General features: G+C 46.6%; 2 protein-coding genes across 2 annotated transcripts; one reads left to right on the forward strand and one right to left on the reverse strand.

Annotated features, from left to right (window-relative positions):
• Positions 1-742: 742 nt before the first annotated feature.
• LOC135810647 (leucine-rich repeat-containing protein 15-like) lies at positions 743-80,980 on the reverse strand. Its single transcript, XM_065324138.1, has 7 exons — positions 80,788-80,980; positions 80,577-80,696; positions 60,506-60,681; positions 45,614-45,685; positions 25,872-25,943; positions 10,243-10,314; positions 743-821 (listed from the first exon to the last, which is right to left on the reverse strand). Exons 2-7 carry the CDS (start codon positions 80,592-80,594, stop codon positions 743-745), a joined length of 489 nt encoding a protein of 162 aa, XP_065180210.1. The 5' UTR covers positions 80,595-80,696; positions 80,788-80,980.
• A 30,977-nt stretch (positions 80,981-111,957) lies between these two features.
• On the forward strand, positions 111,958-116,367 carry LOC135810649 (uncharacterized). The gene is made up of 4 exons (XM_065324139.1): positions 111,958-112,647; positions 112,863-113,373; positions 113,608-114,709; positions 115,038-116,367. The coding sequence occupies exons 1-4, from the start codon at positions 111,958-111,960 to the stop codon at positions 116,365-116,367; spliced, it is 3,633 nt and encodes a 1,210-aa protein (XP_065180211.1).
• The last annotated feature ends 27,812 nt before the right edge of the window (positions 116,368-144,179 follow it).

The raw sequence follows: 144,179 nt of genomic DNA on the forward strand, positions 1-144,179 counted from the left end.
TGCACAAATTGGATGTGAAACCAAAACAGTCCAACTGGGGGAAAGGAGAGCGAAAACAAACAAAATATACCAAAGGACCACAACAAAATTGAGCCATGAAACGTCTTTCTTTCCAATAAAAACGATATTCAACAAGCGCTTTACACAACGCGTCTACAACTGTTCCCTTCAATCCAGTGAAGCAGATAATGGGTGCTTTCGATTACACGCATTTCGGTCAATTCTAGAATTAGTTATTGTTGATGCACAGTTCGATTACACAAAACGTGACAAATTCCGTCGTTATAATTGATTTTATCCAATTCCGTCGAGTCCGTCAATTCTGAAGAGAGGGCGGAATTTCTCTAATTCTGGCGCCAGAATTGTACGGTCGGTGTGTTACCGGTCTGGTCATGACTCAAGCGCGCGAAGAGCCTCCCTGGCCGGCGTGTGCGCGATGTTGGGTCCACGTGCGCGCGAGGGTGTGCGTGATCTCTTTTTACGATTCATCAATTTTGTTTGTGACATGACATGAATAAAAAGTGTTGTGAATTCCAGTCGTTCGTTTACAAGGCCGGAATCCGCTCATTCTGGTCATTCTGGAATTTAAAAAAACCAGTTCCAGAATTGTGTTAACGTGTAATCGAAAGCACCCAATAATACTCACAGATATTAGAGTTTTGTTCATCACGTGTTCAGCAGTACTCTATATGCACACAGTTATACAACTGTTCCCTGCATTCAGTGGTGCAGTTGATGATACTTACAGGGCAAAGAAGAGATTTGGTAGACCAGAGAACACACCATCACTTAAATTCTGGATCTGATTATAGCTCAAACCTCTACAAACGAAAAAGCAAAAAGACAATGTTGTTCTTGCATAGTTCCGGGTAGTGCACAAAACACCGAGCCTAGGTGTAGTGGTTCTAATCTATAAAGACGAATCATGACCCTGTTTTCAGAAATAACCTAGACTCCTGATCACAACATGATTCATATGCAACTGGGTTAGGTTGCACACTTCACATACGCCACTGTTAATAATTATAGTCCCCGTAGTTTTTCTTCTATTGTCAAGCATGAGGTTTGTTGCAAAGCTAAGAAAACGCAATTTCTAAAATTACTTTGACATTGCAGAAAAATAACGACCCACCTAAGCATGAAAAAGATACTGGCTTGAATTGTTAAAATTGCGTGAGAACTGAATATGACGTTAAACAGTATACCGAAATAGGGACTTCACCAGGGACTCATAGTCTTTGGCGTATACTGGCGTTAGAAAAGGTACAAGAAAACCCGTTTTATGGTTCGTTTAGTTAATATTTTGTTATGTTGGCAACCCCCTTTTTTGTTAGGTACATGAAGAACTGGAGCAGAAATAACGGAAGTGCGTGATATAAAGTTGAAGGTTCTGGAAATTTCAATGCTTTTCAAGTAGAATCTGTCATTTTTTTAGAGAATAATCCACAAAGGGCGAATGACTCATGGATTCAATTAGTCTAAAGGGCTTTAATAATCTTCGTTCCGCATTTCCTAAAACTTCAGAACATCTGTAAGTTATAGAGGGATACATCATTTTTGCATTAGACACTGTAGGGCAGCTCTGAAAATATTGGAAAATTTGCTGTTCCATTTACTGTGCGCTGCTGTCAGGGTATCCAATGCACGTAACCCTTTTACATCCAACTATTAGGGTTTCACCTCTTGACGGCACCCAGATACTGCTCTGGACATCTGGACACCGTCTGCCATTCTCTCAATGGGCTCTGACTTTCTTTCAAAGTCTTGCTCGTTACGCAGGTAGACGCAACCTCTCTGTGTAGGAACTGATTGCGCTCTTCCTTCATGCCCTTTCCTCTTCGCGTATCACCTAGGCTGGTCAGGTCTTGAAAGTGCTGTGCATAATCGGAAGTGCAATTGCGCAGCGTAATTTTTTTAAGAGAAAAATGGACATTCGAGGGTAATGCATGGAGTTTTCAGGAACATTCTGTATCAAACGAAAACACGTCACTTTACCGGGAGTTTTTGTTTGAAATCCCCGGGACCCGGTAGTAGTGAATGAAACGTCTTTTACGTTCGAAAGAAACACAATGGATGAAAATGCAATGCAAATTTAATGTGTCGCATCCCTGGCTCTCAGTGACCGGACCCAGGAATCACTACGAGCGGCAACTGAATAGACGTGTGGCCTCACAACAAGCCCAGCACAACCCAGAGGCCAACCAATATAGCCGGCTTGGTCCAAGTTCAACCCCACACGATCAACAGACAAAGACTGTTAGTTTTACGTTGTGAGTAGTCACTCAAATCCGAGCTCAAAGTAAACCAAGACAGAGAGCTGAGACCGAGTCTCGACTGCAGTAAAAGAGAGAGCGGGAGCTTCTTTTATAGCGCAATTTGAAGATATGGCGTGATCATTGCCTAGAATGATACGAGGTATTTCCAGGAACTTCTTGAACAGGTAAAACTGGAATATGAGCAGTCAGTCAGCAGAAAAGCAGAATGTACGTACGCAATCATTCGAGAAGAAAGAGAAAGAAAGACATGGAGAAGAAAGACCAAATTGGGACGTGGGGAGCACGCTCACCCACGTCAGAGTACAATGTGCGTATAAGAGGGTCACGTTGGGGAGCCCGCTCACCCAACGTGCCATAGTTCAGTGGCTTCTTATGGTAAGTTCTGCTGCATTCTTGGTCTTGCTTGCTTGATACTGTGACCTCTTGCGCGGTGAAGGTTTTGGTTTATGCACACTTAGCTCTTGTTATGCAATGTCATGTTATTCTTGCCTCCTTGCACGAAGCAAGGAGGCATCATGGAACCCTGTAGAACGTTGTTGTGACGTGATTTTGCACAAAGCCTGGAGTCACATTTCCAGGACGTTAACCACTTCCAGGAAACGTACAATGCGAGAACCTACCTGACCAGGTTCCGGCGTTGGGTCACATCATGTGCCATGCCAAGAAGGTGTGTCACCTACGTGGGAAAGCGCGTGTCGCTCAACCTACATGCTAAGCACGTGGGACAAGACACTGGCCAAACCACATTCTATCAAAAAGGGCGTAACAGCTCAGCACAGATGCTCACTATCTAGATCCTGCTGTCACATGACTATCAGGCAGCAGTCGTAACGTTCAGGGACGTGACAAATGCAAACCCCGAAAATCAGAAAAGGAAAAATTCAAACCAAAAGAAAAAAACAGTGCGTGATTAACTTTATAGAGTAGTAGTTGATTTCCCAGGGTTTTTTCCGGGAAAACCGGGAGTGTTCGCCTGTATGGAAATTGTGACGACAAATCAGGGACCAATACGTACAGAACACATGACCAATCACACACGACTCTCATTCCCAGACCTAACTAACACTGCACATGTCCAGCATTCACTTGACAGTCACTCTCACAGGGACGGAACCAGATTCTCACACTCTGACACGGCGTAGTCTTGCATGCACCACATACTATAAATGTCACACATCACAACATACTCGCACGTACACTTTTTCCTGGTGTAGGGCTGACTGCTCAGCAAACTTTCTCCCACCCACTCTCTTGCTTTAAAGCGACGTTCAATTTTCGAGGAGAGTATTTTAACTCAAAACAGAGACAACTCGCTTGTGATTTGCAAACGTTTCGCGTCGACTTCTGAGGATTTCAGGAGCTGAGTGAAAAGGACCCGTTCGACAGAAGTATCAGTAAAACTCACAGTCTAATGAGGTTCAGCCAAACAGTGGGGGTTCACATCTCTGCCTCCACCACTGAATGGCGAAGATCCAAGCAACTTGGCTCTCTCTTGGGGGAAGAGGAGGACTTGAGCCCACGAAGGGACCAAGCATTAACATCATATGGCCTCATATATTCGCTCTGGATATGACGTCAACTTGTATCCGAGGAAACCAGGCTTTGTCTATGCAATGCCATCGTCCTACCAACGCTGTTCCACAACTGCGAAATCTGGGGACTGATGGAGGCTGCACTGGAGAAGCTGAAAGCCTTCCATAGACGTCAACTACGGACATTTTTCGGAGTTAGGTATGCCGCCATCATCTCCAACAAAGACCTATATTCCAGAGCACACACACAGCCACTCTCGCACATCGTTGCTGTCCGCCGTTTCCGGATGCTGGGTCATGTTCTGAGACTGCCCTCAGACGCCCCGCCAAATCAGGCAATGGACAACTACTTCCGTCGAGATGTCACTGGTGTGCGTGGCCGCCTGAAATCGAACCTGGCCATGGCAGTCAAGGCAAGCGCTGCTGCCAGAGACATGCCAATGAAGATTGATCAACAACAGCCCCCGTCACGCTGGCGTTTTCAGAGCCAGCTTATGCTGTTTAGTATTTCTTTTTAGGGCTCTGTTATTCGTATGTATGTGTGCAGGCGTTGTGGCAGGATTCCTTACTGTAATTAACACAAAACTGAAAATAGAAAGAAAAAAAAAAATGAAGACCATGACCGATCTGAGTGAGTTCAGAATATGCGCTTTGGAAAAGCAATCATGGAGGGAACTCTCAGCCTGAGCTGGTTTTACTCACGGCTGCAATGCACGGAGTATTGAACCCGAGACAGAAGCAGACCAGGCATCATGACTTTGCACATCTATCCTGATGCTGCTTCATTACGGGATCTGTTGTTTTATTCATCAGCACTCGGCCGAAGCGCGGGAGATTGGCACCCACCGGACTAGCATCCAGCAGCCAAAGGTGGGGCCATGCATCAAAATTGTGGATATTAAATACGATCGTAGTCAAAAAAAAAACAGAGAGAAACACACAACACTTTTTAAAAAATCGATCATAGGAAACAAGAGAGGATTTGGAGGAAAATAGGACCAAAAGACCTCCACCACCCACAACAGAGCATTGAAAATCAAGGACCTTACACAGAATAGCTACCGAGCCATAGAGAGCATTCTTCTGCAATTCAGACTCAGAGCAATAGCTGGTGATATCGATGGTTTCAAGGTATCCTGGCAACTGTTTGGAAACAGTGCCCAAACTACCACAAGAACAAACTGAGTCTCAACTTGCCATAGCCGATGGATTTCTCGAGCAAGAAGTTGATACTTTGCATGTTTCTCAACTTCCTTATCAGCAACACATGGATCACCAGGTAGAGCAATGTCAATGATTAGGGACTTATTCGCAGGTCCATAGAAAACTCTCATTTTGGAAGCATTCATTAAATATCACGATATTTATAGTTTTTTTCTCACTGAGACTTGGTTTTTTTCTACCCCTCCCCGACCACAGGATAAATATCCATAACTATGTAGTATTCAGACGTGACTGAAAGACATCCATACTAGGCAGCACAGGAGGAGGTATAGCTGCGTATGTCAAATCCAGTCTTTCCCACAGGATTACTAGGCTGACACAAGTGGAGGACCGGACATAGAACATCTCTGTCTTCAAGTACGCGTCACTCAACAGCTTCCAATGGCCTTCCATGTCTTCTACTGCCCGCCACATTGTACCGTAGACGAACGCGACCAATGTTTCACTTCCTTCAGGCGTACCTTTGCTTTCAGGAACGCTGTATTTTGTTCTCGCATCCTTTCTGAACATTTGCCTCCAGGAACGCTTTATCTGTAATCGTCAGGGAAATCGCGCATAACAACAGTACTAAACTATCGTAATCCGACATCATCATTATTCATTTTTCTCACATCTTTCTCATACATATTCATATCGCAGATTTCTCGTTTTTGTTAGGAATCGGAGAATCCTCTCTCCGGTGAGAAGGCAGTATTGCCTGTGCCCTGAGCGAATTAAAATGAAGGAATACAACAACAACAATCTTTGAACAGAACCAGCCACACTTGCCCACAATCTTAGTGTGTGACTTCAACGCTAAACTACGTGCATGGAACTCTACAGACCCGTTTACAGGAGAAGGCAAGCAACGCTAAAAAAACACAATTTCTCACGGTACAGCGTTTGATATTGCAGAAAATTAATACAACTGAGCGCCGAAGCATGAAAAATACTCTGGCTTGAATATGTTACTAAATCGATGAATCTGACATTAAACAGTATACCTAAACGAGGACTTCCCCAGGGACTCATAGGTCCTTGGCGGATCATGGCGATAGAAAAGGTACAGAATCCTCGGTCTTCTTCATGGTTCATTTAGTTAATGTTTTGATATGTTGATACCCCCCCCCCTTTGTTACTGTGATGAAGAAATAGAGCAGAAGTTTAAGGAAGAGGGTGCCATAAGGTTTGAAGGGTCTGCAAATTTCAGTGCTTTCGAGCATTATTTTAGAGGATTTTCCGCAAAAGGGCAAATAACCCATAGATTCAATTAGCAATCTAAAGGCCATAATCATAATCTTCGTTCCGCGTTTCCTAAAACTTCAGAACATATGAAAGTTATAGAGAAAATGATTTTGCATTAAACACTGTAGGGCAGCTCTGAAAATGTAGGGAGATTTTGTTGCTCCATTTACTATCCGCTGCTGTCTGGGTATCCCATGCACGTAGCACTTCTCATCCAAGGATTAGGGTTCCACCTTTTGACGGTACCCAGTTACTACTCTGGACATCTGGACATCCTGTTCAATTCCCTCAATGGGTTCTGCCTTTCTTTCAAACTCTTGCTCGTTACGTCTCAGGTAGACACAACCTCTCTGTGTAGGATCTGAATGCGCTTGTTCTTTAAAGAGGAATAGGCATTAAAATGCCCTTTCCTCTTTGCGTATCACCTGTGATTGCCGGCTGTAGTCGGACGTCCCCTTGCTATTTGGATAGGGAATCAGTGAAATGGAAATAGTACCGCTCTCCAACGCATACTCTTGATTGTGTCGCAATTCGTATATTATAACAACAAAATGATGAAGGCGCAAGAGGAAAATGGAAAACGAAGGTCAAACGAAAAGAAAACAGGAAAGACACGGAGAAACCACAAAGAACAAGCAGTAATAAATAATAAAGCGGATACAAATTCATACCGACCAGCCACCAAAATCTCTAACCCTTGACAAGACATGCATAATCCCTAGATTTCTCTCAAAATCCCTGAAAGTCACGAAAACAAGTGAAAAAGAGCTTTCCCGCATAAAAACCTTCGACGGCATAAACTGCAGATCTACGTACAGCACTGTTCGACCCCTGCAGTGCAGTTCGATCAGTCGGCGCCCGCGTCTGCCACTGCAGATCTTGCAGGCTAGGCTGGTCACGTTTTGAAAATGCCATGCACAGTTGGAAGTGCGAGTGCGTACCGTTATTTTTGGAAGATAAAAATGGGACATTCGAGGCGATTCCATTGGGTTTTCCGAAACTTTCTATATCAGACAAAGATGTGACTTTAACGTGAGTTTGATACCAGATAGCAGCGTGATTAAGTGTCGCTCATGCAAGTGCTGAACAGACACTGAGGAGATGGTTTAGAGGAACCAACGTTGTGAATGGCCAACGGTCCTCAGCGTCTGTTCAGCAAAGTGTGTATCCCTGGATGTTTGTGCCTGGAGAGCACTATATAGGTGATGCTCTTCAGGCACAATCTTCCTCAGCCTACTCAAGCTCAACTGATAAGGGATAAATTCCTCGATACACTGTGTATTGAGCAGGAAGAGGTGCTTTCTTGCAGGTTTGCCGAGTGGACGGTTCGATGGACTTCTCGTGTGCTCTGGATGGCAGTCCTGAGTTAGTCAAGTAAGAAATCAAGTCGGCAGGAATAACGCAAGCTCCCACTTAGAGAGCGACACAAAATGGTACAACATTCTCTGTGAAATTGGGTGCAACTTCAGGGGAGGCGTTTGTTAGCACCCTAGGCACACCACAGGGTGATGGGCTGAGCCCAGTTTGGTCCGTTTGCTACCTGAAAGCAGCAGTGAAGAAGACTCGAAGCAAACTACCACCACGGCCAGACACTGATGCAGCAATACCACAGGAAACAGGATATGCCGATGACATTTCCTTCTATTCGCCTGAGCAACGGTGGCTTGACAACTCCCTAACCGTGGTAGCTGACTGGTCACTCAACGTTAACAGTAGCAAAATAGAGTGGCTTCACATCTCTACCTCCACCATCAAATGGCGAAGATTCAAGCAACTTGGCTCTCTCTTGGGGAAGAGGGAGACTTGAGCCCACGAATAGACCAAGCATCAACATCGCATTGCCGCATGTATTCGCTCTGTATACGACGTCAACCTGTATCCGAGGAAACCAGGCGTTGTCTATGCAATGCCATCGTCCTACCAACGCTGTTCCACAACTGTGAAATCTGGGGACTGATGGAGGCTGCGAAATCTGGGGACTGATAGACGTCAACTACGGACATTTTTCGGAATTAGGTATGCCACCATCATCTCCAACAAAGACCTATATTCCAGAGCACACACACAGCCACTCTCGCACATCGTTGCTGTCCGCCGTTTCCGGATGCTGGGTCATGTTCTGAGACTGCCCTCAGAGGCCCCGCCAAATCAGGCAATGGACAACTACTTCCGTCGAGATGTCACTGGTGTGCGTGGACGCCTGAAATCGAACCTGGCCACGGCAGTCAAGGCAAGAGCTGATGCCAAAGAAGACAATTGATCAACAAGAGCCTCACGCCACGCTGCCTGTTTCAGATGCAGCTTATGCTTATGCCTGGTGAAGTTGACAATTGTACTGAATTCGAACATAGGCTTCACAGGTGAACTAAATCAGTCAAAATGTTGACATTTATTTTATTTATTTATTTATTTATTTATTACAGCATCTCATAGCACAGTGAGAACACCCGGCAATACAAAGAGAGAGGGTGTTAGCCAACCACGGCAAGGAAGGGAGAAGGGGAGGAGGGAGAAAAAAGGAACTGGCATGGATAAGCAGTGATTGCAACAAAATGAGAAACACAAAATCAAAGTCAAGGTGCGACAAGGCTCTTAAAAAGGCGGAGGGAAGAAAGGTCCTTAGCTTCTTGGGGAATGAAAAACGAGTACGGAAAACTCTGAAAAATTCTGCAAAATGGCACTGGGCAATACACAGGGGGGTAGAGGGCACTTGGTAACACTGACTTTGTCTGGTTTCAGGCCTGGCCGTGACACTGCCAATGTGGTGTGGACACAGCGCTGGATTTCAGCTAAAACCACCTACTTCGTGTGGGATCGCCAAGTCCTTAGCCTCGAAATGTCAAAAGCATTTGACACCAGTAGCTTCATGAAGTAAAATAGTTCGCCTCTTTCTCCACACGTATAATATGATACCATAATGTGGGTTATCCGAAAAGGGGGCAGATTCCCAATGAGGTTGTTAGATACACACCTGCTATTGAAGGACCATACATGTACATAGCGCTTCTTGTCGATTTGGAATAATTTTTTTTATTTAAGATATTTTTGGTCTGAATCCTTTTTTTTCTTCTGAGTCCTTTTTTCATTATCGTCATCTGTTTTGTTTTTGGTCTTTTTGGTGAAGCACGTGAAAGCATAATTAGCTGTTTTCTCGAGCATCCTGCGACCATCCGCTAGAGCACAATCTGGTCATTTCCGAGCAGAATCCGATTACCCCTACTAATGTGCAGAAGAAACTATGAATCTATGTAGAATTACAGAGGTTGTGACTGAGAGGAGCATCATGGCGAGTCGATTGTCCAAGCCGGTTGTATTGCGTAAATAATGATAGACAAGAGCAGTGATGTAGCAATGGGATTTGGGATAAAGAAGACGAGCTGTGAGATGTTGAGGGGTCACTAGAATGATAAAGCACTTTTGTGCTCCCGCACATATTGCCAGGCGTCAGGCGCCAAGCCTCCCTGCCTATCCGACCCGCCATATACAAGAACAAAACTGAACTTAAGTTTTACATAATTTAATTATTCGACCAGACGGAGGCGGGCAACGGACAAACAAAGAAGACCGCACACAACAAGGGTAACTGGAAACTGAAGGAAAAGACAAAAATCATGCCCGCACATGAGCATGCACGCAAACAAAACAAAACAAAACGCATTACAATGACGTAACCGTTCCATGGTGCATGCACAAACTGGATGTGAAACCAAAACAGTCCAACTGGGGGAAAAGGAGAGCGAAAAAACACAAAATATACCAAAGGACCACAACGAAATTGAGCCATGAAACGTCTTTCTTTCTATTTAAACGATACGCAACAAGTGCTTTACACAAAGCATCTGCAACTGTTCCCTTCAATCCAGTGCAGCAGATAATATTACTCAAAGATATTAGAGGTTTGTTCATCACGTATCCAGCAGTACTCTATATACACACAGGTATAATTACTATTCCCTGCGTTCAGTGGTGCAGTTGAGAATACTTACAGTATTTGGAGGTTTGGTAGACCAGAGAACACACCGTCACTTAAATTCTGGATCTGATTATCGTTCAAATATCTACAAACGAAAAAGCACAAAGACAATGTTGCTCTTGCTATGTTCCGGGTAGTGCACAAAACACCGAGTCTAGGATATTGAAGTTCTAATCTAAAAGGCCGAATCATGACCTTGTTTTCAGAAATAACCTAGACTCCTTACCACAACATGATTCGTTTGCAACTTGGTAAGATTGCACAGTTCACATACACCACTGTAAATATAGTCTCCAGCATTTTTCCTCTATTGTTAAGCAAGAGGTTAGTTGCAAAGCTAAGAAAACATAATTGATTTTCTAACGATGCATTGGTTAACACTGGAGACACACAGTTCACATTAACCACTGTTAATTTCTAATGATGCATTGTTTGACAATGCAGACAAATAACGGGCCGCCAAAAAATTAACAATATGGCCCGATATCTGAGACTTTCGACCTTCGGGGCTACGCGGTTTTTTTGAGAAAACACTAAAAACAAATTTGTTCGCAAAAAAATCGAATCTGTCGAAGCAAAGTGCAGAGACGACAATGGCGGAAGGAAATGGAAGGCGATTCTTGTGTCAGTTGGTTATTGGGCTCACGGAGCACAGCAGCCGCGATCCCATGGACGGTGATGCATCGTTCTTTGTGGATATCCTGTCAAGCGGCGACAGCGCTTCTAGTTCTGAGAGCGCATGTCAGTCAAATCGATCGCAAGTGACACGCGGTACTTACCTGTCGGGGGCGACGATGATGAGGACTTGGCCTGGATGAGTATGATCAAGGCCAACCACAGTCTGCCTCAGCGATAGCTGCTACAGCTCCAGGCAAGGACAACCAAGTGAATTCCTGAGGGTACGCCGCTTGCAAGGCCGCTGGCCGCCCTTGCGCGGGTGGCAGAACTGTTTCCTGAGTGTCACGCCAGACCTGCTAAAACAGCACGAAATGATGCGAGTTTTCTTTGCGACGATGATCCTAAAATGTTTTGGATGGCAAGCTCGATACTCGAGCCAATAATGGCGAATCAGACCATCACGGAGCACGTGAGGCTGGGCAATCTCGAGTACTAGTAACATTCTGTTACTTTTGAGTTGGTGGTGTGAAACGCTTGCCAGGCTGTGTTACTGATGTTTGGAAATGGTCAGTCTCCACAAAGTGTGACAAAGCGAATCTGGACGCATTTGCTCTGTTTGACTCCTTCACAATAAGTATGTGAATGCTGTTACATGTATCATGGTGTTCCGTCAAAATCTATTGCAGACTATCCTGTCAAGCATGTCCATCACCAGGAGAACAGATAAATCACCTCTCCTTCTAATGCTGCTATTGCTGCTGTTGAAACTACACAACCTCAATAAAGTCACGGAATGCTGGAAATGAAGTACCTGAACAGTCAAAACACTTTACTATATTAGTTGGCTATTGATATCACACGGAAACAATTTTTGGTGGCTCCAAACACATCTTTCAAAATTGTAAAAAAAAGAACAATTCATTAACATGACTCCTGACTGTAAAATGGATTTCTACATGGTCAATATTGGTCTGATGGCCGTGAAACGAAGTGACAATACTCAACAAAGGCTAGACATCAATTTGCAACAAAAAAATCAATTTCACCAAAACAGCCCCGAAGGTCGATTTTCTCAGATATTGGGCCATATACTGGCTTGAATTGTTACAAATTGGGTGAGAACTGAATATGACAGTATACCTAAACTGGGACTTCCCAAGGGATTCATAGTCTTTGGCTGATCATGGCGTTAGAAAAGGTACAAAAATCCTCGGTCTTCTTTATGGTTCGTTTAATTAATATTTCGTTATGTTGACAACCCCCCCCCCCCTCCTTTTTTGTTATATTGATGAAGAAATGGAGCAGAAATAAAGAAAGTGCGTGCCATGAGGTTTGAAGGTTCTGGAAATCTCAATGCTTTTTGAAAAGAATCTGTCATTGTCACAAGTTTAGAGAATTATCCGCAATGGGCGAATGCCTCATGGCTTCAATACTGCTGAAGAGAAAATAGGTGTCCTCGTGCCGTGTGCTCGTTCGTTCCTGACTTTTAGAGAATCAGAAGGGTTCACAACATTTTGCGACCACGCCAGGATTGAAGCGCGCATGGCAGAGGCACTAGGTAATTCGGAGGCCATCTTCATCGCCAATGTAATTCGGTTAGGATTGGAAGGCGAGAAGTTGGAGGAACATGTAGAGCAGAGGCTCCGACAGTGCGCGGAGCGTGAGGAGCGCAGTGCCAGACGGCAAGAGGAGGCGCTCAGCACCAAGTTTGACAAAAATCTCAAAGAGATTACCGAGCGCGTAGCCAAGGCGTATGAGGATGATGGTGAAGCCGCCAGTAAGAGTGCGATGGGAGGTACAGTGGAAGCTCCCAGTCACAGCGGTGGGCGTAAACCGTTGATGAAAATCCCCTCATATGTTGTAACGCAGCCACTGGAGCGTTATTTCGGCCTGTTCGAGGACATCTGTTCCAAGAACGAGTTCGAAGAAAGGGAATGGCTGCTGCGATTGCGTATCACGCTAGCGGGTAGCACAGCGGAGAGGATCTGGATTGGCTGCAATAACTACGAGGAAGCAAAGCGAGAGTTGCTTGCCTCGCTCGGAAAGACGCCAGGAAAAGTGTGAAAGACATTGCTGACAGGCAAGCAGCGGTCAGAGGAGTCTTTTCACTAATACGTTGTGCGTGTTTGCCGAGAGGTAGAGGTGTGGGACACACTCGCTATGACGGAAGATAGCGAGGTGGACACCAAGTAGAACGCCGATACATTATGATTCTTTATTCCACTCCAAATTGAAAATAAAAATAGAAATTGGAGGTATTACACTAACTCAACGGACTTATCATAGCCAAAGGTAAGCAGCACGGTAAAATATACGGAAAAAAGTAAGGTAGAGAGAGAGGAAGGGAGAAAGGCGCATGTACCATCACAGGCACTAAAGCCCAGAGGTATCATGACAACAGGTATTGCAGAAAGGGGAGCATCAGAAGTTGGCGAAATATTCAGGCCGGCAAAGCTCATCACTGGGCACCTCAGTGTTTCAATTACAACCTAAAACGAATACAATAACATACAGAGCATAAGAAGCCCATCAGGGACAGCAAAAAGCCCTATACTGCACCCAAAACAGATCTTAGAATGGCCATCGAGCCAAGGATAGCAGCCTGCTGCAGTTCGTGAAGGTGCCGCTCTTCTCCACATAGCTGCTTAATTGAGGTAGCCACTTCTTTCGTCAGGCCACCAAGAGCACCAACTATGATGGGCACTACGGACACTGGCTCCTGCTGCCAAATCTGCCCAATTTCCACTGCGAGGGGCAAGTACTTCGCTTTCTTTTCAGCATGTTTTAGTGTTACTCTATGATCCAGTGGCACACTGACATCACTAAGTTGGACTGACTTGCCATCGTCCCACACAAGATCCGGCCGATTTTCTCCAACCATCCTATCTGTAGGGATTGGCATTTCCCACATTAACTTACGGCCTTCACTATCCTCGACGTAGTGTGGAAAGTGGCCAGGGGAGCAGGAGATACCAGTTTGTAGCGATGACAGAGTACCCGGTGGACTATAGCGGCAAGACGATTATGGCGAATAATGTATGCCGTCCGTGCCAACACGGGGCAGCATGGCAAAATATTGTCAACAGTCTCCCCCGGACCTCCGGACAAACGGCACATGTCCACCACGGAAGTGTCGCCAATAACCGATCTCTGGTAGTTCCTGGTATTAACCACCTGATCCTGAGCAGCAAATACGGATGACTCAGTGGATGGACGCAATGTTGGAGACTTTTTAAGGGGAAGTTAAGGCAAAAATAATAAAAAATCACCAGTTGTAGTCTTCGGGGTGCTGAGTCGAATGGTCGTGGTCCGAGGAAGCTGAGACGCTCTCTTCCTACTTGAATCCCAATCGAACTCACGCACTTCCACCGAAACTGGGTGACTGCGCCCTACTAGATGGGGATTTGTATGCAAAATGGCACCTCCTTTATTCCCAATCGAACATGGTTGAACAAGCGGTCACGTGCTCCTGGGTGCCCAAATCACCTGGTCACCACGCCAGCAGGCGACAACTTTCACACCAAGGTTCAACTTCAACAGGCTAGTAAGTTGTACCCTGCAGGGACGGTGACCAGGTGACTGGTGTACGCAAGAGCACGTGACCGCTTCTTCAACCATGTTCGATTGGGAATAAAGGAGGAACGCTGCATCGCAGCCTTTTCGGACCAAAACCAGTCGACTCAGCGTCCAAAAGACTACAACATATGGGCCAATCGCGGGCATCCATGCTTTTATAAGAACGAAATGGCGCTTTTAGTGACATTTTGCATACAAATCCCCATCTAGTAGGGCGCAGTCACCCAGTTTCGGTGGAAGTCCGCGATTTCGATTGGGATTCAAGTAGGAAGGGAGCGTCTCAGCTTCCTCGGACCACGACCATTCGACTCAGCACCCCGAAGACTACAACTGGTGAAATTTTAATTTTTGCCTTAACTTCCCCTTTAAGAAGTTGAACGAGAGAGGCATGTCCAATACACCGGCACTCCTCTGCCAATAGCGACCATGCTAAAAACATCGTCAACTCGCTCGTGATTTGCAAACGTACTGGGTCGACTTCTGTGGACTTCAGGAGCTGAGAACAAAGGATCCGTTCGTTAGAAGTATTACCGTACTGGCAATATATGTTGCCGCATAACGCGTAACGCAGGGGGTGCGGCGTAACGCGCTACCAGGCTAGTGCGAAAAATTTTCGTTGCGTTCGTAACGCGCGTCCGGCGGGGTGCGGCGATCTTTTCATTGCAGTTTGCAAAAAATGATGCGGCAATAGCAAAAAAATGATGCGGCAATAGCAAAACAGTGATGCGGCAATAGCAAAAAAAGGACTGCGGCAATATAGAAACCTGTGTAACGGCTCCTGTGCGACTTTGCATGTAACGCCCTGCGTGCGGTAAACATGTGCCAATGTAACGCTTTATGGCCTCACTGCGACCATATATATTGCCAGTACGGTAGTAACACTCACAGGCTAGCGAGCTTTGGCCTGACAGACGACAGCCATGGCGGAATTGGCTTCGCTGTTTCAAAATATTTGAAATGTGCATTTCAAAAATAAATAGAAACTTTTGGATCTGGTGGGCTGTGTTGACCTATCGTTTCCACTAGCCAAGAACTCATCACTGCCAGTTCAGTTTGTCGTGGCGCATGGACCCACAAACCCAAAGTCAAAGGAAGAGCCTGCGCTTATAGACCAGTTCCACGACGCACTACCTTCCATATGGAATGGGACAAGCAAACAAACGCTTGTCATCGGAGTGGGGAACTTGAACAGCAAAGTAGGCAGCGCTGTCACCTCGTGTGTCGGAAATTACAGCAAGAGGACTCGCAATGAGAACGACCAGGCGCTTGTGGACTGGGCAAAAACTCGCATCAGTTGTTGCTAGCCAACATAGTATTCCGCTATTCAATGTGCTACCGAACAACATGGACTGGAAAGGTTAAAGACAGCAGTACGATTCGTACTAGGAATATCTACAACAGGATTGACTATGTGGTGGTTCCACCACATGGTAAGCCTATCATTAACAAGGCCCGACCGTATCCTGGTACAGAAGTGTTCAGTTATTGCACCACGTATGTCGCATTATGTTCAATTCATTTCGCAGTGTTGCCCACCGCCCGTATTTGTCCGTATTTACGGATTTCAATCGAATATCCCGCAAACGATCATGTATATGAACGATTACTAAAACCATTGTAACTCCATCGTTTCTTGTGCAAATTCAACAATCGAAGAGTCTACGTGGTAGCAAAAACTCCAAACTGTCCAATGCAAAAATGGCTGAAGCGATGTCAGACTAATGAGATATTGTGCGCCGTATTCAGGCATTCTTACCTTGGCAAAATCAAATTTTTGGTCGAACTCTTCGCCATTTTGGAGGGAAATCCCGATTTGCGTGCTCTTTGAGCAACTCAGCACTTTATAATGATGAAGCCGGCTGAAGATATTTTTTTAATCGGCTCGAAACATTTGAGTGTTCCGTGAAGAAGGAGAGTGGAATGGTGTTGTTGGGACGATTTGTTTGCATATTAGGCTTGGAGACGACCTTGCTGTGTTACCGCGCCTGATTTGTTACGGCTTCATAATGGAGGTTGGCGTCCTGGCGTTGACCCTGCTTAGAGCTTTCCAAGGAGCCCTAGATGTGAAAATCAAGCGAAGTATGTTGTCCTGAAGACTGAACTACTGTTACATACTAGAGAGACCGAATATAATGTAAATAGGTGCGAGGTACATATTGTGACATAACTAACACCAGGGTACTAAAGGTGACACCTACATAGTATCTACTACCACATTACTCCAATGCTTTAGTAAAAAGCTAGCAACCGAATGAAATGGGCAACGCAATATATTAATAAAACAACCGAGTAAATCAATTTCGAATGATCATATATCTTGCTGAATCGAATGATTAACCCAACACTTTAGCAACAAGAAGTTGAAAAGAATGATCAACCCAAACACTCTAGCAACGAGAGGATATTACTGCTGTCTATTCTTGCTCATAACTTTGATAGAATGAATGCTGCTATTGTCACTACTCCGGCTACTAAGGATGCCATGCTATTATAGTAAAATTGTTTCAATCGTATCCCAGCCGCTCCACAGGCATGCTCACTCTGCTAGAACGCCGAGGCAGCTGTGGCTGGTTGTTGTCGGCTCGGGCTTCTTCTTCCGTTGTGCCTGCAGCATCTTTGTCAGACCCAGGGCTACGGCTCCGCACGGTGGTCGCCTCAGTTGCTGATGGCGGGATAGTCTCCCTGACTTGCCGGCGGTTTCTTATGGCCGTGCGCACACCGTCTTCCACCACCACTTGACGGCCTTCCTGTCGTACAACACACCATTCCTTGGCCGGTTGACTATATCCGTCTTGCAGTACCACTTTACTGCCTGGCTCGAGAGCAGGGAGCTCCCGCACGCCTCTCTTCTGATCGTGTTGATGGGCCATTCGCATTTTTTGGTCAATTTGCTTCTCCCGGTTGATGATTTGACCGTTAGCTAGATTCGGCAATTGTCCTCGAAGGGCCCGTCCAAAGAATGCTTCTCCTGGTGATGTCCCAATCATCCGATTCACGGATGTACGAATGCCGAATAGCGCTTGCTCGAGTCGCTGTCTCAGAGGTAGTGATGAAGGCATCCCACTCAAGCGCCTGCGCACGACGCCATGGAATCTCTCCACCATTCCGTTGGAGCATGGATACCGCGGGCTCGACTTGATATGCTTGACTCCTGCTTTCCGGAGAAAAGTTTCTGTTTCGTCCGACACCAGCTGTGGCCCATTGTCGCTAACTAGCTCCACCGGTAGACCATGTCTTGCGAATACTTCCGACAATGCTTGTATTATAACTCTCGACGTGGTGCTGGATAGCAAGAGCAACTCGGGATATCGGGATCCGTAGTCGATGACCGACAAGAAGTGATGATCCTCGATCTCCACGAGGTCCACCGCCACCCGATACCAGACTGGTAGGATTTCTGACGGTTGGAGGGGTTGTGGAGGATTCCGCTGCCTCTTCCAGCATGTCGAGCATGTCCTAGCGAATTCTGAGGCATCTTTGCTCTTGGACGGCCACCATACACTTTGTCGCAACGTGTCCAGAAACGTGTCGAGTCCTGGATGGCCTTCGTGTGCGATACGGAGGACTTGGTCATACAAGGTACCGGGTATGACAATGCGATTGTTATGCATGACGATGTCATCAACCACTGACAACGAGTCCCTTATTCGAAAGTATACCTCGTCGCTGCCGTCGCATGTATTCCACTTGCCTTGTAACACTCTGTTCCTGACTCGACTTAGCTGACCATCAGTGTCTGTGGCTAGCCGGACATCTTCGCAAGAGATTGGAGCTTCCCCCAGGATTAAGCCAACATACTCCTTCATTGACCTGGCCTCTGCCGGACTGGCTTCAACTGCTTGGGAGGGGGCTCTCGATAGCGCGTCAGTACAAATCATTGACGTTCCTGGCGTATAGGTCAACTGAAAGTCGTATGGGAGGATTGCCAGCAGCCATCGCTGCACTCGGGCTGGCACCTGATCGAATTCCTTCTTTACGATTGCCACCAGAGGCTTGTGGTCAGTGAATACGATCACTTGTCGCCCCAGTACGAATTGGCGGAATTTTACCAAGCCGAAAACCACAGCCAGCATCTCTCTCTCGAGCTGCGAATACCGTGTCTCGGGATCCTTGAGAGCTCTGCTAGCGCATGACACGGGTTGAAAGCGGCCATGATTGTCCTTCTGCCACAGTATAGCTCCCAGGCCACATGGAGATGCATCCACACTAATGGCCGTCTCCCTGGTTGGCGTGACGTCGAAGAACGACAGACGTAACAATCTAGACGCGGCCTCCTCTTTGAGTGTGTTGAACTCCATCCAGAGCGAGTTGTCTGCGACGAATGGCTCGCGTTTTGCCAATGTCCTGGCCGGTGCCGTTGCGTCCGCTAATCCAGGGATGAATTTTCCGAGGTATGTTAGCATACCAAGAAATCGCCGTACATCCGACTGAGATTCTGGCAGAGGCATGTCTAGGATTGCCTTCACTTTGTCTGGGTCAGGATTGACGCCCTGGGCGTTCAGTATGCTGCCAAGGTATCTAACCTCACTTTGCTTCCACTGACATTTGTCGTTGTTCAATTTCAGCTGTGCCGCTTGTAGTCGCTCTAGGACTCGCTGCAGTCGTTCATCGTGTTGCTTGATGCTGTCACCGGTGACAGGTACATATTGTGACATAACTAACACCAGGGTACTAAAGGTGACACCTACATAGTATCTACTACCACAAAGTAGACGAAAGTTATGACCTGGTGAAGTTGACAATTGTACTGAACTCGTACATAGGCTTCACAAGTGAACTAAATCAGTCAAAATGTTGACCTAAAAACCGAGTACGGAAAACTCTGAAAAATTCTGCAAAATGGCACTGGGCAATACGCATGGGGGTAGAGGGCACTTGGTAACACTGACTTTGTCTGGTTTCAGGCCTGGCCGTGACACTGCCGATGTGATGTGGACACAGCGCTGGATTTCAGCTAAAACCACCCACTTATTATTATTATTTCTCCTTTATTCACCTCTTTCAAAGGCGATAAGCCAGACCCACCGGGAAATATTTCCATGGGTGGGACAGCAAAAAAGAAAGTGAAAAAACAAAAACAAAAATAAATAAATAAATAAAACCTAAAAACCAAAGGGACAAGAACTAGTTGAAGGAAGAGGAAGAAAGGAAAGAAACTCAATCCGAACTCCAACATCAAAACAATAATAAAGAATTTGCAGCGACAGGCAAAATACATCAACCAATGAAGGGAGTAGTAACAAAGGAAATATCAGTCTTTATCAGTCGTTATTCAAGTCTCTTAGCTATTGAACACGCAAACGCAGCAGAGGTGCATCTACATGTTAAGGATAGTTCTCAGTATTTTAATCGAACCTTGTATAGCCTCCTGTTGCACAATAGCCAGGTCTCCTCCCTGCACAGTCCGAAGGCATTGAGGAGTCTCCCCCACCAAGCCTCCCAGGGCACCGACAACCACAGGGACCACGTCAACCTGGTTGAGGGACCAAATCCTCGAAATCTCCCGCTTCAAATCATAATATTTCGAGCGCTTTTCAGCCATTTTCTTATTGATGTTGTTCTCACCAGGAACGCTGATGTCTATAATGTAGGCGATGCGCTCCTTGTCATCAACAAGGAGCAGATCGGGCCTGTTTGCTGATAGTTTCAGGTCAGTTGGGACCGAATACTCCCAATAGAGGCGATACTGATCACTCTTGACCAATGCCTTGAGCTGGTGGTCGAATCGTGAAGCACCAGTAGGTAGATCTCGTGCTTTACACATTTCGAAGTGCACATACTTTACTATCCGGTTATGTCGTTCAATGTAACTGGTCCGAGCAAGAACTGGGCAGGCACTGACAATGTGGTCAATTGTTTCTAAGCTGCCCTTGCAAAGCCTGCAATTGGCATCAGTTCGAGCAATTGACTTCATTATGGCGTATTGGTAATTTTTCGTTTTGAGGGATTGGTCTTGTGCTGCCATAATCATGCCTTCAGTTGAAGGTTTCAGTGTCCTTGATTTCAACCACATGAAGGTAAGCTCCTTATCTAGGCGATTCTCCTCCAATCGGCTCCAATATCTCCCATGCAGCGGCATAGTGGAAAGTGTTTTGGATTTTCGCTCAGCGCACGCTTGTTTAATGGTATGCTTATTGGGTAAAGCTGGTCCAGCTGCTGGCAGATCCAAACTCGACAGGAACTTAGCGGCCTTTGCAGTTATTGAGTGGCTTTTTGTTGTAGGTTTTTGTTGATGATACTGATAAAGCAGGCTTATTCTGTCTATAGGGCTGGTACTCATGTAGCGGGCCAGGCCACACATGCTCCGGCCGTGCATATCCTCACAAGAGACCAAGCCCCGGCCTCCATCTCCCCTCTTCATGTAGAGCCTGTTGACTGAGGCTTTGGGGTGGTGAAATCCAGACGCAGTCAAGGCTGATCTTGTCACTCGATCTGTGGTCTTGATTTCAGCCTCGGTCCAATTTACGATTCCATAACTATTATGTCATAACCGGCAGAGCATACGTATTGATGGCCTTGATCATGTTTCGCGCATTCAATCCACTGTTAAGAAGCAAATACAATCTCTTTTTGTATTCTGCAGTGAGTTGCGTCTTGAGCTGCGGGTGAGGTATCATGGCTGCTTGCACTACTCCAAGGTACTTGTATGTTTCATTGAGTCGTAGCGGCTCTGCAATGGTCTCATCGCCAACCTGGATAGAGCATCCTTCATCTGGTTTTCCTCTCCTGACGTGCAGCACGGCACACTTGGCCGGGTTGAGATTCATGCCGATGTCATCACCAACGCCACACACGGTAGACACGAGGGTAGTCACATCCTTTGTAGTTTTCCCATAGAGTTTAATGTCGTCCATGTACCAAGAGTGATTGATAGACAACTCGGCGTCTCTGCAGCTGACTCTGTATCCCAAAGGCAATCGGTTGAGCTCAAAACTGATTGGGTTTAGCGCCAGGCAAAACAGTAACGGGGATAATGTGTCACCTTGAAATATGCCTCTTCTTATTGAAATGTTGCCTGTAGTGACCCTGCATCTTCCCTGGTCGCATATGTGCATTGTCGTTCTCCAGTTCTGCATGCTACGAGCAATAGTTGTGACCAAAGACGGGTGGAATCGATACATCGTCAAAGCATGTAGAATCCATTCATGCGACACACTATCAAATGCCTTTTTGAAGTCCAGGTATGCCATGACCAGATTTCGCCCTTTCGTATGGGCATCCTCCAGAATCATCTTATCCACCATCAGGTGCTCCTTGCAACCAAGACCAGCTGCTGCACAACCGCGCTGCTCCGTTGCAAGTATTTCGTGTTGATTGATGTGCTGCCACATAATCTTCGATATGGCGGCGGTAAAGAGCTTGTACTGTATCGGAAGACACATTAATTGGTCTATAATCTTTGGGCATTGCCGAAGGTGGAGAAGTCTTAGGAAGGAGAGTAGTAGCGCCAGACGTCAACCATCCCGGAATGTCACTGTGGCCATCTATCACCCTCTGGAAGGCTCTCCGAAGGTAAGAGTGCAGGCTTGTCAGCCTCTTCCACCAGCAGGGGCGTACGCCGCTCGCCTCCAGGAGTGGTTCCCATGCCAACTGATGAACCAACATTACACACAATTGAAGTGCTGTTTTTCGTACCCCACAGAGTTTCTGCATATTCTCCTCAGACTGGGTGAAATTGACATCCACGAGCTGCTGGACGATGTCATTGCTACGCATTTATGATTTTAAAAGACTGAACTTTTCCCCGTTTTATGGATGTTTTGTTCAGCATGACGATTGCATGCAGTCTTGAAAGCTGCCTAAGTTTCGATTCATCTGGAGCAAACATCACACAGGGCAAGCAGAAGACACCATTGCATGCCTGTCAAAAGACTATCCAGGGTAACTCCTCCAACAAGGATAGTTGAAAGTGGCGCTGTTTGCCATCCATCTGGACACGCACAGGAAATGAAATCCTTCGCCTGCGGTGGCGCACAATGATTGTCGATGACGGAAATCTTTTCCGTGTCCAGCAAATTTCGGGGGACTGGATTCCACTGTGGACGTTGACTTTCAGAATCTCCCTTCCAACACACTCCCATGTCATTGAAGTAAGTTTTGGATGATCCAGCAGCTTCCAACAACGGTCGCTCTACAGCTTCGCCGATCATTTCTTCCTCAGCGCTGCTCGTTGCATGCATACTTCACTTGCAAGTCAGGTGCGTCTGCATTCTCAACTATCGCTTGACCTTCGCCACTAGCACTGGCTACACGCTTTGCCTTCAGCTCAAAGTAGCTCTGAATAGAGCGCTGGCCCTTTGGATGTCGACGCTTCATTTTTCTTTTCCACAAAGCGAAAGCATCGTCAAAACACGACCAAGTTTGTCAAAACAAACTCCAAAAGAAAATTTGACTCTGAGGTCGAGGAATCCGGCGATGTAACTAGACTACCGGTACCGGTAGAGACTTTGTTGAACCCATGGCCCAGTTCAGTACGCTGTGTCACACTCCCAGCACCACTTTCACACCTGGGCTAGTCATCGTCCTCGGACCGTCAGGCGGACTCCAGACATGCACTGCATGCACTTGCGCTGTGAGTCTGTGAGCGCTATCCTATTACCGGTTACTAGCGCTGGGCCTGGATCAAACAATTCTCTGTACCCATATCGAATTTTTTTTACTGGTTCCCGGGCATCCCGGGAACCGCCCTATGTACGCCCCTGCACCAGTACCCATGCAACTTGTCATGGCCCGGAGCCCTCCACAAGGCTAGTTTGCGCAGGCAGTCAGCCAGGATGTCCTGGGTGATAACTGCGCTACTCTGCACAGGGACGTGTTCTTCATAATATTCTGCTTGCCTTACATACCACTCACCAGCGGTGAACGGTGCAGGTGTAGACAAAAGATCACTCCAGAATTCGGTGGCTTCACCCGCCTCTGGAAATTGCGGCGTCTCCAATCGATTTGAATATTATTATTATTATTATTATTTTGTTTTACATCGGAAGCTCAACAGTGCAGCTGCACAAATATGAAGAGGCCGATGGGACCAAAAAAAATATAAAAAAAATATAAAAAATAAATAAACAATTTCGTGTGGGATCGCCACGTCCTTGGCCTCGACATGTCAAAAGCATTTTACACAAGTAGCTTCATGAAGTAGAATAGTTCGCCTCTTTCTTCACACGTATATGATACCATGATGAAGGTCATCCGAAAAGAGGGCAGATCCCCAATGAGGCTGTTATATACACACCTGCTATTGAAGGACCATACATGTACATAGCGCTACTTGCGACTTGGAATAATTTAATTTATATAATAATAATAATAAACACAGCTCGCATCTTCCCTGAACCTGTTAGACAGGAGCAGAGTTGACGCATCTGTCAACAGTGTCAAGCCAAGTTAGTCTATCTCCTGCAGCTTGGAGAGCGCTCTACACGGAGAGATCCGCTGCCTTCAGGTCGTGCCGAATCGTATCTATCCACCGCAATGGCGGACGGCCACGGGGTTTTTTATGTCGTTTGTGTTGATTGATAGCTCCAGTGCTTGGAACGAGGCGGATTCCGGACCCTCTCGCACCACATGGCCAAACCACAGCAGCCTGCGTCGCCGACACGTGGCACTAACTGGAGATTGTTTTGTTTCTGTGTATAAGTTGTTATTGGTGATGCGTTGCGGGTAGACAATCTGCAGCAGTACGCGTAGCTTCCTCCGTTGCCATTTGTCCAATTTGCCGTTCAGCAATTTGGACAGAGTCCACAATCCGCAATTGTATAGAAGGATCGGCATTATGAGGCAGTTAAACATACACAGTCGGGATTGAAAGGAATGCCGTCTCCAAGAAATCGAACCAAACGCCCTGTTTGCTTTTGAGATTCTCATGTCCACGTCTTCTGCAGAGCCCAATAGAGAACCCAGGAGTTTGATTGATCTCCATTAGTTGCTGTTTCTTGTAACATCAATTCATTACAACATCTCAAGACTTTTATATATTTATATTTATTACAACATCTCAAGACTCGGTGGGAGCATCGGCCAATGGTAAGAGAGTGGGTGATTGCCAACCAAGGGGGTAAATAAAAATAAGGGGAGGGTAAAAGAAAGAGTAGCAAAACGAACAGCAACAACAACTCCGTAAAGAAAGATAGATAATGTCAAATAAAAACAGTGAAAAACACAGAGACGCAAAGGACATGTGGATAATGAGCTATTTGTGTCGTAGTAAATAAGCGGCGGCACGGATCTTAAACAGGCAGAGTGCAGTCAGATCCTTAACTTCTCTGGGTAGAGTGAGCCAAACAGAAAAAAACAATAAAGAGAGGGGAGCGCAAAAGAGTGGATAAGTTACACTTAGGGAGTAAGAGCGAGTTTCTAGTTTATTTTGGTACCTTCGGGCCTGGTTGGAAATTTTTATATCTATTGCTATCAGGTTCAGCCTCATTTCCTCTGTGCTGCGCTGATGAGTTCACAAAGAACGAAACAGCATGCTGTCCGCAGATTCAGTAGTTAACTTTATATATTTTTGGTCTGAATCATTTTTTTTGTGAGTCCTTTTTTCATTATCGTCATCTGTTTTGTTTTAGGTCTTTTTGGTGAAGCACGTAAAAGCATAATTAGCTGTTTTCTCGAGCATCCTGTGAGCATCCTCCAAAGCATAATCCAGTCATTTCCGAGCATAATCCGCTTACCCCTACTAGTGTGCAGAAGGAACTATGACACTATGTAGAATTACAGGGGTTGTGACTGAGAGAAGCATCATGGCGAGTCGATTGTCCAAGCCGGTTGTATTGTGTAGATAATGCTAGACAAGAGCAGTGATGTAGCAATGGGATTTGGGATAAAGAAGACGGGCTGTGAGACGTTGACGGGTCACTAGAATGATAAAGCACTTTTGTGCTCCCGCACTTATTGCCAGGCGTCAAGCGCCCAGCCTCCCTGCCTATCGGAGCCACCATACACAACAACAAAACTGAACTAAAGTTTTACATAATTTAATTATTCGACAAAACGGAGGCGAGCAACGGACAAAAAAAGAAGACCGGACACAACAAGGGAAACTGGAAACTGAAGAAATTGACAAACATCATAGCAGCACTTGAGCATGCACGCAAACAAAACAAAACAAAACTCATGACAATGATGTAACCGTTCCATGGTGCATGCACAAACTGGATGTGAAACCCAAACCATCCAACTGGGGGAAAAGGAGAGCGCAAAACAAAACAAAATATACCAAAGGACCACAACAAAATTGAGCCATGAAACGTCTTTCTCTCCAATAAAAACGATATGCAACAAGCGCTTGACACAAAGTATCTACAACTGTTCCCTTCAATCCAGTGCAGCAGATAATAATACTCAAAGATGTTAGAGGTTTGTTCATCACGTTTCCAGCAGTACTCTATATACACACAGGTATAATTACTATTCTCTGCGTTCAGTGGTGCAGTTGAGAATACTTACAGTGCTGTGAGGTTTGTTAGACCAGAGAACACACCGTCACTTAAATTCTGGATCTGATTAGTGTACAAAAATCTACAAACGACAAAGCACAAAGACAATGTTGTTCTTGCTATGTTCCGGGTAGTGCACAAACCACCGAGTCTAGGATGTTGTAGTTCTAATCTAAAAGGCCGAATCATGACCTTATTTTCAGAAATAACCTAGGCTCCTAACCGCAACATGATTTGCTTGCAACTGGGTTGGGTTGCACAGTTCACATACACCACTGTTCTCCGTCATTTTTCTTTAGGGCTGAAACGATCATTCAATAACTCCTTACAATCTACCAATATCACGATCTATAATTATATTGTTTTTATCGATTCTTGTTGGCTCTACTCGTGTACCTTGAGCACCAGTTTAGGTTGAAATTCCATAATACTTTCGCTGCATTAGAGATGTGTGGCACCGCACTGTTGACATCTAAATCCTGTCATAACCCTCTGGCAACTGCTCTTATCTTCGACCTCTCCCAGAAATGAACCAAAAAGACAAAGTCTTCTCTCCCGATCTCTTTCAAAGCCACAAATCAATTTTACCGCGCTTGAAAGTATATGATTGTACTCGTATTCACTATCGGATGGAGTGCAAGGCCTAGAATGTTATCACGGACATGCATGAATAAAAAATCGTTAGCACTCGTTTTTAACACTAGCGATTATCGATTGCACTCTTAACGATCGATATGCGAGTTATCGGTATAATTGTTACAGCCCTATTGTTCTTCTATTGTCAAGCAAGAGGTTTGTAGTAAAGCTAAGAAAACAAACTTTCTAACGATACATTGTTTGACACTGCAGAGACACAGTTCACATACACCACTGTTAATATAGTCTCCGTCATTTTTCTTCTGTTGTCAAGCAAGAGGTTTGTTGAAAAGTTAAGAGAACACAATTTCTAACTATGCATTGTTTGACAATGCAGACAAATAATTGGCCGCCGAAGCATGAACAATATACTGGCTTGAATTGTTACAAATTGCGTGAGAACTGAATATGACAGTATACCTAAACTGGGACTTCCCCAGGGATTCATAGTCTTTGACTGATCATGGCGTTAGAAAAGGTACACAAATCCTCGGTCTTCTTTACGATTCGTTTAATTAATGTTTCGTTATGTTGACACCCCCCCCCCCCCCACTTTGTTATATTTATGAAGAAATGGAGCAGAAATAAAGGAAGTGCGTGCCATAAGGTTTGAAGGTTCTGGAAATGTCAATGCTTTTCGAACAGAATCTGTCATTGTTTTTTGAGGATTATCCGCAATGGACGAATGCCTCATGGCTTCAAATAGTAATCTTAAGGCTATATCATCTTCGTTCTGCGCTTCCTAAAACTTCAGAACATTTAAAAGTTATAGAGGGATACATGATTTTACATTAGCCACTGTAATACAGTTATGAACATGCAGGAAGAAGTTGTTGCTCCGTTTACTGTGCGCTTCCGTCTGGGTATCGCATGCAAGTAACACTTTTCATCCAAGGATTAGGGATTCAGCTCTTGACGGTGCCCAGTTACCACTCTGGTCATCTGGACATCGACTACCTTTCTTTCAAACTCTCCCTAGTTACGGCTCAGCTAGATTTTTTAAGAGAACACAAATCTACAATCATGTTGAAAGAAAAAAAGTACATTGGACTGGGTAGGCGCTCAATGCCACAATGCCAGTTAATAGCTGTGCTGATGAAATACATGGACTCTGCCGACCATGGGTCTCGGCGTCACAGTGCCATGTATGCATCAAAATTAATCATAAGTTTATAATGAGCCAACACAAGAAAGTGACTAAAGACAAAAAACAAGGAAATAAAAAAACACAAAACAAGAATAATCTACGTGGAGATAATAATTTTAATATAGCTATGAATAGGATGAAGGCTGCAGACATCAAGCAACTACTTTACTTGTTTGACATGTATTTACTGTGTATTTTATAACAAAAATATTATTGAAAACCCATAATCGATTTTCTTGTTCCTATAGTATCTACCTCCCTATCAGACCCATTACTAGTCGTGTCTGGGGTACCCCAGGGGTCCATACTTGGGCCGCTCCTATTTCTACTGTACGTTAATGACTTGCCAGCCCTTGTACCAAATGTAAGTCTTTTTGCTGACGACACTGCTCTGATGTGCTCCGACAGCTCGGCAGACAACCTCACGGCCTCCATGCAGTCCGGGGTCAACGCTACAGTAACATGGATGGAAACCTGGAAACTGAAGCCTAACCTCGCCAAAACCGAGGCCATGTTCTTCTCTCCCTCGCCCCCCATTCAACTTCTGTATTTTCCTGGTCTAAATAGTACACCAATTAAAGTTGTTAACGAGCACAAGCACCTGGGCGTTATTCTCGACCGCCAACTCTCCTGGTCTCCACAAGTCCAGTCTGTGTGCAAGCGTGCGAGTGCGTCCTTAGGTATGCTACAACCCCACTGCCAACACTTGAATGATAACTGCAGAGAATTGTTCTTTAAGTCGTACATTTTGCCTATATTTGACTATTGCGATATAGCTTGGTGCGGGTTGTCTCAGACTTTACTCCACAGACTGGAGGTACATCAACGCTTGCTTCTGAAAATTCTGTTTAGAAAAGACCAAACATTTGCCTCCCTTTGTCTTTATAAACTTGCTTCCACGCACCCTCTTCTTGCCCGACATCAGCAGCATCTTTGTATCCTTGTGCAAAAAATCTTCCTAGCCCAAGTCCCGAAACATATTGCCAAGTACAACTGGTTTGTTACCACTAGACCAACACGCAATGCCTTATCACTGCCCCGAGCTAGTTCCTCTCTGTTTTTGAAATCCCCTTTCTTCTCAGCATACCCCCTTTGGTCTAACCTGCCTACTAGCATTAAGACATGCCAGGATATCAGGAAATTCACAGTCCAGCTTTCCACACTGTCTCATCCGAAGTGATCCCATGTATTATTAATGTGCCTCCCTTTCTTTTTCTCTCCCTATCTCCTTTCCCTCTCTGAGAGCATCTTTCTTTTTTTCCCTTTTAGCTTGCCGTGGTTGGCTATCACCTGACCTCTCATGTTTATTGGCAGTCTTCGGACGGGCCAGGAGATGTTGAATAAATAAATAAATAAATAATAAATCATCAGTGGGAAAAATACGAAACTAAGGATACAACCAAAGAAACTGAAGTTAAGTACTGTAAATAGAAAGGTGTTAGAAATACAAAGAAGATACACGTGCCATAAAACCACTAGAGGAAATGCAAAAAGGTAACAAGATTACGTAACCAAAGGCGAGAAGGCACTAAACGAAGTTTCAACCTACGAATACAACTGCACGACACAGTACAGAAAAATGCGTTTCCTCTAGTGGTTTTATTGCACTTGTATTTTGTTGTTATTTCTAACATCTTTCTATTTACATTACTGAACTTCAGTTTCTTTGGTTGTATCCTTAGTTCCGTATTTTCCCACTGATGATAGGAACAAGAAAATCGATTATGGGTTTTCAATAATATTTTTGTTATAAAATACACAGTAAATACATGTCAAACAAGTAACGTAGTTGCGTGATGTCTGCGGCCTTCATCCTATTCATAGCTATACAAAACAAGAAGGGAATAATAATAGTGGAAAAAAGGGGAGATTGAGAGATGTGTGGGTAGCTCTCGAGTGATACGGCAGGGTGAATCTTGACCAGAGTGGCTGGCAACTTCGTCCCATGTGTGTGCAGCAGTGGCTTTCAGAGGTGTTCTGTAGCCCACAGCCAGTCAGTATGTAGCAAGTGCTTCCATGCAGCTGCCTTGAAGCCGTGCAGCCGTTGCAGGGACATTGGTGGCTGGAACAGGGATGGTGGCAGTTGATTCCACAAACTGATGTACTCCGGTGCAGCTGGTGGTAGGGTACTGAGGAGCTGGTGAGGATGGGTCACCGCATGTGTGTGTCGGGTTCGTGGACGAACCACAGTGGGTGCAGCTGGTGGGACAATGTTGGTCAGCTGTTGTGGGCTTCCGATGCACTGAAGCTTGTACATGTAGCACAGCCCAGAGAGAGAGTGCGTCCTGCAGCCAGACTGTGGAGGAGCACATCTGGTTCTCGGATGGCCGTTGCTTTCCGCTGAATGCGGTTGAGCCTGGCCAGATGGGTCGGGGCAGCAGACATCCATACCAGCGGGGCATACTCCAGCATAGGGCGCATGAATCCGCCCTAGACACTCAGACAGCCATTGGTGTCAAGTATGCGGGCGGCTCGGCGCAAAGCCCAAGACGTTGACTTGCTCTCACCGCCATGCTGCTGATGTGCTGGCGAAACGAGAGCTTTGAGTCGAACAATATACTCAACAGCTTCAGTGTTGATGCCTGGGCAATGTCGACACCACCAAATGAGATGCCTGGAGTGGCTGGGGCCAAGGATCGTGTGCACAGTAGCTGCTGTGACTAGGATGGCTCAAATGTCACCCGCCACCGCTCACCCCACTCTTGAAGGCCATGAAGGGCATATTGTAAGGAGGCATTTTGGGGAGCAGCAGTTCCTGGTTGCAACAGGCTGTATAACGTTAGCGTGGTGTCATCAACAAAGGAGCTAAGGCGCGTTCCGGGGGTAAGCCATTGGTCGATGTCGCTGACATAGATAGGAAATAGAGTCGGCCTGAGGATACTTCCCTGAGGTACTCACGTAGTGATAGGCTGAGCAGATGAAGCTGGACCGCTGACCACAGATGCAACCTCTCTGTGTAGCATCTTTTGAAGAGAGCATGTCTGAGAATACCAAAGTATGTGGGCAAGTGGATCTCTCCGATTTCGCTCAAAATTTGCAGGTAGGTTCTCTTTGGGGTGTAGATCGATTGTGGAAAGCCCTTGAAAAGGTTTCTGAAGGGAACCTTGGAATTTGCATACCCCTCAAAAATGGCCGAAATATCACATTATTTATGGGTCTAGAAACGAGTCACGCCACAGCGTATACGAACAAGCTATGAACAAAACTCCATCAAGCCAACAGTACCTCACCTTAGAAGAGTTTCTGGAGCAGTACCGCTTAGCCACGCCACGGCCCAGGATCCCAGAAGACGAGGTTCATCACCCCCTGACGCCACAAATGATCGTCTTGATAATAGCCAATTTACAAGCGCTGGCAAAACAGCCAGCTACGTCCTCAATTGGCCAGAACTATACACTGGCAGATAGTAGAACACCTCTTCTAGCGCTGAGGACATGTTCCCCACCTTCCTTTTGGGGTTTTCTTGAAATAAACTTTTTTGAATTTTTCCACTCGACCATGCTGAAATACGGCCAAAGTCTTACCAGCGCAGGAAAGCTCGCCCCTCCGCGACGTCTCCTCGGCAATTTCTACTCCAACACTACTCCCAAGGCCGCAGAACAAAGTGTATTGTTGACTCTGACAAGGAAAAGCAGCGGTGATCACTTGTCAGTCCAAACGACAAGCTTCTCCTTGCGCCACCAATAATTTTTTGTGCGACTGTTGATGCAAAAGTGACTTAAGTCCTGAGCGCAGTTTTTGAATTTTATTGCAAGACGCACGGTGAGATCGCGTGCTCTGTGAAGCATTGGTCGCGAACGTGTCTGGAACGCTACTCGGAACAGACCATGATGGCAGAGGTAAGATGAGCTGCATTTCCTGCTTGATCTGCTGAGAACCCCCACAAACTGTCCTAGGAATGTTGCAATGGCAGCAAGCCGTTGAAATATGCCCCCCATACAGCATGGAGAGTTATTCATCTTTCACACTTACCTCCTGCAATCCGAACATAGTCCAATGGTAAAAGTCCCTTGTTTTCATGTTGATGCTCGACGAAAGCTGCTAGCTCGGTCGCTTTGTGTTGACTGGCACGCGAGCAGCACTGGCTGCACGCACTTCAGCGGCACTTGTCGCGTGAACTGCATGACAGATTTCTTACGTCATAAAGAATGTGATTTCATCATCATTTTACCGGTCTTCGACCTACATGGTCAGGGAAAGTCCCGGTTCGTAGGCCTACAACACGGTCAGCGTGTTCTTGAGCGCAGTATTAAAGGGGAAGTTAAGGCAAAAATTAAAATTTCACCAGTTGTAGTCTTCGGGGTGCTGAGTCGAATGGTCTTGGTCCGAGAAAGCTAAGACGCTCCCTTCCTACTTGAATCCCAATCGAACTCGCGCATTTCCACCGAAACTGGGTGACTGCGCCCTACTAGATGGGGATTTGTATGAAGATTTGTCACTAAAAGCGCCATTTAGTTCTTATAAAAGCACGGATGACCGCGATTGGCCCATATGTTGTAGTCTTTTGGACGCTGAGTCGACTGGTTTTGGTCCGAAAAGGCTGCGATGCAGGGTATCTCCTTTATTCCCAATCGAACATGGTTGAACAAGCGGTCACGTGCTCCTGCGTACACCAGTCAGCTGGTCACCGTGCCTGCAGGGTACAACTTACTAGCCTGTTTGACCTTTTTTTGGGCGCAGTCCTGTCACTCGAGTTGAACTTGAGTTGAACCTTGGTGTGAAAGTTGTCGCCTGCTGGCGTGGTGACCAGGTGATTTGGTCACCCAGGAGCACGTGACCGCTTGTTCAACCATGTTCGATTGGGAATAAAGGAGGAACGCTGCATCGCAGCCTTTTCGGACCAAAACCAGTCGACTCAGCGTCCAAAAGACTACAACATATGGGCCAATCGCGGTCATCCGTGCTTTTATAAGAACAAAATGGCGCCTTAACTTCCCCTTTAAACAACACAAGTCACTAGTGTGATCACTTCCAGACCCACGGGCGTTCAAGGCGAGTAACAAGCGCACTTTACGAAGGTGACTCTGAAATCTCGCGAGCCGTGATCCACGCGACTTGTCATTCTTGCGTCACAAGGCACGTGATTTCACCGTGCCTCTTGTAGTAAAATTCAAAAACTGCGCTCAGGACTTCAGTCATTTTTGCATCAACAGTCGCACAAAAAATTACTCGTTTCTAGACCCATACATAATGTGATATTTCGGCCATTTTTGAGGCGTATGCAAATTTCAAGGTTCCCTTCAGAAACTTTTTCAAGGGCTTTGCACAATCGATCCACACCCCAAAGGGAACCTACCTGCAAATTGTGAGCGAGATCGGAGAGATCCACTTGCACACATACTTTGGTATTCTCAGACATGCTTTCTTAATGCGCATGTTCCTCATGCTGTTCTTTTTTGCGTATCACCTGTGATTGTCGGCTGTAGTCGGACGTCCCTTAGCTCTTTGGATAGGAACTTAGTGAGATGGAAATAGTGTTGTTCTCCCCCTGGTCCCCGCCACTCAGCAACGAAAACTCTTGATTGAGTCTCAATTCTTATTATTATAGCAACAAAATGATGACGGCGCAGGAGGAGAATTGAAAACAAAGGTCAAACGAAATGACAACAGGAAAGACACAAAGAAACCACAAAGAACAAGCACTAATAAAGCGAATACAGATCCATACTGGCCAACCACCGAAATCTCTAAACCTTGACAGCACATGCAGAATCTCTTGATTTCTCTCCAAATCCCTGAATGGCGGGAAACCAGACAAAAATAGGTTTTCCCGCCAAAAAAGAACGTTCAACGGCATAGACTGCAGGTCTGCGTACAGCACGGTTCGACTCCGCATTCCAGTTCGATCAGTCGGCACCCACGCCTGTCAGTGCAGATCTTGCCGGCTAGGCTGGTCAGGTCTTGAAAGTGCCGTGCACAGTTCGAAGTGCAAGTGGGCACCGTAATGTTTTGAAGAAGAAAGGACAGGACATTCGAGGTGAATCCATGGAGGGCTCAGGAACATTCTGTATCAGACAAAAATGTGACTTTACTGGGAGTTTGTCTCAAATCAATCTGAACAATATCAAGCCTTCGTTGCTCAATGAAGCGATCGCACCAGATGGTGAAATCCCACAGAATCTTGATCGTCTGGTCCTGCGGAGAGATGAAGTATCTCTAGCTTCAGGCACGTTACCTGCGGGTGCATGATGCTCTTGGACCAATCACAGTGGTGCTTGTAGTACTCGTATTCAGAAGGTATCCCATGTTCACGCAGAGGCCAGCCGATTATGACGCTCCAAGTAATCCCGTCCAGCGAGCTTTGAACACTCGCATAGGATACGGACAACCGACTCGCCTGCCTTCCCACACATTCGAGACAGGCGACTTCCGCCCTGATGGAAGATTTGGGTCTTGAGCAGGTTAGTTTCCAAGGCCTGGTATTGTGTCGCGATCATCAGGCTCTCTGTGATCTTCTTGAGACCAGCCGTGATCTGCGTCCTGCGTCCATGCCAAGATACCAGCACTATACCATATCAAAGCCACAGCCCAGGTGTTGATGGCTGTGATGATGTTGTGGCCGTTTAGAGCTGAACGGTAGTCGTATGAGGCAGATGACGAACAGCAGTGGGATATGGAGTCCCCCTGGAAAATCCCATGCTGAATGGCCGCCGATCTCAAGTTGTTGGTGCCGTTCCAACGGTCAACCTTCCACTGAGCCATGCTAACAGTCATAGGTTTGCGTACGGATTCTCGTATGCCAAACAATTCATATATTATTACTATTAGACATTGTATTTCTTGCCGGCCGAGCGCAGCGAGATAGGCGAGAAATGATTTCTCGCGAAATATTTTCAGTTGCAAATATGGCATCTGGTGTGTTCTTTATTGTCGCTTCCTTTTCTGACTTCTTCAGTCAGTTTTGAGTCTCACCAGTGTCCCTGCCAACATACCCTTCATTTCTGTGCATATTATCATTTTTTTCACTGTTTGCTGTGATGTGCTTGCCATGCCTACACGATGCCTAATCGCCATTGGGGATATACACCCGTTTTTTCCCTCACAACTGCGTCCGTCGGCGCGAGGGCTTTTTCCCGGCTGGCTCGGTCCAGGAAAATTAATCTGACGGTCCCAAGTAGTTCTGGATCATGGCCTATTTCTGCTATCCACTGGCACGCCTATTCTATCTGAGACACTCTGCTCTCAGTCCTTGCTTCAATACCTCACTCGTTCTCCGGTTCACATCTGGCTGTGGCCAACTACCCTTAACTTTGCGTGTTGTCGCTATTGCTGTCTATGTCTCAGTGTATGCCAGTATATGTGGAGCGAGAACATAATTATGACATCAGACACTGGACTTCACATATATGACATCAGACACTGGACTCTACATATATTATGACATCAGACACTGGACTCTACATATAATTATGACATCAGACACTGGACTCTACATATATTATGACATCAGACACTGGACTCTACATATATTATGACATCAGACACTGGACTCTACATAATTATAATATTATGACATCAGACACTGAACTCTACATATATTATGACATCAGACACTGGACTCTACGACACAAGAACCAAATACAACAACGTGCGTTAATGATAGTCGAACGGAATTTCGCAACATTAGGACTATTGCCGGATGTCATGGTTCCACGCCGGCCATATTGAATGTCACACAGAGTGTCTTTAACTACTGCATGAATCTCGTCTATGGTTCTGTTCCATGCTACTTGACATTATCAAAGGATCGTACGACCAAAAGGTTGACACTTGCCACATTATGTCAACATTCCTTTTCAACAGCGAAAGTATGTTTAGCACACCTTTCAAGGACAATATTGATCAGTTACGAAGGAAACTGTCTGTTTATCTATGCCATTTCGAATTACATTGTCAATCCGCTCTACATAATCGGTGGGATTATTCTTCTCAAAGTTTAATGATGATGCCAGTCCTTCTTCTTTCCCATCGTTGACCTTTCATGTATCGACTTTGCTGTTAGGACAATAAAGTGAGTAAAAACTTCATGTTCTCCGTTAACAACAAATGATGAGGTCGCAGAAGGAGTTTTACAAACCACCAGTTCTCAAGTGAGAAAGGCCTTCGCGTCTATGGCACTGTATTCTTTGCAATGTTGTATCTCGACTCTGCCGTATCGCTGAGGTTTGCTGCATGGCATACGCTATATGCGCTGTGTGCGGTTTTTACTGTAGACACTGTTATGTTATGTTTTATATGCGTATGCTTTCCTGATATACGCTGTCATTTGCATGCTATAAATAGCTGGTGATCTTAGTATTAGTTTATTATAATTACTGTAAAAGAGAAAATAGTTGTCCTCGTGCCGTGTGCTCGTTCGTTCCTGACTTTTAGAGAATCAGAAGGGTTCACAACATTTTGGGACCAGGTCAGGATAGAAGCGCGCATGGCAGAGGCACTAGGTAATTTGGAGGCCATCTTCATCGCCTATGTAATTCGGTTAGGATTGGAAGGCGAGAAGTTGGAGGAACATGTAGAGCAGTGGCTCCGACAGTGCGAGGAGCGTGAGGAGCGCAGTGCCAGACGGCAAGAGGAGGCGCTCAGCACCGAGTTTGACAAAAATCTCAAAGAGATCAACGAGCGCTTCGCCAAGGCATATGAGGGTGATGGTGAAGCCGCCAGTGAGAGTGCGATTTGAGGTACAGCGGAAGCTCCCAGTCACAGCGGTGGGTGTAAACCGTTGATGAAAATCCCCTTATATGTTGAAGCGCATTCACTGGAGCGTTCTTTTGGACTGTTAGAGGCCACCTATTCCAAGAATGAGTTCGAAGAAAGCGAATGGCTGCTTCGATTGCGTATCGCGCTAGCGGGTAGCACAGTGGAGAGGATCTGTATTTGCTGCAGTAACTACGAGGAAGAAAAGCGAGAGTTGCTTGCCTCGCTCGGAAAGACGCCAGACAAAGTGTAAAAGACGTTGCTGACAGGCAAGCAGCGGTCAGAGGAGTCGTTTCACTAATCCGTTGTGCGTGTTTGCCGAAAGGTAGAGGCGTGGGCCACACTCGCCGTGTACTGAAACTTGATTTGCATCCACGAAAATATGGTTGTTATGAACCCTCTGAGATTCTCTTAATTGTCAGGATCGAACGACCACACGGCACGAGGACAACTCTTTTCTCTTGCACAGTATATTTCACTTCATCGAATAATTTACAATGAACACTAATAACACCAGATATTTATAGCATGCAAAACAGCGTACATGTGTATGAAAAACATACACATATAAAACATGACATGACAGCGTATACTGTAACCTGCACACAGCGCATATAGCGTATGCCATGCACCAAACATCAGCGGTATGGCGGAGTCGAAATACAACATTGCAACGAATACAATGCCATAAGCGCGAAGGCCTTTCCAACTTGGGAACTGGTGGTTTGCAACATTCTCCCCACCATCAAAGGTACGACCTCGTAGCACGTGCTAAACCTAAAAAAATCAAAAATTGAGATGAGTCTGTGGGAGTCTGTGAGAGAACGCCCACTCGTTCCGTTGTGACAGATTGCAGGGCCACGTTGAGGGGCCCTACCCCACCACCCATGGCTGCTTCTGGAATTGTTTTAGGTTTGGGTCCCGCGCACGGACAGAATGGGCACGAAAATGTGAAAAAATTGTAAATGTATTTGTTTTGCTCCTGGGTGGCTCACACACCGTGGCACTTTGCCGGAAATTTGAATTTTTCTGGCCTGGAAAGCCTGTCAGTGAGGCGCAAGAACTTGTAAATCATGTCCGGAGGGCCAGCATAGATGCAGGAGTGTGTGGTCAAAATTTCACTCAAATCCATTGAGAAACACCAAATTTACGGTCAATTGAATGCCATATGAAATTTATGGGTAGGCTGCCCCCTTACGGGATCGAAAAGCCGATCAGGCGAAAAAACGGGCCGATTTAGGAAATACCTAGTCTGTAGTGCTCCTACTCAATTATTTATTTCTATTTTTTCACAGAGGGTGTGCGCCTTAACCTGCAATAGTACTCAAATGCCCGGAATGGGCAGAGCGTAGTACGCAAGAGGTACACAAAAGGAAGTATATAGGGCTGTTTTTTGTTGTAACTCAGAGTTTCATGGCAAAAACCAATCATCAGACAACATAAGGAGATTAGAAAAACGCAGGTATATGAAGGCAAGCAGAGGAGATAGAATAGTTCAGTGCAGACAATATGATAATCATTCAACACCTCCCAGAGGCAGTACGCTCTGACGTGCCAGAATCAACATCTCAGGTGCAGGGTGAAACATGAACACGCACACTCATCCACACACATACACACACACACACACACTAATCCACACACAGCCTCTCGTTCTCACACACTCCACACTCCCGCATTATCACACCTAAACACACGCGCACGCACACACACACACACACACACACGCACCAAACACACACATGCACCACACACACACACATACACACAGCCTCTCGTTCTCACACACACACACACACACCAAACAAACACGCACCACACACGCATGCACCACATACACATACCTACACACAGCCTCTCGTTCTCACACTCTCCACACTACCGCATTATCGCACCTAAACACACACACACACACACGCGCGCGCGCCAAATACACATGCACCACACACACACACACACACAGACACACACACATACACACATACACACACGCCAAACCCATAGCACGTCATACACGTTATGTCACTTCATAACCCAACAAAAACTTGCGCTGGTTGCGGCACTTTGATACCAACTCGCTCCTTTTGTTAAGTGAGATGGCATTTGGAGTGGTGAGGATGTGAAACTTCTCCGTGAGGCACAGGCTGCATCGTTTGCTGATGTTGCTGTAGGATGGGGCGCGATCTTTTATTTTCCAGCTGATGTCAAAGTTGCGCTGGGCGTTCTGAAGACCAGCAAGAAGACGTACGGCTTCAAAAGCACGAACTGCCCACCCCAGATAGAAGAGTTAAGAGCATTTGAGGACGACATGTACCACATGGTAGAAACCATTTCTTTCCGACGTGCCTCGAACCAGCTCCAGGACAAAATGAGGAAGGACATCAAGCTGATCAAGGACGGCGCCGAGATAATTGTACCAGTAGACAAGACTCGAAACTTGTACCGTGTGCCAGTCCCCCAGTACGAAAAGCTGATGCGCGAAAACATAACGAAAAAATACAAGCTCGCTCCCGACAATACATACGCGGACATCAACGCTGAAGCAAAAGCGATTGCCGTCGACCTCCAACTGGAAGACCGAATGGAGTGTCTCGCCAAGGCGCAAGCGTTTGTAACTTTAAAGGACCATAAAGATGGCTTTGCAGAGAGCCTGCCATGCAGGCTGATAAACCCAGCGAAGTCAGAGGTGGGCGCGGTCAGCAAGGACATAATCGACGGTATCATCGGCCCCATGCGCAACGATGTCTGCAAGAATTTGTGGAAGAACACCTCAGAAGTGATCAATTGGTTCAAGGCGATCGAGAACAAATCAAGATTCACATTCATCGTGTTCGACATTGTGGACTTCTACCCGTCTATTACGGAAGACCTCCTGCTGCAAGCTCTCGACTACGCGAAGACGTTTGCCACAATATCTGAAAAAGAAACAGACATCATATTGCACTGCCGTAAGTCGCTGTAGTTCCACAAAGGACAAGCGTGGGTAAAGAAGGAGAAGGATGGATCTTTCGACGTAACTATGGGCTCATACGATGGAGCTGAGGCCTGTGAGCTTGTAGGAGCCTTCATGCTCAGCAAGCTCCGCCCACTTCTAGGCGAGGAATATGTCGGGTTGCACCGAGACGATGGTCTGGCCATAGTCAAGGATGCCACCGGCCATGGAGCTGACCGCTTGCGTAAGGAGATAATCCAGGTGTTCCAAACACACGGCCTGAAGATTACAATAGGCGCTAACAGAAAGATCGTCGATTACCTCGACATATCAATGAACCTCAACACCGGTACCTTTCAGCCGTACAGAAAACCAAATAGCACCCCAGTATATGTTGATGTCAGCTCCTGCCACCCGCCACAAGTATTGAAGCAGATCCCGATTGGCGTTAACAAGCGTCTTCAACGGATATCTTGTAATGAAGACGTCTTCAATGATGCCAAGCCCGTATATGAGGATGCCCTGGCAGCAAGCGGACATCCAAGAACCATGGCATACAGTGACGAACCGGAACAAAGGAAAAGAAGGAAGCGGCGTAGCAGAGATGTGATTTGGTTTAACCCGCCCTTTAGCACAACGGTCAGAACCAACGTTCGTGCAAGGTTCCTGGGCCTCATCAAAAAGCATTTTCCAAAGGGTTCGGCACTGAATAAGATCTTCAACAAAAACAAGATAAAAATCAGCTACAGCTGCATGAGAAACGTAGCCTCCATCATCAAAGGTCACAACGCTGCGAAGCTTCAGCCAAGGCCGCCCGTTGAGCCTTGTAACTGCCGGGTCAAGCCATCCTGCCCGCTCAAGGGGGAATGCCAGTCGACTGACGTCATATACCAGGCACATGTGTCATCCCCCCAGACCAAGACATACACCGGACTGACGGCCAACACCTTTAAATCGCGCTACAACAACCACTCCACAACATTCCGGCATGAGAAATACTCTACATCGACGGAGCTCTCAAAGCATATTTGGGACCTTCAGAACGCCCAGCGCAACTTTGACATCAGCTGGAAAATAAAAGATCGCGCCCCATCCTACAGCAACATCAGCAAACGATGCAGCCTGTGCCTCACGGAGAAGTTTCACATCCTCACCACTCCAAATGCCATCTCACTTAACAAAAGGAGCGAGTTGGTATCAAAGTGCCGCCACCAGCGCAAGTTTTTGTTGGGTTATGAAGTGACATAACGTGTATGACGTGCTATGGGTTTGGCGTGTGTGTGTATGTGTGTATGTGTGTGTGTGTGTCCGTGTATGCGTGTGTGTGGTGCGTGTGTATTTGGCGCGCGCGCGCGCGTGTGTGTGTGTGTGTTTTTAGGTGCGATAATGCGGTAGTGTGGAGAGTGTGAGAATGAGAGGCTGTGTGTAGGTATGTGTATGTGGTGCATGCGTGTGTGGTGCGTGTTTGTTGGGTGTGTGTGAGAACGAGAGGCTGTGTGTATGTGTGTGTGTGTGGTGCATGTGTGTGTTTGGTGCGTGTGTGTGTGTGTGTGTGCGTGCGCGTGTGTTTAGGTGTGATAATGCGGGAGTGTGGAGTGTGTGAGAACGAGAGGCTGTGTGTGGATTAGTGTGTGTGTGTGTGTGTGGATGAGTGTGCGTGTTCATGTTTCACCCAGCACCTGAGATGTTGATTCTGGCACGTCAGAGCGTACTGCCTTTGGGAGGTGTTGAATGATTATCATATTGTCTGCACTGAATTATTCTATCTCCTCTGCTTGCCTTCATATACCTGCGTTTTTCTAATCTCCTTATGTTGTCTGATGATTGGTTTTTGCCATGAAACTCTGAGTTACAACAAAAAACAGCCCTATATACTTCCTTTTGTGTACCTCTTGCATTTCTATTTTTTCATATTTTTCTGTTTTTGCGCGCATGAGCAGTTCTGAAACCGACACCCCCTGGCCGGTTTAGCTGCTCTTGTTTCGACTGCCATCGCTATGTGCATCACTGTGCCTTTTTTCCAGCGTTTGCACCATGATGGTTTGCGGTTTTGGTTTTTGCCAGGAAAACTGGGAGAATTCGCCTGCATGCAAATCTTGACGACCAATCAGGAACCAATAGGTACAAAACACATGACCAAGACCAAGACTACCAGACCACGAACTAATCACACTCTCATCCCCAGACCAAACTAGCACTGCGCATGTACAGCATTCACTTGACAGTCACTCTCACACAGACGGCACCAGATACTTACACTCTGACACCGCGTACTCTTGCATCCACTACACTATACTAGTCACACATCATGCCATACTCGCACAAACACTGACAATAATTCCCTGGTGTTGGGCTGACTGCTCAGCAAACTTTCTCTCTCCCACTCTATTACTCGATTTTTTTTATCTGAGGAAAAAAATTGGAGGCGTATCCAATTTCGAAGTAAAGGTGACAGCATCGACGCAATCCACAAAGTAAGGTAAGCCAATTTCGTAACCGAAAGTTTTCGTTCCCTTCTCATCATGGGTAGATACAGGGAAGAAGACAATGCCAGGGACACCCAGTCGACGAATCACTCGCAGCCAGGTGAGCATCCGTACTGGAGGAGACGAACAGGCGACGATACTGGAAGTGACAACGGTCGCAGGTGGGAGGAAGCGTGGAAGACAACCACGAAAGCCAGTGTTGAAGACAACGGAAGAGTCACACACTGGACGAGTGGGCGGGCGATGTGATGGAAGGGACGAGTCAGGACCTGAGGCATCGGAAGTGACAACAAGGCGACTGCCCAGTGGAAAGGACGTGTCAAGAGCTGCGACATCCGAGGTGACAAAACGAGAAATTCCAACAGTCAGCAATCGGCGATCAAGAGTCATCTGTCGGTTAGTGATAGTTGTCGTGAGTTGTACAGAGATGATGTTTTCTCGGATTTGGCCCGTGGGAGATCTATATAACATTTGTCTGTTTTGGAAGCGGTATAATATTCGCAAGTTGTCCCCTGAACTGTGTGTCCAGAAGGAAGATGTTTTGTCGCTTCAGTTGTTTGGCGTTAATCCTCGTGAAAGTGTCAGGAATGCTTCTTCTCATTGATGTATTCATTACGTTTTAGTTATTTCTTCACCTTCACCCTGTTGTTGACTTGTTCAACCGAATTTTATTTTTTCCACACGTATAGCGTAAATTCTCAATCTTTATTATCTCCCAACCTTTTTGTCACAGCCTGCCAGCCTACCTGTGCTTTGTTTCCGCGTGCCGGGCCTTCCCGTATGGCTTTGAAAACGCTCGTATAGCGACGTTCAATGTTCATGCACATTTTTTGAACTCAAAACATCGGCAACTCCCTCGTGATTTGCAAACGTATCGGTTCGACTTCTGTGGACTTCAGGAGCTCAGAACAAAGGATCCGTTCGTCAGAAGTATTAGTAAAACTCACGGGCTAGCGAGCTTTGGCCTGACAGACGACAGCCATGGCGAATTGGCTTCGCTGTTTCAAAAATATTTGAACTGTGCACTTCTAAAATTAAATAAAAACTTTATGATCTGGTGGGCTGTGTTGACCTATCGTTCCCACTATCCAAGAACTCATCACTGCCAGTTCAGTTTGTCAGGGCGCATGGACCCACGAACCCAAAGCCAAAGGAAGAGCTTGAGCTTATAGACCAGTTCTACGACGCACTACCTTCTGTATGGAATGGGACAAACGAACGCTTGTCAACGGAGTGGGGAACTTCAACAGCAAAGTAGGCAGCGCTGTCACCTCGTCTTTCGGAAATTACAGCAAGCGGATTCGCAATGAGAACGACCGGGCGCTTGTGGACTGGGCAAAAACTCGCATCAGTTGTTGCTAGCCAACATAGTATTCCGCTATTCAATGTGCTACCGAACAACATGGACTGGAAAGGTTAAAGACAGCAGTACGATTCGTACTAGGAATATCTACAACAGGATTGACTATGTGGTGGTTCCACCACATTGTAAGCCTATCATTAACAAGTTGAAGGCACGACTGTATCCTGGTACAGAAGTGTTCAGTGATTGCACCACGTATGTCGCATTATGTTCGATTCACTTCGCAGTGTTGCTAACCGCCCGTATTTGTCCGTATTTTTGCGGAAAACGAAGTTTTGTCCTTAGTACGGATTTCAATCGAATATCCCGCAAACGATCATGTATATGAGCGATTACTAAAACCATCGTAACTCCATCGTTTCTTGCGCAAATTCAACAATCGAAGATTCTACGTGGTAGCAAAAACTCCAAACTGTCCAATACAACAATGGCTGAAGCGATGTCAGACTAATGAGATATTGTGCGCCGTATTCAGGCATTCTTACCTTGGCAAAATCAAAAATTTGGTTGAACTCTTCGCCATTTTGGGGAGAAATCCCTATTTTGCGTGCTCTTTGAGCAACTGAGCACTTTATAATGATGAAGCTGGCTGAAGATATTTTTCAATCGGCTCGAAAAAGTTGAGCGTTCCGTGAAGAAAGAGAGTGGAATGGAGTTGTTGGGACGATTTTCTTGCATATTGGGCTTGGAGACGACTTTGCTGTGTTACCGCGCCTGATTTGTTGAGGCTTCATAATGGAGCTTGGTGTCCCGGCGTTGACCCTGCTTAGAGCTTTCCAAGGAGCCCTAGATTGTGAAAATCAAGCGAAGTAGACCAAAGTTATGACCTGGTGAAGTTGACAATTGTACTGAATTCGAACATAGGCTTCACAGGTGAACTAAATCAGTCAAAATGTTGACATTTATTTTATTTATTTATTTATTTATTACAGCATCTCATAGCACAGTGAGAACACCCGGCAATACAAAGAGAGAGGGTGTTAGCCAACCACGGCAAGGAAGGGAGAAGGGGAGGAGAAGAAAAAAGGAACTGGCATGGATAAGCAGTGATTGCAACAAAATGAGAAACACAAAATCAAAGTCAAGGTGCGACAAGGCTCTTAAAAAGGCGGAGGGAAGAAAGGTCCTTAGCTTCTTGGGGAATGAAAAACGAGTACGGAAAACTCTGAAAAATTCTGCAAAATGGCACTGGGCAATACGCATGGGGGTAGAGGGCACTTGGTAACACTGACTTTGTCTGGTTTCAGGCCTGGCCGTGACACTGCCAATGTGGTGTGGACACAGCGCTGGATTTCAGCTAAAACCACCCACTTCGTGTGGGATCGCCAAGTCCTTGGCCTCGACATGTCAAAATCATTTGACACCAGTAGCTTCATGAAGTAGAATAGTTCGCCTCTTTCTTCACACGTATATGATACCATAATGTGGGTTATCCGAAAAGGGGGCAGATTCCCAATGAGGCTGTTAGATACACACCTGCTATTGAAGGACCATACATGTACATAGCGCTTCTTGTCGATTTGGAATAATTTGTTTTATTTAAGATATTTTTGGTCTGAATCCTTTTTTTTCTTCTGAGTCCTTTTTTCATTATCGTCATCTGTTTTGTTTTTGGTCTTTTTGGTGAAGCACGTGAAAGCATAATTAGCTGTTTTCTCGAGCATCCTGCGACCATCCGCTAGAGCACAATCTGGTCATTTCCGAGCAGAATCCGATTACCCCTACTAATGTGCAGAAGGAACTATGAATCTATGTAGAATTATAGAGGTTGTGACTGAGAGGAGCATCATGGCGAGTCAATTGTCCAAGCCGGTTGTAATGCGTAAATAATGATAGACAAGAGCAGTGATGTAGCAATGGGATTTGGGATGAAGAAGACGAGCTGTGAGATGTTGAGGGGTCACTAGAATGATAAAGCACTTTTGTGCTCCCGCACATATTGCCAGGCGTCAGGCGCCAAGCCTCCCTGCCTATCCGACCTGCCATACACAGGAACAAAACTGAACTTAAGTTTTACATAATTTAATTATTCGACCAGACGGAGGTGGGCAACGGACAAACAAAGAAGACCGCACACAACAAGGGAAACTGGAAACTGAAGAAAAAGACAAAAATCATGCCCGCACATGAGCATGCACGCAAACAAAACAAAACAAAACGCATGACAATGACGTAACCGTTCCATGGTGCATGCACAAACTGGATGTGAAACCAAAACAGTCCAACTGGGGGAAAAGGAGAGCGAAAAAAAATATATATATATACCAAAGGACCACAACAAAATTGAGCCATGAAACGTCTTTCTTTCTATTTAAACGATACGCGACAAGTGCTTTACACAAAGCATCTACAACTGTTCCCTTCAATCCAGTGCAGCAGATAATATTACTCAAAGATATTAGAGGTTTGTTCATCACGTTTCCAGCAGTACTCTATATACACACAGTTATAATTACTATTCCCTGCGTTCAGTGGTGCAGTTGAGAATACTTACAGTTCTCGGAGGTTTGGTAGACCAGAGAACACACCGTCACTTAGAGTCTGGATCTGATTATCGTTCAAAAATCTACAAACGACAAAGCACAAAGACAATGTTGCTCTTGCTATGTTCCGGGTAGTGCACAAACCACCGAGTCTAGGATGTTGTAGTTCTAATCTAAAAGGCCGAATCATGACCTTGTTTTCAGAAATAACCTAGGCTCCCAACCGCAACATGATTTGCTTGCAACTGGGTTGGGTTGCACAGTTCACATACACCACTGTTCTCCGTCATTTTTCTTTAGGGCTGAAACGATCATTCAATAACTCCTTACCATCAACCAATATCACGATCTATATATTGGTTTTATCGATTCTTGTTGGCTCTACTCGTGTACCTTGAGCACCAGTTTAGGTTGAAATTCCATAATACTTTTGCTGCGTTAGAGATGTGTGGCACCGCACTGTTGACATCTAAATCCTGTCATAACCATGTGGGAACTGCTCTTATCTTCGACCTCTCCCAGAAATGAACCAAAAAGACAAAGTCTTCTCTCCCGATCTCTTTCAAAGCCACAAATCAATTTTACCGCGCTTGAAAGTATATGATTGTACTCGTATTCACTATCGGATGGAGTGCAAGGCCTAGAATGTTATCACTGACATGCATGTATAAAAAATCGTTAGCACTCGTTTTTAACACTAGCGATTATCGATTGCACTCTTAACGATCGATATGCGAGTTATCGGTATAATTGTTACAGCCCTTTTGTTCTTCTATTGTCAAGCAAGAGGTTTGTAGTAAAGCTAAGAAAACAAACTTTCTAACGATACATTGTTTGACACTGCAGAGACACAGTTCACATACACCACTGTTAATATAGTCTCCGTCATTTGTCTTCTGTTGTCAAGCAAGAGGTTTGTTGCAAAGCTAAGAAAACACAATTTCTAACTATGCATTGTTTGACAATGCAGACAAATAATTGGCCGCCGAAGAATGAACAATATACTGGCTTGAATTGTTACAAATTGCGTGAGAACTGAATATGACAGTATACCTAAACTGGGACTTCCCCAGGGATTCATAGTCTTTGGCGGATCATGGTGTTAGAAAAGGTACACAAATCCTCGGTCTTCTTTACGATTCGTTTAATTAATGTTTCGTTATGTTGACACCCCCCCCCCCCCTTTTGTTATATTGATGAAGAAATGGAGCAGAAATAAAGGAAGTGCGTGCCATAAGGTTTGAAGGTTCTGGAAATGTCAATGCTTTTCGAACAGAATCTGTCATTGTTTTTGAGAATTATCCGCAATGGACGAATGCCTCATGGCTTCAAATAGTAATCTAAAGGCTATATCATCTTCGTTCTGCGCTTACTAAAACTTCAGAACATTTAAAAGTTATAGAGGGATACATGATTTTACATTAGCCACTGTAATGCAGTTCTGAACATGCAGGAAGAAGTTGTTGCTCCGTTTACTGTGCGCTGCCGTCTGGGTATCTCATGCAAGTAACACTTTTCATCCAAGGATTAGGGTTTCAGCTCTTGACGGTGCCCAGTTACCACTCTGGTCATCTGGACATCGACTACCTTTCTTTCAAACTCTCCCTAGTTACGGCTCAGCTAGATTTTTTAAGAGAACACAAATCTACACATGGCCAGCAATCGAGGACATCTGAGAGTTGTAATTTTTGTACTCCTCCGAGGTGTGATTTTTGGCGTGCTGGGCCAAGCACAAGGAAGCCATCTGCAAAAAAAACTGCAGAAAATGGTTGTTGTTTGATCCTTTGGTGTACTCTTTGTTTCTAGTCGAAGCTAGTTGCTGTTTGGAGCAGAAACGCTGAAATTGACTATTTTCTGCATGTACTCATACATGTACTCATGTACTCAGGCATGCAGTCTCACTCGTATTTTAGCTCTTTTTCTGGAATGGATGCTGCTCTGCGCCCCTTGGTGAACATTTCCTGCGCTCGTGGAGCAGCTGAAAAGGACCACTGGTATGTCTGGTTCCTGGTTTGAAAGTGGAGAGTCGACTGTTGTGCCTTGAAAAAGGAGTAGAGAGCGATAAAGGTACGTCTGTGGCTGATTTTTGAGTGCTCCTCGTACATTTTTGATCGTGATAGAATTTCTCAGACCAAAGTCAGACCAAAGTCAGCGCGATGATGGTCGCACAGTTTTCTTGTGGATTTTTTAGTTGTTTCATCTCGTATCTATGTCAGTATTGTGATGGTGAAGTGGAGAGGGTGATTTTCTTCCTCTAGGCTTCGTTCGGCCGACTTTGCTTCGTCCTCGTTGAAAAGTGATCCTGAAAAAAAGGTCGATTCGCAAAATTATGTTGATTTTCAATGTACGAGATGACATGCGATTGCTGGCTATGATCATGTTGAAAGAAAAAAAGTACATTGGACTGGGAAGGCGATATCCACAATGCCAGTTAATATCTGTGCTGATGAAATACATGGACTCGGCCGACCATGGGTCTTGGCGTCACAGTGCCATGTATGCATCAAAATTAATCATGAGTTTATAATGAGCCAACACAAGAAAGTGACTAAAGACAAAAAACAAGGAAATAAAAAAAAACACAAAACAAGAATAATCTACGTGGAGATAATAATTTTAATATAGCTATGAGTAGGATGAAGGCCGCAGACATCACGCAACTACTTTACTTGTTTGACATGTATTTACTGTGTATTTTATAACAAAAATATTATTGAAAACCCATAATCGATTTTCTTGTTCCTATCATCAGTGGGAAAAATACGGAACTAAGGATACAACCAAAGAAACTTCATCCTATTCATAGCTATACAAAACAAGAAGGGAATAATAATAGTGGAAAAAAGGGGAGATTGAGAGATGTGTGGGTAGCTCTCGAGTGATACGGCAGGGTGAATCTAGACCAGAGTGGCTGGCAACTTCGTCCCATGTGTGTGCAGCAGTGGCTTTCAGAGGTGTTCTGTAGCCCACAGCCAGTCAGTATGTAGCAAGTGCTTCCATGCAGCTGCCTTGAAGCCGTGCAGCCGTTGCAGGGACATTGGTGGCTGGAACAGGGATGGTGGCAGTTGATTCCACAAACTGATGTACTCCGGTGCAGCTGGTGGTAGGGTACTGAGGAGCTGGTGAGGATGGGTCACCGCATGTGTGTGTCGGGTTCGTGGACGAACCACAGTGGGTGCAGCTGGTGGGACAATGTTGGTCAGCTGTTGTGGGCTTCCGATGCACTGAAGCTTGTACATGTAGCACAGCCCAGAGAGAGAGTGCGTCCTGCAGCCAGACTCTGGAGGAGCACATCTGGTTCTATGATGGCCATTGCCTTCCGCTGAATGCGGTTGAGCCTGGCCAGATGGGTCGGGGCAGCAGACATCCATACCAGTGGAGCATACTCCAGCATAGGGCGCATGAATCCGCCCTAGACACTCAGACGGCCATTGGTGTCAAGTATGCGGGCGGCTCGGCGCAAAAGCGCAAGACGTTGACTTGCTCTCACCGCCATGCTGCTGATGTGCTGGCGAAACGAGATCTTTGAGTCGAACAATATACTCAACAGCTTCAGTGTTGATGCCTGGGCAATGTCGACACCACCAAATGAGATGCCTGGAGTGGCTGGGGCCAAGGATCGTGTGCACAGTAGCTGCTGTGACTTGGATGGCTCAAATGTCACCCGCCACCGCTCACCCCACTCTTGAAGGCCATGAAGGGCATATTGTAAGGAGGCATTTTGGGGAGCAGCAGTTCCTGGTTGCAACAGGCTGTATAGCGTGGTGTCATCAACAAAGCAGCTAAGGCGCGTTCCGGGGGGTAAGCCATTGGTCGATGTCGCTGACATAGATAGGAAATAGAGTCGGCCTGAGGATACTTCCCTGAGGTACTCCCGTAGTGATAGGCTGAGCAGATGAAGCTGGACCGCTGACCACAGATGCAACCTCTCTGTGTAGCATCTTTTGAAGAGAGCATGTCTGAGAATACCAAAGTATGTGCGCAAGTGGATCTCTCCGATTTCGCTCAAAATTTGCAGGTAGGTTCCCTTTGGGGTGTGGATCGATTGTGAAAAGCACTTGAAAAGGTTTCTGAAGGGAACCTTGAAATTTGCATACCCCCCAAAAATGGCCAAAATATCACATTATTTATGGGTCTACAAACGAGTCACGCCACAACGTATACGAACAAGCTATGAACAAAACTCCATCAAGCCAACAGTGCCTCACCTTAGAAGAGTTTCTGGAGCAGTACCGCTTAGCCACGCCACGGCCCAGGATCCCAGAAGACGAGGTTCATCACCCCCTGACGCCACAAATGATCGTCTTGATAATAGCCGATTTACAAGCGCTGGCAAAACAGCCAGCTACGTCCTCAATTGGCCAGAACTATACACTGGCAGATAGTAGAACACCTCTTCTAGCGCTGAGGACATGTTCCCCACCTTCCTTTTGGGGTTTTCTTGAAATAAACTTTTTTGAATTTTTCCACTAGACCATGCTGAAATACGGCCAAAGTCTTACCAGCGCAGGAAAGCTCGCCCCTCCGCGATGTCTCCTCGGCAATTTCTACTTCAACACTACTCCCAAGGCCGCAGAACAAAGTGTATTGTTGACTCTGACAAGGAAAAGCAGCGGTGATCACTTGTCAGTCCAAACGACAAGCTTCTCCTTGCGCCACCAATAATTTTTTGTGCGACTGTTGATGCAAAAGTGACTGAAGTCCTGAGCGCAGTTTTTGAATTTTATTGCAAGACGCACGGTGAGATCGCGTGCTCTGTGAAGCAGGATGACGCTTCCTAGATCCTGAATCACGACACGCGGCCATCAATCGCGAACGTGTCTGGAATGCTACTCGGAACAGACCATGATGGCAGAGGTAAGATGAGCTGCATTTCCTGCTTGATCTGCTGAGAACCCCCACAAACTGTCCTAGGAGTGTTGCAATGGCAGCAAGTCGTTGAAATATGCCCCACGTACAGCATGGAGAGTTATTCATCTTTCACACTTACCTCCTGCAATCCCGAACATAGTCCAACAGTAAAAGTCCCTTGTTTTCATGTCGATGCTCGACGAAAGCTGCTAGCTCGGTCGCTTTGTGTTGACTGGCACGCGAGCAGCACTGGCTGCACGCACTTCAGCGGCACTTGTCGCGTGAACTGCATGACAGATTTCTTACGTCATAAAAACTGTGATTTCATCATCATTTTACCGGTCTTCGACCTACATGGTCAGGGAAAGTCCCGGCTCGTAGGCCTACAACACGGTCAGCGTGTTCTTGAGCGCAGTATTAAAGGGGAAGTTAAGGCAAAAATTAAAATTTCACCAGTTGTAGTCTTCGGGGTGCTGAGTCGAATGGTCTTGGTTCGAGAAAGCTGAGACGCTCCCTTCCTACTTGAATCCCAAACGAACTCGCGCATTTCCACCGAAACTGGGTGACTGCGCCCTACTAGATGCGGATTTGTATGCAAAATGTCACTAAAAGCGCCATTTCGTTCTTATAAAAGCACGGATGACCGCGATTGGCCCATATGTTGTAGTCTTTTGGACGCTGAGTCGACTGGTTTTGTTCCGAAAAGGCTGCGATGCAGGGTTCCTCCTTTATTCCCAATCGAACATGGTTGAACAAGCGGTCACGTGCTCCTGCGTACACCAGTCAGCTGGTCACCGTGCCTGCAGGGTACAACTTACTAGCCTGTTTGACCTTTTTTGGGTGCAGTCCTGTCACTCGAGTTGAACCTTGGTGTGAAAGTTGTCGCCTGCTGGCGTGGTGACCAGGTGATTTGGGCACCCAGGAGCACGTGACCGCTTGTTCAACCATGTTCGATTGGGAATAAAGGGGGAACGCTGCATCGCAGCCTTTTCGGACCAGAACCATTAGACTCAGCGTCCAAAAGATTACAACATATGGGCCAATCGCGGTCATCCGTGCTTTTATAAGAACGAAATGGCGCCTTAACTTCCCCTTTAAACAACACAAGTCACTAGTGTGATCACTTCCAGACCAACGGTCTTTCAAGACGAGTAACAAGCGCACTTTACGAAGGTGACTCTGAAATCTCGCGAGCCGTGATCCACGCGACTTGGCATTCTTGCGTCACAAGGCACGTGATTTCACCGTGCCTCTTGTAGTAAAATTCAAAAACTGCGCTCAGGACTTCAGTCATTTTTGCATCAACAGTCGCACAAAAAATTACTCGTTTCTAGACCCATAAATAATGTGATATTTCGGCCATTTTTGAGGCGTATGCAAATTTCAAGGTTCCCTTCAGAAACTTTTTCAAGGGCTTTGCACAATCAATCCACACCCCAAAGGGAACCTACCTGCAAATTGTGAGCGAGATCGGAGAAATCCACTTGCACACATACTTTGGTATTCTCAGACATGCTTTCTTAATGCGCATGTTCCTCATGCTGTTCTTTTTTGCGTATCACCTGTGATTGTCGGCTGTAGTCGGACGTCCCTTAGCTCTTTGGATAGGAACTTAGTGAGATGGAAATAGTGTTGTTCTCCCCCTGGTCCCCTCCACTCAGCAACGAAAACTCTTGATTGAGTCTCAATTCTTATTATTATAGCAACAAAATGATGACGGCGCAGGAGGAGAATTGAAAACAAAGGTCAAACGAAAGGACAACAGGAAAGACACAAAGAAACCACAAAGCACAAGCAGTAATAAAGCGAATAGAAATCCATACTGGCCAACCACCGAAATCTCTATACCTTGACAAGACATGAAGAATCCCTGGATTTCTCTCAAAATCCCTGAATGGCGGGAAACCAGACAAAAATAGGTTTTCCCGCCGAAAAAGAACGTTCAACGGCATAGACTGCAGGTCTGCGTACAGCACGGTTCGACTCCGCATTCCAGTTCGATCAGTCGGCACCCACGCCTGTCAGTGCAGATCTTGCCGGCTAGGCTGGTCAGGTCTTGAAAGTGCAGTGCCCAGTTCGAAGTGCAAGTGGGCACCGTAATGTTTTGAAGAAGAAAGGACAGGACATTCGAGGTGAATCCATGGAGGGCTCAGGAACATTCTGTATCAGACAAAAATGTGACTTTACTGGGAGTTTGTCTCAAATCAATCTGAACAATATCAAGCCTTCGCTGCTCAATGAAGCGATCGCACCAGATGGTGAAATCTCACAGAATCTTGATCGTCTGGTCCTGCGGAGAGATGAAGTATCTCTAGCTTCAGGCACGTTACCCGCGGGTGCATGATGCTCTTGGACCGATCACAGTGGTGCTTGTAGCACTCGTATTCAGAAGGTATCCCATGTTCACGCAGAGGCCAGCCGATTATGACGCTCCAAGTAATCCCGTCCAGCGAGCTTTGAACACTCGCATAGGATACGGACAACCGACTCGCCTGCCTTCCCACACATTCGAGACAGGCGACTTCTGCCCTGATGGAAGATTTGGGTCTTGAGCAGGTTAGTTGCCAAGGCCTGGTATTGTGTCGCGATCATCAGGCTCTCTGTGATCTTCTTGAGACCAGCCGTGATCTGCGTCCTGCGTCCATGCCAAGATACCAGCACTATACCATATCAAAGCCACAGGCCAGGTGTTGATGGCTGCGATGATGTTGTGGCCGTTTAGAGCTGAACGGTAGTCGTATGAGGCAGATGATGAAGAGCAGTGGGGATATGGAGTCCCCCTGGAAAATCCCATGCTGAATGGCCGCCGATCTCAATTTGTTGGTGCCGTTCCAACGGTCAACCTTCCACTGAGCCATGCTAACAGTCATAGGTTTGCGTACGGATTCTCGTATGCAAAACAGTTCATATATTATTACTATTAGACATTGTATTTCTTGCCGGCCGAGCGCAGCGAGATAGGCGAGAAATGATTTCTCGCGAAATATTTTCAGTTGCAAATATGGCATCTGGTGTGTTCTTTATTGTCGCTTCCTTTTCTGACTTCTTCAGTCAGTTTTGAGTCTCACCAGTGTCCCTGCCATCCCACCCTTCTTTTCTGTGCATATTATCATTTTTTTCACTGTTTGCTGTGATGTGCTTGCCATGCCTACACGATGCCTAATCGCCATTGGGGATATACACCCGTTTTTTCCCTCACAACTGCGTCCGTCGGCGCGAGGGCTTTTTCCCGGCTGGCTCGGTCCAGGAAAATTAATCTGACGGTCCCAAGTAGTTCTGGATCATGGCCTATTTCTGCTATCCACTGGCACGCCTATTCTATCTGAGACACTCTGCTCTCAGTCCTTGCTTCAATACCTCACTCGTTATCCGGTTCACATCTGGCTGTGGCCAACTACCCTTAACTTTGCGTGTTGTCGCTATTGCTGTCTATGTCTCAGTGTATGCCAGTATATGTGGAGCGAGAACATAATTATGACATCAGACACTGGACTTCACATATATGACATCAGACACTGGACTCTACATATATTATGACATCAGACACTGGACTCTACATATATTATGACATCAGACACTGGACTCTACATATATTATGACATCAGACACTGGACTCTACATAATTATAATATTATGACATCAGACACTGGACTCTACATATATTATGACATCAGACACTGGACTCTACGACACAAGAACCAAATACAACAATGTGCGTAAATGATAGTCGAACGGAATTTCGCAACATTAGGACTATTGCCGGATGTCATGGTTCCACGCCGGCCATATTGAATGTCACACAGAGTGTCTTTAACTACTGCATGAATCTCGTCTATGGTTCTGTTCCATGCTACTTGACATTATCAAAGGATCGTACGACCAAAAGGTTGACACTTGCAACATTATGTCAACATTCCTTTTCAACAGCGAAAGTATGTTTAGCACACCTTTCAAGGGCAATATTGATCAGTTACGAAGGAAACTGTCTGTTTATCTATGCCATTTCGAATTACATTGTCAATCCGCTCTAGATAATCGGTAGGATTATTCTTCTCAAAGTTTAATGATGATGCCAGTCCTTCTTCTTTCCCATCGTTGACCTTTCATGTATCGACTTTGCTGTTAGGACAATAAAGTGAGTAAAAACTTCATGTTCTCCCGTTAACAACAAATGAAGAGGTTGCAGAAGGAGTTTTACAAACCACCAGTTCTCAAGTGGGAAAGGCCTTTGGGTCTATGGCACTGTATTCTTTGCAATGTTGTATCTCGACTCTGCCGTACCGCTAAGGTTTGCTGCATGGCATACGCTATATGCGCTGTGTGCGGTTTTTACTGTAGACACTGTTATGTTATGTTTTATATACGTATGCTTTTCTGATATACGCTGTCATTTGCATGCTATAAATAGCTGGTAATCTTAGTATTAGTTTATTATAATTACTGTAAAAGAGAAAATAGTTGTCCTCGTGCCGTGTGCTCGTTCGTTCCTGACTTTTAGAGAATCAGAAGGGTTCACAACATTTTGGGACCACGTCAGGATTGAAGCGCGCATGGCAGAGGCACTAGGTAATTTGGAGGCCATCTTCATTGCCAATGGAATTCGGTTAGGATTGGAAGGCGAGTTGTTGGAGGAACATGTAGAGCAGTGGCTCCGACAGTGCGAGGAGCGTGAGGAGCGCAGTGCCAGATGGCAAGAGGAGGCGCTCAGCACCGAGTTTGACAAAAATCTCAAAGAGATCAACGAGCGCTTTGCCAAGGCATATGAGGGTGATGGTGAAGCCGCCAGTGAGAGTGCGATTTGAGGTACAGCGGAAGCTCCCAGTCACAGCGGTGGGCGTAAACCGTTGATGAAAATCCCCTTATATGTTGAAGCGCATTCACTGGAGCGTTATTTTGGACTGTTAGAGGCCACCTATTCCAAGAATGAGTTCGAAGAAAGCAAATGGCTGCTTCGATTGCGTATCGCGCTAGCGGGTAGCACAGTGGAGAGGATCTGCATTTGCTGCAGTAACTACGAGGAAGAAAAGCGAGAGTTGCTTGCCTCGCTCGGAAAGACGCTAGACAAAGTGTAAAAGACGTTGCTGACAGGCAAGCAGCGGTCAGAGGAGTCGTTTCACTAATCCGTTGTGCGTGTTTGCCGAAAGGTAGAGGCGTGGGCCACACTCGCCGTGTACTGAAACTTGATTTGCATCCACGAAAATATGGTTGTTATGAACCCTCTGAGATTCTCTTAATTGTCAGGATCGAACGACCACACGGCACGAGGACAACTCTTTTCTCTTGCACAGTATATTTCACTTCATCGAATAATTTACAATGAACACTAATAACACCAGATATTTATAGCATGCAAAACAGCGTACATGTGTATGAAAAACATACACATATAAAACATGACATGACAGCGTATACTGTAACCTGCACACAGCGCATATAGCGTATGCCATGCACCAAACATCAGCGGTATGGCGGAGTCGAAATACAACATTGCAACGAATACAATGCCATAAGCGCGAAGGCCTTTCCCACTTGAGAACTGGTGGTTTGCAACATTCTCCCCACCATCAAAGGTACGACCTCGTAGCACGTGCTAAACCTAAAAAAAATCAAAAATTGAGATGAGTCTGTGGGAGTCTGTGAGAGAACGCCCACTCGTTCCGTTGTGACAGATTGCAGGGCCACGTTGAGGGGCCCTACCCCACCACCCATGGCTGCTTCTGGACTTGTTTTAGGTTTGGGTCCCGCGCACGGACAGAATGGGCACGAAAATGTGAAAAATTTGTAAATGTATTTGTTTTGCTCCTGGGTGGCTCACACACCGTGGCACTTTGCCGGAAATTTGAATTTTTCTGGCCTGGAAAGCCTGTCAGTGAGGCGCAAGAACTTGTAAATCATGTCCTGAGGGCCAGCATAGATGCAGGAGTGTGTGGTCTAAATTTCACTCAAATCCATTGAGAAACACCAAAGTTACGGTCAATTGAACGCCATATGAAATTTATGGGTAGGCTGCCCCCTTACGGGATCGAAAAGCCGATCAGGCGAAAAAACGGGCCGATTTAGGAAATACCTAGTCTGTAGTGCTCCTACTCAATTATTTATTTCTATTTTTTCACAGAGGGTGTGTGCCTTAACCTGCAATAGTACTCAAATGCCCAAATGGGCAGAGCGTAGTACGCAAGAGGTACACAAAAGGAAGTATATAGGGCTGTTTTTGTTGTGACTCAGAGTTTCATGGCAAAAACCAATCATCAGACAGCATAAGGAGATTAGAAAAACGCAGGTATATGAAGGCAAGCAGAGGAGATAGAATAGTTCAGTGCAGACAATATGATAATCATTCAACACCTCCCAGAGGCAGTATGCTCTGACGTGCCAGAATCAACATCTCAGGTGCTGGGTGAAACATGAACACGCACACTCATCCACACACACACACACACACACTAATCCACACACAGCCTCTCGTTCTCACACACTCCACACTCCCGCATTATCACACCTAAACACACGCGCACGCACACACACACACACACACGCACCAAACACACACATGCACCACACACACACACATACACACAGCCTCTCGTTCTCACACACACACACACACCAAACAAACACGCACCACACACGCATGCACCACATACACATACCTACACACAGCCTCTCGTTCTCACACTCTCCACACTCCCGCATTATCATCACTCTTCGCTAATTTTTGAAAATCACGAGGGCGTGATTATCTGTAGGAAGGGAGGGTGTAGTATCCCTGCCCGGCTAATACGGAAGTAATACGGAAGTAATACATAACTTGACCTTATGTATATTTAGTGTATCTCCGTACATAAGCGTACGGGGTCTTCTGGGTAAAAGCTGCTGCGCATTTCTGTTTTAATGAGATAAGATAACAACGACAAAGCTAACTCGAAGAAGCAGTAGTCAACCTCTAGGTGTGCACCAGAGAGAAAGTTATTTATTTGCCGCTTCTTCTTTTACTAATAATTATACCCCATGTGTGTACCTGAGAGAAGAAGAATAAAACTAACTCTTGTTAATTGCACCGCGCCTACCACTCGGCTACCTGTTACACTGCCACGCGAGCGAAGTGTGCTGGTACTTTTGTAAGCGCGATTTGAAGCATGCAAACGTAATATTTGTACTTTTTCCGCGTGCTCTCATCAAACTTCAAATTATTGGGCTTTGTGTTTTGATTCTTCTTGCTTTTGCCATGGCGTTTGTAATGGCTGCCTTTCCTTTCTTTGCATGGTATAGCCGGTTCGATTTACTTATTTCTAGCACTGGGCTGCCAATAATGCCGCTGCTGCATATTGTTCGAAGCTGGTGTTCCAAGGAGAGAGTTGCACATCGCGTTCAGTCTTTCGTGAGAAATAACACGACACAATAAGTCGAGCCTGTTGTGGAGTCTGAGATTGGTGAGTCTTAAAGAACCAGAGCACGACTCTGGGCAGCATGAGGCAGAAGGATGCAAGGGGGAAGTCGTGCTTATGCCTGAGGATGTCCTGGTGGGACGAATGTCTGTATCACACATTTTTCATTTGTTGATTTCCGCCTGGCATGGTCACCTCAACGTTCGTGATAGATGCTCACCCACCACTCATCGTCGTTGTGTCTTCGTCAGCCACGTTAACTATTCCTTCTTGGACATCGACGATTGAATTCTCTGGGTGTGTTCGGATCGTGGAGTTGAGATTACTAGATGAAAGATTGTATCGTGTCATTGTCTTCATGTGTTCATTATCCATCTATGTTTTTGTTGCCCGATCTGTCTTGAGTTGGAACCATTGCTGTATATCGACAGTACTGCAGGATTGCCTGTGTGAGGATGCCACCTTTGAAGATACAGTCTGGTTGTACATATTGGCTGTGTGAGGATGCCACCTTTGAAGATACAGTCTGGTTGTACATATTGGCTGTGCAAATTTTACATTAGTTTATATTTATTGCGTGTATATACCATAAAATACACAAAACACAACCCAATAGGCTGTCGAAGTGCCTAGATCACGCTGCCTGAAAACTCGTAGTTACACGTATTTACAAGGCCAAGTGGTGACAAACAAAAGTCGCGTCACCTGCGCTTGTCGTGTTTCCAACGGTCACGGCATCACTTTGACTGGGGCACGCTGGTGCAGATAGCGACTTCACATTTTGTTTTACTTCAAGACGTTTCTCCTTCGCTCTCAAGCCATCGTGCAGTGTTTTCCTGCTGAGTGTTCACCAGCACCTGAGAGATAGGAGTTCTGGCCTTTGCTTGCCGCTGGACAAAGAAACGAGCTCCGCCCAGAGTTGGTTGATCTCAGAACTAAGAAATCAGCGATCGCTGCAATAGAAATTACAGAGACACGCATCATTGCTTCTTGGTCGACGACTACATGTAAAAGTCGAACGACAGTACAGGCACAGCAGTGGTCAAGCAAAAAACCAGCTACAACTTCTTCTTCTCTACAAAGCAAAAACTACAAACTCGGCGACCGGTCGCAGTTTATTTGAAATAAATAGTCTCGCTCGCGCGCTCCTCAGTCAAAATGATGCTTTAGCTGTGTTCACTGCATGCTGCTGCCTCTGGATACACGACAAGTGCAGGTGACGCGACTTTTGATTGTCACCACTTGGCCAAGTAACTACGCGTTGTCAAGAAGCTGTGATGTCAGACTTCGACGGCCTATTGTCACGGTGATTTTTATTTTTCACTCCGTTATCACTGCGGTAAATCCTAGTTTATAGTATTGGACAAAGATCTTATTCTGTCAACCATGTGTTCCCAGACCTATTCACTGAATACATGTTTCATTCTTGAACCATGGTGCAGAATACATACGCATTTGTACTACAGTCAACTTCGCCAATAACGACTGTGGATATAATGACAATTCGCGAATAACGACAGAATTTTCATGCCCAGCGCAAAGTCTCATCCCACTGTAATACATAATGAGATTTCGGGTATAAAGATACTTCACGAATAAGGACAAATTTGTGATGACCCGCTGAGTGTCGTTATAAGCAAAGTTGACTGTATATTTCTGCAATTGCGAATTGCACCAAATTGTTGTAATATCCTAAGTAAAGTAACATAATACAATTATCAATGGTGAGTATGCGTCATAGTTCCAGCCTGCATAGATTAGACTAAAAAATCTGACGAAGATACACTTCAATAGGAAACAACACCTCTTTCTTATTAAAAAAAAACTCATGTGACGCCAAACATATCGGTGACCCCACCCAATGTTTTGGACAATCAACATAAGCACTACCCAAGGGACAAATTCCCAAGTTTATATATATATAAACTTTCCATGTTTTTTTTATTTTTGGAGTTTGGTGGTCTGGGCCTCCTTAATTTGCCACCTTGAAACGGCTACAAGAATGGCGAACGGACCTCATCTTTACCTTCAATTTAGGAAAATTTAGGATGAGTCTTGGTTTGAAATTTTGACAAAGTCTGGCTCCCGGCACCAGCGATCACCGGCGCGAACAGTTCACAAACCACTTTTGGTCAAAATTGTACGGGATCGGCGCCGAGGCAGATCGCAAGAGCTGGGCACTGTCCAACTTTGCGGGCGGTCCCTTCACGATATTTTACCGTATGATTTTTTTACGACTGCACTGGTTCACATAATCGCAATGCGCCAGGATAAGTTGCCAGAGGCACACTCCCGTTGACTCCCGGCGCGTACCGGCGATATGTGAACCAACCCTTTGAGCTTTGTCATCCAACGATTCTTCACCAAGGAATAAATGCGATGCTTTTGCTCGAAAGCCCAGGTCTTCAAACGACATTGATCCCCAATTTGTAATGAACTGAAAACATTGGGTCGATTTCTGTATTGCTGGTGGTGAGAGTGTTAAATTGAGATGCGACTTGCTACAATGGCTTCTTCTTGTCCTGAGCTTTCTAATAAACAATGGATCATGAATATCCATTACATACGGAGTTTTGAGCAGATCATCCCATCACATTGCAAATGCCAACAATTCTGTGTAACGGATGTGGAAAGTGTGAATGGCATGTTCCAAGATGGGTAACTTACAGAGTCATTGTTGTGTTCGGTATTCCACCAGGCACCATTGTTAAGCTGCGATTGGAGCAATTTACAGTGTAACTAGGTGCACCACTACACGAACATGTCGCTGGACAACTCATCATTGTAGTACCGGTGAGTGCATAGTAGCAGATGACCAATGACAGTACAGTGTGGATTGACATCTGTTAGAAACAGAACACGAAGATGTTGGCCGCAGCCATTGTCACATTATGCTCTCATATTATTGGGTTCTTGCAGATAAATACAAACAAACAACAAACATGTTTAGCACCGCTCGATTAGTCACATAATCTTTACCCACATCTGGAAACCAATGAGGCCAATAATGCTGACTACGAGGGCATTAGTTCTAAGTTAATTCAGGGTAAGGCCACCCTTTCTTTTTTCTTGTTAACGTCCGCGCCCGCGTACCTTTTTGCCTGTGACCGAAAAAAAGAAAAGAAAGTAGTAGTACCAATAATATGCGAAGTTGTAAATACATGATTGTGTAGTTTCACAGTGTGCCGATCATGACCTTAAACTTATGATCTTGCCTCCGGGGCATGCCTTTGTCTTGCGTTCTTTTTCATTTTTGTTGGCTTTAAATATCGTACGGTGTGTGTCCTAGTAAAAATCCAGATGTAATGAATTCATGACATGCTAATTCCATGCTATGTACCTGCTTTGTTGGATTCATCAGGCATGTGCTCCAATGTACCATCAAAGAGTGTTGTTCTATGCCTGCAAGTGCCGTTAGACCCAGAAATATTGTATATATCACATGCTTTACTGGTCAAAATGTTTGATTGGGGTTTCCAGTTTTTGGAATGGGCTTTTCGTATTTTTTCGCCCTCCCGCGTACCTTTTCGCGAAAAAAAGGACGTTAAACAATGAATTAATAAAGGGTGGCCTAATGCATCACACAAAGAGCGAGGCCACATTCCCTTCCACTAATCTACCAACACTAAAACATCCACGTCCTAGCCCTCTCTTTTGAATGAAATCGCCAGGGACCACAACACGCTGACAACAGCACCAGGGGACGAGAAATACAAGTCATGAACTGATCCTCGGCACCAAATCAACAATTACGTCAACAGTCGCGCAAGATATCATGCTCTCTGAAGCCCTTTATGTACGGAAAATGTACACCGACTGAATTATTTGATATCGACTCACCTCAAATTCCATAATTCTCCGGGCTATGACTTTGGTCTCCTTTTGACGATTTTTTCAATCTTGGGCTTCCTGGAAAGCTCGTTGCAAGAGGAGCCTACCCTTGCCATCACGAATGTCAAAACCCTGGCGCTATATCCCAGTGTCTTAGTTGCCACGCCAATAATCCAACAGAAGTCGTCTTGCCATTTCGCTCTCAGCCTTGCTCGTAACAACTAATTATTAATTCTGAAAGTTCACAAACTGCCACTAGTCTGTATGCCATTTTGACCGTGTTTCACCGTCACTACATGCCCAGAATATTGGGGAAATCCCTCATTCAAATCTGCGCACGCTGCTATTGCGCCACATTCGCCGCGATTCGATTTTCAGGCTTCGTAACTCTGGAACCACCATCGGGGCGCTTCCACGATTGTTTCAAAGGACAGCTGGGAATATTCTTTTCGACCTACATGTACAATTTTTATTTCTTGGAAATATAACAGGACTGACTGAGGTACGATCTATTGAAATGTTGTACACAAAGGGGACTATTTTATTTATGGTATCATGAGGTGTAGATTATTAAATCTAAAACTAATACAAGAAACACTGATATTCTAAAGATCGCACTATTGGAGGCGTGATTTCATGAGCAGCAAGCCGCGGCAGTGTGCAATGTTTGTGAGTACTCGTAGATCTGCTGTACTCAAGCATTTGGTGTCCGACCCCCAGTGTTTGCAATTGTATGATGATTCCTGCTTCAGTGTAGTGTGCTATGCTAGTAGTTTTCGTCTACTCTCCGTATTTAAAGCCATGTTTATTCGTACTCGTGATCCAGATTTATGCAAACAGAAAGAATTCGTTACAGCACTCACACTCTTCACTTAACATACAAACACTCACATGATTATATTATTATGAGTCTTTATTCCACTCCAAATTGAAAATAAAAATAAAAATTGGAGGTATTACACAAACTCACCGGACTTATCATAGCCAAAGGTAAGCAGCACGGAATAATATATGGAAAAAAGTAAGGTAGAGAGAGAGGAAGGGAGAAAGGCGCATGTACCATCACAGGCATTAAAGCTCAGAGGTATCATGGCAACAGGTATTGCAGAAAGGGGAGCATCAGAAGTTGGCGAAAAATTCAGGCCGGCAAAGCTCATCACTGGGCACAACCTCCAATGCGCACCCACAGAAAGATCAAATACGAATACCCACAGAAATACCACAGTGTTTCAATTACAAACTAAAACGAATACAATAACATACAGAGCATAAAAAGCCCACCAGGGACAGCGAAGAGCCCTATGCTGCACCCAAAACAGATCTTAGAATGGCCATCGAGCCAAGGATAGCAGCCTGCTACAGTTCATGAAGGTGCCGCTCTTCTCCACATAGCTGCTTAATTGAGGTAGCCGCTTCCTTCGTCAGGCCACCAAGAGCACCAACTATGATGGGCACTACGGACACTGCCTCTCGCTGCCAAATCTGCCCAATTTCCACTGCGAGGGGCAAGTACTTCGCTCTCTTTTCACCATGTTTTAGTGTTACTCTATGATCCAGTGGCACACTGACATTAATAAGTTGGACTGACTTGCCATCGTCCCACACAAGATCCGGCCGATTTGCTCCAACCATCCTATCTGTAGGGATTGGCATTTCCCACATTAACTTACGGCCTTCACTATCCTCGACGTAGTGTGGCAAGTGGCCAGGGGGAGCAGGAGATACCAGTCTGTAGCGATGACAGAGTGCCCGGTGGACTATAGCGGCAAGACGATTATGGCGAGTAATGTATGCCGTCCGTGCCAACACGGGGCAGCATGCCAAAATATGGTCAACAGTCTCCCCCGGACCTCCACACAAACGGCACACGTCCACCACGGAAGTGTCGCCAATAACCGATCTTTGGTAGTTCCTGGTATTAACCACCTGATCCTGAGCAGCAAATACGGATGACTCAGTGGATGGACGCAATGTTGGAGACTTTAAGAAGTTGAATGAGAGAGGCATGTCCAATACACCGCCACTCCTCTGCCAATAGCGACCATGCAGGGGCTTCTGCCGCAGAGAAGCTTGGGTGGAGGTTCTGATAGCAGACTTAACAACGTCAGTTGTTGCACCTCCGATGTCCAGGATGTTGAAGTGCTCCATTGCCGTGGCCGCCCGGGAGATGATCGACTTTGTAGGCGGAAGATTTTCATGATGAGCATGCAGCGCAGCAATCAGCGGCAGGTCAGAGTGCGCCTGGAGATACCTAGACAGGCGGATGTATTTCCTCTCCAGCAGGTGCTCAACCGATACAATCCCTCGGCCGCCCTCAGATCTCGGCAGGTGAAAGCGGATGGTGGAAGATCGTGGGTGGTGTGCTCCCACTGCGCGGAGCGCACTTCGGACATTCCTGTCGAAGGTTGCAATAGCATCCTTCGTCCATGGCACAATACACAAGCCATACGACAGCACTGGGATGACATAAGAGTTAATAGCACGAGAGAGGTTGCAGGCATTGAGAGATGTGTGGGTCACCAGCCGCAATCGCCTCCTGAACTCTTTGGTGGTGGCCACCTTAACAGACTGTTCCGCCATGCCAAAACACTCCCTTATGCCAAGGTAGGCATACACGGAGCCGTCCGCCAAGGAGGCAATGCTGGAGGCTTGATCTACTGTGACAGTTGCTGGCTGATCTGGATCAACAGCACCATGTGGGCACACAAGCTTAGCACACTTTGCTGGAGAAAGCTCCATTCCAATGGATTTCCCAATGCACGATACTATGTTGATCATTGAGTTAAGCTGCTTAATGGTTGCGGCCATCAGCTTCACATCATCCATGTACCATAAGTGGGATACGGTTGTTGTCCGCTGAAGTCCGCACGCATATCCAAAGCCACTTCTGCTGAGTTCACCTGATATTGGATTCAATCCAAGACAGAAGAGCAGAGGGGATAACGAGTCACCTTGGAAAATGCCTCGCCGGATCGGTATTGCCTCACTCATGTCAGCTCCCAAGCGCAGCCGGGTACGCCACTGCGATGAGAGCACAGACAAGAGCGAAGTGATCTTGGGGTGGAATTTGTACAGACGTGTGACTTCGACTAGCCACTCCTGCGATAGGCTGTCGAACGCTTTCCTAAAATCCAACCAAGCCATTGCCAAGGTGCGGTGATGACGCCTAGCATCCTGGGTAATCATAGCATTGATCAGCAGCTGGTCAGTGCAGCCTCCTCGGTTACGAGTACAGCCAGTTTGTTCATGGGCCAGAATTATTATTATTATTATTATTATTGCAATTTCAAATTTGGACTTCACGGAGAATTTCAAAGTTTTTAGGAAATTAGAGGCCACATGCCACCTACTGCTCTTTTCCCTCCGAAACTCAACACTTGCAAGCCAGATATGAAAGAAAGAAAAAAATCATCAGTCACACCACCGGGACTCGAACCAGGGACCTTGCTATTCGCGAGCAATGCTCTAACCAACTGAGCTACAGTATGACTCTTATCCACAGTGATGGTAAATCTATCCTTCTTCGATCAATTCACATATGGCTTGCATCATGCTGGCAACTCACACCAATCAAGAGGGCCCTCGGCCATTCGCTTGATATCATGGGGAGCGCATCAAACTATGTCCACTGCGAGCAAATACAAATTGCAATTTCAAATTTGGACTTCACGGAGAATTTCAAAGTTTTTAGGAAATTAGAGGCCACATGCCACCTACTGCTCTTTTCTCTCCGAAACTCAACACTTGCAAGCCAGATATGAAAGAAAGAAAAAATCATCAGTCACACCACCGGGACTCGAACCAGGGACCTTGCTATTCGCGAGCAATGCTCTAACCAACTGAGCTACAGTATGACTCTTATCCACAGTGATGGTAAATCTATCCTTCTTCGATCAATTCACATATGGCTTGCATCATGCTGGCAACTCACACCAATCAAGAGGGCCCTCGGCCATTCGCTTGATATCATGGGGAGCGCATCAAACTATGTCCACTGCGAGCAAATACAAATTGCAATTTCAAATTTGGACTTCACGGAGAATTTCAAAGTTTTTAGGAAATTAGAGGCCACATGCCACCTACTGCTCTTTTCTCTCCGAAGCTCAACACTTGCAAGCCAGATATGAAAGAAAGAAAAAATCATCAGTCACACCACCGGGACTCGAACCAGGGACCTTGCTATTCGCGAGCAATGCTCTAACCAACTGAGCTACAGTATGACTCTTATCCACAGTGATGGTAAATCTATCCTTCTTCGATCAATTCACATATGGCTTGTGTGAGTTGCCAGCATGATGCAAGCCATATGTGAATTGATCGAAGAAGGATAGATTTACCATCACTGTGGATAAGAGTCATACTGTAGCTCAGTTGGTTAGAGCATTGCTCGCGAATAGCAAGGTCCCTGGTTCGAGTCCCGGTGGTGTGACTGATGATTTTTTCTTTCTTTCATATCTGGCTTGCAAGTGTTGAGCTTCGGAGAGAAAAGAGCAGTAGGTGGCATGTGGCCTCTAATTTCCTAAAAACTTTGAAATTCTCCGTGAAGTCCAAATTTGAAATTGCAATTTGTATTTGCTCGCAGTGGACATAGTTTGATGCGCTCCCCATGATATCAAGCGAATGGCCGAGGGCCCTCTTGATTGGTGTGAGTTGCCAGCATGATGCAAGCCATATGTGAATTGATCGAAGAAGGATAGATTTACCATCACTGTGGATAAGAGTCATACTGTAGCTCAGTTGGTTAGAGCATTGCTCGCGAATAGCAAGGTCCCTGGTTCGAGTCCCGGTGGTGTGACTGATGATTTTTTCTTTCTTTCATATCTGGCTTGCAAGTGTTGAGTTTCGGAGAGAAAAGAGCAGTAGGTGGCATGTGGCCTCTAATTTCCTAAAAATTATTATTATTATTATTATTACGAAGTAGTGGTTGCGACTTCGGCGATGATTTTGTAAGAAAGGTTTGCTCCCCACACCGGAGCTCGCGCTATTCCGCCGACTTTACTTGACACTTGACTGACTCACGACTGCCATCCAGAGCACACGAGAAGTCCATCGAACCTTCGACTCGGCAAACCTGCAAGAAAGCACCACTCCCTGCTCAATACACAGTGTTTCGGGGAATTCACCCCTCATCAGTTGAGCTTGAGTAGGCTGAGGAAGATTGTGCCTGAAGAGCACCACTTATATAGTGCTCTCCAGGCACAAACATCACCAGGGATACAAACTTACAGAGACGCTCCGCTTCCAGCGCGACAAACACCTCGTGAACACCAGATAGCAGCGTGAGTCAGTGTCGCTCCTGGATGGTGAGACAGACGTCGAGGACCCTCGGTCATTCGCAACGCTGTCACCTCCAAACCAACTAGTCGCCAGCCCGCGCTGGGCACAACAGCACGAAGTAGTGGTTGCGACTTCGGCGATGATTTTGTAAGAAAGGTTTGCTCCCCACACCGGAGCTCGCGCTATTCCGCCGACTTTACTTGACACTTGACTGACTCACGACTGCCATCCAGAGCACAACTGATGAGGGGTGAATTCCCTCGGGTCCTCGACGTCTGTCTCACCGTCCAGGAGCGACACTGACTCACGCTGCTATCTGGTGTTCACGAGGTGTTTGTCGCGCTGGAAGCGGAGCGTCTCTGTAAGTTTGTATCCCTGGTGATGTTTGTGCCTGGAGAGCACTATATAAGTGGTGCTCTTCAGGCACAATCTTCCTCAGCCTACTCAAGCTCAACTGATGAGGGGTGAATTCCCCGAAACACTGTGTATTGAGCAGGGAGTGGTGCTTTCTTGCAGGTTTGCCGAGTCGAAGGTTCGATGGACTTCTCGTGTGCTCTGGATGGCAGTCGTGAGTCAGTCAAGTGTCAAGTAAAGTCGGCGGAATAGCGCGAGCTCCGGTGTGGGGAGCAAACCTTTCTTACAAAATCATCGCCGAAGTCGCAACCACTACTTCGTACTGTTGTGCCCAGCGCGGGCTGGCGACTAGTTGGTTTGGTGGTGACAGCGTTGCGCATGTCCGAGGGTCCTCGACGTCTGTCTCACCGTCCAGGAGCGACACTGACTCACGCTGCTATCTGGTGTTCACGAGGTGTTTGTCGCGCTGGAAGCGGAGCGTCTCTGTAAGTTTGTATCCCTGGTGATGTTTGTGCCTGGAGAGCACTATATAAGTGGTGCTCTTCAGGCACAATCTTCCTCAGCCTACTCAAGCTCAACTGATGAGGGGTGAATTCCCCGAAACACTGTGTATTGAGCAGGGAGTGGTGCTTTCTTGCAGGTTTGCCGAGTCGAAGGTTCGATGGACTTCTCGTGTGCTCTGGATGGCAGTCGTGAGTCAGTCAAGTGTCAAGTAAAGTCGGCGGAATAGCGCGAGCTCCGGTGTGGGGAGCAAACCTTTCTTATTATTATTATTATTTGTTTTACATCGGAAGCTCAACAGTGCAGCTGCACAAATATGAAGAAGCCGATGGGACCAAAAGAAATATAAAAAAATAAAAAAGAACAAACAATGTATAATACATGTACATCAGTGTAAATGTTCAAATGTTTAGAAAAAAAGGGGGATGAGTGGTGAACATAAAGAGAAAAGAAGAAAAACGTATGCTGAATGAACCTGGGCAATATTATACATGTAGCTGGTGAGAGACTAAACGTTGCCAACGTTGTCAAACAAAATTGCACGATATCGTTCAAACCAAACTGGATCATCCAATAAGCGCTTAAAACCACGATCGAACTGAGAGGTAAACAAAGAGGATTTCAAGTCATTAGGTAGAGCATTAAAAAACAGAGCAGCACGAAGCACAAAGGATTTTTGACCGAGTGTTGTTCTGCATTTTAAATACGGGATATCATGTGTGTCGCGATTACGCGTGCTCCGGGTAGATTGCGGGGCTGGGAATAACGATGTAAATACAGGCAAAGGGCGAAGAATATGATTAATGAAAATGAACTTCCCAGTTGACACCAGAAAATAGTAGTTCAGGGGCTTAACATCAAGGTTTTTCAGAAGATATATGTACCTTTCTCACCTGCATTTATCTAATCTACACTTGCTTTCACACTGCTCGCTGCTCATGTAATCACGCCTCCAATAGTGATTGCTTTAGAATTCTGTGTTTCTTGCATTAGTTTTAGATCTAACAAAGGAGACTGTGACATTTGGACTACTTAAAGACAAATAGCTTCCAAAACTTATTGAAACTCGGATGTTGAGCCAGAAATAAATGTAGAAAGGAAGAGGACATATGGATACGAGTTAAGAGTAACTCTCCATCACTGTAACCAGATACTATATACAGTCAGAAAGTGCAACGACTAGGCACGATTGGAAGGCTGTAGTTTAGCGCTACGGAGATGTGTTGAAGCTAGGTGTCAGGACGTCGAATGTCTCAGTACTCTGTCAGTTTTGTGCCTAGTTGTTGTACTTTCTGACTGTAGAGTATCTGGTTACAGTGATGGAGAGTTGCTCTTAACTCGTATCCATATTTCCTCTTCCTTAAAACTTATGAACCAGCTAGGTAGACGGTTGAGAGCGGTAGCCTTTTTTGGAGCTCCCGGAAAGTGCCCCCCTTTTTTCGTGATTCCCTGGGCCTTTGGCCCTCGGAATACCTTTTGCCTTGTATCCAGTATGGCTGACAAGTCCACTGACAAAGTGGACATTGCTATCTTGATCGACTCAGAGCTGAGGTACCTCATCCGACATCGTGGTCTGGACGTCTCGCGGAAAGCCACGAGGACCGAACTTGTTGCTGCACTGAGGGCATCGCAGGACGCCACCTACAATGGTGTAAGTCTCTCTGGTAGCGATCATGCTGTTTCGAGCCTGTGCTCAGCCCTGTCAGACCTCACAGATGTAGTAAGGGAGTTGAAGGCGGAAATAACCGCCATGAAGGGAATGGAGGACAAATTACACGAGACGAATAGAGAAGTCGGGGATTTGAAAAAGAACGTACGGGAGTTGAGAGTTGATCTTGTTGCCGTGCAGACCGAGCTAGCCGTCCTAAAAAGCGGGGAGGCTGCCTTGCATGCTACGGGAGGAACGGACCTTGCAAAAGGTCAAACACATGCACATACGCCACTTGATGAAACGGGGACAAGCACGGGCTATGGTGCGCAATCCTATGCTGCTACCCTGCAATCTTCCGGACCCCCCTCTAGCTCTAGTGTACACCCACGTCGTACAAGCCCTAACCCAGCCCAGCCAGTCCCACAGAAAACTTTGTACTTAACTTCTCATTGTTTTTTTACCAGGCGCGGGCCATCCCCTGACTTCATACGTGCCAAACATTTTACGTTTTTCATTTCTATTTTGAGAGTTTAATAAAAGGAAGAGTCCCACAGGGAATCAGAGTGGTATCATATTACCACAAGCGGCCCAAACAACCCTCTGGCGCGTCTGACCGTCTCGTTGCAGGTCGCCGTGTGAAATGCAGTACAATCCATGTGGGAAACATTGATCCCAGCTGCTCAGCTGACGCTATCGCGAAATGGTGTCAGAAGAAGCAAGTGGAAGTTATCAAGTGCTCCATTTCCGCAACAAAGTACTTCGGACTTTCGTACGCACACCTGGTGGTCCCTGAAACGTACACGGCGAAAGTGTTGGACAAGGAGTTCTGGCCCGAGGATTTCACTGTGCGGAAGTGGTATTGGGAGACTGATCGAGTCGCCCACGGTTCCAATCAGTAAACATGTCTCCTCTAAATCCACTCGCACCACCGTTGACCCCCAGATCACATCCTCCACCACCAATATCTCTACCCAGTCATCATACTAATCATAACATCAATATCGGTCATTTAAATGTGCGTAGCCTCAGAATAAACTCCATGAAATTCAATCCCTTATCTCCGACCATTCCCTGGATGTTCTCGCTATTACTGAAACCTGGCTTGACAATACAGTTGCTGACTCAGAACTAGCTATTGACGGGTACACGCTGTTCCGGCGCTACCGAGAGTGTCCACGAAGCTGCCCTTGCCTTAGTGGTCTTTCAGTCCCCTGCCGCAAGGCGGGAGGCGTCTGTGTGTACACCAGCACTAGACTTGGCTTTACCCGGCACTTGCTACGAAGCTCAAATAATTTTGAAATGCTCTGGCTTACATCTCGCCGGCGACGCAATGCTGCTCCCTTCCATCTTGGTTGCATCTACAGACCCCCGAATTCCCCAGCATCGTTTTGGACTTCCCTGGCGCAGGAACTGACAGAACTCCAGGGTAACTCGTTGGTGCTCATGGGTGACCTGAACGTGGATCTCTCCAACCTACATCCCAGCTCTCCTTACCAACTTTCTTTTGCCCTTTACTTTCTAAACTGTATTCACGACCCAACTCGTGTTTGTCCGAAGTCGTCATCGTCAATTGACTACATTCTAAGTAATACAGATGCTGTCTCAGGCGGTATTGTTCATGACTTTGAGCACTCCGATCACTGTTTGGTATGTGCAACCTTGACCACCCCCGACCTCTACTCTTTCCCGACTGACTGCAACCAGCGCCTGCCCAGTCGGGACTTTTCCAACACCGATATCAAGCAATTGGAGACCCTCTTAGAGTCCGCAAACCTCTGTACTTTCCCTCTCTCTTCCAGCGTGAATAGTATGGTTGACGAATGGACAAGTAAAGTTGACTCAGTGCTAGATTTGGTAGCGCCATATAAACCGTCTAAGCATTACCGACATGCTCCTCGTCGAAAGTGCCCCTTTGTTACGTCAGAGCTACAAGCACTAATTCGGAGGCGCAAAGCGGCCTTTCGCACGTGGCGCAAGGGAGGTTCCACATACACCAAGCTTTACAACGGCTTTCAGCGCCTTCGCACCCAATGTAACAATCTCTATCGTCGTCTGCGGAACCAGCACTATCAGAGAATTTGTGCCGAATACAGAAAATCTTCGCGTCGCTTATGGGCTACAATCAACTATCTGACAAAGCGTAAACCAAAGTCGTCTCCCATTCTTGCACCTAACCTGAATGACCACTTCCATGCTATAGTCCACGACCCCACAAGCACGTACGACCTGCCGTCTGGACCGGTCCTTGAAGATGCATTGACCTCTTTCGATCGGGTCAGCACTACAGAGGTAGAGCGTGCTCTTCGCTCCCTTATACCGTGCAAGGCACCGGGTCCAGATGGCCTTCTGCCTGGTTTCCTCAAGGCCATGGCGTCCTCCTTGGCGCCTTCTTTGCAACAAATCTTTAGCGCGTCTCTTAGCAGTGGAGTGTTTCCTTCTGCCTTTAAGCGAGCCAACATCACCCCGATCCCAAAATCCGCTCTGACCGACGTCTACAACGCAACGAGCTACTGCCCAGTTTCGCTGACGTCGATCCTGTCCAAAGTGTTGGAATTCGTTGTAATGTCGCAACTATTCTGTCACCTGGACTCGACTGCATTCCTACATGATCACCAATTTGGGTTCCGCCCAAATCGCTCCGTCCATCAATTGCTCTCTTTGGCAATTAATGACTGGTGTCTTGCTCGGGACCAGAGCCTGACCTCTGTTGTCGCGTTTGTTGACCTTAGTAAAGCGTTCGAGCGTGTGCAGCATCAGCAGCTACTCTTGGCTTTGCACGAGATTGGTATCAGCGGATCAGCACTCTAATGGTTTAAATCCTACCTTTCTGGCAGAGCCCAGCGGGTCCTCAGGTGCGGTGAGGTCTCTCCATTTCTACCTGTCACTCGTGGGGTCCCGCAAGGCAGTGTCTTGGGCCCAACTCTGTTTAACATCTATGTTCGCCGCCTTCCTGCAACTGCTGACACATCCGGGACGAAATTACTCGCTTTTGCGGACGACAAAACGGTGTACGCATCCTGTCCGACGGCAAAGGAGGCTGCAGATTTAGTTTCCCACACGTTATCAGCACTCGCTACTGATCTTCAGCAACTTGGCCTGACTATCAATGAGAATAAGACTGTTGTAATGTTCATCGCTCCCAAGCGCTCGCCGGTCTGTCCCACGCCCACTATCTGTATCGATGGTAAAGTGCTGACAGAAGTGCCCAGTGCTCGCTGTCTGGGGGTTGAAATTGACAAGAAGCTCTCGTTCACACCTCATTGTGATAAGCTTGTTGCCAAGGTGTCACGCAAAATTGGTGCTCTACGGCGTTCTTTTCGTCAACTGTCCCCGTGCGCATGTCGCCTTTATGTGCTATGCGTAATTCAATCTGATCTAGAATTTGCATTTCAATCGTTCTTACCCTGCTTATCTGCAAAAGACCGTGGGCGCCTATTTGCTGTTCACAGTCGTGCGATCCGAGCTGCCTGTGGTGCCCATTACTGTGCTGACGTGGACCCCTTTACCACTCTCTCAAGCTATGTCCTCTGGACCACCGTTTCTTACAGTTGTTCATTAAATTTATCTTTCAGTGTAAAGTAGCTCACCCAGTTGCCAGTTTAGATTCTCTATTTTGTAGGCACAGTACACCTGCTTACACCACTCGCGGCTCTTCTGCAAATAATCTTTCGTTATGCCGATATAAGACTGCATGCGGGTATCGCTCATTGTCTAGTAGGATTGCTTTACTTTGGAATGCTCTGCCCTTCGAAATGAAGTCTTGCAATACGTCTTCTGCATTTAACGCCCATCTTGCCTGCCTTCTTAATGACGGGCCACAATGTACCTGGTTAAAACAGCTCCTTTTTGAAAATGTTTTCAATGAGTGATGTGTAGCTTTGTTTTGCTCTAATTGGTGCTTTTCTCCAATGTCATGCAGTCGTATTTATTCAGCTTTTATTTCTTGTGTACTTGCATACTGGTATTAGTTTAGTCCTACAATCTGCGATAAAATTATCCGCTGTAGCACCTACTCCACTTTTATGTTTATGTATCTATGTCATTCGAATCTTCCCAAGTTGTACAATGTACTGTTGAGATACCGAGTTCAAATAAATCAATACCAAGAAAAATACCAACTTATTTACGTTTATATTTGCTATTTACCTCGGATGGTGAGCCAATTCAATTATTGTGAAAAGACTGTATAAGATCTGGTTACGTTGGTGGACAGTTACAGTAGTCATAACTCATAACATTTTGTCTTTCTTCTTTTCACAATATTTGCTATTATTATTCATTCTCACTCAATATTAAATATTTATATGTATTACAACATTTCAAGACTCGGTGGAAACACCGGCCAATGTGAAGAGAGTGGGTGATTGCCAACCACGGCGATAAATAAAAGTAAGGGGAGGTAAAAAGAGAGAGGAGCAAAATGAACAGCAACAACAACTCCGTAAAGAAAGATAATGTCTAATAAAAACAGGGAAAACCACAGATACGCAAAGGACATGTGGATACTGAGCTATTTACGTCGTAGGAAAATAGGGAGCGGCACGGATCTTAAACAGGCGGAGTGAGGTCAGATCCTTAAATTCTTTGGGTAGAGTGGGCCAAACAGAAGAGAGGGGAGCGCAAAAGAGTGGATGATTTTTTTTTTACTAGAACCACGTAAACCCGGCATGTGTGAGCCATGAATAAGGGGAGTGGTGGCGTGGTCTGGGATGCTCTGCCGACCTTGGGTCTCGGTTTCATCACAACCAGGCACGCCAATAGCAGAGAGAGAAAGAGAGGGAGAGAGAGAGGCATAAAGACAGAGAGAGAGAGAGAGAGAGAGAGAGAGAGAGAAAGAGGTAGAGAGAGATAGATAGAGAGAGAGAAAGAGAGAGAGAGAAAGATAGAGAGAGAGAGAGAGGGAGAGATAGAGAGAGAGAGAGCGGGGAGGGTCGGGGAGCAAGAGAACTAAATAAGTTACACTCAGGGAGAAAGAGCGAGTTTCTAGTTCTTAGAGAAGAGAACCAATTAAAACACATGAGATGAGGTGGGCACAACTCAAGCTTAATAGAGTGGACAAGAGAAGCCAGGTGTGCACTGCGTCCATGTGATAACGGGGTTGTGTGAGCGATTTTATAAAGGGCGGATGATGAGAGCATGTGGGGTTGACGGAGGAGAATTTTAAGGATTTTCTTGTTGTGTATTTCAAGCATTGCAGCATCGGAAGAGGATAATCCAACCCAAGACGTACCGGCATAATCAAATATTGGGCGAAGGCAGGCTAAATAAAAATGAAGCTTGCAAGAAAGTGGGAGGTAGGAGCAGTGGGGGGGGGGGGGAGAGAACTCCTAAGGATTTACTTGATTTTTACAAATATACTCGATGTGGAGTACCCAAGAGAGTGCAGAGTCAATCATAATGCCAAGGTGTTTATGAGAAGACACTATGTCAATTGGATTTGGACAGTTGGCATGGATGAGGGTTGTGAACTCTGGCTGGGGCGGGAAGAGCATGATCTTTGTTTTTGATTTGGGGACAATCTCCAGGACGACATCCAGGAAAGAACTTCCTGAATGCCAGCACGCAAGTTGTTTTTCAGGCCAGTGAGGGAAGCGTATGAGGTGAGAAGGGTCGTGTCGTCAGCAAACAGAGACGTTCCAGGGAAGACTGCAGGTAAATCGTTTACGTAAATTATAAATAGTAGGGGACCAAGAATTGATCCTTAAGGAACGCCTGACAATACTGGCTCTGCAGCCGAGGATGTGCCAAGCACAGTTACGTACTGATCACGCCCAGAGAGATAATATTTCAGCCAGGGGAGTGGTTGTTTACGTACACTGAATGCATGCTCGAGCTTGGCCAAAAATCCTCGATGCCAGACGGTATCAAACGCCTTGGCCAAGTCAAAGAAGCAAATACCAGCAAGCGCTCTGTTATCCCTATGCTGGCACACCGGCTGCACGATGTGGGTCAGTTGAAGGGAGGTGGAGTCGTCTTTACGAAACCCAGATTGTGCGGGACTCAGAAACGGCGAAACATGTCTGTATAAGTGATCATAAAAGATGCGTTCACATACTTTGGACACGCAGGGAAGAAGAGAGGTAGGGCGGTAGTTTGCAGGTTCGTGGCGGGAACCTTTCTTGTATACAGGTATGACCTTCGCTGTTTTCCATGCGGAAGGGAATATGCCCGTGGAAAATGACATGTTGAAAATATCGCACAAAGGGAATGCTATGGATGGTACCAGGGCCTTGAGGACCTGGTTGGGGATGCCGTCGGGACCAGATGCCTTGCACGTCGGAAGCTTCTTCAGATGACGCCGGACAGTGGCAGTTGTGGTGATGACGGACGTGAAACAAGCTGAGGGCTCCGAGGGGGTGAGAATAGGGGGAATAGAGAGCAACGGGTCGTCTGGCCGAGTCACAGAAGCAAACTGGGCGTTTAATGCGGTAGCTTTGGCCAAAGGGTCAGCCGCCCGCTGAGTCCCTGTGGTGAGTGACGGAATTTCTCGTGATACGTTTCGAATTCTTGCTTGTCTCACAAACTTGTGAAGCGATGGACGGTGTATACCCTGCAAAGTAGTTTGCACTGAGCGGAAATAAGCTCTGTACTTTGTCCGCGTCAGGGTTTTCACTATATTTCGCTGCTATTGGTATGCTTGTTTGTTATGTTGTGTTGGGCACTTCTTAAAAATCCTATAGAGATCATATTCCCACTTGATTGCTGTGCGGAGATGGGCATCAACCCAGGGTGGCTGACTGGGCCGTGGGCAGCAGTGAGAATACGGCTGCTTTCCGAACGGCCAGAGGTGCTTCTCAAGGGCACTGTTGAGAATGGAAGAAAAGTGCGAAAGCGCATCATTGACGTTGCTGGCACGCAGATGCCATCTCCAGTCAATGTCAGCGAGCTCTGCATTCACACTATCCCAGACGGAAGATGGCACGGATTTAAAGTCATATTCCGGCTTTCCAGGAACATTCCTGAAGTGGTATTGGGGTGCAGCAGCCGGATGTCCGTTTGCAGCAGGTTCCTCATGATAAACAGCATCAGTAGGCAGTAGGAAGTGACTGAGGATCTGTGCGTGGTCAGATGCACGAAGAGGAGTAAGAGATGTAACAGAGAGTAGTAGGTGAGGATGATTTCTTTTGTTGGTGATACACATATGCAACGCGTATAATTCTCATACCCTTGTTTTGTGCACACCTTTATGAGAAGTATCGCACTTTGATATTTTAGTGCTGTCACTGTACCTCGCTACTCTAACTTGATTCCTATATTATTTCCTTTGTTCTTATTTTGTTCTTTAGTACAACGGTGATTCCTGAAGAGTGTTGGACGAAAACATGTTCGAATCATCTTTTTTCCTTCGCATTTTCTCCTTACCTTTTAGATCGTTTTTTAGATCGCACCGTCTCCAGAACTTAATATTGCTTAATAAAGTAGTCCAAATATCACTTAAGCTCGTCCTCCTTATTGCAATATTAAAAATTGTTGTCTCCACGTCGAATATGAAAAGGAGACTGTTTTAATTTTTCACCGAAAGTTCACGAGACGATAACAACCCATTCGTTTTTTACGCTCCTGCTTGTAGCAGTTTAGCACTCTTGTGTGGGGTAGTGCCTTTGCTGTTTGTGTTCCTGACTTGTCAGTTTGAGCACTCTGACAAGTTACATTCCGGCTTGGTTTAAATCTGGCTTGGAAACTATTTTGTTCATATTTACCAGGTTCGGGCTCATTTCCTCTGTGCTGCACTGATGAGTCCACAAAGGACGAAACAGTTCTGTCCGCAGATTGAGTAACACTCCATTCATAAAGCCTTTTTATCAATTTTGTTCGAAAGTAAGATATCACGAGGTCAGGGAGGGTTCCTCTCCAGAGAGTAACACTTTCAAACTTCATCTTCGCGTAATTAATCACCACACATCTATCCAAGAACGGAATTCCTCGCTATGGTTTGGTGAACGTGAACCAAGAGCGCAGTGCGAATAGGTTACGAATTTCAATTTATTTTCAAATGGCAGAGGTCGTTGCAACTTCTGAGTTATCTTCACCTTGCCGTTTAAGTAGAAGTAGTAGTAGTACTTTACTTGGGTATACCCAAAAGGCCTATGGCCTTCTTACAGGGTGCCCAAGGAGATATTGTGAGCAGCTAGCGCGAAAAGCAGGCAAGGTACGCTGGGATCGTATGATCGCTGGTAGTGCACCAAGAGCGGTCAGCACCAAGAAATGAGAGACTGTAGAGGCCTGGCCGGTACATGAATAGGGGGAGAAAGAGACTACGGAATGTTTGGCCTCTGGTCTGGGAGGTAGTGTGGGTAGCATCATTTCGGGTCGTGAAGATTTGTGAGGTAAGGGGACTGACAAGGGACCTGATGCACCGAAAAGTAAAAATGAACAGCTTCAAATGTCGGTAAGAATCAAACCTGACTAATGTATGGTGTAACCTTCACATCCGCACACGTTACACGCAGTTATCTGTGGTTGCTTGAGTAATGCAAGCGGGACTCTAGTAAAGGCCCTGCAGTGAGAGTCGTCACAGACTGGAAAAAAATCACATCCATGTCGAGCTAAGCAGAAGTGTTTGCGATTCACCACGATCGAGCCGCGTGAAATGGACATCATCTTTCACGCCCGGAAATCGCTCCTATTCCACGATGGCCGCCCTTGGATGAAGGACAAGGGCGACATGTTTGACGTAACAATGGGAAGTTACGATGGTGCCGAGACGTGCTAACTTGTCGGCGCCTTTCCTCTCAACCAGCTCTCAAGCCTCGTCGATCGATCCGCTGTCGGCCTCTACAGAGACGATGGACTGGCCGCCCTCAAGGACACCACCCCACAGGCTGCAGACCGCCTCAGAAAAAAGCTGACGGAAACCTTCGAGCGCTTCGACCTAAAAATTACCATCGAAGCGAACTTGAAGGTGGTGGATTTCCTGGATATCACCATGAACCTGGACACCGGGAAATTTCAACCCTTCCGAAAGCCAAATGACAACCCGCTCTACGTCAGCAAGCAGTCCAACCACCCGCCTGGGATCACCAACAACATCCCTGCTGCTGTCAACAAGCGCCTTTCCGCTATATCGAGCGACGCGGAGGCATTCAACCATGCAGCCCCCGTGTACCAGACCGCATTAAAGGCCAGTGGATACACCGAAGTGATGAGCTTTCAGCCCGAGGCACATGAGCACAGGGGCAGGAAGAACCGCAGCCGGAAGGTCATATGGTTCAACCCTCCGTACTCCAATAACGTTAGCACAAACGTCGCTGGTAGGTTCCTGAGCCTTGTCTCCAGGCACTTCCAGAAAACATCCAAGCTCGGGAAGATTTTCAACCGTAACACTCTGAAAGTGAGCTACAGTTGCATGCCCAACATGGGAGCGGTCATCAGCAGCCACAACAAGAGCAACCTGCGAGAGCCAGAGCAAACCAAGGAATGCAACTGTAGAATCAAGGAATCCTGCCCGCTGCGCGGAGAGTGCCAGACGAAGGAGATTGTGTATGAGGCCACTGCAGAATCTACCAGCAAGATTTACATCGGCCTATCAGAGAAACCTCTCAAAGCCCGTCACGCCAACCACCTGACCTCCATGCGTCATGAAAAATACAAAAACAGCACTGAGCTCGCAAAACACGTATGGGAGCTGAAGAGCGAGGGAGAACCGTTGACCATTACATGGAAGGTGCGGGAGAAGAGCCAATCATACAGATGTGAGTCAAAAAATGCAATCTTTGTACCGCGGAAAAATTCCACATCCTGACTACACCCAAGAAGCTCCTACTCAACAAGCGGTGTGAGATGGTCTCGAAATGCAGGCATGAGAATAAGTTCCGCCTTGCAAATTTCACACCTATCAAATGAACTGACCAAGTACTGTAATCCACTTTGCCTGAGCACCCATTATTATTATTAATAACACAATCCCTTGACCTGATGTTGGCGATGCAACTCTGCTCACGCCTGCCCGTCACCAAACGACTCCCTACTTGTAGCGATCTCACTGGCCCATTGCCCGCCACCCTCCTGGCACCTCCACACATCTGCTGTACACTGACTTCCCATCGCCTCTTTCCGGGCTTTCATGCTCACACCTGCCTGTTGCCCGCCACCCTCCTGGCACTTCCACTGTCGCGCCTTGGCCCGCGCCAGCTTTCTCCCCATACCTCACACCAGATTTAGCGCTAAATTTGTTTATGCTTGTGGCCCTATGTGTTTATAAGTATACTGTTGGGTAGACCCGAGTATCAGTTGTCTGATGATTGCCTAGCGGCATGAAACTCAGAGTTACAACCAACCTGAACGTCCTCCGCTGAGTCTGCTATGTACTAAGCTTTGTCTCTGACATTGAGCACTCTCTGCAGCTCGGGGATCAACGGATTTGTATTTGTAATTGTATGTTTTCATGCCTATACGTTTCATTCAGTATTTTAACGGTCCTTTGAAAGGAAAAGAAAGGACATCACGGCAGTGTCTAGGAAGAGTAGATAACGTAGAAGAAAAGTGAAAATTAAAATATTATTATTAATTTTAACGGTCTCCCTCTGCAGTAGAGGTGTAAGGGGATTGAAATAATTCGGAATACTTGGCCCGTGCTGCTTTTTGGTTTTGTTGATGTCGTTTCTTTTCCTTTCAAGGTATCCTGATCCTGGCGTACTTTGTGTGTGCAGACGCCAACAACATCAAGCTAGCCTGAGTAACACGGCCCCACCACCACTTCCCACATTTAGTAGGGAGCATAGTGGACGTAAGGCAGGCATAGTGGGATGGTCTAAGACCATGATTGAGAAACAGAGGGTACCAGGTTCAAGTCCTGCTTGGAAGCGGAAGGAATTTTTCCAGCCGTGCTGCGACCCACAGTTAATTGGGAACTCGTGGCCTGGCACGAGGGTAACATGGATGCAGCTAATGGGATTTCGGTCTTTGACCACTTGGTGGTGGGTCTGATCTACTCACCTCCCACCGTTTAGGCGCTGCATCTGCGCCTTTGATCCTAGAGGGTGGTGGCGTTCCCACGGCGGATGCGGAAAACTCGGCTTCCAGCCGAGTCTCACGCGAACCGTGAAATTTATTTTTTTATAGTGGACGTAACTCTGCTAACTTAGAAACATTGTTGAGTCACACTTACGTTACAGCGCCACTTACCTTAAACTGAAGCACCATAGTGCTCGTCTCTACTGGTTGCAACACTGTTGAAAACCAGCACTGGGAAATGTTCTCAATTACAATGGTGAATAATAAAATTCAAATCCGGCCAACAAAACCCTATCGGAGACAACAGAAGGATAGGAACCATCGAGTTACCTTGAATCAATCACCATTCACCAAACAAAACATCCAAAATGTTTCCACATACCAGCTGTTGGTGTATATTCCAGGATCAATTGGATGTAGCACACGGATCACGATAAGGTTCGTTTGCCTTGCGAAAATGAGCGCTGCATTCGGGAGCAAAGCCCTCAATGAAACAAATTATTTTACTATTTGCTCGCTTTCTGCCTAGACTCTCTGCAAGCATATGCAAAACACACGCACGAGGAGTGCCGTGATATCTGTCTATGGTACTCCGTAGCAGCTCGGTTGGCTGCTGCACGTAGATATCCTTTGCTGACTTACTAACGCAAGCCTAAGAAATGAGCTACACGTACATGTACATGTACATGCAACCGTAACTAGATGGCTAATGTATACCAGGGCTATGAGTGTCACGCAGTGGTCACATGCCAGTGCTACTGTGCATGTATGTTGGACATGTCATGAGCTCAAACACACAAGCTTATCGATAACGTGACATGTCACAGGAATATTTCCTAACTATACATGGGAAAGAATAAGATGCGATATGACGCCAATCAGAGAACATGGCAGGCTGCTACACCGACAGTAGTCGAAAATAGCTCTTAGTCGGCTGAACTCAACCTCACATGACTTTTACATGGCGCCTGCAGCAAATCCGCTTATCAACTGCTTGTCATCAAGATGTCATTAGATGAACAGCATGGCATTGTGGAACGTGCCAAACACATCCTTGCTAGTCGCTACATGTGCGTACATGTGCGTACATGTCCGTACTGTATAGGCGATGTACTAGAGCCCGAATGAGCCAGACAGGCCCAGACTTAGCCCAGTGAAGTCAAGTCTTACCATTGCGCTCAGATACCTGCAGGGTCGTGTTGAATGTATAGAGAGAGGGAGAGAGGCATATGAGGCCCTAGCCTACATCAAACCGGTGCATTGCCTTCGCACAACATAGTTTGGGACATAGCTTGTGCACATGTTCGCTTAGTCCTACGTCTCCTCTTCGTTCTGACTACTATCTAGAACCTTCACTACATAATTGGGGAACACCATTTCGTTAAAAGAATTCGGGTGGACACACCCATTCCCATAGCGCTGCACATCACATCCGAACCTGAAGCCACACAAGAGCAGTATATACGCAGAGTGTGCGCCAAAAAAGATGCGAATTATGTCACTTAGTATGCAAAAGATGGGGACGGAGAGAGAGAAGAGGCGCAACTAGCACATCACGGAGGAGAAAAAGTGCATTCTCTGCAGTTGAAGTAATAGGAAGAGAGCCTGATCGAGCCCGTCGCAAACTGCGCGAGGCGATTGAGATTCGTGATTCCAAGCCCCATGTGAACATAAGCACCGGATGGGATTTGTTGTGAATTTTTCTCAGCTTCCCCTGCTGCTACTTCAATATCAATGAATAATTATAACATGAGGCGGGTCACTCAGATCCATTCTGTTCCTGATGCCTCGTCGCGTCCCTGGTGGTAACAGTTTGGCATGGAAGTTTAACCTCATAGTGCATTGACACATGGGGCTCCGTGCTCCCCTCCTGTGCTAGAATTAATACCATAATTATTTGGCATGTACCCTCACTTCGTAGAGCACAACGGCGCGCTCTTCTTCTCCGTGATGTGCACAGTTGCACCTTCTCTCCCCCCTCTGTATAGAGGTGACATAACTCCCATCATTTTATTTTTTGGCGCTACACTCTGCGTAACGCCATTCACAGAGCACAATGCGCGCTACCTTCTGCTGCTTCTCCTCCGTGATGTGCTAGTTGCGCCTTTTCTCTCTCTCTGTCCCCCCCCCCCTTCTGCATACTAGGTGACATAATTCGCATCTTTTTTGGCGCTACGCTCTGCGTATATACTGCTCTTGTGTGGCTTCCACGGTATTCATTGTTCTTACCTGACGATGGCGTTGTAAAAATAACGGAACTGGTTCGGATGTGATGTTCAGCGCTATGGGAATGGGTGTGTCCACCCGAATTCTTTTCACAGATGAAGCTGCAGGAAGCCTCAGCCCTTCTTCAAAACATTTCGTTGTTATCATTATTCCACGATCGAGGCATGCTGCCGGTATGGAATTTCAGAAGGTAATATTGGTACATCAAGAGATGCGTTAGACCATCACACCATCCCCGATCAATGCGCTGGCGATGCTCAATGAGCAAAACTGGTTTCACTTGTGTGCAGTGTTTGTAAGTTTGTGATCTGCAAAGTGCAAGTACAACTGCAGGGCAGGTACATGTACATGTAGGTATTGAGGGCGTGGGCGGAGGGGGGGGGGTGGAGGGGGGGGAGGGGGGAGGAGGGTGAAGGGCCGGAACAGAGGAGCATCTATAATACACTTTGCCATGACCTTAGTGGATATAGTATCTCTGGTTGGTCACAAAAGTTCCTGACCTGGCTGGAACAGTCGATTTCTCTATAGATTTTTCGATTCAATGTGCGACTTGACATTCAGCTAACCGTCTGGCAAGCTTCATACGCAACCACATCCATCTGGTGAGACTTGACGCCAAGACCTGCAGTTCGTCTGACCCTCACGTGTCCAACTCCCTATGTCTGCTCACATGTCCCAGCCACTCTATATGCTGGATATGTACATGGACTCTTATACTTAGCTTCTCATTGTCCATCATGAAAAAATGTTCTTTTGAAAACCTCACGCAATCCCCCTAGCCTGGGTGGTGCATAACACCGAAGACAGGTAGACGCTGGGTGGGTGTGGGGGGGGGGCATCCTTTCGGGGTCCAGGCAGCGCACGCCTATAACAACATGCCCCTTGACATGTTTTCCAACTTTACATGGGTGAATGGCCACCATACCAATCTGAACCACCAGAAGTCTGCGTCAAAGGAGGCGAGTTTTGGCTTTTGTAGCGCATGCCACTTGTACATTGCACAACACAGCCTGTCACAATTCGTCAGCAACATGCCTTCGGACAACCTACACCCTACATGCCATGGTTAAACTAGCAGAGCAACTACATGTACAAGTGCTTGTGAGCCCGAACATGGGCACACAGGCAATGTGCAGGTGAGTAAATCATAGAGGCCGTCAAGTACAGACTGGTGCATCACTTATACAAATGGATCAGACTAAAGGGAACTATTTACTGTAGTACTTGAACTGCGACTGATCCAAGTGCATATTGGACATTGGCTGACGGAAGTCATACGTTTCGAGTGTAGATATGGTAAATAGCATTACTGGGAAACAAACACTGTTGCAACATTGAGTTTGGTGAACAACGGACAAAGCAATTCACCAAAGGCTAAGCCACATCTGTTGTTTATAATAATTTTGTTTTATTCCCCTTCACAATATCGTGTTTCACTGTGTCCAAAAAAGACACCAATAAATACCAAACACATGCACAGTACAATGTGACGTTCAAGTACGATGTAAGTTTTCTGAAGTCCAAATGTAGGAGGTTTGGTGATAGGTGTTAAGTGATGAATTCTTGGACAGCATGTATTTAACCGTGATCCGACGATACAACTCTGTATATGTGGTTCCTACATTGCAGGCTGGCTAGTAGACATCATAAAGAGTGTGTGGTGAGTGGGTTTCGTCTTCATCTGTACATGTACATGTACGCGTGCTTGTTCTACTGCGACTACGCCATAATTACTCACATAAGACTACTGTACTCAGGTGTAAAAAATGCAAGTGCGGCAATGGATCATGTGTGAAAAGAAGACGGACGTGTATTATACATGAGGAATGTCTCACAGGTGGTCGGCAAGAGACCTGCTATAGAAAGGTTTGACAGCACATTAGTTATCGAAAATGTCATGCGGTCATCATATCGATCTCTAACCAGATTGCAAGACACAATATACCTGTCGTGTTCATGTCGTGTTCATGCAACACGCAGCACGCCGCTGATACTAATACTCGAACAGTGCTCCAAGTGCTGTTCTCAAGGCCCACCTACAATTGTTAAGGGTAGAGTCAGCTGATATTCTAAGTTTCGTCAATGACTGCATACGTCTTAGTGCTCTGCTGCGTATCTTCATGTACTGGAGGAGAGCCAAGAGAGTTCATGTCACTTGTCATCAACATGCCTTCGTACAACTGGCATGCCATCATGAAACGTGCAGAGCAACTACACTTGACATCCCTCACACGGCCTACCAAAGATGTGCTATTGACCAAATCGCAGATGCTGTCAAGTACAGACTAATGCATCACGGGTCCAAATGAACCAGAATAAAGCATTTTATACTGAAGTAGTTGAACTACGACTGATCCAAGGCCAGGATGACACCCAAATGCTTGCATGTCCTCCCTCTGAATATTGTACAAGGGCATACATTTATAATTAGTGTTGAAACGAGCGTATCTATAACAAACGAGCGATCGGTTCCACTAACGAGCAAGCTATCGAGCGAGCTAACGAATTTCATTGATGTGGCAAATATGTTTTTTTGAATTTTTTTTTCTAAGTTAGATTTTTTCAGCTGGTACAAATCATCACCGCCGGCATTTGGGATTGTTGCTGCTTCACTTCGGACTGCTGTTTGGTGTCGAGATGTCTTTTCAGCGCCGTCGTTGAGTAGCCTTTGTAAGAATAGACCGTTTTGCAAAGATTGCAAGTAGCCCTGGTCTTCGCTGCATCGCGGGAGAAAACTTCCAAACGACTGAGCGTAACTTTCACTCGAATGGAGAGGTGACCGAAGCATATCCTGCGACAGGTCAGCAGATGCGGAACAAGACATCAGTAGAGTCCACGAAAGCTGCAACGACAACTGAAACAACTCAAATGTCGTGCAGGCATACAGTCACCGTAACTGCGAGTGATTTTCACTTTGCGCGGGACTGGACTCTCGATCGACACAGGGAGTATTTTACGACTCCCATGGCCCCAGTCGACATGTACTGCCATGTGTACGGAGTACGGTGTACGGTGTTCGTTAGTGCAAACGAGCTGGCCGCACAAACGAGCAGAGTTTCTGGCAAGCGAGCTAACGAGTATCCGGTGAGATCGTTTCAACACTATTTATAATGCATGCCAGGTACATGACGCTACGGGCAACCAAAGACTGCTGCAGCTCTGTGTGTGATGAACAGGGAACACTCATGAATCTACACAACCCACACAGCCATACTTGCGCTTCGATTCAACAACTTGCCTTTCTTGTCGGCTCGGAACATAATAATTATAGAAGAATGTCTTCATGCATGAGAAGTCACCTAGTGGAACAAACATCGAAAAAATGCCCATGAGTCGGACGTGTTTCACCCCTGATTATTTGCAGACAGCCCACCATCATTTCCCAAATGTCACCATTTGTCGAGTTCTGGTATAAAAAGCCCCTCATTATTTTCCATACTTTAACCTAGAGGAGAAGAGAAGGCCTCTTTTACGGGCAAAGCAAAGCACAATCATCACCATGTATCAGTACAGTGAATAGTTAAACCCAACACGAATGAAAAATGAGAAATGGAATAAAAAACATATTTGTAAAAAAATATTAAAAAATCAATATCGAACACGAATAAAATAAAATAAAAATATTAACCTAGAGGAAGCATTCCCGAAGCATCGGAATGACCACGTCTAAATATAGTAATGGTTGATTGTCCTTTAGCCATGGGCGCACTGGTAATGACCGAAAAACAATACTGAAAGCTTAAAAGGAATCCAAGGGATCAAAAGGATTGCCGAGGAATACATAAAATACTGAATGCAACCTATACACTCTGTTAGACACGTTTCCTGGTTGTATCACGCTTATCTTGGCATTACCATGCTGCCCATTCTCTCGAGGTGGTGGCATTAATTTGGGCGTCGTCCTTTGTTACCTACATATTATGAGTCAATCAACAGTGTCAATCAACAGTGTATCTCCTGCAGTGCATTGTATCGCTTGCAGTGCATTGTATCTCTCGCAGTGCGTTCTATCTCTCTTCACACTATTGGTGTTGTGAACCCTCTGGTTCTCTAAAGTGTCAGGTACGAACGACCCCACACGGCACGAGGACAACTCTTTATTCTCAACAGCACATTTCACTTCCATCGACTAATAACAATGAATGAATGAATGAAACAATGAATAACTAACACGAAAACCACCAGGTAGTTATAGCGTGAAAATGACAGCGTATATGAGAAAAGCATACACATACAACATACAACTACAGCGCACACATACAAACAGCACATAGCGCATGTAGCGTATACTACGTCGTAATCATCAGTGGTACGGCGGAGTCAGGATACAACTGCATTGAAATGAACACAATGTCACAAGCGAGAAGGCCTTTCACTCTCGAGAACTTGTGGTTTCACAACAATTGGGTTTCATGGTGTCAAAAAATATACAAATAAATAGAGTCACATGCATACAGTGTGACGTTCGAGTAGGTGTTCTGAATTCCAAATGTAGGTACTTGAGTAATAATAATAATGCTGGGTGTATAGCCGTGAGTTCTTGGAGAGCATATACTTCACCGTGTTGCTAAGGCAGTGCTCTGTTATTGTGGTTCCTGTAGCACTGGTGAGGAATCACAAACACAAGGTCTTAGGAGCCGAATGCACAGATCCAGCATTGCTGTGGGGCCTGATTAGTAGACAAAATAGAAAATGTGTTGTGTCTTCCCGTGTACATGTGCTTGTTCTATTTTGACTACGCTAGAATCACTCACATAAGACTGTACTCAGGTGTAGAAATGCAAGTGCGGCAATGAGTCATGTGTCAAGGGAAGACGTGTAAGATAGAATGGGGAATGTCTCACAGGTGGTCGGCAAGTGACCTGCTACAGAAAGGATTGACGGCACACTCATAAAATAAAATGCCGGTCATCACATCTGTCACCATCCAGCTTGCATGACACAATAGACCTGTCATCAACATTCTGCTAGCTGCTAGCAGCACGCCGCTCCTGCTGATATTTGAACAGTGCTCCAAGTACTGTTGTGCCATGGCTGTACAAGTCGTAGTGTTCTTCTGCGTATCTTCATGTTCTGGAGAAAAGGCCAAGAGAGTGCTACAGATTCCTTTAGCTAAACATGCGTGCGAAATGTCAACGTAATTGCAAATATTTGCATTGGGCACAGCCTGACGTTCTTTGTACTTCGCACGAAACCCATGAAATCTGTTAGCCTAGTATCGAGATTGGTCGTTTAGGAAAGGACTGATAGTATTATAAGATATGCAAGGTGTCTGTGAGTTGTGCAATGAGCCCTTTTGAATGGCTGTTGACGACTTCCAAGGAAACCGACTTGCAAAATTTGAACGAAATCGGAGAGATTCCCAAGCCCAGCTCTTCTGGTTCTCTTATCCATGCTCTCTAAAAACTGCCCAATTATGGAAATGAATAGCTCATCTAACACTGAAGCGTTATCAAGAGTACATGAAATTAATTTCTCTGCGTGAAGGGAATACACCAAGCACTTTCATCATGAACGTCCCCAGAATATCAATCTCCACCTGACGAATGTCGGCTTAGCTCCAGTCTACGGAAGGGGCCAGAAATATTAGGGCACGGTGCTCTCGGAAAGCCTAACTTTGTTTTAAGCGCATCATGCACCACAGCAGCCAGTTGAATTGTGACAAAAAGCTGGAAATGGTGCCACCATCTATATTGATTTAGGCAGTCGTGCTAGTAACGACATGGATATAATTATATAATAATAAGATCGTCATGCAACAAAAACAAAACTTCACTGTGAGAAAACGTGAAAGGGGAAGGAAACTGAGGTGTGTAAATAAAGAAGTAGAGAGAGAGAAAAAGAAGTAGAAAGAGAAAGAGGGGATTTTTGAGCGAAAAGATAGAAGAGGTAATCGATCCAGCATGATGGATAGGTACCGATGTATCCACTCAGCCAGTCACTAATCCGCCACACGTGCCTCACTTATATACTTGCTCGCGCACCAACTCAAGCACTCGATCATACACTCACTCACTCACTCCCTCAGTCACTCACTCACTCATTCACTCGCTCACTCCCTCACTCACTCGTTTTCTCACTTGCTCATTCCCTCACTCGCTCACTCACTCATTCATCGTTCACACTCACTTGCTCCCACTCATTAACTTACACACTCACTTACTCACTCATTCACTTATTCACTTACTAACTTACTTACTCATTCACACTGTAACCGTTTGAAGGTATTCTTGGAAAAGACAATGCTTGCTCAAGGCAACACAACTGATATAGGGCACTTCGTGCCCTAAGGTGATAACGCGGGTGCTGACAGGATAGGGAAAGGTGCAAGATACAGAGCTAGAGGGCAGATAAAGTTAGCGCTAACAGGGAACTGTTACACCGTCCCTCCCTCCTAAGCGAGGCACAGGTGCCTCCAGGGAGTGGAAAGGGAATAATCAAATGAAATCGTGTCAACCCAAAAACGCTCATCCAATTGAAGCACCGTGCAAGGTAACCAAGGACAGTCAGGCGAGTGAAGATAGCGGAAATGGGGAAAATCTAAAACAGGAGGGGAATGGATTGCTTAACACAACAAGGATCAAGTTGGAATTCTCAAGGTACACATGCAATTGAATTTGAGCCAGTAACATTTCGCGGTAACCATAGTGCCCTGGACGCCCTGTAACGCCTCAGAGCAACTATCGGCCTACCGGCCTCGTCCAGCAAGTTCCCTTCTGGCTCCCAGGTGGCTTCGTCGTCTGGGTACCCTTGCCACTTGACAAGGTACTGAGTCTGCTGCCTTCATTGGCGATCGTCAAGAATCTTCTCCACCATGTATCTGGTCTGACCGTGCAAGTCAGTGAACGGTGGCGGGGGTGGCTGCCGCCTGCCGGGAATAGTATTCTGCTCATACCTGCGCAGAGCAGTGACATCGAAGACAGGGTGGCACCGAATAGCGCTGGGTAGATCCAGCTGATAGGCGTTGGGTCCGATCTTCTTGATGATTGGGTAGGGCCCGAACCACTTAGGGCGTAGCTTCTGTGAAGGCTGATCCCGGGCTTCTGCGGTTGTTAGGAAATCCTTGTACACCAGCACCATGTCGCCAACCTTCAGGTTGCTGAGCACCCTTCCCCTGTCTGCATACTGAGCTCGTCTAGCCTGAGCGGCAATCATAGCGTCCTTTGCCAACTTGACGGCATCCGCCCGATCCTGGATCCAGTCTGGGGCACTCCCTCCTCCCCTCCGTCCCAGGAAATCTGGTGGGGACTTGGGATTAAGTTCATAATTTAGGTAAAACGGCGTGCTAGAAGTGGAAGACTGATATGAACTTTTAATTGCAAATTCGCAAAGAGGCAGAAGCTTGTCCCAATTATCTTGTTTGTGGTTAACAAACGCTCTAAGCACATCCTCAATTACTCTATTCATTCTCTCAGTCTGCCCATCGGTCTGTGGGTGATTGTCAGTACTAAACGTTAAGGTGGTACCTAATTGATGAAACAATTCCCGGAAAAATTCAGAAGTAAATCTTGGGTCCCGATCACAAACAATAGTGGAACTCAAACCGTGTAATCTAAACACATTCTGGAGATACAAATCAGCAGAACAATTAGCGTCAATTTTGGAAGTCGTAGGGACTAAATGGACACATTTTTTTGTAAGTCGGTCAACCAATGTATAAATTGCATCAAAGCCCTGAGGGGTCTGGGGTAAGCCAACGATAAAGTCCATGGAAATATCTTTCCAGGGGGTGTCTGGTACTGGGAGCGATTGCAGCAAACCGGATCTAGGCAACCCACCCTTAGTGCGCTGACATATGCCGCAAGATTTAACAAATTTCTTCACGTCAAGGCCCATCTTGGGCCAATAGAAGAATTGACGAAGCCGGAAATATGTACGATCCCGTCCCTGATGGCCTGCCGTAACACAGTCGTGGTACTCCTACAGGAGCTGAAGCCTTACTGCACACTTGGGTACACACAAGCGATTGTTTGGTGCTGCACGGAGGTATAGGTACCTGGACTCTTCATCCCAATAGTACCGCTCGTGTAGATTATCAGAGGAATCGCCGCGCAGCCGCTGAATTATTGGGGAAAGCTGCTCGTCATTCTGATATGCTTCCGAAATCATCTCAGCAACACTATCACTCAGTTCCAAAGCAAACTCAATCGTATTCAAATGGGGTGCTGGTAGGATGGGTGGTCAATCCTTTTCCTCAACTACATTGCCAATTTCTGACCCGCGCAGATCAGGGCGGCGGGATAACGCATCAGCCATATTTTCCTTGCCGGGTTTGTGATTAACTGTGAAGTCATAGTCTGCAAGAAATTCAACCCATCTAGCTTCGCGCCTAGTGAGATTGGCTTTTGTGCTCAAGTAGACTACGGCCATGCTGTCACTGAACACTTCAAAATGCTGGAATAGATAAATTCTCGAGGATCGCAGTGCAAACATCAACGCCAGGGTTTCGCGTTCTGCAGCAGTGTAATTTCGCTCCGCTTGTGACAGCTTACGACTGGCATATGCCACAGGATGCCAAGCACTATCGCTTTCCCCCTGTTGGAGAAGGACGCCTGCTATTGCAAAATCACTTGCGTCTGTTGCAACTCTGAAAGGCTTCTGCACGCTTGGGAAATGTTCTCAATTACAATGGTAAATTCAAATCCGGCCAACAAAACCCTATCGGACAAAACAGAAGGATAGGAACCATTGAGTTACCTTGAATCGATCACCATTCACCAAACAAAACTATCCAAAATGTTTCCACATACCAACTGTTGGTGTATATTCCAGAATCAATTGGGTGTAGCACACGGATCACGATAAGGTTCGTTTGCCTTGCGAAAATGAGCACTGCATTCGGGAGCAAAGCCTTCAATGAAACAAATTATTTTACTATTTGCTCGCTTTCTGCTTAGACTCTCTGCAAGCATGTGCAAAACACACGCACGAGGAGTGGCGTGATATCTGTCTATGGTACTCCGTAGCAGCTCGGTTGGCTGCTGCACGTAGATATCCTTTGTTGACCCACTAATACAAGCCTAGGAAGGGAGCTACATGTATATGTACATGTACATGCAACCGTAACTAGATGGCTGATGTATACCAGGGCTATGAGTGGCACGCAGTGGTCACATGCCAGTGCTACTGTGCATGTATGTTCAACATGTCATTAGCTCAAACACACAAGCTTATCGATAACGTGACATGTTACAGGAATATTTCCTAACTGTACATGGGAAAGGATAAGACGCGATATGACGCCAATCATAGAACATGGCAGGCTGCTACTCAGACAGTAGTCGAAAATAGCTAGTCTTAGTCGGCTGAACTCAGCCTCACATGACTTTTACATTGCGCCTGCGGCAAACCCGCTTATCACTGCTTGTCATCAAGTTGTCATTAGATGAACAGCATGACATTGTGGAACGTGCCAAACATATTCTTGATACAGTTGACTCAGCCTCTTTTACGGGCAAAATATACACAATGAATATTTTTTCCCAAGTGTTCCGAAAACATCAACTCAAAGTTCTAGAAAGAAAAAGAAGGAAAAAACACGCAAAAAAACAAAACAGCATAATAATGTTTATACCTACTCAGGTAAACAGCAGCAAGTTCAACTTCAAGTCAATATTCCAGTCACTGTTCCCGCTCGTGCACGCTAAGCCGGTACCCGGGCCTCTACCACTGCCAGCGCTACACATACAGTAGTCGCTACATGTGCGTTCATGTGCGTACATGTGCGTACATGTACGTACAGTATAGGCGATGTACTAGAGCCCGAATGAGCAAGACTTAACCCAGTGAAGGCAAGCCTTACTACGGCGCTCAGATACCTGCAGGGTCGTGTCGAATGTAAAGAGAGAGGGAGAGAGACATCTGAGCTACTAGCCTACATCAATCCGGTGCATTATCTTCGCACAGCATAGTTTGGGACATAGCTGGAGCACATGTTCGCTTAGTCCACCTTCCCCTCTTCGCTCTGACCACTATCTAGAACCTTCACTACATAATCGGGGAACACCATTTCGTTGTTATCATTATTCCACGTTCGAAGCATGCTGCCGGTATGGAATTTCAGTAGGTAATATTGGTACATCAAGAGATGCGTTAGATCATCACACCATCCCCGATCAATACGCTGGCGAGGCTCAATGAGCAAAACTGGTTTCACTTTTGTGCAGTGTTTGTAAGTTTGTGATCTGCAAAGTGCAAGTACAACTGCAGGGCAGGTACATGTACATGTAGGTACTGAGGACGTGGGCGGAGGGGGCGGAGGGGGGGGGGGGGAGAAGGGTGAAGGGCCGGAACAGAGGAGCATCTATAATACACTATGCCATGACCTTAGTGGATATAGTATCTCTGGTTGGTCACAAAAGTTCCTGACCTGGCTGGAACAGTCGATTTCTCTATAGAGTTTTCGATTCAATGTGCGACTTGACATTCAGCTAGCCGTCTGGCAGGCTTCATACGCAACCAAATCCATCTGGTGAGACTTGACGCCAAGACATGCATGTCGTCTGACCCTCACGTGTCCAACTCACTCTATCTGCTCACATGTCCCAGCCACTCTATATGCTGGATATGTACATGGACTCTTTTACTCAGCTTCTCATTGTCCATCGTGAAAAAGTGTGCTTTTGAAAACCTCACACAATCCCCCTAGCCTGGGTGGTGCATAACATCGAAGACAGGTAGACGCTGCGTGTGTGTGAAGGGGGGGGGACATCCATTCGGGGTCCAGGCAGCGCACACCTATAACAACATGCCCCTGATATGTTTTCCAACTTTACATGGGTGAATGGCCACCAGAAGTCTGCGTCAAAGTAGTCGCGGTTTGGCTTTTGTAGCGCATGCCACTTGTACATTGCACAACACAGCCTGACACAGTTTGTCAGCAACCTACACCCTACATGCCAATGGTAAACTAGCAGAGCAACTACACACATGTAAGCCCTAACATGGGCACACAGGCAATGTGCAGGTGAGTAAAACATTGAGGCCGTCAAGTACAGACTAGTGCATCCCTTATACAAATGGATCGGACTAAAGGGAAATATTTACTGAAGTACTTGAACTGCCACTGATCCAAGTGCATATTGGACATGGGCAGACGGATGTCATACGTTTCGAGTGTAGACATGATAAATGGCATTACTGGGAAACAAACACTGTTGCAACATTGAGTTTGGTGAACAACGGACAAAGCAATTCACCAAAGCCACATCTTTTGTTTTTATTAATTTTTTTTATTCCCCTTCACAATCACGTGTTTCACTGTGTACAAAAAAGACACCAATAAATACTAAACACATGCACAGTACAATGTGACGTTCAAGTACGATGTAAGTTTTCTGAAGTCCAAATGTAGGAGGTTTGATGATAGGTGTATAGTGGTGAATTCTTGGACAGCATGTACTTAACCGTGATCCGACGGTACTGCTCTGTAATTGTGGTTCCTACATTGCAGGCTGGCTAGTAGACATGATAAAGATTGTGTGGTGAGTGTATTTTGTCTTCATCTGTACATGTACATGTACGCGTGCTTGTTCTACTTCGACTACGCCATAATTACTGACATAAGACTACTGGACTCAGGTGTAAAAATGCAAGTGCGGCAATGGATCATGTGTGAAAAGAAGACGGATGTGTAATATACATGAGGAATGTCTCACAGGTGGTTGGCAAGAGACCTGCTATAGAAAGGTTTGACAGCCTATTCGTTATCGAAAATGTCATGCGGTCATCATATCTATCTCTAACCAGATTGCACGACACAATATACCTGTCGTGTCATGCAACAAGCAGCACGCCGCTGCTACTAATACTCGAACAGTGCTCCAAGTGCTGTTCTCAAGGCCCACCTACACCTGTTTAGGGTAGAGTCAGCTGATATTCAAAGTTTCTTCAACGACTGTATACGTCTTAGTGCTCTGCTGCGTATCTTCATGTACTGGAGGAAAACCAAGAGAGTTCTGTGATTTGTCAGCAACATGCCTTCGTACAACCTGCATGCCATCGTGAAACGTGCAGAGCAACTACACTTGACATTATAGCAATAAAAACTGCTTTATGGCAGTTTTCTAAAAAAAGTTATTGTGTTCTAGTCCATGGACCCCGTCTAAAAAGTAAGAAATTAACGAAATGTGATAGCTGAAAATTAAAATTTCACACAAAACCTCACAATAATCACAACACTTGAAATGCTGCTTTCAACTTTAACTTGTACTGCACCAACAATTGGCAACATGCATGCATAGGAAAGAGGATCACGAGGGGAAAAGGTCTTCTACATTGTAGCTTTTAATTCTGTGTGTGATTATTGTGAGGTTTTGTGTGAAATTTTAATTTTCAGCTATCACATTTCGTTAATTTCTTACTTTTTAGACGGGGTCCATGGACTAGAACACAATAACCTTTTTTAGAAAACTGCCATAAAGCAGTTTTTATTGCTATAATTTCTTTTGTTTTTTCTGTCACCAATCAATGGAATGCCCTATATCAATATGTAAATGATGGCTTTCACATCATATCAAGAGGTTTATGTACTCTTGATCATATCAATACCGTATTATACCAAGAGTACATTATGGGGTTATGTACTCTTTATTATACGCATTGATGTGCAAGCCTTTTCTTGCAGAAAATGGCACTAGCATAATGCATGTTCTTCTGCGGGGAAACATGTGAGTAGTGGTGGTGATACTTTTTTATACGGAGGTCATTCTGTGCATGTTGCTGTTGCAGAATTTCATGACTCTGTCATAAATTTGTCTTGCCTTTCAGATATTTCAGATTTCCCCACCCTCGATCAGATTTATTTAAGAAATGTAGCCCTGCGCCAGGTGCGTGTTGCAGAAGTTTTTGGTTGATTCTGTGTTTATAATGGTTTATAATCATGGGTTATGGTGATAAGGTCATCCAGCATCATATTGCACTGAAATCGTAATCCTGTTGATGTCGATACAACTCTTGGAAGTAGTTCAATGACTTCAAACTGTTAGTCCACGATTTTCTAAAACAACACAGCAAAGAAGGAACAATAAACATGTATTAAAATGTAAACAAATACATTGCTGAGTCAGACACCTCATTCCAACAACTACACTGATCCTGAGGATAAAAGGGTCAAGGCTATAGTTGGAGGTACTGATACAAAATTATTCTACCTAAAGCAAAGACCACATCAAAATCGTTGTTTCTCTTCCAAACCTCCCTCTTATGGAACTGCCTCCCACCAAGACTAACTGCAGAACCATCCATTATTGTTTTCACGAATGAGCTTCGCAAACTCACTTGCAAACAATCATTGTGCTTCGCTCTCCGGTATGCCTACGCCATGTACATACCCCCCCCCCCTTGTGTGCTCCCCAACGCATTCACGCAGCACAACTTTTCACTACTTTCACTATAGCTCATACATGTACATGTACATTGTACATCCTTCAAAGCGGTGAACCCCTTGATAGGCGACAAGCCTCTGGGTCATCCTAATAAAGATATTATTATTATACTGAGAGATAAACAAGGCACTCCATGATAATAAAATCTTACACATCTTTTGGTGAGTATGAATGATATCCAGTCGAACCTCTTTAGGACGAACACCAAGGGACCGATGGTATTTATTCTGTGAGTTTGTCTTAACCTATTTTATAACCAGTGAATACAATTATTTCTCCAATAGACATACAAATAGATTTCTTCTACAGCGAAAGATTCTAAGGCTGTGTTTACATGAAGCGTTTCAACCCGGGTTGAGTTCGACCCGGGTCAGATTTCAACCCGCCATGTGCACAAAGTGAATGGCGCGTTTACATGACGCATTGCGCTTGACCCGGGTTGAAATTTCGCCCCGGGTTGATTTCAACCCTCCCCCCAAGGGGAGGGTTGAAATCAACCCGGGTCAAGAAAATCGTACAAACGTACTTCTGTGCGTATCTCGCGCCAGGTTTGAACAGCACTGCAGATGCAAATTTCGCGCGAACGGATTCACGTGACCATACAGGACTGTAGAAGTGGACTTTTGGCGGCATATCAGTATTTGACCCGGGTCAACTGTCTTCATGTAAACGCTCACCTCTTTTGTCTATCGTACAGACTTTCAACCCGGGCTGAACTCGACCCGGGTTGAAATTTCTCATGTAAACACAGCCTAAGCCACACCGACTCATTGACTCGTCTCGTGTGAAACAAAAGAGTCACTGGAGAGGTTCTGCAAAACGAAAATGCGTACAAACTTTCGCTCTGCATCATGAAGTGCGAAACTTCGCACGAACTTTCGCAACTTTGGACACGAAACGTGCAGGGAACACGAAATGAACTGTCGTAGGAAATTTCGTGAGATCGGGTCATGGCGTACGTGCACTTGACCCGCGCAAACTACGAAAATGTGCAGAACGCAAAGTTCGTGCAAAAATTCGTACACACTTTCGCAAGGACTGTCGCGAAACTTCGTTCGAATTTTCGTTTTGCAGAACCTCTCTAGTGAACCTTTCTTTAGCAACATGACGGCAACTGAAACAGCAACAGAGAAAGTACGATACATGTACTGCACATTCTTGCAGGTACTACAGGTACTACAAACAGATTGCAGATCGTAATTCTTGCTTTGGCGGCACGAAACTTTATTTGGGGCAGTGCAATCTCGGCGGTACTCACAAATCAAACAGCCCAGACTCGAGTAAACAAATGCAATCATACAAGTACGAGATTTTCACGAGATGAGATCTCGAGACTGCACCCGTTGGCTTGTTTCGTATAATAATAATAATAACTTTATTAGGATGACCAAAAGGCTGACCGCCTATCGTGGTATGAAGCAAACAAGTTACTGAACCTCTCCACAATGGAGATTTCCCTGATATGCGAATTTATTTGGCAAACTCGGTCAATGAGTCCTTGAACCTTTCCCTCCAGATTGGGAACTGCCAACGATAGTATGCCACTGACCAATGCCTTACTTGTAACGTACTAATGTGCAATGAATATGAGTATTTTGACAACACATCTAACATAAGCCTTAGGGCCTGGTCAGACTGCGGCAAATTTTGGTTGCCTGACGAAAACAGAACAGCGTCCAGAATTTGAATCGCGATCACACTACACATGTGGGGAGAGTGAAAATTCAAACTTCATTTCGAGCGTCAAGTGGTAATCTCCACGAACGACGTCAAATTCCTTCACCTTGGGGATCGCCAACACCTTCAGTGCAATCCTTGCAACCATCCTTATGAGTTTTGTTGTTGTCCGTGGCCAATTAGCTCTTCGATATCGAGATGAAAAAATCAGTGATTATCAGCGTCAATGGCGTATCAGCGTCAAATCCTGTTTGGAGCGGAAAAGCGTGGTCCGTTCTTGCTTTTTTTTTGGAGCGTCAACTCTCGCTTTTGCCGCTCTGGCGGCAAGTTACTATGGAGATTCGGATTATAATCCTAGGATTATTTCGATTTTGCCGCAGTCTGACCAGGCCCTTACCGTAGAGAAGGGGAACTCGCGTTCTTCGCACACTGTAGGCAAGGGCAAAGAGATAAAAAATGGATCTAAATCCGAATAAAATTAGCACACGTTTCCGTAAATGAAAGGGTGAGCATAAGCAAATGAATCGAAGGAAACTGGTCAACTCAGAGATCACCTGTCATTGAGTATTCCGTAAAAGGAGGCCTCGGCAGCGGAAAAGCTAAATTTAGAAAGGAGATCCTGTCAGCTTTTCCATTATGTATTGCATTCCGCCCAAAATCAGCACACTTTTCGTAACTGAAAGAGTCAACACAAGCAAATGAATCAAAGGGAACTGGTCAACTCACCTGTCATTGAGTAATATTCCGCGACAGGAGGTCTCAGGAGCGCCGAAACGAAATAAGCCAAGCCAGGAGACGAAATATCCGAAACAGTTCATGCAAGAAGCAGTTCCAAAGAAGGAAGTTCCTCGTGCATGCACATCAGAAAAGGCAACAACAAAAAGTCTGCAATGCCAGCCGGCCGCGCGATGGTAGGAGCCATGGAGTAGCTCCCTGGTCCAGGACCAGGTACCGAGCATCTTACGTAGAACCTTAAGTAGCTACGTAGACAACGTGTCTGAATAGCGGTGTCGTTAGGTAGCGCCATGTGAACACAATAATAGAAAAGCTGACAGGATCGCTTTTCTAAATCCCTCACATGGCCTACCGAAGCTGTGCTATTGACCAAATCACAGATGCTATCAAGTACACACTAATGCATCACGGGTTCAAATAAACCAGACTTAAGCATTATTATTCTGAAGTACTTGAACGACAACTGATCCAAGGCTAGGATGACACCCAAATGCTTGCATGTCTTCCCTCTGAATATTTTACAAGGGCTGACGGGGATCATATATTTACAAAGCATGCCAGGGTACATGGCGCTACGGGCAACCAAAGACTGCTGCAGCTCTGTGTGTGATGAACAGGGAACACTTATGAATCTACACAACCCACACAGCCATACTTGCGCTTCGATTCAACAACTTGCTATTCTTGTCGGCTCGGAACATAATAATTATACAAGAATGTCTGTTTGCAGACAGCCCACCATCATTTCCCAAATGTCACCATTTGTCGAGTTCTGGTATAAAAAGCCCCTCATCATTATCCATACTTTAACCTAGAGCAAGTATTCCCGAAGCATCGGAATGACCACGTCTAAATATAGCGATGGGTGATTGTCCTCTAGCCATGGGCGCACTGGTAATGACCGAAAAACAACACTGAATGCTAAAAAAGGATTCCAAGGGATCAAAAGGATTGCCGAGGGATACATAAAAATACTGAACCTATACACTCTGTTAAACACGTTTACTGGTTGTATCACGTGACGCTTATCTTGGCATTACCATGCTGCCCATTCTCTCGAGGTGATGGGCTGCACATATATTTGGGCGTCGTCCTTTGTTACCTACATATTAAGAGTCAATCCACAGTGCATTGTATCTCCTGCAGTGCATTGCATCGCTTGCAGTGCATTGTATCTCTCACAGTGCGTTCTATCTCTCTTCACACTGTTGGGTTTCATGGTGTCAAAAAGATACAAATTAATAGAGTCACATGCATACAGTGTGACGTTCGAGTAGGTGTTCTGAAGTCCAAATGTAGGTAATATAATGCTGGGTGTATAGCCGTGAGTTCTTGGAGAGCATACTTAACCGTGTTGCTAAGGCAGTGCTCTGTTATTGTGGTTCCTGTAGCACTGGTGAGGAATCACAAACGCAAGGTCTTAGGAGCGGAATTTTTGTTTGTTTTGTTCTTTATTGTTTTTTGTTGTTGTTTTTTTGCCAAGCAACACAATTATTGTGGAAAGGTCACAACAGTAAAAGACTAGATCAAAAGGAAAGCTTTACAATAATAATAATAATAAAACGTAGCCTGTAAAATGTAAAAAGTCACTGAGTACAGTTTAATAGATGACTTGCACAAAGATTGTCTGGGTTCGAGACGGGGCAAGTGGACCTTCTGGACTGTACTTCTGACTCTGACTTCCCCACCTTTTGAGTTCGTGACTTTCGAAGTTTCGCTTTTTGCCTGACGAACACTGAGCTATTTTTTTTGGCTAGAGAGTAGAGTTGTTTTGATTCGGCTTGTATCGTCATGCCGAAGCGCTGCTACGCTCCTGAATGCACTAGCAGACGAGAGATGGAACTGAGGCTCCCATTCCATACGTTCCTTTCCGAGCCGGCCGGCCGGGAGGCAGAAAAAATGAGGGAATATTATTTTAGTATCATTGGTGTAGGCTGCAACAAGCACGTCGTGGTCCTGAAGTGTGACAACTTTCCCGCAGTGGAAGCGAAGTCAAGCACAACGAAAGTTTGTGGACGTCTGAGAAAGAACTCGATTCCCTTCGATTCGGCTGCACTAGCTCCAGAGCGACCCTCTCCTGAGGACAGACTGCGGAGAGGCCAGGAACCTGCCGAGTCAAGAGTGGAAGCCCGAACCACGAAAATGAGGGGTGGAAGGACTGAGTGTGAGAGCCAGATGGCCTTTAGTAGTACTTCAAGTAGTATCTGAGTTGAAGGAGAGAACAAGTGTGCTGGAGAAACGCTGCGAAGTCTTCAGGCCTGATGTGTACTAGCTACTGTTGAAGTCTCACTTGTTCCGATATGAACACTTCATCAGCCCTGACTCTGAGCAGCTGTATCTAGACTTGGACTTAGGCCAGAGACATAGCATTGTTAACCTTACTGAAGCCATATGTATCCAATGCCTGGCTCTAGTGAGAAAGCAGTTTGGCGCAAGCTCGCAAACTATGATTGAATCAGGGAGTGGTGGAAAGTCACATTATACCTCCCCATGATTAGCTGGTAATGACGACGATGCGGCTCCGGCTGGGTCTCAGTCTCAGAAAGGATTTGTTGGAGCATCATCAAACAGTGCATTTGCCTTCATCATACACTGGCTCCGTTGCCTACAGTAATTCACATTTTGACGGGGCGCGCTGGGACGATACGGAAGGAGCGGCGGGAACCATTGGAGTGCTCATGATGCTGGTTAGCGAAGACCGATGTGTCAGGAACGGGAACGCAACCGCACTACTGTACAGATCAGGAAGCGATGGAAGAGTTGAATCTGCTCAGCCTTCCATGCCGTGTACAGGGACACAAACGTAAAAATAGCTACATTTCAAATGTGAACTGGCGATGGCATTATGTGGCGACGAACACAACTGCAACTGTTCAAATTTCAGCATTTCGAACATTATGCTTCCCATGATAACTCACCGAATGGCTCACATGACGGAGTTGGACATTACCAGGCTAGGATAATCATTTGCTGTATTTATGGATAGTCCTTGAGTTTTCAGATGAAGTGCTTTATCTTTTACCTGTCGTTCCTTTAGTATGGCACAATGTCCATGGCTGCTTCCTTGTCTTCATAACAGACTGGTATAATCAGCATGATTCTGCTTTTTTGAGAAGAAATAAAACTTTCCTTTCGGAAAGGAAGCCCAGAAACGACAACCCCCATGGACTGTGCTTTATGACTCTCGTCCATCGACGTTAACCGTCGCAATAACTGCTGCATGTATGTTGTGCTGTGCGAACCGTACAAGATTTTACAGCTCACCCACGCCTTCCCAACAGGCTCCTATATCCCGTACCGTTAGCGTTACATTGAATATGAACTAGGCTAGCACAGTTATCCTTCGTTCTTTTGATGGCGGCGGGTAGCATGGAACTTGACGTGTTCTTGGGATCCTCGTGCAACACTTGCTGTTCCCGGATGCCATATTATTGGGTGCATCGAGGTTGCTTCTATGCTCACTGTTGTTTAGTAAGACAATTTTTTATAACTATTTCACCAAAGAATAAGGCAAGAGTATTTTGGGTTGGTTTGGACGCCTGGCTTCTCTTCACATAATAATACAGTCATGTACTTCCACTCAGGGAGTAGTACAATACCTGCTTCCACTAACCCTACAAGTGCACATGCATGACTCATGAGCTGCTGAAGACAGTGACGGTACTGATCATGTACATGTACATGCCGTGCACCGTTCATTCATGCTGACAAAAAAAGTACACTACACTAGTCTACAGACGGTGTAGCTACGTAGGGTGCCCGCAGTGTAGCCTGGGTGCACAGGGTGCACTTGCCCCGTCTCACTCGCGGCTCGGATCGTTGTGCAAGTCATCTATTTAATATCCATGTCCAGTATTTATAATAAAAATAATCTGCTGCAATTTATAGATTCTCCCATGCGAGCAACCTGGGCCTCAGCAACAACCAGTTCAGCAGGCTCCGGATGCCGAACCGATCGCTCACGGAAAAGACCCCGTGAACCCCGTGAACCCCGCAAACACACGATGCATGATCGCAACAGGGCAAATGAGAGACGGCATCTGATGTAAGATATTACGTGGGAGTACTGCTCCTTCCTCCTTTCCGCTCTCAATAACGCGATTCGGCGATAGAGTGATGTCGTCGCTCTTCCCATGCCACCACTTGCCGACAGCACAACAGCCATGAACGTCGCATGCTCCACCTCTCTCACTCTCTCTTCATAGCATCGTCGCTTTTCTTTTTCATGGCGCCGATAGACAGTGGTGTGGTGCAGATCGATTTGAGCGTGCATGAGGATTAAAAACCCGTATATCAAGTAAAGTATGCTCAAAACGACTGCCCCACAAACCACGGACCGCTACATCAAGCCGCGCATGCTCCTCCACAATAGCAGACCTGTATCTCATTCTCTCTCCAGTGAGTGGCGCGGAATGCACAGATCCAGCGTTGCTGTGGCGCCTGATTAGTAGACAAAATAGAAAATGTGTTGTGTCTTCCCGTGTACATGTGCTTGTTCTATTTTGACTGCGCTAGAATCACTCCCATAAGACTGTACTCAGGTGTAGAAATGCAAGTGCGGCAATGTGTCATGTGTCAAGGGAAGACGTGTAAGATAGAATGGGGAATGTCTCACAGGTGGTCGGCAAGAGACCTGCTACAGAAAGGATTGACGGCACGCTCTTAAAATAAAATGCCGGTCATCACATCTGTCACCATCCAGCTTGCATGACACAATAGACCTGTCATCACATTCTGCTAGCTGCTAGCAGCACGCCGCTCCTGCTGATATTTGAACAGTGCTCCAAATACTGTTGTGCCATGGCTGTACAAGTCGTAGTGTTCTTCTGCGTATCTTCATTTGCTGGAGAAAAGCCAAGAGATAAGAAGAGTGCTACAGACTCCTTCAACTGAACATGCGTGCGAAATGTCAACGTAATTGCAATTATTTGCATTGGGCACAGCCTGACGTTCTTTGTACTTCGCACGAAACCCATGAAATCTGTTAGCCTAGTATCGAGATTGGTCGTTTGGGAAAGGACTGATAGTATTATAAGATATGCAAGGTGTCTGTGAGTTGTGCAATGAGCCCTTTTGTATGGCTGTTGACGACTCCCAAGGAAACCGACTTGCAAAATTTGAACGAAATCGGAGAGATTCACAAGCCCAGCTCTTCTGGTTCTCTTATGCATGCTCTCTAAAAACTGCCCAATTATGGAAATGAATAGCTCATCTAACAGTGAAGCGTTATCAAGAGTACATGAAATTCATGTCTCTGCGTGAAGGGAATACACCAATCACTTTCATCATGAACGTCCCCAGAATATCAATCTCCACCTGACGAATGTCGGCTTAGCTCCAGTCTACGGAAGGGGCCAGAAATATTAGAGCACGGTGCTCTCGGAAAGCCTAACTTTGTTTTAAACGCATCATGCACCGCAGCAGCCAGTTGAATCGTGAAAAAAAGCTGGAAATGGTGCCACCATCTATATTGATTTAGGCAGTCGTGCTAGTAACGACATGGATATAATTATATAATAATATAAGATCATCATGCAACAAAAATAAAACTTCACTGTGAGAAAACGTGAAAGGGGAAGGAAACTGAGGTGTGTAAATAAAGAAGTAGAGAGAGAAAAAGAAGTAGAAAGAGAAAGAGGGGATTTTTGAGCGAAAAGATAGAAGAGGTAATCGATCCAGCATGATGGATAGGTACTGATGTATCCACTCAGTCAGTCACTAATCCACCACACGTGCCTCACTAATACACTTGCTCGCGCACCAACTCACGCACTCGATCATACACTCACTCACTCACTCCCTCAGTCACTCACTCACTCATTCACTCGCTCACTCACTCGTTTTCTCATTTGCTCATTCACTCACTCGCTCACTCACTCATTCATCGTTCACACTCACTTGCTCACACTCATTAACTTACACACTCACTTACTCACTCATTCACTTATTCATTTACTAACTTACTTACTCATTCACACACTCCCTCACCCACTCACCCAATAACTCGATCGCTCGCGTACTGTCTCTCACTCCCTCATTCACTCATTTGCTCACTTGCTCATTCTCTCACTCGCTCACTCACTCAATCATCGCTCACACTCACTTGCCCACACTCATTAACGTACACACGCACTTGCCCACACTCATTAACGTACACACTCACTTACTCACTCAGTCAATCACTCCGCCGGCGCGATCAGTCTATCACTCTGTCGCTCACGTACTCTCTCTCTCACTCCGTCATTCACTCACTTACTCACTCCTTTTCTCACTCGTTCATTCTTCTCTCCACATAGACAGTTTGGAAAAGAAATACATACATATGCAGCCCTAGTGTCAGTCAAATGATGCCACCGTCAACCGTAAACGATATTTTGAAGCCATCTTCAGTATTAGTGAAATCCAATAGTGATGACATGTTCAGTTTCAGCCGTTCCGCAGATACCGCTCGGTTTTGAGCAGCAACACCACGTAAAACAAGAATACGCCTACACGCGGGCGCCACCAACGAGAACTTTTACACTTTGTTTGCATGCTCGGCAAAACAGGTATTTACTTTATATAGATAGTCTTCATTACAGTCTTGGATAATTGTCTAGGTGCGCTGATTTACGCTTGTCAACAGGCTGGGTGGGGCATCATCCATTTCATAGATATTGTCCTGAACACCATCTCGAGCAATCTTTTTGCTGTGATTGACGTTGGCAAAAGACGCATCATCCAGCTCATATTATGCCATCTTGAACACTGCCTCGGGTAGCATTGTGGCTCTGATCTACATTCACAGTAGAGATCGAAGGGACAGCATCCCTTTCATAGATATCATCTTGAGCGCCGTCTTGAGCAATCTTGCTGCCCTGGTTGAGAGCCTTATTACAGCTTGACGGGACATAATGCATCTCACATATAATATCATCTTCAACAGCACATGGGGTGGTCTTTTGACTCTGCTTTGTATTGGCAGTAGAGATCGAAGGGTCATCATCCTTCTCATATAATTATACTTTCTTGAAGCACAGTTGCATTGTTGTAAACATAAGATTCATCACCGTCTTCTGCGGTCCTAATGCTCAGACTAACAGGTTCAGTCATGTCCAAATCATATATGCCATCTTGAACACGGCCTTGGGTAGCATTTTGGCTCTGATCTACATTCATAGTAGAGTTCGAAGGGGCAGCATCCCTTTCATAGATATCATCTTGAGCACCGCCTCGGGTAGCATTTTGGCTCTGATCTGCATTCATATAAGGGGTCGAAGGGGCAGCATCACTTTCATAGATATATCATCTTGAGCGCTGTCTTGAGCAATCTTGCTGCCCTGGTTGAGAGCCTTATTACAGCTTGACGGGGCATAATGCATCTCACATAATTATAATATCATCTTCAACAGCGCATGGGGTGGTCTTTTGACTCTGCTTTGTATTGGCAGTAAAGATCGAAGGGTCATCATCCTTCTCATATATACTTTCTTGAACCACAGTTGCATTGTTGTAATCATCAGATTCATCGCCGTCTTCTGCGGTCCTTTTGCTCTGATAGACATGTTCAGTTGAGCAACTGCTGGTTTGCTCAAGTTCGTAAATTCCTTCATCTTCAATGGGTTTGGTGCTCTCAGCTAGACAATGGCCATCCATCTCATAGGTTGCAGTCGCATATTCCTTGTTTGAAGTCTTGTTGTTCTGGTAAACTCCAACCGCAGTGGTGTCCAATCCCGCATACACTTCGGTTTCCGAGCTTTCTGCCACGATCTCATTCCCATAGACTGAAGAGTCCACGATGCTGGCCAGGGTGTTGGGTAAATCTCGTGCCTTCATCGTGCAGTTATCAGCGGGATAAATAGGGAGCGACTCGTAATTGTCATGAACGGGAAGAGACTCGTAGGTGTCATTTTCCACCTGGGCATTCTGTTCACATTCTGAAGCATCATTTTCACTAGCCTTGCTGGTGCCAATTGATTGTACAGATTCAGTCTTTCCAGCAGTATGGCCTGTATGGCCAGTATGGCCTGTATGGCCTGTATGGCCTGTATGGCCTGTATGGCCTGTATGGCCTGTATGGCCTGTATGGCCTGTATGGTTGGTCCCCAGATTGGTCAGTTTGGTCGCCTGACCTGTAAAGTTGAATGCAGAAAAAAGAAAAATACATTCTCATACTTAAACAATCGACGAGGAGACAATAGTCGTAAAATGGCAATATACGAGAGAGCTAGGAAGCTCAGGGCCCTACGTTGTGCTTTTTTGCCTAGCTCATCATGCATTTTATTAGAACTGATGGAACTTTCCCTTTGGCCCCATATAGTGTTTTACGTCGACCATGACGGCTACAATTAGGCATGGGCGGGTAATGCTAGCATTATGGCTGGCATTATAGTCCCTTTTTTCCAGGTGCCATCATGCTGGCATCATAACACATGTGGCTCATAAACCCAGAGATACTCTCGGAAGGCAACTAACAGTCTTGAACCATACTCAGATTTACTTCGATGACCATTCAGAGGAATACCATCACAAGCAGAACTCTAGAAAAACACAACCACGTCTTCGCTCCAATGAACTATATAGCAGCAACGCAACGCAGTTTCCAATCAGCAACAGCGACGGCCACATCTTACACCTTTGTCCTTGCCTCTACACCAACACTCTGCACGTACATGTAGATAAGAATAGTGCGTGTTGACGAATACAGTGCTAAGTGTTAGCGTAGAAACAAGGCGCCAGACGTGGTTCGTATCGGTAATGATGTAGCAGAGCGTGCACGCGTGGAGAGGAAAACTGTTCAGTAACATTCAAAGAAGCAGAACGAGAACGAATAATACATCGACAATTGAGGCTACCTCCGTAACATTCTCCTCTTCCTCGATATGAGACAACGTGACCAGATCGAAATAAAACAAAATAAACAGTACCTTACTAGCTCCACCACTAAGAACCCAACATCGTGCACATAGCAAAGCAAGTCCAGGTCGCTAGACAGCAGGTACCCGGAGCGGCGGCCTAAGCAGCTGGGTAAAGATATTATAGCAATACCGCGGACTAATAATAAGAAGAAGATAGAGGGCATGCAATGATTAGCAGAAGACAGACGGCAGAAATGCTAGAGTGTCCACATCAGTCCATCACTCTGGCGCATACTGGTGCTACTAGTAGTGCTAGCAGAGTGGGTGGATGTCCCTGGAATTGAGCTTGCCACGACTGGTCGCGCAGCGTAAAACGGACTGGAGGAGCTGGCCTTCGCTGCTCTCGCACTTGAATGGTCCGTCTGGGACACTGTTGGGGGAGACGAGACAAGCACTTCCACGGCGGACGCGCCCAGAGCTGGTTGATTCCTGTGTACTGTGCCTGGCGAAGGAGTTCGTTGAGCTTCTCCGCTACTAGGCACGGAGAGCTTTCTGGCGTCGCTGCTAGGATCGGCCATAGCTAGGCGAGGTAAGAACGTTTCGAACCTGTACGAGTATAGTGGAACTGTTCAGGGCTCTGGCCTGCGCAACGTGAGTGATTCCTTTGTGCAAGAGGTCGTCGAGCGGAGGACTAGAGAGCACAAATCCGCCTGGTAATAATAGTTCGTTATTTCGCCTTGTGCGCATCGGCACGTACAGACAATCCACAGAACAGCCGAATAGTTACAGTAGACCAGAGATTCTTGTAGACGCCCGAGCGCCTGTTCTGTGCAAATTGCGGAAAATGCGGAATAATGGAAACGAAATTATGTTCCCTCTGGACACTTTTCACTATTTCAACTAAAAAATCTGTAGTGCTGTCACACAAACTCATGATCGAGTTTACTTTCCTACGGCCGTGTCGATGGGCAATGGTAGCCGAGACCCACAGACGTGCCAATGCCCCAGCAGCTGCTATTCGGCGAAGAGAGAGCCGCGAGGCCTCTAGAGTGTAGTAGAGCGTGGCCTGGAAGCAGAAGTTCGAGTCGCTCAGACTCAGAGAATGACGAATCGATGCATGCAGCGCGGAGAAAAGCAAGGCAGCTAAAAAAGACTACAAAAGTAGGCTATTCAGTATTCAGTACTCAGACTGTCTACACGTAGATTCTACGTAACACGACGGCGACATGAGTCTGATGACTGATCATGTTAGTAGAAGGTACGAGGGGGGTTCTAGCACAAAGTTGAACCCGGAAGTGACCTTTCGATGTGATGACATGACCCTGTCACTTTTTGACGTGACCCTGTCACTTTTTGACGTGAGCCTGTCAGAAATTGACAGGTTATTTCGACATTGCAATATTTTGACGTGTTAACGTGTTTGAATCACGTGCTTACCGGAACTGTCATGATTAAACTATTTTTTGTGATGAATATGCATGTGGGGTGTTGTGAGAACTCAGTTTTGCGATACACGTCATTAGAATATGATGAACCTTCGTTTTCATGTAACACTCGCGTTAAACACTTGCATATCTTTGCTTACATCTGCAAGCAGGCTCTACGTATGCTGAATTTTTGCTGGTATATACATGTACAGTCATGTACATCTATGTAAGCTACCCAGTGTGCTTACTCTCCAGAAACCACCACTGCATGGAGTATGTACATGTACATGCTGACAGTGCTGCATCAATCTATCAATGTCACGTACTTAGTAGATCCTCGAGGCTCATAACCCCAGCGTGCTCACTAGTACTAAAGCTCTAGATACCACCACTACATGGAGCATGTACATGCTGACAGCGCTGCATCAATCTATCATCTGTCACTGAGATGTTGTCGGTGATGGAAACAGGAGATTCTAGTACAATGGTTGTGCATGCTGACATGGCCAGTGATGACAGGAGGTGCTATCCGCTCACGCATGAAAGAGCAAAGCCACTCGAATGTTCTATAATGCTAGCACATACACACTATCACTACCCCAGTCCGAGTATTAATCATGGTTGTGCATGCTGACACTATTGGAACTAACCATGATATAATGGAAGCCATGACAAAACCATTTCCACATGAAACAGCAAACCCGCTCGAATGTTCTGTATGCTAGCACACACTATCACTACCTAAACGATGACAGGTTGGAGCTAGCTTGGCGACCGGCATTGGAAGCCACCTCCGCATGAAACGACAAAGCCACTCGAATGTTCTAGCACACACCACACTCAATCTACACAAGTAGGATTCTCGGACCAGTACTTATTTACATTGATAAGAGAAGAAGAAGAAGAGAAGGACGAGTGTATTGAAAGAAGAAGAGAAGGACGAGCGTGTTGAAAGAAGAAGAAAGGTATGTTATTTATTTTGCATTGTGAGCAGAGTAGAGTAGGGTAAAGTTAATTATTGTACATTTTTTTTTGCATTCTAAATTTCAGATGGATAATTCAAACCAGCAGCAGCAGCAGCACGGGGAAGCGGTGGTGGTGGAAGACGTTATCCGCATTAAAAACAACGAGACGGTGACCTTTGAAGACATCGCATTTCAAAACGATGCCATGATGGTGAGAGTGACAAAGATCAGAAAGCGAAGTCGCTATTTCCTACGCTCAGGAAGAATTATTGCAGTAAAGAGCGTCAACTACAAATGTAGAATTCTATCAGATAATGAGCGGTGATTTTAGTCAGCATCTACTTGGAGTTCTTTCATACAAATATTACACACACAGTCTAAGTCTTTCTTCTAAATACATCTTTTCATCTTACACTACTAAAAAACAGAATAAAGAATAAATTCCACAGAGAAGTAATATGTTTGTAAGTGTATGCATGTGTGAGTACAGTGTTTGCATGTCTCGTGTGTGGGTTATGCAAATATTGTGTTTAAAAACACACATTGCTTCTTACCATTATTCATTCAAGCGAATAACTCATCATCATCATCCTCCTCCTCCTCATCCTCTTGTCCAGTGGATGCGGACGTCCATCGCTCCTCAAACACTTTCAATAGTTGCTCCAGTGTATCGCATGGAATGACCAGGATGTTCTCTTCCCTCTCCTTGCATGTTCGCTGGGTTGTTCTGCACTCTCCGACGTGACGACATGGGATAACCCCCAGGGTACACTTGTACGTACGAGTCTCCTTTTTCCAGGCGATAGTCGAAGGGTAGACATAAAACTCATCCATTGTTCGCATCTTCAACGCTTCGATAGGTGTTGTAGATGTCCCCTTCACATACACGTCACAGCCGTGGGTTGTTGTTCCATCTCCACTACTGATCTTTGTTGGGTAGAAATTAGTGGCCACTCTGTGTACCCTCTCAGATTGGAGCGCCCTCCGTATGGATGGTGACACTCGTAACAGCCCCTCAACAACACACCGGAGCTCCTTAGCCAGTTCTACAACTACCTGGCCATATTTGCCCTTGCGAGCAACTCCCTTCACCTTTATAGCAGATATGGGGCCTTCCGTATAATGAAAGGACCACCCAGCAGCAAGTTCGGGGTATTTCTTCCCCTTCGACTTATGCCTGGTCTGAAGACCCTTAGAAACACCATCCACTACAAACTCCATAGAGGTTCTTGAAAGCATGTTTGAAGGTTTTGAAAAAACACTGGAGAGAGAGAGAGGGGGCTACTAGTAATTGCTTCTAAAAACTGATACTGAGGGTGGGCAGATCATAGCTATTTATACTCTGCAACTGACTAGCCCTAATAGAATACAAATGCATTATAATTGTATACTGTGAACAGGCAGCTGCGCAGCTAGTGCCGAGACTTGTTTACCCACATACCTACCAACATAGATAAACAAATTCAATATGCTCCTAGTCTGTTTTGCAGTCCGCGGCTGTCTTTGACATCTACCACCCGATTGCCCCATGCAAAGTCTCCTGAGAGGACCTATGAATACATGCAAGCAAATTCAGTATACCTCGAAGTATATGCATGTAGGATCTGTGAGATTGCACAGCAAAGTCTCTAGAGACACCCACTTGGAGATGTGGACGACGTCTTTGAGATTAACCTCCATTTGTGATGCAATGTTTGCAATTATAGAGTTGCATCCTTGATGCACATGAAGAGGTGTATGCGAATGGAATATTTGAGATTGCTCCAACTAATGGGATATGCTCAATATGCTCCTAGTCTGTTTGCAGTCCGCGGATGTCTTTGAGATCTACCGCCCGATTGTTCCATGCAAAGTCTCCTGAGAAGACCGTGTGATGCAATGTTTGCAATTATGGAGTTGCATCCTTGATGCACATCAAGAGGTATACGCGAGCGGAATCTTTGAAATTGCTCCAACTAATTACTTGCATAGCAAAGTCTCTACAGATAACAGCACATGGTGATAATGTCACAGTATACCCTGGTTCTGCTTGCAGATGTGAGCAATGTCTTTGAGATTGTCTAGATTCACATGTGTGTGTGATGCAATGTCTCCAATTATGACATCGTCATATGAATAAGCCAGTGACATGCCTCGAGTGTGCTTACCGGTGTCAGATGTGAGCGTATTGAAGTATATCCAACTAACACATCCATACTATTATCCATAAAAATAAAAACACGCACCATCTCTCAACTACATCTACATGCATAAAAACAATGGGGGTGCATTAGATATCTTCATAATTGTATAGAGGTGCGATGAAGCGTGTTAGTTCTTCTTCTGGTGAGGGTGCACCCTCACCAAAGCAATCGAGATTGAGCGTGGAGAGTGTCTTTGAGTTAAAGCGTACCGTACCGCGTGGTTTCCTAAAAGAGTACCGAGCGGATCTAGACGAGCATCACAGAGATGTACTCACAGTGCTCAATGGACTTGCACAAAATATGCGAAGTGTTTTGCTGAGGGAGTTGGAGGTGCAGCAATTTAAAACCGTTCTCGTGACCTGCATCATGATGGAGAGAAGCGATGCATCCGGAGCTACTGTGTCAGCATCGCCATTTTTCCGCAGTTCCCCCATATCCATTCTCAATCCACATGGCATTGATGACCAACTATCCAACGCCTTCGGCAAGATCATATCCAAGGTTGATGGGTGGCTCCAGGCTGGCTCCGGTTGGACTGTGGTTCGGGTGCGAAGCGTGCACATTGACATTGCCAAGTATCTCCCCATGCACGGCTCATCTTATCTACCTCTACCGCAGAAGATCTCCAAAACGAAGGGGGTGATCAACGTTCGTAATACCGATGATCAGTGTCTGAAATGGGCACTTCTATCCGCACTACACCCAGCTGAGAAGAATGCTCAACGGGTTACGAAGTACCAGTCGTACGCACAAACCCTGAACTTTGATGATGTGGACTTTCCTGCAACTCTTGCGGATGTGTATAAGGTGAGCTTGGATGAAGAATGAGCAATTGTAATCTTTCTAACCATACATCGATCAATGTGCTAGTGTATGTGTGCTAGGTGTGTAGCATGATTTATGTACATCAACCACATTGAGGTGCTGTTTCTGTGTGTGTGTGTGTGTGTGTGTGTGTATGTGTGTGTGTGTGGGTGTGTGTGCGTGTGTGTGCGTGTGTGTGTGCGTGTGTGTTTTGTTAGGTGGAGACTGCGAACAATCTAGTTATCAATGTGTTTGGATTCGAAGGTGGCTATCTCTTCCCATTGAAGTTGACGGACCATGAAAACGATGCCGGTGCCATCAACCTCCTGCTCCTACATGAAGAGTTGACAAGCCATTTCTGCTGGATCAAAGATTTTGATGCGCTATGCTATCATCTGAACAAGTGCAAGACTAGGACCTACTTTTGCATGAGGTGTTTATCCGGACACCGATCTCCGCAGACTCTCGCCAGACACCAACTGTACTGCGCCGACGCGAAGCCTGCTGTGATCAAGCTACCAGAACCCGGTGAGACGCTCACTTTCACGGAGAACAAGCGGAGAATGAAGATGCCATATATCATCTACGCTGATACTGAGAGTGTTCTCGCACCCAGCTCAGGGCAGCATGGAGCCAACACTGTTCGGAATGCAGAGCATGAACCCTGTGGCATTGCTTACATCGTAGTGCGGTCAGATGGAGAGGTGACGAGGCGATTTCTTTACAGAGGTGAGTTCACACTGCACAGATACAAATGCTGCTCTTTATTGTTTTTCATGCATGCCAGCGTTCAGTCTCTATACGTTGTAGAAGTAAACCATCATACTGTTACTACTAGTTACGTATGAATTGACTTGCCGCATTTCAACAGTCTATCTTCATATATGTATAGACATTTGATCTATATGTATAGACATGTATCTTATTTCTATTTGTGTTTGCGTGTGCACGATTGTTATGCAGGAGAAAACCCGATTGAATCGTTTTTCGAGGAGCTCGCGGGAGAAGATGAAAGAATCACCAATGACCTGCAGCACATACGACCCATGAACATGTCAGCGGAGGAACAGCAACAGTTTGAAAATGCGAATGAGTGCTGGATTTGCAGCGATGAGCTGGGTGATGATCGAGTGCGAGACCACGACCACATCACGGGTAAATACCGCGGTGCAGCTCACAGCAAGTGCAACATCAACCTGCGGATTACACCAGAGACTCACCCAATCCCAGTAGTTTTCCACAATCTGAAAGGTTACGACGCCCACCCACTCATTTCAGCCATTGGCGCCACCTCATCGGAGAGCACGACCTACATGAGCGGCGGGAGAAAGAAGACCAAGAAATCCGGTGAGATCAAGATCATTCCTAACAACATGGAGCGTTACATCTCCTTCAGCTGGGGGCGATTCCGCTTTGTGGATAGCCTATCATTCTTGAATGCTTCGCTGGACAGGCTGGTAAAGAACACACCGAAAGACTCATTTCACCATCTGAGCTCATTCTCTAGACTCACCCACACCAACATCAACGGTATGGATGACAGCAGCAGCAGCAGTAGCAGCGACGATTCATCTACCACCAACATTTACCATGATGATACTTCAGCTGATGATCTGTTTGAGCTGCTTACTCGCAAAGGAGTCTACCCGTATGAATATGTAACCAGTACAGCGGTGTTTGATGAGACATCACTACCACCCAAAGACGAGTTCTTCTCTTCATTGACGGAAAGCCACATCAGCGATGATGACTATGAGCATGCTCAACGCGTCTGGTCTGCGTTCAAGTGCAGAAACATGGGAGACTACCATGATCTATACCTCAATACTGATGTAAATCTTCTGGCTGACGTCTTTGAGACATTCCGAGTCACAGCCATGAACACTTACGAACTCGATCCGGCACATTACTATACTCTCCCCGGACTCGCCTGGGATGCCCCACTCAAGTACACCAAGGTAACCCTCTCTCTTCTGAGTGATGTGGATATGCACCTATTCATCGAGCGTGGTCTCCGTGGTGGGGTGTCCATGGCTTCACATCGTCATGGCAAGGCAAACAACAGGTATGTGCATGTATGTGTGTGTGTGTGTGTGTGTGTGTGTGTGTGTGTGTGTGTGTGTGTGTGTGTGTGTGTGTGTGTGTGTGTGTGTGTGTGTGTGTGTGTGTGTGTGTGTGTGTGTGTGTGTGTGTGAATGCATGAAATCCATCCTTACAACCTTTGAGTACTAGTATGTGTTTTTGTAAAGTATGTGTTTTTGTAAAGTATGTGTGTGTGTAGTCAGTTGAGTTATTCTTCTACACTGTGTGTAAAATCATTATGTGTCTATCTGTCTGTATGTGTATGTGTGCGTGTGCGCGCGCATGTGTATTTATACTCCCACATGCAACAGACGCATGCAGAGTTATGATGAGAGCAAGCCATCCACCTATCTCCAGTATTTAGATGCCAATAATCTTTATGGTTGGGCGATGTCACAACATCTGCCAGTATCGGACTTTGAGTGGTGTCCACCGACAAGCGAGCTCCTGGATAGCATCCTCACTCAAGCGGACGATGCCTCGCTAGGCTACATGGTTGAATGCGATCTCACCGTACCAGATCACTTGCACGACCTGCTGAACGATTACCCACCGGCACCGGAGAAGATGACCATCAGCGAAGAGATGCTCTCCCCATACCAACGCGAGCTGATGAAGAGTATGTCAATCACCGGACTGTCCTCACCTAAACTGGTCCCTCACCTCATGCGCAAGCAACGGTATGTGCTCCACTATCGCAACCTGCAGCTGTATTCCAAACTCGGGCTAGCCATCGACTGTGTGCACCGTGTACTACGCTTCAGACAGGAAGCTTGGATGAAGCCATACATCGAGCTGAACACGGAGCTCCGCAAACAAGCTGTCAACGAGTTTGAAAGAGACTATTTCAAGTTGATGAACAATGCCGTATTTGGCAAAACGATGGAGAATGTGCGAAGGAGAGTAAACATCCGCTTGCTGCGAGCAGACGATGATGAGGACAGGATCCTCACAGCCGTAGCCAAGCCGACGTATGTCAGACACGTCATGTTTGACAATGACCTCGTCGGCGTTGAAAACCGAAAAATCCGCGTCTCCCTCAATAAGCCCGTGTACATCGGAATGAGTGTACTAGATCTCAGCAAGGAGTTGATGTATCGCTACTACTATCACAACCTCAAGTCTCGCTACGCCGAGCGTGTGCGACTGCTGTACACTGATACGGACTCCCTCATCCTCCAGTTAGAAACGGATGACTTGTGCGCGGACATGATGAGCGACTTGGATGCGTACGACACCAGCAACTACGCCACAGACCACCCGCTATACAGCCAGGTGAATAAGAAAAAAGTAGGTAAATTTAAAGATGAGCTAGGTGGAAAAATGATGAGTGAATTCATAGCTCTACGCTCCAAGATGTACTCGTACGACGGTGAGGAAAGCGGACAGCGGGCCAAAGGCGTCAAAAGAAGCGTGACGAAGAAGTTCACCATCCGCGACTACGAGCGCTGTCTAACCGAAAGACGCACCTCTGCTCACCCGATGACTGCGCTGAGAAGCCACGATCATCACATCTTCACTGAAACAGTTACGAAGACCTCACTCTCGCCATTCGATAGCAAAAGATACATTCTTGCCGATGGTGTGTCCACGCTGGCGTACGGTCATCACCGTATTGCACCCTCGCACGCGCAACAGTAAACAATAAACTACCAGCATTGTGCATTGAGATTTTGACTAGATTTTCATACAGCTATAGCCATACATATTGAGATAGTGATGATGATGATGCAATGAATCTCCATGTTAGAATATCCAATGAATTATTTGTTAGAACTTCATCATGCTTTTTCAGCAATAGCGAATAATCAGCAAGTAGTTTTCTTTAGAGTTTTTCCCATTGATTGGTGCTGATCCATGTGTTGAACTTATCCGGATAGCCTTTCCACTTGACGAGGGATTTACCGTTTCTCTTGCGAAGCACTTTCTCTACCCGAAATCGGGTTTGTGTGGTCTTCTGCAACTGCTGCTCGTAGAAGCTGCCTATGATGGGTTCATTCATGAGGTCTCGTATGCGATAGGTGACGGGCTGTGTTGTTAGCACACGATCAATGATGAACACCTCTTCAGTCCAATTGGGTGTGTACCCCTTTTCAAAGTGTCGCTTGCTGACTGTGATTCTAACCTCATCACCTGTGCTGTAGCGGGGTTTTGCATGTGATCTTTTGGATGATTCAAGATGATCCTGAACGAAGGGTGCATTCGGTTCTTGGGAGGCTTCAGTGGGAGTCATCTTGATGCTGCGGTGCTTGCTGTCGTTGTAGTTGCGTACCAGTTGCGGTAGCACATCCACATACACATTGGTTGATTTAGCCGTAAAGTAGCGCCACATGCGTGATTTGAGTGTTCTGTTGAAGCGTTCCACAACGACTGCCTTGCCTTCGTTGTGGGTGCTGTACATGTGAATGTCGTTGTCGGACAGCCAGCGTTTGAATGTTGCATTGTAAAACTCTGTGCCTTCATCCACCCACAGTTTTCGAGGTGAACGTCCACTTTGTACGATGATCCTTTGAAATGCATCTCTAACACTCGCCCCAGTTTTCCGCTCCAGAGGCATCACCCACGCATATCTGCTGAAGAGATCGATGACCGTGAGCAGGTGCCGAACACCCTTGTTGTACTTGGCAAATGCTTGCATGTCAACTAGATCTGCACTCCAAATTCCATCCAGATCCTGTACAACAACTGCTCTGCGTGGAAAGCGTATGCGACGTGGTCTGTGCAGATCGTGTGCCAAACGCTCCATCCAGCTGTCATCTGTGTCCTTGCTGGTGCTATTTTTATCTCCACCAAGCGCTTCACCACCAGCGTCACCGCCACCACCACCACCACCAGCAGTCATGCTCAGCACCAGTCGATCGTTCTGAGTGGTGTCAGTGCTGAACAGGTTTGACAGTGCATGCAGGGTTTCGTCGACGCTACTGAACTGGGAAAAGAGCCGCCCGACCAGGATCGCATAGTGTCCACACACCGCTGTCGCAGGATTCTGCAGCACCTGGGTGTTTGTGTAGAGTGAGCAGTCGGTGAAACCCTCTGTGAAGTAGCGCTCCAAACCAGGCTCGTGATAGTCTCGTTCCATTCTCTTCAGCGTGCGTCCAAAACTGTCAAACACGAGCACGCGATCTCGCTCTCGGCATACTGTCAACCAGTGGTGTCCACCCTGAGGTGGGTCATACAGGGGTAGAACGTTGTCCGTGTTGACAATGCAAAACTCTCCATCCTGGAGAGCGTGAGGGAGAAGATCGTAGCTGGACACTCCTCGAAAGCCACTCACATCTCGCAGGCAATCCTCGATGTGCACATTGCTCAGCGGTACGTCCATTCCACGAGGTGTCGTGTATTGCTATTACAAGGAATTTCCTTTGAGTATATTGGAGACTTTAGCCAGGGAGCGGCTACTGTTTTTCAAGACTGAGATCACAAAATCTGTATCGTTAGTCAACACCTTGTGCAGACCGTGCATGAAGTGGTCCGGATTCATAAGCTGTGCTTCCAGGGTGGCGGCATACGTCTGCCACATTTCTTCCAATCCTTTGAACTTGTGGCCTGCAGATCCAGGGGTTGCGAGAGATAGTTGAACGATGGTCTGCAGCTTGGGTTTGAAGCTGGAGAAGCCGGGCATGAGTGGAGAGAGGCCGATATCACGCATGGCAATCCTCTCGAAAGGGTACTTTGACAAATAGATGCGATTCGTTTCGTTCACCAGCGTCATGTAATCTCTCCAGATCACAGCCTCCACGCGTGGTCGTGCAGACTCCAAAGCACCTGCAAACGTGGCTGGGTTGTCTTGGAAAAGCTGCTGCAGTTGCGCAAGAGCGGTGAAGTAGCTGCTTTTCACAAACACCATGGGAATGTTTCGCCGTGCTAGTTCATCTGAGAGACTCTGTAGAAGGATGCGATCAAAGTCGGAGTCCTTGGTGATGCTTAACGAGAGAGTAGAGGTAGGCATCTTCTTCTTCAACCTCACATCGGCGATGGACTCTCGAACCGCCCCAGTGCTTGCATCGTAGTTGAGAAGATCAGACGCAATCACATTCAGAACGGAATCATAGCTGATGAGGTCGGGGTTGTTCTTGAAGTGACGCTCATACAGGCTCTTGATGCGTGGATGCTTTTGAAGCTCCCCGCGTGATAGTCTACCCAACGTGTGATCCGGTATGTACTCCAGTGCCTTCTTGGCATTTCTCAAAAAGTTACCATAGCTACCGCCACCACCACCACCACGACCCTCGAACACATCGCGACGATGTCTGGTTGATGCTGCTGCTGGTAGTGTACCCACAACATCCCATGATGATTTTCTTCTTTTGACAATGTACTGCGAGTGTCGTTGCATGTATTCAAGGGTCTTCAATCGTTTCGTTTTCGGGATCATGAAAGCACTCTCATCAGATCCTCCAGTACGGGTGATACTCTTCGGGAGGCCCTTAGTGAATCGAACCGTGAGGCGCTCCATGATGATTACCCTAACTAGAAGGAGAATTTATTTATTATTCCAAAAAAAAAAAAAAAAAAAAAAAAAAAAATCAATACCCACTGCTTTGGTCACCACCACTCTATTCACACACATACACACACACACACACGTCTCCAAAATCACCCTTGCATTTCACATGCGGGGTAAACAAACACACACACACACACACACACACACACACACACACACCACATTTGATCAGAATGGGGGGGGGGGGGTGGAGGGGGGGTTGGGAAGGTGTATTTTACACAATCGCAGATGTAGAAAATTCATCAATCAGCAAGGCTAGCTATCACACACACACACACACACACACACACACACACACACACACACACACACACACACACACACACACACACACACACACACACACACACACACACACACGCACACACACACACACACACACACACACACACACGTATGACTTCAGAGAATCTACTATTCAAACACAACCTTGTATGTATCATCATTGCAATAGGTGGAATACTCGTTGCGTGAGCAGTGAATGGCTAGTATAGGACGTTGGCATGCAGTGAGAAGCTTTTCATACAGTCTAAACACGAGACCGGACTTGATGCACTGCCCACCAAACAGAGTGTTCAGGTAGCGCTTGATGTTGCTCTTGTCGGTGAAGCGAAATAGATAGAGAAAGTTGGCATTGATCTTCATATCCTTGATATTATCAAAGCTCTGCGACAGGAAGAATACGTTCAGCTTGTAGTGATGACTGTACATGGTGAAGAACTTGTAGAGACACTCGCGCTGATCACCGTGCTTGAGTGACATGACGCGAATATCATCAATGATCACATACGTGTGTGGCTCGATATTCATTTCCTCAATGTTCTCCGGGAGGGTGCTGTAGTGCTTGAAGCTCTTCACTCCCTCCAGACGATACTGCTCTGCAGGTGTGTTGCTGATGATCACCAGTCGCTCCGGTTGAACTTTGTTCAGAAGCTTTTTCAGGAAGTATGTCTTGCCCATGTTGCTCTGACCCAGGAACAACACATTCTGACCCCACCCGCGGAGAGCGGGTAGGATTTCTTCGAACCACCCCTTTCGTTTGTACTCCAATCCGGATATGGGTGGTGGTGCGTGCGAATCTCGATGTACCCTCACCGGTTGGATTACGGGTGGAGCAGGAGGGGGAGGAGGAGAGTGATGACGATGGTGGTGGTGGGTAGCATGATGCCTCGTCGCTGTAGATGTTACAGCCCCTCGACTAGGTGCGAACAGTGAAGTGAAGTCCATTGCTTACTACTTCTAGGAGGGGAAATATGTGATCAAATGTTGAATGTGGGTGCAATGTGTGCTGAGTTGCTGGTGCTGCTGCTGTTGCTGCCGCTGCTTGCTCTGTTCAGATTCTCTCTGATCTTGAGTGCGAATGGTGAGCTGTGAGTATTAGTGGTGGTGGTGGAGCGTCGTCTCGGAGATGATTTCCTCGACAGTCTTGCATGGATGTTGGATTTCACTCTGGATTTGGCTTTCGACTTGATTTTTTGAAACAAGCGTCTTCCGGTGGATTGAAGTTGCTCGCCCACCAGGTTCGCTGTACTCTTCTTCTTCCTAGACCTTGTTGTTGTTGTTGTTCTTTTCCCACGTGTCGCACCTCGCACTGTGGGGTGGGCTCTTCTCCCTGAGACTCGCGATGAGTTGCGAGATGTCTTCCGATTGCCTTTTCGCATAGTATGATGCGTGCGTGCTTTCTTCTGCTTTGCCTTTCCATCACCAAAGACCTTATCCACCACGTTATCACCCACAGAAGCAAGTGCACCCATGGCCAATGGGATGCCCATGGATTTCAACAGTGGCAGACCCTTGGCCAAGAGACCAGGGGGTATGGACAGGCCACCACGTTGCATGATGGGATCACGCATCGACTTCATCTGTCTCTCGATGATGTTGCCACCACCACCACCACCACCATCTTTACCTTTTCCCAGCAGCATCGGTAGCAGAGAGAGTCCAGCTAGAGCCCAGGGAAATCCACCACGTTGCATCGACAGCTCACGCTTTGCAGGTTGGGACATGTGCTTCTGCAACTCACCAGGTCCGAGTCCGATCAGATTACCGAGCCAGCTAATGAAACCACTGCCACTCTGACGCTGAACTGTGCTCAAGTCACCACCAGTAGCGAATCGCTGCTGCGTAGCTAAATCACCACCATCCATATCTCACAGACATCTCCATGTGCATCGTATCTTTATCTTAACACAGAGAAATTCTTCAAACCACCTCGCTCTTGATCCCCCTCTCCTTATCCATGGTGTACACGTACTGATCCATACAGAGCATGTTGATCTTGATCGAGGTGTCGGCATGACTGGGTAGTCTGATGGGCGAGTTGTTCACAGCGCTGAACTGATAGTCGATCGTGAGATTACCTCGAGCTTTTTGATTGTCCACCTGTCGATCCAGGTTCAAGTTGATTGGTATCATGAAGAAATGGTTGCAATAGTCACTTGCATTGATGGGGATCTCCATACCATACGTTTTACCCAGGAACTCGCGAACTAGATTGTAACCACGCAGGTACGATGACTTGTTATAGTCGTAGAAATACGTCCCATCATCCTCGTTCTCGGTGCAAGTCCACTCGAACTTGAGAGGGCTGTCGAAGAGCGTCTCGTCGTTGATCATGATGCGAAGCTGCGATAAACCTGCATGAATCATGGCCAGACGGTTGTGCGAGTGGGTGGCAGCACCCGTACCGAAAGCCGGCTGATCTCGGGATTTCAAATCTTCAAAGTAAATGATGAACTTGCGTGGAATGTCTGCATTGTGTAGGAGTTCGATTGTTCCAGCGTCGTCCGTGATGCTCTTTTGGATCTGTCGAGCACACCACGTGTGGAAATACAACTGCTTGGAGAGGCGCATCTGATCGACGTACGCACGATCCATGCGATACGTAGGCACAACAAAATCAAGCTGAGTGAGCTCGATGGTGATGTCACCGACGCTATCCACACTGTTGCCACCTCCCCCCTTATCCGTAACGATCAGGTATCGAGATAGTTCGGCCTGAGGTAGATCAAGCTTAATCTTCACCTGTGTACCAGGTGGCAACCAAGAGTCGTCCACGTTGAAGAATGGAAGGAAAGGACGCATCTTGTACTGAAACCGTCCGGATTGCGTGCGTACGATGTTCTCCTGCACGGTGTTGCTGAATGCCTGCGTTTCAGAAAGGAGCACCCGAGGCCTTCGTTTTACTTTAAAGTCATCAGCAGTGTCGTCAAAGTCATCACCATTCACATCATTCGTTTCGAATGCATAGGCTCGTTTGCGCTTCACACCGTACTGGTAGTCTTCCAGGTGAATGCCCTTCAAAGCTTTCCGTGGGTCCAGTTTTTGAAGGCCGAACAGATCCGAGTCGGAATACTGGAGCTTGGATACATCACTCTCCATGAGACTCAGCACGTGCTGCACGCTTTGCATGTCCATGATCTTGCTGGACTGAGTCACTTCAGTACCGTTTAGTTCCACTCTGATGTTCTTGAAGAATGAAAATGCGGGTGAGGTGGGGCACACCCAGTGTGGATAGTCCCGACTGTTACCACCGTTTCGTCCATCTTTGACGCTGTAGCTGAACTTGGCGATGAAGTAGCTCTCACCCAAAGCCGTAAAGTTGGGTGAAGACATATCCAGTTCATGATTCAGGGAGGGTGGAGATCGATCGGCGGATGAATAGAGTACAACACTGCGCCTACCCTCCAAAAGTGAGTACTTTTTTTCGTTTCTTTCCAATATGCTGCTCTGTACGACCTTTGAGCTGTTCAGCAGACCTTTAAACGCATCGGGGATCTGGGGGGGTGATGAGCTCCTGTGCCATTGTTGCTCTTCTCCTTCTTTGCTTTAGAGGAGAAATTATTTTCAACACACTCGTCCTCCAGAGACCCATCCACAAAATCACGTGCTCCTTCGTAGATACCCTTCAGTTTGACATGCTCTTCACTGGTCAGCACACCATCCTGCAAGCACGCACCCAGCTCCATGGTGAATGCATCTTCAGCCTTGTCCCATCTCTGCTGTGAGAGAAGGAGCTTCTTCTGCAGACTACGATGCGATGATACGTGCTTGCTGACACATCCGAGAACAAAGCTGACCAGGGTTGACGCTAGCGATAGTCCACCCACGATCCGCCTGTCCACATCGGCAAACACCGTGGTCTGACCAGCACTCAGAGCAAACTGCACACCGAGAAGAAGGGCTAATAGGATGTGCCCACGCGCCAAGCTCTTTTCAACCGTGTGAATTTTGTTTTTCTCCGAAACCTTTCGGTCTTTGATTTTTCTCAACAGTTGACGGAGGTGATCCACACGGAATTGACCCTCGAGATTAGCACCACCACCACCACCACCACCACTGATACCAACAGAAACGAGGTCGACAGAAGTGCTTTTCACTAAAGCCATCTCTGCAGTCGTCTGTTACTGTACGGAGGAAATCTTTTCGATTCGCATGTCCAGGTAGATAGGATAGCCTGGTGTGATGAGCTCACCAGTGTTGAATTTGAGCCAGAAGGTCATCTGGCGTACACTTTCGTTTTGAAGCATGATGCGTCTGTCGCTCTGTGAGAACACATAGTTGTTCACACCGTTCAGGGTTTGCACGAGGAACGTTTTCACAACTCTAGAGTCCATGTTATCCTCATACTCAATCGATGGGCCGATGAGATCTGTGTACAGCAGAACCATCCTGCGTCCGATCGTAAGGTCCACTGCATGTGGAAGAACCTTCACACCCCTCATAACATAGCGCGTCTCGATCTCACCCACACCCAGCAGAACACTGGGCGAGTCGTTCTTCAGCACGCAAGATTTCCCACTTGGTGTGGATACCGTGAGTCTACTGCTCAGGCGTGAATACATGAAGGTCACATCCGAATGTCCACTCGTCGACAGAGCGGCGTTGATGATGGCGGCGAGTTGCTCTGCATCCGTGTAGGTACCGGTGGTGATGGACACTCGATCTTCGACTCCACTCTGTGCATCCACCACATACAGTTTGTTGGTTCGATCGCTCACGTTCTCAACGTGCAACTCGAACTGTGCAGAGTCCAAATGGAGTGTTTTACCTCGCGTGTCGAGCTCCTTGACGTTCAGGGTGAAGTTGGGTGTGTACCGCCCGCTGCTTACAGCAGCGACGTTATTGGTGGCAGTCAGAATGACAGACATCGTTGCTTATAGGAAGAAAACTATTCCCTACTATCTCTATTAGTGACAAGCACAGACATCCTTGCTTAATGGGAGAAAAAATATTACCTCCTCTCTATTAGGACAAGATGGCTTTCTGGATATCTCAGTTTCACGAGAGCGATGCCAAGATGACATCTCTGCGTGCGGTGCAAGAGATCAAGGATGATCTCACCCAACTGAAAGTACTGATGGGCAATGAAAGGACCGAAAACACCGTGATGCATGATGTGCAAACTCTGAAGGCACATAAATTCGATAGAGAAGAAGCATCTGCATTGAGACGCGAGGTGTTGGAGGTGCGAAAAATGAAAGGACCAAAAGGAGATCGAGGTTTCGGATGGCTTGGTGCTGGTCACGCACCATACGAGAGCGATGGCAGGACGGGTGACTTTTTCTTCAACTCAGACAACGGACTGGTCTACAAAAAGCTGAGCGGCGAGTGGGTGGCATTTGCAACGGTGAGGGGCCCCCGAGGAGAGCGAGGTTCACCGGGCTTGCTAGGCGCACCAGGTGTGCAAGGTGAGCGGGGCCCGCAAGGACCGGCTGGAGAACGGGGGCTGCAAGGACCGACTGGAGACGTCAGCCCGGGATTGAAGATTCGCACCGTGGAGGGTACACTACCCGAGGCCCATGCAGACACGGAGCTGATGATCGCAGAGTTTCCTTATGGTAAATCTGTGGATCGCGGTTCTATCGTACCGGTTGGGCTGTACATGCTGGTGGGATATCCTGCAAATGTGGAAGAGCGTGGAGGAGGCCGGGAGCGACGCTTCTGGATGTCCTATAAGGACATCCCACGCAAGAACAAGTGCACGCTTGCATTCACTACACACCCAATTCTGGAAAGTCATGCCGTGCTCCGCATGGATGGCACCATCACGGGTGTGTACAAGAACTACCACATTTATGGTTCATATCGTTTCATTTACCAAGAGTATTGAACTGAGAGGTGCTCATACATCACTTTCAAGAAATGTTCATAGTGAAATACATGAATGAAGAGAAGGCAATAAAACATAATGAATATGCCATGAAATTGTTCTGGTTGCACTGCTGTGAGGCGGTCTTATGGAGCTCGATTTCGTAGCAAGACACGATGTTCCGCACCAGTAGAGGTCCTCCGAGAACAGCTCGCTCGCAGAGATGTATCAGCTGACTCACCAGAACGATAAGGAGTGATACGCTACGGTGATTGTGGTGGCTACGCCTGGTCATCTCGAAAAGGCGAGGTAGACTTTGAATGATGCGCGCACTACAATCTGGTGTTGTCAAACTTGGCATCAGCATTTGAGCCGTGCTCCTTAGCATCACCTTCTTGTCTGCAGCAAGGTTCCTGGCTGACATCAAAATGAACTTCAGACGTTCATCACTCATGACTTTGACTAGATCCTGATCAGCTCCTTGATGGAAGAGTACTGAGGGGACAAGAGACGATTCCACTCCACCTCTTGCAGCGCAGCGCAGCAAAGCGCCAAGAGCACAGTCATGATCGTGCTTGCTCAAGAGCAGCCAAATGGGTGAGACTCCCAAAGGCATGAGGATGAGGGGTGATGAGGATGATGATGATTACAGTTAACGGGTAGGCTGCATTCTTCAACTGTGTACCCAGTGAAGAGCTTGAAGCTATTTTATACCCTTTTGCATTTTGACTATTGCACACGAGAAGCGGTACAGAGCACATCGCAAGTCATTTGGCAGAGCATCCAAATCACGCTCGCTGGCGGTGCGGTCATAGCACCTGATCAGTCGCTGCATCAGCTCCACCTGTTCGGGTTTGAACTTGGATAGATTCTCACGCAATCTGACAGCCTGAGCCTTTGATAACGCTCTGGTGCCAGTCATGAGCTGTTGCAACCAAGCTTTAGCAAACTGTTCAGGCATACAGTTCATGAGTTTGCTGGAGCGTGCCCACGCCACGTTGCTCTTTGGTAAATATACTCGAAGCTTCTGACAGGTTGCTTCATCTTCGTGGTAGATGCATCTCAGGGCGATGGCATAGTTTAGACTTTTGTAGTTGTTATCCTTCTTTGCAAACTGCAGTCGTTCTTGCACTCCATGCAGCTGCACCTGAATACCAGTCCTCTTCATGAAGCACACCAGATGCTTATCAACAGCATTCAATCTCTCGCGGGCAGAGTACGTCCGAGCTTTAACACAACGATCAGTCCAGTTGACTTCACTCAGTAACACATGACCCAAAACAAGTCCACACGCTGTGCACACGTACTGCCCTTCGCTCACTACTTGATGGTTGTGCCAGCACTTATCCAAGTTCGGAGGGGGAGGAGGAGGAGATGGACAGGCATCATCACCATTGTAGGCGAGACAACTCTCCTTGTAACTTTGCAATATCCGAAACTGCTCTTCAATATCCATGATGAAAAATGATGGAATAGCACTAGAGAATATCAACATATAAAGAGTGAGATCCATTACAGCATGCCACATCGGAACATGATGTCATAATACACATTAGGATGATGATTCAGAAGAGTAGGTAATGACATCATAGGGTGTTTAACGCGAGTGTTACATGAAAACGAAGGTTCATCATATTCTAATGACGTGTATCGCAAAACTGAGTTCTCACAACACCCCACATGCATATTCATCACAAAAAATAGTTTAATCATGACAGTTCCGGTAAGCACGTGATTCAAACACGTTAACACGTCAAAATATTGCAATGTCGAAATAACCTGTCAATTTCTGACAGGCTCACGTCAAAAAGTGACAGGGTCACGTCAAAAAGTGACAGGGTCATGTCATCACATCGAAAGGTCACTTCCGGGTTCAACTTTGTGCTAGAACCCCCCTCGTACCTTCTACTCATGTTGATACACGTTACGTACAGTGCTGGCAACTGAAATCCGACACCGTAGCTGTGCGCTAGCCGCGTTAGCGATTCGTACGAGACGCTAGGGTGTCGGATTTCAGTTTCCAGCTCTGTAGCAGAGGAGCTCAAGCTTCTTGGCGTCACCTTCGACAGGCAGCTGGCATTCCGCAGCCATATCCGACAGCTTGTAGTACGCGGAGCCCAGCGGCTCGGCTTCCCCCCAAGGCATCGGCTGTGCTAGACCCAAAGCACCGGGCAATCGTGTACCATGGCTTTGTCCGCCCTCAGTGGCGGGTTTAGGGGGGGGGGGGCGCGGGGGGCGCGCGCCCCCCCCCCTCAAAAAATTCGACCTAGGTTTCGAAAAATAAAAGGCAGGGCGCCGGCGCGGCCGGGTCTAGCTAGACCGCGCTCGGGACGCGCGCGGCCTGAAACGATTGTCCAAAAGCGGTTGCACGGTACGGTTGTCGAGCTGGTGTTGATTGTACACACTACAGACTAGTACAGTACAGTCTACAGAGTACAGTGAGCATGCACGGCTACAGAAACACGGTGACCTGACTGTGTCAGTGTCATCCCTAGATCCCTGCAGCCAGTGCAGGGACGCGTCTTCAACGGTACAAACATCGAAGAAAAGTCTTCGATCGAGTCAACCAAAACACGGTTCGAATGCCGAGGGCTCAGGCGATCATCCTCGTTACGCGTTCGAATCGTGTTTTGGTTGACTCGAAGGCTTTTCTTCGATGTCTCAAGGACTAGGCCAAGCTCTAGCCAGCAGAGCCTGGAATTTTTGTAAAGCGTTCCTGTCGCGGCGCAACTCCTGCTGCCGCTCCAACAGGAAACAGTGGGAGTGATGAAGTCGCTGTTATTCCAGTTGAACTTTCGGAGCGGACTGACAGTCACACTCCGCCAGACGTGGAAGAACCTGTTGTCAGCGAGCAGCCAGAACATGAAGAACAGCGCACAGTCACAAGTACCGCTGCCTATGTAAAGGATGCTTTGAGAGCGGTGAGAAATTGTTGGACTCGCATAAATAATTGCAGTTGATTCGCTCACATAACGGCAAATTTGAAGTCTAAAATGTACATTGTTGCTGCGTGTACAGAAATACTGCTCGTGGTGTGTGAGATGTACGGCTTGTTGTTGTTGTTGTTGTTGTTGTTGTTGTTGTTGTTGTTGTTGTTGTTGTTGTTGTTGTTGTTGTTGTTTATTACTTCACCAAATGAACAGGCAGAGATGCCTTCTCACCTGCCCATAGGACAGGTCTCACCTGCCCATAGGACAGGTTCTCGCAGAATGATGAAGGGATGATAAGCAAGGGAAAACAAGAAATGATAATAATAATAATAATATAAGACAGAAAGGACCAAAAGAAGAAAAGGAAAAATTTAGATGAAGACAATTTCATGGAGTCAGAAATAGAAAGACAATAATTTCATGGAGTCAAAGAATAGAAAGACAATTGAGTCAGGAACACGTGGTTGATTTTATAGACATGCATGCACAAATGATTGATAGATGAGAAGGTTGGAATTTATGGCAGATAATAAAAGTTTAACGAGGATATTCACAAAGTAAGTACATCAATGGCAGAAAGAGCTTTTCGGAAGGGACCAGGGACACGTATCACTCTAAAATCAGAGGGGAGAGCGTTCCAGAGAATGCTTCCCCGAAACATCATGGTCGATCGTCCTGCAGGCCCACGAAGAAAGGGAACTTGAAGCAAGTTCGACACTTGTCCCCGTGTGGTGCGCTGATCCTCCGGAACAGTCTCTGGGGCCGTTCGGGTGAATAACTGTTGAAGAAGGAGGCTACAGGAGGAGCTTCTTGACATCGGTTTTCAAAATGGCTGACCTGGCACAGTAGCATGATGTCATGTACCCCCACCCCATCCCGCCTTGATCCCGGCCGCAACCCCCCCCCCCCCCCCCCCCCCTCAGCCAAATCCTGGACACGCCACTGAAGGGCGTGTTAGAGTATGGCATGCTGGTGTGGATGAGCGCAGCCCCGACCACCTTGGCCCGCCTCACTGCCATCCAGCGCCGTGCCCTGCACATAATTGGAGATGGATCATACCTCCCGAGCCTCGACATTCGCCGTACCGTAGCAGGGCTCTGCTTTCTGTACAAGCTGCACTTTGTGGAGGGTCCGGAAATGGTGAAAGCCATTCTGCCACCATCAGCAGCCGCGCCGCAATGCCGCATGTCTACTCGTGAGACAACCAGATCTGCAACACATCATCCATCGCAACTCACCAGTATTCTTCCTCCTCAGTCACGAAACAACACGCTCCGCTCATTTCCCCACTCCCTCATCGCAACGTGGAATCAGCTTCCACCTACCCTTCTGCAGTCTCCCCCTTCTCGCAGAGGTATGCACACGTTCAAGAAAAACGTCAACGACCACTTGCGGCGCAGCAAGTGGGAGTGGGCCACAGACAGGCTATGATCTCTGCCAACACACCAGCCTAATTACAGTATACTGACCGCACTCCAGCTCCCTTCTACCCCTCTTTGATCCCCTTCGCTCAGCCTTAAAATCCGATTATCAGTTCTCTCCATCTTCCTACGGTGCACTGCTTTTATTATTGTTTTGTCCTATCTCAATCTCAAATTCTCCCCATTATCGTTTGCAAAGCCGGTGCCTCCCTCTTGGATGCACATGTTTCTTTTCTCCTTATGTATCGGCGCACAGGAGTAAGGATGATTCCGAGACCTTTGGTCGGAGGAGTTACTTTTGCCCCGCCCCCACTTCCATCCAATATGCCACCGCCCCCGCTGTGCAGCATCTGATGGTACTGTGGTATTCAGTAAAAAAATATAGATCTACATGTACATGTACATGACATAATGCTGGTCCTTGGTCCTACATGAATCGTAACATGACGTAATGCTGGTCCTTGGTCCTACATGAATCGTAACATGATATTAATGATGGCAGTTACCATGATTACGCGCGGACTGGACGAAAAAAGAACATCAGTCATCACGGTCATCAAGGGCAAGACGGCAATAGGCTAGGCCTTGACAGATTATACTAATATTTTCGTGAAATTATGCTTTTCGCATTGCTGAAAAAATTGCAGAATTATGCTATTTTTATGCTATAAGTTATCATATTATGCCGCATTATGCTCACATATGCTGCTAATGTACATGATGGTTCTGTGCAAATAACAGGGGAATTGTTTTGTAGAGGGTGTTGTACTGTAGTAGCAAAAGTTCAACGGGGTCAACGCACCGTCCGACCTAGCTACGACCGTCATTGATTGTAGTGGACTGGACATGTTATCAAGGGAGTCGTAAACCTACGACTTCCTGGTGCATCTACTTGTACTTGTACTTGTAGAACATGTACAACTGTGTGTAATTTGATGCGAACAGGCAAGTTATTCCAATTTTATGCAAATCGTATGCAATTTGCCTCGAATTACGCGATTATTCGATTTTGGTAGGAATTATGCGAAAAAGTATGCTAGCATAATCTGTCAAGGCCTACAAGAGGGCATACTGGTAAGGTATGGTGTGGTATTGATTTATTTGAATTCGGTATCTCAACAGTACATTGTACAACTTGGGGAGATCAGAATGACATAGATACATAAACATAAAAGTGGAGTAGGTGCTACAACGGATCATTTTATCGCAGATTGTGGGACTAAACTAATACCAGTATGCAAGTACACAAGAAATAAAAGCTGAAATGAATAAATACGACTGAATGACATTGGAGAAAAGCACCAATTAGAGCAAAACAAAGCGACACATCACTCATCGAAAACATTTTCAAAAAGGAGCTGTTTTAACCGGGTACATTGTGGCCCGTCATTAAGAAGGCAGGCAAGATGGGCGTTAAATAGTATGCATGCTATTACAGTGTAGATCTACAGTGCCTATCGGTTATAGTGTGGTCAAGTAAAAGAAGAAAAATATATTGCCTACAGGAATGAATTGCAATGTTTTCAAAATCATAACATTGGTTTCAAGTGCACATTTAAATATATTCTTACAAGTACAAGCAATCTCATCATACAGTAGAACTAGCATTATAACACTACGTAGGGGTAGGTTGCACTTTTTGAAGCTCCCGTAAATCTTTCTTGGTAGAGCCCAGCCGGCATCAGGCCGGACTGGAGGTAGTTTCCGTAGGGTAGCAGTAAGGTTTTTTAGTAGTGCTCGTAGAAATTGGTGACCTCCGCCATGCCTGGGGCCACCACGAGAACAAACACTCGCGCGACTGCCCTGAGTGATGAAGAGCTGAGGCTGATGGCATCGTTGCCGGGCATTGAGGTATCTGTAGTAGAAATCCTGAAAACATTGGCCGCATTTGTCTTGGAATCGGCTGATCGGGAGACGCGCCTAAACAAACGGGTTGACGAGCTGTCAAGGCAGCTCAAAGATGTGAATGAAGAGTTAGTGTCTCTCCGAGCCTTGAATCCGCCATTGCCTTGCGAAAAGCTACCCCAAGGCCAGTTCAAACACAGCAGGGTACGGGTGGGGATCAACCTTCGCGTAGGCGTACCAAAGCAGGCAGTGCGGGTACAGGTACTCGAAAGCATGACACCACGATGTCCCGTAGCGTCCCCAGCAACATTTCCCGTAGCGGTGACGAGTGTGAAGAGGATGGCAGCGTCCCCTGCAACATCTCCCTTAGCGGTGACGAGTGTGAAGAGGATGGCAGCGTCCCCTGCAACATCTCCCTATTTAGGGCGCGCTCACACTGCGACCATGAGCACACGTCCATGCGTCAGCAAAACGCAGAAACGTGGCAGTCGTGCTCACACTAGGCCTCGTACACGCGTAGACGTGAAGTTGTTACACAAACTTTACGAATTGCAGTTCGTATCCAAAAGAGTTCGTGCGTTTCCTAACAAAGTTGTGGCCCGTTTTGGATGTAATTTTTCGCATGTTGCATGCTGGAGGAAGTGCCTCGTGGCTCGTATTCTTGAAGTCAACGAAAATAATTCATACAATCGGATAGGTTTGGACTCTTGAGAGACTGCCGCTGACATCCAAGCGCTTTCGCTTTCCTGACCTCGTGGTCAGAGCAAGTGCCAGTGCAGTGGAAATTCCGGTAGTGGTTTCTTTCGTCTGTTGCCGAGATGAGAACTGTATTTTCCGATGATATGTAACTGAAATGTCTTGAGGTATGGCATTCCATCATCGCAGAAAAGTAGAGAAAGATGATTTCCCAAACCGAAAAGCCAGACCAAGCTGCCATCCTATTGAACGAGTACACTGTAGAAATTGGTCACTGACTCGATCAACTGACAACGAAGCAAGTACAAAAACAACAACAAAAATGACATCGTCCAAAAAGGGCAAAGAATGCATTATGGCGGTGCGTGCGTGCATGCATATGCAGGACGTACCACAACAACAAAATTAAAAGAATGTGAAATGTCGAGGATGACATCGACAACCGCCGAGTTTCATGAATCAACACACCGGAATTTGAGAAATTGAACATACTTCAGGCCAGGTTGTACACAAATACGCTTCACGTCTACGATCATGTTACCGCCAAGTCGTGGCACCCCCCTCCGGAGGTCGCGGTCACGATTTGAAACGTGGCCGCGACGTTTTGGTCAAGTTCATGCCGTTGCCATGCAACTTGGCCGCATGGCCGCATGGACGCTGGTTTTGGTCGCAGTGTGAGCGCGCCCTTAGCAGTGACGAGTGTGAAGGGGATGGCGACCAAGATGCCATCCCCACCAAGTCCCAGACAGATGTGACAGAATCCAAGCCAATCTTCCATGTTATTGAGGATGACTCATGGAAGCTTGTCTCCTCAGAACGACCCAAAAACAAGCGCGCTGTGGTGTATGTGGGCAATATCGCCACAGATAGCACTGAGAGCCACTTCAGGCAATTTATCAAAACCAGGAGTGATTTCCTGGGCGCCTCCATTCCTGTCCACACCTGCAGTATATGGCTGTCAGAAAGTGGGCGTGCTTCCGCAAGAGTGACCATCGATGCCACTTCACTCTCCACAGTGACAGCGCCCAACTTCTGGCCAAGGCCGGTATACTGCAGGCCATGGAGGTTCTTAGAAACCAGCTCTGAGGGCAGCACCAGCAGTCGCAGCCACAGCAGCAGAAACAGCACCTCTGCCAGTGTTCTGACTAAACAGCAACAGCAACAACAGCAGCCGGGTTCAACGTCCTCCTCCTCCCCGCCGCCACCACCACCGCCGCCACCACCACCGGCAGACTTCATCTCCACTCCACTACACAGTGGCCAAAAACGGAGAAACTCCCACCTCTCCCCACCAGAGGCTGGAGACCTGAAGAGATCAAACGGATCTGCGCCACAACATGACCAGCATGATGCGCAGCCACCCCAGCAGGATGCCCAGTCCTCTCATGCCCAATGATGGATTCCAGACCTCTGCGACTGCTAGTGACTAATGCATTCAGCCTGAGCAACAAGATAGGTGCCCTGCAGCATGCAATCCTGCAGTATAATGTAGACGTGGCAATAGTTACAGAAACGAAGCTCTGCTCAGATAATTCCTCCCATGAGTTGACCATCCCAGGATACTCACCCCCTATAAGGAAGGATCGAGATGCCCATGGTGGCGGTGTGGCAGTGTGGGCTAGGAGTGAACTATCCATTACCCACCACGACGATATAGATTGCCGTGATCACGAGCTCTTATGGATTTCCCTGGCAATGCACTCCGGAACAAAGACTGTTCTGGGTGCGCTCTACCGGCCTGGCTCTTGTGCAGAGACAGACACCAGCCTGATGGACTACCTAGACGACACTTTGGATGATGTCCGCCGTCTTGGCAGCAATGTGATAATTGCAGGGGACTTCAACGTGCATAATTCAGCCTGGCTACAGAGTAGCAAGACTACCCGAGCCGGCGAATGCCTGGAGGAAGTCTGTGCAGCACATCATCTTGTCCAGCATGTCACCCAGCCAACCCGCGGCAACAATACTCTCGATCTTATCACCTCCGATTTCCCACACCCCATATGCACCACAGCCTATGCACCACTTGGACGATCTGATCATGCCGTTATCATTGCCGAGTTTCTCCAACAGCATCCACGACGCGAAGATCCTGCTGTTCGACAGGTTTGGAAATACGCCCTTGCTGACTGGCACCGCCTGAGAGCCTACCTTCGCAACATAGACTGGCCCGCCAAGATCCATGGGTGTGCGGAGCAGTCCTGTCAGCGCGTAACTGATGTCATCATGCATGGAATGAAACAGTTCATACCATCCAAAGAGCTTGTGGTGCACCAATCCAACCCTGTATGGTGGACACCGGACTGTTCTAACGCCAATCATGCCAAGGAGCGGGCATGGAAGCTGTGGCGACGCAATCCCCGCAACGATAACCACAAGGTCCAGTACATCACAACTGTTAACCACGAAGTGGAAGCGTGTCATGCAGCGCGATTAGCACATCAACGTAGAATTCGCAACAAGCTTACTGCAGGTTCCCTCCGGGACAAAGAGTGGTGGTCAACCATCAAGAGCGCAGCAGGCAAGGGACGTTGCTCTGACATCCCCCTGCTGACCAACCCTGCAGGACAAGAGTTCCACTCTTCTCGTGAGAAAGCCGAGTGCTTTGCAGCGCATTTTGCGAACAAGTGTAGCCTTGGCAATAACGACCTCTGTGCTGCTGACCTGCCTGACCTGCAACGACCTGCCTATGCCACGCTAAAGCACATTCACTTCCGCGCAGCAACGGTCAAACGGCACTTGGCGAACTTGGCTGTATCAAAAGCAACTGGACCGGATGGCATCTCTGCTCGTGTGCTCAAGATGTGCTCATCTGAACTTGCAGACCCACTGGCAAAGCTCTTCGCCCTCTGCTTCTTAGCCGGTGTGCAACCTGGGGCATGGAAACTTGCCCATGTAGTCCCAGTTCACAAACGGTCCTCCAGATCTTTGGCATCTAACTACCGACCAATATCACTGCTAACGATCATGTCGAAAGTCATGGAGGGCATTGTAAACACGCAACTGGCTACCTAGAGAAGCATGAGGTGTTGCCAAACAGCCAGTTTGGATTCCGACGTGGTAGAGGAACCGCAGATATCTTAACGGCTCTCCAACATGAATGGGTCCACACCATAAGTAGTGGCGGTTGTGTCCAGGTCCTCGCCGTGGATATTGCCGGTGCGTTTGACCGGGTATCGCACACAGGAGTGCTGTACAAAGCAAAGCAGGCCGGCGTCGACGGACGCCTGCTTGTATGGCTACAGGACTACCTCACCAACCGAAACATCCGCGTTGTGGTTGGAGGCCAGACGTCAAATGCTCAACCCATCCAGGCTGGTGTCCCCCAAGGCAGCATCCTAGGACCCAGCCTCTTCCTTCTATACACCTGTGACATTGAACAATGTTTAACTCCAGGAACGCAGCTGAGCAGCTTTGCAGACGACACCACACTCTACAGCTTAGTACAGCCAACTGACGATCTCCAACAGTCCACCACCTCCCTCCAAGGGTCCCTCAACAGTCTTGAGGAGTGGGGCCGCAAGTGGCGTATCTGTTTTGAGCCAGCCAAGACACAGCGCATGACTCTACATCGCAAGCACGTTCCCCCCTGCACTCCACCAGTCACCTTTGGAGGTGAAGCACTCCAGGAGACAGATACCCTGAAGCTGCTGGGAGTCATGCTCGACCCTACTCTCTCCTACATAGCGCACACTCGCAGTGTTGCACTGCGCGCCTCCCAAAGGCTGGGTTTCCTACGAAAGGCAGCACCCATCCTGGACGACCACGGTCGAGTGACGGTCTACAAGGGATTCGTGCGACCCCTACTTGAATATGCCCCACTGGCCTGGTCGAGCGCAGCCGCAACTAACGGCCCAGCTGGACAAGGTTCAGCAACGTGCCCTGCATTTCCTGGGACCTGGAACCATCCTCCAAAGTCTTCAGCTTCGTCGGATGGTGGCAGCCCTGTCATACTTGTTCAAGCTGCACTACATTCCAGGGCCTCCCCAGGTAAAGGCCATGCTGCCACCAACCAAGCCCCCTGCCGTAGCTAGCATGTGCACACGGCAAAAACGTCAGACGCACCATGCCTTTCAGCTGAAGTGGACACCCCCTCGCACAGCCCCTGACTACCTCCTGCGATCCTTCCCCTTCTTCGCCATCACACCCTGGAACAACCTGCCTGCGGACCTCCTGCTTCACGAGCCTCATTCAAGACGCCTCCAAACCTTCAAGGTCAACGTATGTAAGGATCTAATCCGAAAGAGATGGCTGTGGTCCACACAGTATCTGTGACGATGATATTGAGATTTGAGACCCATTTAGTATTTACCTCTCTACTACTACTTGCTTGTTATGATTATTGTTCTCTTTCTTCATTTTCCCTTCTGGTTTAGTCATTACACGTATTTATAATTATTATTTGGTGCAATACTAGCGCCCCTTTCTCGCACCAAATTATTATTTTTGTTACCTGACCATGCACCCCCCCCTTTTTTTTCGATGCCAGGTTGCAACGCTAACGCCGAGACCCCTGGTCGGTCGAGTTGCTCCCTGTACATCGGCACGTCGTCCCTACATCCCCTGTGTCTTGTCTTGTGTTTGTCTCCACATGTCTCTTTGTAGGGCTGTGTTCCCAATAAAAAAAATAATAATAATAAAAAAATAAAAAATAAAAAATAATAAAAAATAAAAATACATGTATATCGGTCCTAAAAATGGACTTCAACTGTTGTGTAGCGAAACATGCCAGATTAGTACAAAGTGTATCGCCTGTAGTAATAAAATCTGTCCAATACAGTTCCTGACTCGGGGTTGCGACGTAGTGCTTCGGCAGGTTCAACTATTGCGGCCCTGTAACTCATGACATGTTCCATAGCCACATGGTAAGTCTACGGGACTATGACCAGCCGCATGCACCGTCAGACAGTCAGTAGCAGGGAGTCGTAAAATACCGGTATTTTACGACTCCTGGTCAGTAGCACTGCCTTGCATGCACGATGAGCTACCTGCCTCTGCGCATATTGTTTGTTGATTAGGTGTTGGCGGATAATGCTCGGTAATATGGGATATAATGCTCTCAGTAATGCTTCACAAAAGGCCATATAATGCTCCAAATAATGCTGATAATGCTCCGCCGGATGGAATATAAACACCTGAACCTTGCGGTATTGGGCTAAGAAAAACGCTATAATTATTGCACCCATGCTATGATGAACACTTAGTACAATATCAGGTATACATGTAAGCTTGGTTACACGTACAAACACATACAGTCATATTGAGGCGGCACAAAGAGGATACGCCAAGAAGGACTTCTTGGCCAGCTTCTGCCTCTGAGTTTCCCTCTCCAAACGGGACTTTCCTTGTTTATGTCTCGCGGTAGCAATACGGGCCATGATTATACTCTTCTTCCCTGACAATGTTGTATGGCATGCCAGGCACACTAGTACCTTGTCACAGTCGCTTTTGAGCGGCTCATCTGGGAACTCCCGCACCCGTGTTTCGGCACTGATGGCCACTTCAGTGCTCTGTCCATGAGCTACTCGCGTCTTTTTGGAAACATTTTCAGACTAGGTAATAGCTGTTTTCTGAAAAGACCGCTTCCTCGCTATCGCGGCGGCAGGATCTGCGGTTTCCAACTTGAAGACGTCACTATCCGCCAAAAGCTCATCTGGAGAAAGCCCAGCTTCCTCCCAATCCCAAGAACGGCATCGCGGCGAGTCAGCCATCAGCGTTGGCTGCTAGTTAGCTGGTCTTACACAATGGTCAATGTCCGGTGAAAGTCCAGCGTTACTCTTCGACAAAGACATTGACTCTTGCTTCGATGAAGAATGCTTTTTGTAACATTGTGGACGGTAACCGGGTAAGTTCTGGAATGTGTGCATGTGCGCACCTCCACCGTTCCATGCTGGTTCACATTTGTTTCGTTGGTTCGGCGTTGTTACCAGGTTACCTGGATCTTCAAAAGTTGCTGGCCGAAGATAAACTTCCGGGACCGGAAGTTTCTGCGAGAGTTTCCACACTGTGCTCAGTGCTGGACCACAGCTAGCTAGCACTAGTGCATGCAGTATACCATGGTATACTGGGCCTGGAACTGCGTGCCACGATCTGTTTGTAACCATGTAGACCTACCATGCATGATGTGTACGGTGGTCTATCGCTTGTACTTGTAGCAAAAGTACATAAACCAACAAAAAAAGTACTCTTGCTTGTAGTAATACATCGCGTATATATGTTGCCAATCAAAGACCAACGCTAAAGCCGATAAAAATCTGTACATGACGAACTGCCGATGTGTGTAGATCTACTATGCAGTCATGTAGAACGTCGTATAATGCCATTTTTGGCCTCATAATGCTTGATAATGCTCGTAATGCTCCGGGTGGTGTATAATGCTCGTTATACCATGGTACGGTACGGAGGGCCTGTTTTCAGCCAATCAGCGCTCGTCTAGCCATGGTTATATTGGCCAGTATAAATCCCGGTGCACGGTACGTACGCTAGGGCACTGCCACCGTACATGTTCACTGCCTGAAAGGCAGTGAACTTGTACGGCGGCAGTACTCCAGCGCACGGACCATACATAAACAGACACAACGGACACCACATGCGCGTGTACACTCCACACAGAACGGCACACTGACGAGGAACAGTACACAATGGAAAAGTAGAATGACCTGGAATTCGTCTACAGAGTATTCTGTTATACTGAATCTGAGGATAAAGAACGTCAAATAACCACGAAGTATCCCGAATGGGTCAGCCGAATGTACATTGTACTTCGTAGAGTTGAAGATCATCAACGGACTGTCTCCTTCGTAAATAAGTTTATAATACCAGTGTACATGTACTTCAACCCGATTGGAAAAGGCTACAATAGATTGGATTGAAATGTGATACAAAACAGTGTATGCAAATGCATCTACTTGCAAGCAAAACTGATTATGAGATGCCGCATGTGAAAATCAGCACTGTACCATAATTATAGTAACACTTACTCCCAAAGAGTCCAAGCTGTAATCTAACTAGTGACGGTAGTTTGATTCAACGACAAACTCCAGCACCGCAGCAATTCAGTCGACTTCCGCACCGCTCACGACTCAAGACAAGATCATGAAGATGCTACAATATGCACTGGAACTGAAAGGAAATCTTATGCCAAACATCCACGGAGGAATCTCCTTCTGACCTTGCTCGACCATTCTTTCAATCGACAACTGATAACCATCAGAAGATGTTCATGTACTGCATGATGTAGGAGATCTCCAAATAGGTTCGTTGTTCTGGAAATGCGTAGGGGTACCTGGCCCTCGTAGTCGGGTTATACCGTACCCTCATATAAATCCCTCCTGCTATCGCAGTCGGGATTTATATTCAGCCGGTATAACCCTCTGACTCGGGTTATATCCTCTACATATAATGCCGCGGCCGGCATTATCCGCCAACACCTATTGTTGATGTTTGTATTCTTTATTTATAGTGGGAAGTCCAAAACAGGCCCTAGCCTTATAACAATGGCCCCACTAGTGAGGGAATGCTGTATATCTGTGCATAAGGATCAGTGAGTGTAACAGCAACGAGTAGGGAAAATAGAGAGAAAAAAACTCAAAACAGGAGTTGCGACTTGCATAGGAAGAAAATAACGGAAAGAGCAGTGCATACAGCATTGGTAAAGAGGCTTATTTATCTGGTAAGCAAAAAGGCAAGAGCCATTGACCTAAAGCGATTGCGTTTTCTTTCTTCCCCGACCGCAGTGCGGAGGTGGTTTCCATAAGGTGGTCCCAGCATAGGTAACACGTTTGGCAAGATTTGCAGTTGGGCTGGCTTGGACAATCAGTAAATTGCTGTGCCCACCACGAGTTTGAGTGGAATTACTGCGGCTGAAAAGGTTAGCGAACAACTTGCTGAAGTTAGAGAAGTCATGGAGACAACGCCAGATGAAAACCAGAATGTGCATGTTGGCGTATGTGGTCAATGTTTGGATGTTCATGCGTGTAAGAATATTGCTTGTGGGTGTCCCGGGAGGTACCCGACAGACTGTGTGTACAGCACGCTTGAAGAGCCCATTAGGCCGTCGACTTTTATACGCCGTGAGAAATGGTAAGTAAGCAGAAGCTGCATACATAAAGTTTGATAAAATGAAAGAACGAAAATAGACTATAAGACATTGAAAAGGCAGGAATGTTGCGTATCGTCTGAGCACGCCAACTTTTGACGCGGCGCCCCATGCGACGTGGTCGACCATGGTGTTCCAGCTCATGTCCGCATCAAAGTGGAGACCTAAATATTTCGCAGATGTGGAATGTGGAATGATGTGAACGATAGCCGTACTGAGTTGGTGGAAATAGATCGTGTCGGCACAAGTCCTCAGTGAGCTGATCATGGATGACTCGTTCCAAAAGCTTTGAAATGATCGACATTAGAGACACGGGTCTGTGATTCTTTTCTATGCTGGGATTTCCACCTTTAAACAGAGGTGAAATGCTGGCCACCTTCATAGGAGCTGGGAAATGTCCCTCCCTCATGGATTTGTTGAACAGTAAGGCCAATGACGGCGCAAGCACATCTGCATGAGCTCGAAGAAGGGCTGCGGGGATGCCGTCACTGCCCGTTCTTAACGAAAGCTGACCGGAGAAAGTCAAGCTCCTCCTGCAGCTTACAGGACGAATAAATACGCTTCGCACAATCTACAAAGTTACGCACTAAGTTTACTTTATTCCCGTAGCTATGCAGAAGACGTTACTTCAGTAACGTCTGGCGCTAGCCAGGGTCCACACAGCTTTAATTTGGTATTTGTTTGTTTGTGTGTTTGTTTGTTTGTTTGTGTCACGCCTGGCGCTATCCCGTATCTGTCCCGTATCTGCCCCGTATCTGTGACTACAAAGGCTCCACAGGATTCTACATAACAGCTGTCCACAATATTTGCGGGCTCCTGTATCTGTCCCGTACCGTGCCAATATTCGTCGTATTATGTATACGACTCCCTGATGTAGAGGGAGATTTGGAAAGAAATAGGGAGACGAGGAGGAAATTAAATTAGAATAGACGCCGAATAGGTGATAGGATGCGTCAGCATAAACATACATGTACTTTGGAAGAGAGATCCCGTCGTCTCCAAAATAAGCATGAAGGAGCGATACAGCGCCGGTCACAGGAAACGTCGGAAGAGAGATCCCGTCGACTCCAGAACCCCCGTGATCGGCAGAGTCCGCCTGTCCCAGGCAACGTCAGGACAGACATCCCGTTGAGTCCAGAACGCCCGTGATCGGCAGAGTCTAAGCCGGTCCCAGGAAACGTCAGGACAGACATCCCGTCGAGTCCAGAACGCCCGTGATCGGCAGAGTCAGCGCCGGTCCCAGTGAACGTCAGGACAGACATCCCGTCGACGCGCAGAAAAACTAAATCTGCAGCCTCTTTTGCCGTCGGACAGGATACGTATTATAGGAGACTGTAAAGTTATGTAATGTCCAAATTTCCATGTGAGCAGCAGGTCACTCGCGTTGGTTTTTCGACGTGCGAGCCAAATAACGCGAGCTGAACTTTCGCGTCGCAGACATCCGGTCGACGCGCAGAAAAACTAAATCTGCAGACTCTTTTGCCGTCGGACAGGATACGTATTTTAGGAGACTGCTAAGTTACGTAATGTGCTCCACAGGCAACCATGCATTCGGCGTCGTCATTGGCTCAACAGGTCAATGTACATGTATTACTACAAAAAGGCCAGAAAATCCGATTACTGTATTAAAATCAACTAATTTCGCTGGCGATTTAACCCTTTGAGGTGCCACTGAGCGCGTGAAAATGCGCAATTGCAGTTCACTCCACCATTTCCATCATAACTTACGTTCTGTTTGCTTGATTTTGACAGTCTAGGGCTCTTTGAAACGCTCTTTCCGCTGCCAAGAGAATGACGCCACGCTCAACTCCGTGGGTGCCACAAAGCCTGCTCCAGAGCGCAGGGAATCGCCATAGGTCGGGCCTCGTGTTGAAAGAAATACTTCTAAATTTCATCCCAATGCCATTTCGCTGTCGTTTCTTGCACAGCTCTGGATTTTTTGCATCTCAATCAGTAGTTTCGACGTCATTACACCCACACGTCATCAGCTGGCTGCACACCACGTGATCCACGGGAAATCCCCGAAGCACGAGGCAAAAAAATGATTTTGAGACGTTTGAACAATTTAGTGCCGCGATCAAACTTTCGAGCGTCATATCTTTATCATCGTTTCTCCTATCGCAAAAGCGATTACACCATTGGAAAGCTTGGAGCTTCCTCTTTGATCTACATATTTCGCTGATTTCGCCGCTTGGTACCAACCGGCCAAAGTAAATCGCAGGCCAAAGTTTGTCATATAGGCAAATGATGCATGATTGAGCAATGGATGCATGTGAGAGCAAAAATACCTATCGATTTCAAATTTGACGTGAAATTGCGCGTCATGTCGGAAATAACGTGCATCTTAACCTCTCTAATAGAGAGGTTTCTATTTCTCACCGGCCAAAATTTGTTGATTTACAGACACACACTTTTTTCAAACTTTGGAGCAGGGTGCAGGTTTTTGCCAGGAAACCGGCATCAGGCCGGCCTGGTTTCAAACATTAGGTATAGTAGTAGAAGTAGGAAACTAGGTAGACATCGGATAGCTTTGGCCCACCTCCGCCATGCCTCCAGCAAAAGCTGCCGTTCGCGGGCTGACGGATTCGGAGGTAAAATTGTTGTGCTCCCTCCCCGGGATCGAGTCTTCGATTTTCGACGTAGTAAAGACGCTGGCAACATTTGTGACGGAGTCTGCAGACCGCGAGACACGACTAAAGAATAGGATCGATGATTTATCGAGGCAAATTGCAGGCCTGAACGAGGAGGTTGTCGCCCTCAGGGAGTCCGCCATTGTCGCAGCGAGTGCTTCTCCCCTGACTCCTCCAGCAGTTGCCCACAACCAGCACAGCCAGCGTACGATGGAGAGTACAGCGGGAAGGACCAGCAAGCGTACCCGTACTTGCGCAGGCCAGGCTGCCACGTGTACCACTAATGCAGACGAACACCGTAGCACTTCCCGTAGCGTGGGTGACCCTGCCAGTGACCATGAAACGTCAACGGAGGATGAGGACAAGTCCCAGGCAATTGAGCGGCCCACTGTCAAGCCCAAGCCACTGAAGCTAGAGCCAATCACGGATGACACGTGGAAACTGGTATCAAACGAACCTCACAGAGTGAAGAAAGCCGTAATCTATGTGGGCAATTTGAACTCACATAGCAGTGAAGAAAGTGTCAAGGAATTCACTGAGCAACGCTCTGCAGCAGTAAACAAACCGGTGAAGGTTCACCAGTGCAGCATACACACCACAGAAGATGGGAAAGTGTCTGCCCGCTTGATGATCGATGCGACTGACCTTGAAATCGCCACTGCTCCAAACTTTTGGCCTCGCCCACTGTACGCGCGGGTTTGGCGCCACCGTGAGCGTCCGAAGGGGGACACCTTGACCGGCTCACACAGTGACACTCTCAGTGATGCTCCAAAGGGGGACACCTTGTCCGGCTCACACAGTGACGCTCTCTCCGAGTGCTCCGACACTCAAGCTCAAAGCTCCAATTAGATCCTTTCGGATCCTGCTGACGAACACATTTGGACTACTGAGTAAACTTGGTGACTTTCACCATGCTGTACACGTTCACCAACCTGACATTGCCATTGTCACAGAGAGCAAGCTAACCCCTGAGAAGGCTACTGATTCCGAACTGTCCTTGCCTGGGTACTACTCCCCACTGCGGAAGGATCGAACAGCTCATGGAGGAGGAGTTGCGGTTTGGGTTAAAGCCAGTCTGGCCCTCCGAGAACTCGATGACATCCAGGTCGGTAATGAGGAGCTAATATGGCTGAGTGTCAGAACTGTGGATAAGAAGTCAGTGGCTGTGTGTGCTGCATATCGCTCTGGCTCCTGCCACGACAATGACATCAGTACCCTTGAAGCCATCAGTGCTG

This window comes from Sycon ciliatum, chromosome 2, assembly GCF_964019385.1.
Source record: "Sycon ciliatum chromosome 2, ocSycCili1.1, whole genome shotgun sequence".
Classification (NCBI taxonomy): Eukaryota; Metazoa; Porifera; class Calcarea; order Leucosolenida; family Sycettidae; genus Sycon; species Sycon ciliatum.

Excerpts from the sequence above, each read along its gene's own strand:
- LOC135810647 (XM_065324138.1), bottom strand. Across the intron at positions 45,686-60,505 it reads CCGAACACAACAATGACTCT|ATTTTTGAACGATAATCAGA; the intron begins GTAAGTTACCCA and ends TGTCGTTTGTAG. Across the intron at positions 822-10,242 it reads CTACCAAACCTCCAAATACT|AGGTTTGAGCTATAATCAGA; the intron begins GTAAGTATTCTC and ends TTTCGTTTGTAG.
- LOC135810649 (XM_065324139.1), top strand. The coding sequence starts at position 111,958 with ATGAAGCGTGTTAGTTCTTCTTCTGGTGAGGGTGCACCCTCACCAAAG. Across the intron at positions 112,648-112,862 it reads CTCTTGCGGATGTGTATAAG|GTGGAGACTGCGAACAATCT; the intron begins GTGAGCTTGGAT and ends GTGTTTTGTTAG. Across the intron at positions 113,374-113,607 it reads GAGGCGATTTCTTTACAGAG|GAGAAAACCCGATTGAATCG; the intron begins GTGAGTTCACAC and ends ATTGTTATGCAG.